General features: G+C 39.9%; 4 protein-coding genes across 4 annotated transcripts; 2 read left to right on the forward strand and 2 right to left on the reverse strand.

Moving 5' to 3' along the window:
• Window positions 1-210: 210 nt before the first annotated feature.
• Window positions 211-13,848, reverse strand: dbh (dopamine beta-hydroxylase (dopamine beta-monooxygenase)). Its single transcript, XM_052037207.1, has 12 exons — window positions 13,546-13,848; window positions 12,808-12,954; window positions 12,156-12,413; window positions 10,064-10,240; window positions 8,011-8,113; window positions 6,821-6,987; window positions 5,898-6,041; window positions 4,746-4,784; window positions 4,387-4,446; window positions 3,016-3,143; window positions 922-1,081; window positions 211-528 (listed from the first exon to the last, which is right to left on the reverse strand). Exons 1-12 carry the CDS (start codon window positions 13,846-13,848, stop codon window positions 391-393), a joined length of 1,824 nt encoding a protein of 607 aa, XP_051893167.1. The 3' UTR covers window positions 211-390.
• Window positions 13,849-14,636: 788 nt separating this feature from the next.
• fam163ba (family with sequence similarity 163 member B, genome duplicate a) lies at window positions 14,637-26,566 on the forward strand. Its single transcript, XM_052037254.1, has 3 exons — window positions 14,637-14,756; window positions 22,514-22,629; window positions 26,192-26,566. Exons 2-3 carry the CDS (start codon window positions 22,537-22,539, stop codon window positions 26,546-26,548), a joined length of 450 nt encoding a protein of 149 aa, XP_051893214.1. The 5' UTR covers window positions 14,637-14,756; window positions 22,514-22,536; the 3' UTR covers window positions 26,549-26,566.
• A 6,613-nt stretch (window positions 26,567-33,179) lies between these two features.
• LOC127582299 (ADAMTS-like protein 2) lies at window positions 33,180-90,516 on the reverse strand. Its single transcript, XM_052037477.1, has 19 exons — window positions 90,387-90,516; window positions 84,773-84,890; window positions 81,792-81,934; window positions 79,618-79,696; window positions 78,561-78,686; window positions 77,399-77,501; window positions 75,525-75,670; window positions 75,307-75,430; window positions 71,145-71,225; window positions 69,239-69,414; window positions 59,642-59,697; window positions 59,450-59,553; window positions 56,157-56,283; window positions 53,318-53,531; window positions 49,807-49,962; window positions 47,106-47,276; window positions 42,829-43,005; window positions 34,879-35,023; window positions 33,180-33,490 (listed from the first exon to the last, which is right to left on the reverse strand). The coding sequence occupies exons 2-19, from the start codon at window positions 84,887-84,889 to the stop codon at window positions 33,372-33,374; spliced, it is 2,364 nt and encodes a 787-aa protein (XP_051893437.1). The 5' UTR covers window position 84,890; window positions 90,387-90,516; the 3' UTR covers window positions 33,180-33,371.
• A 6,702-nt stretch (window positions 90,517-97,218) lies between these two features.
• On the forward strand, window positions 97,219-109,574 carry mymk (myomaker, myoblast fusion factor). The gene is made up of 5 exons (XM_052037478.1): window positions 97,219-97,353; window positions 97,655-97,769; window positions 100,077-100,225; window positions 102,524-102,640; window positions 109,431-109,574. Exons 1-5 carry the CDS (start codon window positions 97,219-97,221, stop codon window positions 109,572-109,574), a joined length of 660 nt encoding a protein of 219 aa, XP_051893438.1.
• Window positions 109,575-144,179: the final 34,605 nt, after the last annotated feature.

The raw sequence follows: 144,179 nt of genomic DNA on the forward strand, positions 1-144,179 counted from the left end.
GGATGCAGGGTGAAAACCTATGGGAAGGTGGGGATAGGGATGTTGGGGCTTAAGGGTGAGTGGGTATCCTGCAGAGATGTTTCTGTATGAACATTGAATAACTGTTGGATGTTGTTTCAGGGAGGATCTGAACCTTCATCACTCATAAAAACTCACAGATGCTGATTGAAAAGAGTTAGTAGTTTAATTGGAAGTGAATTATAATCTGATTCAATCAACAGGCAGCATACAGAGGCCACAGGACACTGTTACAAACAAGACCCTTGCAGGTGAGACTTTAGGAATTATCAGCTTTGTGTCACTGCCCCAGACACTCCCTTCACCAGTTTCTGCTTCCAATCAATCTGGTGACATCACGGCTAATGCGAGGAACCAATAAACGGCCGAGCCTCACTGTCCTGGTTCTCTGGCAGAGAAATCGACCACTGTGGGTTCTCCGGGCTCCAAGTGGCTCATTCTCCAACAGCGATCTGGCGTTTCTGGCAGCACCCTGGTCACTTGTGGGAGAGGTTGTTTGTCCCAGTCACCCTGAGGTTAGAAAATGTCTCAGTGAAGAAGTTCCACTCAAAACGTCCCCAACCCCGACGCACTGGCTCACCTCCCTGTTACACACTATCCTGAATTGTAATTATAATCACTGCTCCATAGTCTGTGGTTGAAACTATCCAGCTGCACTGTGGAAGTAACATTGCCAGAAAGACTGCTGTGATTCAGGTTGGTGACTCACCTCTACTTTCTCAAATACTGGCACCAACAGGCAACTATGACATTGTCAGTAAAGTACATAAGTGAATACAAGTACTTTAAATGTCCATATGGCTTAACAGTACCTAGGGATCATAGCCCAACACTGTTACTGGAAGCATAGTCCTGCAGAGTGCACTCCTTCATCTGATTAGAACACATGGTCTCTCTACTCACCGGGAAACGCACAGCAGAAGACTTGTTGCAATGCACTGAGATGGGAGCAGAATCATACACAGCCCGCAGTACTTGGCGACTGAAAGGGCTCCAGGTCACAGCGTTGAACTGCTGTGTTACAGACACTTGGGGGCAGGTACAGATCCCATCATCTTCCATCCTTTAATGATGGCAAACAGATAAAAGGTCTGTTACTGGTCATTTCTACATCAGAGAACTTTGAACCCTTTCCTGACACCAGAACTGCTAGGAGTGTACAGGAGTTGGCTTCACCTACAGGAACTTGTGGATGGGACAAGTTATGAGAGAAGCTGGAAGTTGGAGTGAAGCGAGTAGCGGGGAATCAATGGTCGGACCACACCAGAGCCACCCTGCCACAGTCTCCAAGAAGGGAGAGTCTGATCAACATCCAGCTCCTCCAACAACATTCAACGCCATCATTGAAGCTCCCATCATCAATGCTGGAGGTCACTTCTGACTAGAAGCCAATCAGAACCAGCCACATAAATACTGTGCCTACAAGAGCAGGGCAATCTGTGGTGATTGTTTTACTTCCTAAATCTGCAGGTGTCCGTGCCTGGACAATCAGTGCCAGAATCCCCTTCCTTAACTCCAGAGACATACAGCACAGAAATAGGCCCTTTGGCCCACCTTGTTTATGCTGACCATGGAGTACCGGTGTACAGTAATCCCATTCACATCGCCTTCTATACCTTGGTGATACAAGTGCTTGTTCACATGCTTTCAACCACCCTTTGGGTGAAAAATTCTTCCTTAGATTTCTTCTGAAATCTTTCTCTTCACCTATGCCCTCACAGACACCGCTGCCATGGGGTAAAATTTCTTACTACCTGCCCTATCTATGCCCCCATAATTTTGTATAACTCTATCAGGTTGCCCCTCAACCTCTTCTGCTCCATGGAGTACAAACCCAGCCAATCCAGTCTCTCCTTATAACTGAAATGTTTCAATCCAGGCAACATCTGCTGAATCTCCACTGCACCCTCTCCAGAGCAATCACTCCCTTCCCAGAGTGTTGTGTCCAGAATTGTACACAATATTCCAACTATGGCCTACCCTGACCCCACTGTTATTGGCAGAATCTCAGATGTCGATGAGGAGGTGTACAGGAGTGAGACAGATCAGCTGGTTGAGTGGTGCTGCAACAACAACCTCGCAATCAACGTCAGCAAGACCTAGGAACTGATTGTGGACTTCAGGAAGGGGAAGTCAGGAGAACACACACCAGTCTTCATCGAGTGGTCAGCGTTGGAAAGGGTGACCAGCTTCAAGTTCCTGGCTGTCAACATCCCGGAGGATCTATCCTGGGCCCAACACATTGATGCAGTCACAAAGAAGGCACGCCAGCGGCTCTACTCCATTAGGAGTTTGAGGAGATTTGGTATGTCACCAAAGACTCTTACAAATTTCTATAGATGTACAGTGGAGAGCATTCTGGCTGGTTGCATCACTGCCTGGTACAGAGGCGCCAATACACAGGATCGAAAGCGGCTGCAGAGGGTTGAGCTTGCTCCATCATGGGCTCCCACCGTCGAGGACATCTTCAAGAGGCAGTGCCTCAAGGTGGCGGCATCCATCACTAAGGACCCTCACCATTCAAGACGTGTCCTCTTCTCGTTACTACCACCAGGGAAGAGGTACAGGAGCCTGAAGACCCACACTTAATCAAGAAACTGCTTCTTCCCCTCCGCCATCAGATTTCTGAATGGTCCATGAACCCATGAACATCACCTCATTATTCCTTTTTTCGCGCTATTTATTTATTTTGTAATTTATAATAATTTTGTCTTTGCACTGTACTGCTGCTGCAAAACAACTAATTTCACATCATATAAGACAGTGATAATAAACCAGATTCTGATGCTGACCTGTTTTATAAAGTTGTACCAACTTTTCTACCTCTTTCTCATCCAACAAAGTACTTCAAACCTAGCTTCCTGATCAAGTATAGGTTACCTCTTGTAGTATTTCCTTCTTGGCTTGGTGTCACTTTTGGTCTGGTTCTGATCCTGGACAAAGTGCTGTGATGATTTCCTTAAATAAACGTTCTGTGTAAATGTGGATTGTCGTTACCTGTTGATGAAGGTGAAATACTTCTGCAGGTAGCTGAGATCCACAACACTCTTGCACAACTCCAGCTGTGTCTGAGGGTAATAGTGCACGTAGTTCACACACATTTCTTCATTGATTCCGAATCCTCCCTGTACACACAGAATCTGATAATGATTACAGTGTTCCCCTGGAGAGCTTCAGACTTTCAATCCACCACACTGCCAATTTTCCACTCACTCTCAGACCTCTTTACCTACTTCCCCTTTAACAAGATCCAGCATGCTGCCCTGTTGCCCTTCTTGTACACAGACCTGACAAGATTGGGATCATGCTGCAGGCAGACTTCCCATCACACACAATTTCTGGATCAAGGTTCACTGAAAAGTGAGGGATATTCTACCCAAGAGATCTCTTCCCTGACCTCACTCCCCAGAGCAACCGAGAAGACTGGCAGGTCGAGAGGCAGAGACCATTCTCCTTGTCCATAACTCGGTCCCTGTTTTGGAAGGGTGGGGTGGGTTGTCATTGTCCTTGGGTTTACACTTGTCCAGAAACACATAATATTGACCTCTTGGCTTATAGAAAATCCTTTGACAAATGGGAAATTGGTGCCTAGTTGGGACACACAATGAAGAATAGTTGCTAGCTCGGATGCAGTGATATAGACAGAGGCAATTAATAGGGGCTGTTATTGCCCAAAGGAATCTTATTTGGGGTGTGGGGAGGTGGTTGCCGGCAACATGGAACAAATAGATGGAAATTGGGACAGGCTAGAAGGTGGGATTGATCTGTGCCAGATATTTATTTACAGACAGGCAGGAGCGAGGAAGGGGAATGGAGAATGGAATTAACGTTAAAGATCCACAGGACAGATGGAGGAAGTCTGACATCCAGGGCAGATCAGCAAAGGAACCTGGATCAGGATGTGACCAGGAAGTGATAATGATCTTATGCAAGTTACAAGTCCCAACCACTAAGTACAACTGTGGTTTCCAAAGTGATTTGCAACATGGGTTGGAGAACAGAGTGTTCTCAGTATTCGTACATCAGGTGACAGCCTGGCTTTTGTGGAAAGGGGCACAGAAGGAGGTTATTCAACCCTTGGTGCCCACATTGTTTCTTTGAAAGCATTTTCTTTTCTCCGCTCCTTACCCTGTTTCTCTTTATTTATCTTATCAATAGCCCTGATGTTTTGAACAATTCTATGGAATCCCTCCAACATTCCCTGCTGTAAGGAGAATATTCCTGGCTTCTCCAGTATCCCCATATAACTGCACTCCCTTGTTCTATTTAGTCATTTCTATACTTGTTTTGGCTGATATTAGAAGTGCTGAGAGCAAGGGGCAATTCAGTACGACCAACCATTTCATATTCTGGGACTCAAATACCTACCACAGTCACATGACTTCGGTCCTCAGTGTTGTATGTGCAGGAAGTTATCAGAACATCCCCCTGTTCAGAAAAATCACATGGATGAGCCCATCTTGCAAACAAATGACAAAGTCAAAATAATTCTTCAAAGCATTAGACTATTGTTTGTGAAAAGCACTAGGAACAGTCGGTGTTTGTATAAAGCACTATGTTGATGTGTAGGCCACATGTTTGGTGACTGTGGAATTCACTAAGCTGGTGTGTGCTGACGATCATGTGAAGCACTAGGTTAGTGAATGGATAAAGTAAGGATTAGGCTTGTTCTTTCGGAAAATGTTAGGCTGCTACGGTGTGATCCACATGCTCAATGGGATACTTACGGGTAGCACAGTGATCTCTTTCTGCAACATACGAATTTCCTATAAAGACCAAAAAAAAAATCTCAATTTGTTCTTTTCCATGAGAAACATCACATAAAAAAAATGACAAAAATGAATGTTAACAGAGGTGAGTATTTAAGAGTCACTCACTCTACATACCATTTGTCTTTATGATTCATGGTGCCTGTCAAAGTGTATCTGAGTTTATTTAATTGTTTCATTTATATTGCAGCTACGTGAAGTAATCTGAGCCTTTCTCTAGTTCCCCATGATGCGGACATGTTTAAACAAAGGCCATGACTGACTGGGATAACCTTTCGTAACATTTACCAGCTCCAGGACATATTCAGTATGGCCCTGCATAAGAGGTTATTGGCAAAAAGTAAAAGCACATAAAATTCGAGGTAACCATTGGACATGGGCTGGGAAGTAAAAGACAGAGATTTGGGATACGAGGAATATTCTTCTGTGGAAGGTGACAATTGGTACTTTTCGGGGATCTTTTCCTTATATCGATAAGAAATTGGTGGCTGTATATCCAACAATCAGATAGGAGGCACAGAAAACAGGGTATGTGGGAACAGTATGTTGCAGAAGAATAATAACAGGTTAACTGAGAGAAAAAATCTGAGACAAATTTAAGTTAAAGTGGGGAACCATGACATCGTCCACTTTGGACCTAAGAAGAATGGATCAGGACTAATGATTGGATATGACAGGGTGTTCTTAATGAAGAGTCTGAATTGGCTAAATGAGCTCATGGGAAGAATGGGAAAACCTGATTCATCTGGAGTGGGAGAGCAGAATAAGGGGATATCACAAATTTCAGAGGTAGAGGCAAGAGTGTTATCAGGAATCATTTCTTCATGCAAATGCTAGTGGATATCTGGAACTGCCTTTCGCAATGACTGATGAATGTTGGGTTAATAGAAGTTTTCAAGACTGAGGCTTATTTTTTGTTAGGTAAGGCAGTTAAAGATTATGGCACCAAGAAAGTAAATTAACTTGAGATCAGAAACAATTCAGTTAAAGGGTAGAATAGGTTCAATGGGATGAATGGCTTCTAACTGGTTTTGTATGCAGTAGGTAAACATACAAGGTGCTTGTGTGAGGTTATTTGTGAGTGGGTTCCGGCCCCACGATCAGCCATACCTGAAAGTGAGTGCTGTAATGTCCATCAGCATTCACAATGTCCATCTCAACCCCATCCTGGACAAGGACAGTTTTCACCTTTGTGCCAGCAAGGTGGGTGTGGAGTTGTGAGGCAAAGATCCGGATCCCAGACTGAGGCAGTGTCTACAATCAAAAAAGCATTGAAATCAGCACTAATTACTGATATATACATATATATAAACATCCTACCAATATTTGACTACAATACTACAGTACTTTACCAACCCCTGACACACCATGCAATAGCAATATCATACTGACCCTTGAGCTACAATAGGCTGATTTCATACTAACGTCAGAACTATAATAGAATGCCCTCTATTGCACAAGGTGGTGACATTGTACTGACTCCTGACCTACTCTTCAATAATGGACGCTGCTCTTTGAGAAAGCAAGAGGAGGACAGATACATCTTTGTTCCTACACTCTGCCCCAACACACCCCCAACCTAGTCCTCAATCTGCCTCTGTCCAAACTCACCCCAATCCTTTTATTAAGCCACTTACAGCATCATTCTCTCTTTTCCCATCTCTCATCAGACAGGAGATACAAAAGCCTGAAAGCACATACCACCAGGCTCAAGGACAGCTTCTATCCCACTGTTATAAGACTATTGAATGGTTCCCTAGTATGATAAGATACTTGACCTCACAATCTACCTCATTATGACCTTGCACCTTATTGTCTACCTGCACTGCACTTTCTCTGTAGCTGTGACACTTTACTCTGCATTCTGTATTGTTTTACCTTGTACTACCTCAATGCACTGTGTAATGAATTGATCTGTATGAACGGTATGCAAGACAAGTTTTTCACTGTACTTTGGTACAAGTGACAATAATAAACCAATTCCAATTCCTTGTTGCTGTTTGATTGGTTTGTTTTGCAATGAATTTGCTCACATGTTCAGTACACTTTGCCGTACAGTATCCACTGAGCACAAAGCTTGCTTCACCCGGTGGGATTGCCATAATGGGTGTGTACACCAGTCCCAGTTCCATGATTCCTGCGTTGAACTTCCTTAAGGTAGGTGTATAGAACAGACGAATCCCGGACTGATCCAACCGTCCTTCAGTTGGGAAAAGTTTGGGTTAACAACAGTATTACATATGCAAGATATTAATTACATCATTGTGCTGGATTAAACCAGACTACACTAGGTAACTTTGGGTTTAAACCATAATATCCAAGGTTACACTGCAGCTAAAACAAGGGTTATACTGGGACTAAAACAAGCTGCACAGGATTATACTGTTACATCTGACTGAACTGATTACACCTGTGCTAAACCAGGTTATATGGGAATAAACAACATTATACATGATTATAATTAGGCTTAGTTAGAGTCTATAGTGTTACATTATGGCTAACCAATGCCATAGAGGTTTATACTAGTGTTAAATCAGGTTGTTACACTGGGCTTTCATGGCCGTGCACATATATGTCCAAAATAGGCACAAACACTGGGTGACCTATAAAATCTTGCTGATATTCACAACCTCAGAGCATCCATGCTTGAGACTTTCCTCCCAACCCTGCGCTGTAACGGATCACCCCAATCAGGTTCTGTGCTCATAGTCTGACTCAAAGACCCCACTAACCCAACATTGCTGCCTGGCTAGGCCCCAACGTCTTACTTGCTGTCAGTCTTTATTTATCTGTGGTAGTGAGCTTAGTTAGTGAGTCTCTCCTTGTAAGTTCGCCCTGGCTGAACATAGACCATGAGGAGACCAGATCACACCAGGTACAATTCCAACCCGGTGAATCATTAGTTCACAATTATCTTTGTTAATATGGTGAAATCACTCAACTTTCAGCAGGTTCTTGAAATATCATGACTTGAAGATGACGTTAATCAGTTTATTTTAAATTCACTCTGCTGTATCCCAAAGGTACACATTCACAACTACACGCCGCACACACACATTTACACATACTCACAGGGACACATATGCATACTATGTGAACATTGGACACACACCACACACACAAACATACACTCATTTGCACACTCACACATCCGTAATAGCACCCACGCTCGGGTTCATTGGTGTGACTTGTGAGGTGGACAACAGTGTAATTTCAAACGCACCAGAGAGTTTCAGAGGATTATGATAATGCACTTCCAGTCTCAAATATTTTGAGGAATTTTCTCCACCAATGAGAAGTCCGACATCTTTTGGGTAATAAAATGCCTGCAATGACAGAGAGACTTGGATTTTATAGCTTGAAAGATCATCTCACTTCTAAAATTACAAAAAGAACCTGTAACACACAGCTAATGTACTGAGACCCTGGGCAACACCTCTCAACACTTAAAAGATTTCTTCAGAGGAGATTCAGAGAAGTAGAGGAGACAGAAACATTGCACACTCAGGGAATTCAGATGTACAAGATTCTAGGAGGTGGGTTCCTCTGGTGGTGTGGTTAAGACTAGGTGCCTAGTCTCAGAATAAGGGGTCATAAGGAAATGGAGCACGACGAGGCCAATCAGCCCTTTGGTCCTGCTCCACCATTTTCCCACCCTATCCCACATTTCTTGATTCCTCAATCACCAGAAACCTATCAGTCAAAGTTCAAATCCGCAGAAAACCATGGATGTATCCAAGGCTGCTACAGGTAGATTTTTGAACATTAAGATAATCAGAAGGTATGAGGATTGGGTGGATGAGACACAGTAAATCATAGTTACATTGAATGCTGGCTCATGATCAGGGGGCCATATCACCTACCCTTACTTCTATATTTCTTTTGATCTTATGTTGTCACAGTAGTGGAGATATAAATGATTTAAATCTGAGGGTACAGTAGACTCAAACACTCCTGGACAGGACATACAAACCTGGTGAGAACAGCTGATTCAAACATTCTGTGCAGCAGGTATGAGCAATAGGTACCAGTCAGGCCAATAGTGTGATCCCTCTGTGATTGAATTTAAACAGGTGTAAGCCTATTGTTGAGGATTTGCTTTCAAGGAAAATGGATAAAGAGTTGACTTCTTTGCAGCTGGAGTGAGCTCAGTGTTGGGTGCTAAAGCTTTAAGGGGCTCACACTCACCTCACACCCCTAGAGGACCTGGCAGCATCTCACGCTCCCTCTGCTTGAATTTTGGCGGCACTAATGATACGCCATGAATGGCAAGGTCTCAAGGATTATTGAGGAACAGAGGGACCTTGGAATGCAAGTCCAAAGATGCTTGAAGATGACAGCACAGGTAGATAATGTGGTTAAGAAGGCATTTGGGATACTGGCCTTTATTAATAGGGCTGGAAGCAAGAGCAGGGAGGTTATGTTTCAATTTTACAAAATGTTGGTCAGGCTTCAGCTGGAGAGCTGCATGCAATTTTGATTCCTACACTAAAGGAAAGATATGACAACACTACAGAGGGTGCAGAGGAGATTCATGGATATTGCCTGGGATGGAGTGTTTCAGTTTGGAGGAGCGACTGGAGAGGCTGGGTCAGTCATGGAGGAGGTTAAGGAGGGGATATGACTGAGGTGTATAAAATTATGAGGAGTGTGGATAGGGTAGACTGCAGCAAAATTTTCCCTTTACAAGGGGTGAATAAAACTAGATTTAGAGTAAGGGGGTAAGAAATTTAGAGGTGATCTCAGGGGGTCCTTTTTCACCCAGAGAGTGGCGAGTACCTGGAGCACACTGCCTGAGAGAGTGGTGGAAGCAGAGTCATTGACAGCATTTAGTGTCTGGACAAGCACTTGAATCGCCTAGGCAGAGAAGGCAATGGGCCAAGTACTGGAAGATGGGATTAATATGGATGGATTCCCACTGGTCAGCACGGACATGGTGGGCCAAATGGCCTGTTTCCGTGCTCTGTGATTCCATAGCACTATTTCCCACACTATGTGAGACCAACACTCCCTCCCCAATTTCCCTCCACAGCAGGTTACACCCTCTCTCACACCCTCATCACCTCACTGTGCAGGCTCTTTCACTCAGTACTCTAACCATCTGGATTCTAACTCAATTTACCACAACATGGGGCCTTCATTTCCCCCACTGCCCAGACTACAGCACCCTGACTCGCATGAACACCCTTTAACCACTTTGTCCAGGAGACTCACTCACCTCCCCTGTTCCCCCACACCTCCCCCATTCCCCAACACTACGCAGGATCTTCACTCACCTGAGCGCCCATCGCCCACGCTGCCAGCACGTGTCTGCAGTAATTCAGCGTTGCAGGTTTCATCTTAGAGTCGCAGGGCCCATTATACGCTGGGATCTGGTCAAACTGCGGTGCACATTGGAATACCTCCATGTGATGTACGATGGCTTCATTGCCTTTTGAAATCACTGGCTCGTACTCATCAGGAAAGAAGATAAAAAATTGGTGGTCAGATTGGAAGTGCTCCCAACATTATGGAAAACAACAGAGAGACATAAACAGCCCTGTGGAAGGGGTAGGAGCTGGGAGAAAGGATTCACAACTCTTATTGGGTGATGAGACCCTCATCGAGGTTCAAGCTCTCCTCATCAACCTGAAAATCTTGCTAAGTCAAAGTCAAGTTTATTGTCATATGCATAAGTACATGTATGCACAGGTGCAATGAAAAACTTACTTGCAGCAGCATCACAGGCACATAGCATCAGATAAGCAGCATTCACAAGAAAAACATAAATTAAAATAAATTATACATAATTTTTACAAAAAAAAAGCACAATTAGAACAAGAAAACAAAGTCCACTTTAGTACAAAGTGATCAGAGTGTTCATCGTATTGCTAAACCGTAGCGGTGATTAGGTTTTGCTAGTTGGTTCAAGAACCGAATGGTTGAAGAGAAGTAGCTGTTCTTGACCCTGGTGATGTGGGACTTCAGGCTTCTGTACCTCCTGCCTCAAGTGGGGCTTGATCTCAGATCACGCTGCAGGTCAATAAAACTTTGGTTAGGCCGCACTTGAAGTATTGCGTGCAGTTCTGTTCGCCCCATTCCAGGAAGGATGCGGAGGCTTTGGAGAGGGTTCAGGAGAGGTTTACCAGAATGCTGCCTGGATTAGAGAGTATTAGCAATAACGAGAGGTTGGACAATCTGTTTTCTCTGGAGTATTGAAGGCTGAGGGAAGACCCAAGGGAAATTTATAAAATTATGAGAGGCATAGATAGGGTAGACCGTCAGAGTCTTTTTCCCAGGGTAGAAATATCGAATACTAGAGGGCATAACTTTAAGGTAAGAGGGGGAAAGTTTAAAAGGGATGTGCGGGACAAGTTTTTTTTACTCAGAAAGAGGTAAATGCTTAGAACATGCTGCCAGGAGTGGTAGTGGAAGCAGATACGGTAGTGGTGTTTAACAGGCTTTTAGTTAGGCACATGAATATGCAGGGAATGGAGGGATATGGATCGTGTACAGGCAGAAGGGATTAGGTTAATTTGGCGTCATGCTTAGCACAGACATTATGGGCTGAAGGGCCTTTTCTTGTGCTGTACTGTTCTATGTTCTATGACCACATCACTGCTACATTTTGGAATGTAATAGAAGCTCAGCATATTCCTGGGGCCAAATAGAAAATGGTTTGAAAAGGATGCAAAGATACTTGAAAGGAAGGAGACAGAAAGCAGGAAATTTTTGGCCAGTTGGCCCAACATCTGTCCTTGGGAAGGTACTGGAATCCATTATTCAGGATATAATAGCAGGACATTTAGAGAATCATAAGACAATCAATGTGGCTTAATGAAAGGGAAATAGTATTTGTCAAATTTGCAACAGTCCTTTGAGGATGTCACAAACAGGTTGGATGAAGGGGAACAAGTAGATGTAATATATTTGGATTTCTGGAAGGAGATAAGTTTCCAAATAAAAGGTTACTACACAAAAATGCACAGGCATGGGGGAAATATATTGGCATGGACAGGAGAATGGCTAACTAGTAGAAAACAGAGTCAGGATAATTATTTTTGGATTAGCAATGAGTAATCTCAAGGATCATTGCTGGAGCCAGAATATAGTCTATATTAATGACTTGGATGAAGGGATTGAGTGTACCGATGATACAAAGTGAGTTAACAAGTTGTGAGGAGGACACAACCATCTTGTGGCTCCACTCACCAATGCATATTTCCATTCATCATCTTGCAGTTCCTCCATATTATTCACTAACCATTGAGTAAGTTTACCAACTCTCCACCACTAACCCTAACCATATTCACCAGCCAGCTGGCCATTAATCAACACATGCTCCATGTATCAACACTTGGGTCCATTTGTCATTCACACAATACCTACCATGACGATATGATGTGTGGGAAAGTTGCCAGGCAGATGGCTGATGTGGCACCAGTAGGTTGTTTCCTGGTCAGGAATTGTGACATTGGGGGCAAGGACTTCTAACACTTTAACATCTGAGGGCAGTGCAGGGGTGTGGATGTCGGGTTTCAGGAGCTGCACCCTCTGTATGCCCCTGGCCACTGACCTCAGGTCTATTGTTTCCACGGATGCCACTGGCCGCTCAAGGAATCCGTACAGCAGGTGGACTGTTCCTCCCTAGAAGGGAGAGGATAATCAGTTGGACACAGTTGCATACACACTGTTCTCAGCCAGATCAGGCGAACATCAGAATGAATGGGCCCACTCCCCAATCATTGTTCAAAGAGAAAAAAATATTTCTGTATGGATTTCTCCCCTGCCTGTTACAGGAACATGACCATAACACAGTACAATGTAAAACAGACAGGAAAGTGACCAGGCCACATTCGAGGTGCCTTTTGCTTCAAAGGAGATGTTGTACAATATGCTCCATCAAAACTCAGGTTTATCCCTAAACATTAAAGGGATCAACTTTTCCTCATATCTGGTCAAAACAAAAGTTATTTTACCATTCAAAACATCATCCAGTGTTTAGCAACTTGACTTCACAGAGATCAAAGACACCACTTACCTCAATGACATAGTCTCTTTTGTCACAGGTGTTGAAGAGTCTCTTGAAGGTGAGGTAAAATCCTTGGTTAGATTGGTGAGCATCAATCAACTGGTAATCCTGCTGTGTGTCCAAGTGAATCTGTGCCTCTTCATCAGTCCAGGCATCCTAATACAACAGGAAAGGAATTAAGATCAAATAAGGACACCGACACATTTCCCCACAGGGGGACCTTCTGCAGAGAGATACCTTACTTTAATTTCCATTTATTTTAATATAATCCAGTTGGTGATGAAGTGGGACTGATCTCTCCTCTCCCTCTCTGATATCGGACTGTGCTGATCCTGCACCTGCATCAAATGGCACATTTTAGAATTAAAATTAGAATTAATCCAAGCTGTTGTTCGCATGTGTCTGAGAGTGTGTGTAAATGTTTGTATAAACTGCTTGTTTCAGTGCTATGCGAGGACAGAGGTAGCATTTACATGGCACCTGTGCATGCAGTTCTTGGGTGTTCAGGATGTATGTGTATATTGCATATATGTGTGTGTGTATGCATAGTATGTGCCAAGTAGCACTATTTGTATATTGTGTGTACTTAGTGAGTATAAGCATCTGAAACCAGACGTTGTCTAACTATGCAATCACTGACCAGCTACAGTTGGAGTGAACATAGAAATCAGCAGCTCTCTTGAATTTGAGTGTGTTGCTTTAGAGTGCAGCAGCTGCTGGCTTTGAGTCAGTTTATCCCTGACTTACCCCGAAATAGGAGTTTTGGCCGTCACTCCACAGGATGGCCAGGTCTGCATTCCTAATGTCTCCTCGGTCTGACATCCCAAACAGCATCCCAAACTTCAGCTCCCTGATCAAGAGGCAAAAATACACGGCTTCCTGGGAATAGCTGATGTTCCAGGCCAGCTTTGCCAGTCCCTGAGGATCCAAGGGTACTTGGTAGGGGAAAGGACTCTGTCTGGGGGTAATGGGGTTGAACGACAACACCAGGATTACCACGATGATCAGCAGTGTGGTCATGTAGATGGAGAGAGTCTCCCGTAGCCTCATGCTCCGCCAGCACTGAGTATCCCTCATGGCTGGGAACCTCGACTGAAGCAGGAATCCGAACAGCAGCCTGCTTTAAGGAGAACGTTCAGAGTGGATCAGGGTTCTGATCAAATTATAGCTCAGCCTCTGGGCAAACACATTTCAGCCTCACGTAATCCCATTATACAAGCTCATCATCAGTAAAGTGAAGGAGACGAGCTGCCCTTTATTTATTTTAACTTTTAATTTATTGGGTTATGAAGAACAAATGTCCATTCAATGCCCTGCCTGTCATTTCCAGATTAATTTAAGTGAAATTAATCAATGATGTGATTCTTTTCTTCCTCTGCATTCTCCCCTACCCAACCTTCCTTGTTCTCTGCTTCCCTTCCACTCACTGTGTGATTATGTGACTCATTCCATTGGCAGATGTTGAGACTTGGCTCGTTGCTTGAGGGTGGGACTGTCCCATTGTCAAATGGTGTAACTTAACTCATTGGCAATGACACAGGTTCCATTGCAAGATAGGGGTCTGAGTTAATTGGCTGATGCTGAAACTGATCCCATTATTACTAGATAGGGAGATATTGCTAATTGACAGATATTGAGGCCAGTCCCATTGCCAGATGGTGAGCTTTGGCTCATAGTGAGACTGCTCCCATGCATGGATAGTGAGTTAGGTCCCACTGCCAAATAGTGAGAATAATTTCATTGCCAGATTATGAACTTTGACTCTTTGGCAGACATGAAGCCAGTTCCAATAAGAAGCCAGATTGAACAGAGAAAAGTCTGAGTCTCTGAGCCATCAGATTGAGGCTTCTTAGCACTTCACAAACACCCACCTTATTCTCATCACCTAGCAACAGAAGCCTGATCCTCAATCAAACTGAATTATAGACAATCAAAGACAGATCAAAACGGTTGCAGTGGTGAGTCTATCAATAAATTGGTCAAAACATTTTGTATGTGTCATCACATATGTTTAATATCTAATATATCTGTGTTCAAATTGTAATATAAATGAAATATATGCATAATCTGTAATGTTTATGTCATCTTGATGTGGAACCTATGTGTGTTTAATCTATATAGCATTCATTGGTTTAGTGTACAATATATGCTTAAATATGTATAATGTGTGCTTAGCATGTAATATTTGTGTATATTCAATGTGAAGTGTATACATGTTATCCATGTGATGGTTGTGAGTTGTAATGTGTAATGCTTGTGTATAGTGTATATGTGTTTTATCTACACTGTGTGTTCCTAACGTATAATGTGAGTGTGTGTGTGTGTGTATATATATATATATATATATATGTGTGTGTGTGTGTTTAATGTATATATACTGTATGTCCATTTTACTGTATCTAAGAGAGAGAACAATGATTTAGCTTGCTGTAAACCAGTTAGTCGAGCCTTATGTGCACAAACTTTTAGAATCCATCTTCTGACTTACATTAATTGAATCATTTAATCAAGGCTGAGAGCAAATTTATTAAAGGCAGGCTACACTTGACAAGTTTAATAGCGTTTATTGAAGATGTAATTTGTTGTCAATGAAAAGACTCAAGCTAGCGGATTTGGCTTTCCTGAGACTTACTGCAAGTCAGGGGCAGAGTGGCTGATCCATTCCAGACCTAGTAATGTCCGAAGGCGCCCCCAATCCAGGTGCACCCACTTCATCTCAGGTTCACTGGGGCTTTGAGGCCTCAGTTAAATACTGTCTGTATTTTATTAAGATACCTGCAGGACAAGTGATCAGTGTGTGAACTAATGAGATGGCAGCAAGAAATCTCATCACCTTTGTGAACATCCAAAACTAAATGGAAGGGAAAGCTCTCATTCTCTTCACGCACCCCTCCACCTCACCTCCCAACATCCATAAGTCATTTTGTCCCATCCCCAGCAGTCCATTAATTTCCTGGAAGAGGCAAAACCCTGTAAGGAGAAAAGACTTTGTAAACCTCATCTCTCCACCCCACTCCACATTCCCTTGGCTATGGAAACCAATTCACATTGTTATAAAGACTGAGTCTTGTCCAAGGCACACCTTCCATACGATGCAATCTCTGTCCCGGCAGCTCCCTCTTAAACTCAAAAATTCAGCACCTTTCGCTCACAACATTACACCAGTTAAGAATTTATCTCAGTTGCTTGCCACTCTTGGGAAAATAAGACCCAACCAATACCCATCAATTCCTACTCTGATGCAATTTCAGGTCCTTCCCAATCTGTTGAATTGAATGATCTCTCACTGAATATTGTCAGAACCCATCAGATAGAATGCATTATTTTAAATTTGTGGCTATATGACATTTACACATTGCCCCTGTTACTCCATTGACTTCAAACCCATCTCGCCAGGAGCCTCACTTGAGTTTGACTCCAATGTCTTCATCTGTCTTTAACTGGACTTGTGGAAATTGTCTAGTAACCAATTACTGGCTCCATGGAGGCCTCTTTGTACCCTGAAGATCCTGGGGCAAAGTACATTTGCCATATTGTTACGGGGGTGTAGTCACTTGGTAACAGTCCACTTCAACCCCGCTTCAACATTTTTGTTGGCAAAGGAATATTGCTTCCTCAGTGTAGAGGGGAAAGAATTTATTTGTGGACTCAGAGGTAAATGGCTTATTATATAACAAAACATTAGGAAGACAAAGCATCATGCTCAATTTATATTTTCACATAATAAACATAATTTGAATTTGACTATAAAATAATGATGTAAATTTAATGATGAAGCAAAGAAGGTTTGGCCTGTGATCAAACTGCCACTGTTACACTGACTAATTGATGTCACAGACATGACCTGCTTTGAACCTCTCTGTTCCACAGAACAGGATTCAAGATCACATTCAAACCAGCAGCTTTATCCTTCACAGCAGGATCTAATGCCACAGTTTCACTCAGCACTGTATCCAACAGCTCTCTCTCCGTGACTCCCTGGTTCACTCATCCATCCATCCCTGGCACTTTCCCCCGCAACTGTAGAAGGTGCAATGCCTGTCCCTACACCTCCTCCGTCACCACCCTCCAGGGCCCTAAACAGCCCTTCCAAGAGAGGCAGCCATTCACATGCTTCTCCTCCCATCCTGTTTATTGCACCTGGTGCTCTTGATGTGGCCTCCTCTACATCGGTGAGACCCGACGCAGACTGGGCAACCGCTTTGCCGAGCACCTGCCTTCCGTTCTCCGTGGCCTCCTGGTTGCCAGCCATTTTAATTCCCTCCCCCATTCCCACACTGACCTGTCTGTCCTCCACTGCCAGGATTGAGGCTAAACACAAACTAGAGGAACAGCACCTCATATTCCGCCTGGGTTATCTCCAACCTGTCAGCATGAACATTGAATTCTCCAATTTCAGGTAAACTGCTCCCCCCCGTCCCTTTTCTCTCTCCTCCTGATCTACTCAGTTACTTCTACACCCACCCCAGCCCCCATCACCCTGTTTCTTTCCCCTCCTCCACCCCACTCCACCTGCCCATCACCTACACACTCCTCCCACTATGTCCCATCCCCCACTGTTCTCATCTTCCTTCTCCACCTCCCTTATTTGATTCATCTGGAGCCCTGTTGCCTTCAAGCCTCTGTCGCCATCTCCACCCTTCCCTCCCCCACCTGACTCCATCTGCCAATCACCCCTCCTCACCTGAATCCACCTATCACCTGCCAGCTCTTGCCCCAACCCTCCCCCTCACCTCTTTATACTGGCTGTCCCCCCTCTGTCTTTCATTCCAGATGAAAGGTCTCGACCTGAGATGACACCTGTCCATTTCTCTCCTCAGATGCTGTCTGACCCATCGACTTCCTCCAGCATTTTGTTTGTTGATCCAACAGCTTGATAAAGACTCCCACTTTATTCAATGTTCTACAAATCCACCAGTAATTAGATTTCCTTGGCTATCTCACTTATTCATTTTGATAATTTCATCTAACCTCATATAGCTCAGAATCAGAGGAAACATTTCAAATGTGGCTCATAAGCTCAAGAATCAGGTAATGCCACACAGTTTTTATAAAAACAGCAAATAGAAATCAGTATTCAATAGAAGAAAGGTCCACTGAATGTTAACGAGAAGGATGGTACGATGGCACAGCAGTTAGTGCTGCTGCCTCACAGCTCCAAAGATCCAGGTTCAATCCTGACCTCGGGCACTGTCTGTATGGAGTTTGCACATTCTCCCTGTGACCGCATGGGTTTCTCCTGGATGCTCCAGTTTCCTCCCACATCACAAAAACTTGCTGGTTGGTAGGTTAATTGACGACCGTAAATTACTTCCAGTGTTTAGGTGAGTGTCAGGAAATTGAGAGGAACCGATAGGTATGTGGCAGAGAGTGGAAGTGATGAAAATGCTCTGAGAGCAGGCAAAGATTTGATGAGTCAAATCCTTTCCTTCAATGTTGAAGGAAAATATGAGAAATATTAAAATAATGAGTTTCTCCAATGATGGACATTGATTTACTATGTTCAAAATAAAATTTAAGTAGCATTTGTACAGAGTTGGATGCAATTTATTTAAGGAGCAAAGCAAATAGGATGTAGGAACAGGAGGAGCCCCTTGAACCGGTTGATCCCTTACACACTGATGACAGAAACGTCATGATCTTTGCTCTCAGTGATCCCAGAACTTTCACTCTTGGTGAGTTATCCATGCGATCTGGAACCCATTACTTCAGTTGTTCTTTTTAGTAATCACAGGTTCTGTTTAACCACTCAGAATTGGTTTGTTGAGAAACAGATTATAATGTGTGTTTAAGAAAGGTGGACGTGGGAAAGGAATTAAGATTAGAACACATTCTAAGTGTACAGGATCCAGTCCATATACAGGTAAAAACCTCTGTAAATCTTGTGGCATTTCACCAGTTTCAGACACTGACCTGAAAGTGACCTACTTATTCTTATTTACTGTTTCCCGTCCATTAACCAAAATGTTATCAAGTTAATATTATTCCCTTCAGTTACATGATCCCTAATCTAGTGAAGCAACTTTTTCTTTATGGTAGCTTTTCAAATACCTTCTGAGAATCCAGATATACAGCATCCAGTGGCTTGCCCTGATTTACCTGTTAGCTACACCCTCAAATATCTCTAAAGGAATTCTCAAAAGTAATTTCCCTTTCACAAAATGTGTTGAATCTGCCTAATTATGCTGTATTTTCCCATGCTCCGATACCATGTCTCTAATAATAAATTCTAGCTTTTTTCCATCAAATTCTGTCAGGCTAACTGGTTTATGGTTCCATTTGCTCTCTCCATTCTTCTTTAGGGCAGTAAGGCAAAAAATTTGCACTGTAACACTGAATGGGTGGATCATTGTGCTGGTGGACAGAAGTCTGCCGCTGTATAACACTTGGTACTATACAGTTGGGGCAAAGGTCTACTTCTGTAAAACAGCAGTAGATACAGTGCTGGTGTGTACGGTACTTTCACAGTACAACTGTGGTACAGTGCTGATGGGTATACAAGGCTGGTGTGCAGTGCTGATGAGGACATTTCTGGGGAGTATTGGATTTGGGCAATTTGGTGTTGGTAGATTACGGGTTAAAGAATGTTCTTGAGCAATATTGGTATGGTAAGGAAACAATTTTCCCACTAGTTCTTGTGCTAAAACAGTAAGCAACCTGTAACATGAACACTCCAGCTAAAAGTATATTTTCAAATTTTATGCTAATTGAGGATGAACTGCAACCCATTTTGGCATGGTTGCCATGGAAATTGTTGTCACGCACCCTCCTTTGTGCACTATGCGTCATTGGTGGAGGAAGTGTGAACGATTGTGTTAACATAGTCTGTTTGATACTCGTTCCTCACACGAGATCTGATGGGAAACAAAAAGTCTCATTTTCCGTACGTCTGTATAATGAGTTAGTAATGTCCATAAAGTGTCAGAATCTGTCTTTAAAAATCCATCAGACCCATATTGAGCAGAATATTAACATTGATTTTACACTTCCTGCAGCCACGTTTCATTGGGAATAGAAATGGTTGTGGAATGGGATTATACAGGATTGATCAGAGTCTCCACAGATCTGACTCTCTGTTGGATTCTATAGAAGTCCCACTTTTTCACTGTGGAATACTTTGACTCTGTGGGTGAACAATGGGAACTGGGGAATCAGAGGAAATGGGCTTAGCAGTTGTAAATAGGTCCCTTAGGGCTGGGGGAGTCCGAACTGAAGCAATTGTATTAAAGTTATAGTCTGGATGTAAATGGTCACGGTCTTTTTCCTAGGGTAGGGGAGTCGAAAACTAGAGGGCATGGGTTTAAGGTCAGAGAGCAAAGATTTAAAAGGGACCTGAGGGGCAACTTGTTCACACAGAGGGTGGTGGGTATATGGAACGAGCTGCCAGAGGAAGCTGTAGAGATGGGTACAATTACAATGTTTAAAAGACATCTAGACAGGTACATGGATAGGAAAGGTTTGGAGAAAAATGGGCCAAATGCAGGCAAATGGGACCAGTTCGGGTAGACAACTTGGTTGGCATGGACAAGTTGGGCTGAAAGGCCTGTTTCCATGCTGTATAGACTTAATGAAGCCACTGAGATTCATATTCATTCAAGGGTCTACTCCTTTCTGGAGGGCCTGCATCCCAGCTGGTCATAAGAGCAGGTTAAGTCAGTTAATAAGACAGCAGTATCAATGGCCTGAACTATCTGTCAGACCCCTGGATTATGCAAGACAGCGTTAAATTTGAGCCTGCATTCTAAATTTGGCTCTTCAACTGTGGGTGGCATCCCAATTGCACTGAGTCATGTTGTTCAGGAACAAATGTGTTTGGAGTTTTTGCCTGTGAGAAGATTGTTGCATCACTGTTACCATAGTAACTGGATGCAGCGCAGCCTTCCATAACCACGGAAAACAGTGGAGAATGGTGATTGGATGAAATTGGCATGACAGCATGATGTAATGTGTTGGTACCACCAGCAGGTGGTGATAGCCTCTGAGGTTCCAGATGTGCTGTTTATATTTTCCAGACTGTTGTTGAGACAGGAATATTTGTGATTTGTGAGCATTTTGTGATGTGACGGGTATTTCTGGAGCCAGTGTGGGAAAACTGGCCCGAATCTTACCCTGAAAGTGGCAGGTAATTTGCTGTGTTGCTGTTTGTGGTCTGGGCTCATAATGTTTCTGGTGTTTATCGTCTGAGTAAGTCTTTTACTCGTCATCTAATCATGGACTATGTGTTTATGTTGAGGAAGCTGATGATCCAAGCTCACTGTCATTCCTCCATGATGTCAGATAGCTTCTAATCGATCATTACACAAACAAAACCCATGCAGGAACTGTGAGCAACACACAAACTTAAAAGACGCAGAAAGCTCAAGCGGAGGGAAGGTGAAAGGGATTCCACATAGATATGTAATGCTTCATGAAGGCAGCTGATATTAAAGATGATAATACATTAAAAAGGAATTGGATTGTTACTCAGAAAAGAAGTATATGAAAAGAAATGTTTAATGATAGGGAAATGAGGCTAAAGTGGAGATCTAAAGATCCACAGAACAGCTTATCCTTGTCCTGCTCAATGGGCCAGGTGCCTTCCTTTGCGCAGTAAGATTGTTTGAAAGTAAACGAGTGTGATGCCCATCACACAGACTGAGCTCTAGTCAGTAAATTTCCCTTTACTGCTGCCTGCTTGGATTATAGCTGGTTTCTAAAACTTGTCCGTTTTATTGTCTAATCACCAGCTGGCATGGAAGATCCCACCAGTGAGACCACGGTGATCGGTGCAGGGCACAACCCATTGAACTCCCACCTCCTCACCCCAACATCTCCCTCCCCCACCATCATAATGAACAACCTGAACACCATGAGAGCTGCAGCAAAATCCAAATATTTTTCTCTCAATGCATTGACTATGACTGGGAATTAAACTGTTTGATTGACTGTGGCTGAGAAGCACATCAGCTGGGAGCGGGAGTGGGACTGATTGACATGGCAGGAAATGGGATTGATCACGAATGGGAACGTGATTAATCAAGGCTGGGAATGGGTTAACTATGGCTGTTATGGTGTATGCTTGCAGTTGGAGGTGGGATTAATTAAACACAGCTGGGAATGTGATTGATTGTGGGTGGGAATGGAATTAACCAAGACTGTGTTTGGAATTGACTGGCTGGCAATGAGTTTGATCATGGCTGGGAATGGGATGGGCTATGACTGGGATTAGGAATGGCCATGCCAGGGATTGAGATGAACTATGGCTGGGAATGGGACTGACCATGTCTGGGAAAGGGATGATTGATTATGGCTACAAATAGGATTTGCCATGGCTGAGAATCAGGTCAATGATGGCTACGAATAAAACTGACTGCCTTTGGGGGGGTTTGGGATTGGGATTGACTGAAAATCGAATGATTGACCATGGTGTTGAATAGGATTGACCATGGTTGGGAATATGACATTTGACCTAAATGAGAATGGGATATTTTGGTCATGCATGGCAATGATTGACCGAGACAGGGATGAGTTGACCAGGCTTTGGAAGGGGTTGTGTGATATGGGTGGGTGTCAGTTAAATGACTGCTGGCTCCTGTCTTGTAGTCAAAAATTGTTCACACTTAACTTTAAACTGAAGAACAGATGATTATTAATTTAATATTCTCTGATGTGTCTTATATCTAAAGGTCTCCCAATCTCACTTTGCTCCTTGAACTTCCTACTCTTTCCATTTCAGATTGTTAATGGAGAGCTGGTCGAATGACAGCCGGGACTGTAGTCATCACTGGAGGAATATTGGCTACGATTATCCTTCTTTGTATAATAATCGTGTTGTGTTATTGCCGCCTGCAGGTCAGTGTCAGTGTAACCTGCTAGGCCAAGGTACAGCCATCTTAAAGTGTTTTTGATTCGGGATAGATGTCAGTTAAGGTTAACCCTCTGCAAAGTGCAGTGTTTGTGGGAATGAGAATCTGAAACTGTATTTAAAAATATGGTAATGGTGACTTCCAAAGACCTGCAGTGTTTCAGATACCACTTGTGATCAACAACAAAAACAACACCTTGCACTCACATTACACCTTTAATATGGTAAAACAACTCACGGTATTTCAGAGGAGTGTTTAAAAAAAGTAAAATTGGATACCAATTTACAAAGGTATTAGCAGGATAGATGACCAAAAGTTTGGTTGAAGAGATAAGTTCTAAAGACTGTCTTAAAAGAGGAAGGAAAGAAAGGAAAATTGAAAGATGAAGGAAAAGGAATTCTAGATCTTGGGAACTGAAGTCATTGAGCATCAAGGGTGTAAAAATTAATTCAAAGAATACACAACAACCTTCCAGAGGAAGGTAAGGCCAGTGCCATGAATGGATTTGCCAAATGAGTCATTGCCAGTATGGGACTTAAAGTGGGTCAATGAGAATAGTAATGGCGGGTAACCAGGACATTAGATTGGGAGCAAGGCTTTGGATGAGCTCAAAGTTGGAGGTTGTCAAGAACAATCGAACAGTCAGAAAGGCGGAGATGAGGCTTTCAGCAATGATGGAAATGAGACAATGTATAGAGGTGGAAGTGGACATTTCTGGTTACGAAGTAAATATGGATTCAGAAGCTCATGGTGGAGTCAAAAACAAATGTAAGACTGAATAGTTTGGTTCAAAATTAGGCTGTTGCCATGGAACTGCTGGGGAACAGAGTTTCAATATTAAACTATAGGCAGCAGATTTTTGAATGAATTCAATGTTACAAAGAGTGGAAAATGGAAGACTGTCCAGGAGAGCCTTTGGAACAAAAGCATGGATGGAGGTTTTATCTGAAGGACTGAGGCAGGGTTGAGACTAACAAAGTTCCATAGGTGGATATGGGCAAGCTTTACGAAGGGATGATATGGGGTTGTAAGCTGGGCTGCTGAAGAGAAGTGTGACAAATCAGAGGGAGCAGAAGGGTCAAGAGTGGCAGTAGTGAGGTAGAGCTGTGACTACTTTTTCTTTGGATAATTCTGCTGATGTTATATGTGAATGTTATATCCCAAGTGCACCGTATAATGTTTGCCTCTGATCTTTCCTCCACCCTTGACCTTGTGGGGAAGTGCAAAATGTTGGGCAGACATACTCAGCAGGTGCCAACTCTTTGAGGGTTATGATGCTTAGTGGTGATGTGATTAATGAGAAGAGGCTAAATGGACTGGCTGGTCTTTTCCTGTCTGTTTGCTTAATGTCTGTAACAGGGTACGAGAATTATAAAGCACTGCCCAACATTTGGAGGGACATTCTTGCAGGCCTGAGTGTAGTGTATCCACTGGCTTCATGTTAAAAGCTGAGGCATTTTTTTTCATGTGCAACTTACGTACAAGTTGGGTTTCCTACAGCAAAACAATGACTGTACTCCAGGGAAATTCCATTGGCCGAGAAAGGTCCTGAGACTTATGAAATTGATGCAGGTTGTAGATCATAGAATGTGGAACAGTACAGCGCAGGAACAGGTTCTTTGGCCCACCGTGCCTCTGCCGACCATGTGCCAATCTAACATCCCATCTGCCTGCACGTGGTCTGTGTCCCTCTATTCCCTGCTGGTTCATGCGTCTGTCTAAATGTCTCTAAAACATTGCTATTGTATCTGCTTCTACCACCTCCCCTGGCAGCATGTTCCAGGCACCTACCACTCTGTGTAATTTAAAATAAAAAGCAAATCTCATTTAAAATTTCCCTCTCTCACCTTAAAACCATGCCCTTTAGTATTTGACATTTCCTCTCTGGGAAAAGGGCTCTGACTATCTGCACCTTCTTTACCACCCTATCTGCCTTTGTTGCCACTTTCAAGGAGCTATGGATGTGCACTCCAAAATTGCTCTGTACATCAATGCTCCTGCCATTTGCTGTATACTTTCCTCTTGCATTTGACCTCCCAAATTGCAACATCTTACACTTGTCTGGATTAAACTGCATCTACCATTTCTCCTGATGCAGGGTTTCGACCTGAAATGTCGACAATTCCTTTCCTCCCATAAATCCTACTCGACCCGCTGAGTTCCTCCAGCAGGTTGTTTGTTGCTCTATCATTTCTGCATCCAAGTTTCTAACCGATATAACCTGTTATATCCTTTGACAACCTTCACTATCCACAGTTCCACCAATTTTTGTGTCCTCTGCAAACTTACTAATCAGACCACCTACACTTTCATCCTGACCACTATATGTATCACAAGTCACCACTGAACGCCACAGCCATGAAAGCTCACCAGTGCCTTTACTTCCTCAGGAGGCTAAAGAAATTTGGCAAGTCCTTGATGATGCTCATCGATTTTTTTTTAATTATTATTGATGCACCATAGAAAGCATCCTATCTGGATGCATCACGGCTTGGTATGGCAACTGCTCTGCCCAGGACCACAAGAAACTGCAGTGAGTTGTAGTCACAGTTCAGCACATCACAGAAACCAGCCTCCCCTCCATGGATTCTGTCTATACTTCATCCTGCCTCGGTAAAGCAGCCAGCATAATCAAAGACCCCACCCGCCCTGGATATTCTCTCTTCTCCCTGTCCCATCGGCAGAAGATACAAAAGCCTGAAAGCACGTACCATCAGGCTCAAGGGCAGCTTCTATCCCGCTGCTATAAGACTATTGAACAGTTCCCTAGTACAATAAGATGGAATCTTGACCTCACAATTTACCTCGTTATGACATTGCAGCTTATTGTCTGCCTACACTGCACTTTCTCTGTAGCTGTGACACTTTATTCTGCATTCTGTTATTGTTTTACCATGTACTACCTCAATGCACTGTGCAATGAATTGATCTGTACGAACGGTATGCAAGGCAAGTTTTTCACTCTACCTCGGTACATGTGACAATAATAAACCAATTCCAATTCCAAATGCCACCACCAGTCACAGACATCTAGTCAGAGAAGCACCCTTCCACCAGTATCCTCTATCTTCTATAACCAAGCCAATTTTGTATCTAATTTAAAAACTCACTGTGGAGTCCATGTGACTTAATCTTCTGGACCAGCCTACCATGAGAGTCCTTGTCAAATGCTTTACGAAAGCCCATGTAGATAACATGTACTGCCTTACCTTCATCAATCATCTTTGTCACTTCCTCAAAAAACTTAGTCAAGTTTGTGAGGCAAGACCTTCCCTGCATAAAGCTGTGCCACCTATCCCTAATAAGTCCATGCTTTTCCAAATCTGAGTAAATCCTGTCCCTGAGAATCTTCTCCAATAATTTCCTACCACTTATCTAAGGCTCACTGGTCTATAATTTCCTTGTCCCCATTGGTGCTCCAACCAATCCATGCTGTCTGAGAGGAGCTGCAACTGTCAGTAGGGAAAGGAAATACTTGATCTCTTCCCTGAATCCCACTTTCTTAAGCTGTCACTGCTCTGTAAGTTTTACTTTTTGTTTTTTTTTAGTATTATTGCTGTAAGCGAGAGGAATGGGATGGAGATGAGGAGGAGCCTGATTTTGCAGTGCACTCGCGTCTGCCGGCTGCTTACTACAATCACAGTGCTGGAAATGGACTTCACTTTAGTTCTGTAGCCTACTCCCAGGATCACTTCCAGTCCAGAGCTCTTTGTTCCAACTGCAAGCCACTCTTCTATGTCCATCAGATTGAAGAGATTCGGAATGGGGGTGAGAACATGAGCTACAACTCTGTCAGTGAGGAGGATTTAGAAATGCTTACAAACCCCCAGGAACTGCCCTTGGGCAGGGCTAAGTTGGCCAGAGACACTTTTAGCAGAAGTCGAAGTATCAGCACTGATGTGTGAAGAGGTTTGTTACTTTGGTTTTCTACCACAGCTGCTTTATATAATAAAATTAGACCATTGGTTTGCACATTTCATGGGAAAATGGATGGAATCATTGAATGCAATTCCAAAAGCATCAGTAAAATTCTTTCAATCCCAAACAAAAAAACACAATTACTCACACTATAAAAAGAGGGCCTGGATATAAAAAAATGTAATTTAGACAAAAACTTATTGATGTATTTATATATTTATTTATCTTCTAATGAATGAGATGCGTTTGATTAAGTGGAAGTTTTAAAACTCCTGGTTTAAATGGACCAGATAAATTGTAGTGATTTTTCTTATTATGTTTGATGGCTGCTAATGTTGTTATGTTATTGAGTATGTCTGATCTAATTATGTGACAGGAGTTAGTACATGGCTGATGATGTATTCTGTGGTACTGATTAACTCTACATTGTTCAGGAACATTATTGTTTAAGTCACATGAATAAACCAGAGAACTTTGTAAATCAAAAGTAAATTACCGTTCAGCACTTCATCAACTTCATCAGTGATAGATTCACAAAAACATACTTGTTCTTTTAGTTGGCAGTCTCTGGGCAGGAACTTATAAGAAACTCCATGGGGGAATCTGGAAAAGGGGCAGTAATAGCAAGAAGGAATTGTGCAAAATAATAAAAATCATTTATGGACTAGTTGAAATTTAAACTTATTTTTACTTGTTTACCTGTACATCTGAAACTATTTGCCCACTCAGAGTCCCTCTGCACCCTTGCAAGGAGTTTATGGACATTCAGCTGCCTCTGCCAATCTAAGCTTCAATGCCAGAAGGGGGCACTTCCATTGGTGTTGAGCAGTTTCTGCTTGTGCTGTAATAGAAGTGGAAATATTGCAACATGATGTCTATATGTGTTAAAAAGAAATTTTCCACCAATTCTACACTGCTCCGAGCAATGTGCAATAAGGTAGGAACTGCATTCCATGATATTTTATGCAGGATTTTAGATGGACCTGCCAATGCTCAGGCATCTTGTGTGTGCATGCAATCCCTTGTAAACAATCCCATTCAAGTCCTCCTCTTAGTTCTCAAGCAGAAATCCTGAGTGACTCTGGAACTGGTACCGGGGTTGTAAGGTGTGGATGTGAGGCATGGTAATGGTTTGAACATAGAATGGTACAGCACAGGAAGTGGTTCTTTGGCCCAAGATGTCTGTGCCGACCATGTTGCCTTTTTAAACCAACCTCATCTGCCTTCACATGATCTATATCCCTTCATTCCCTGCCTGTTCAAGTGCCTGTCCAGATGCCTCTTAGATGTCACTATTGTATCTGCTTCCACCATTTCACCTGGCAGCACGTTCCAGGCACTTACCACTCCGTGTGGAAAAAAAAATTGCCTCGCAAATCTCCTTTAAATTTTCCCCCTCTCACCTTAAAGCTATGCCCTCTAGTATTCGATATTTCCATCCTGTGGAAAAAGGCTTTGACTAAGTAGCCTATCTCCACTTCTCATCATTTTATATAATTCCATCAAGTCTCCCCTCAGCCTCTGACACTCCAGAGAAAACAATCCAAGTTTGTCCAACCTTTCCTTATATCTAATGCTCTCTAATCCAGGCAACGTCCCAGCGAATCTCTTCTCCACCCTCTCCAAAGCCTCCACATCCTTCCTGAAAGGTGGCAAACAGAACTGCACACAATACTCCACATGTAGCCTAATCAAAGTTTTAGTTGTAACATGACTTCCCGACTTCTATACTCAATGCCCTGACCGATGAAGGCAAACAGGCCATGTGCCTTCTTTACCACCCTATTTGTGTTGCCACTTTCAGAGAACAATGGACTTGCACTCCAAGATCCCTCTGTACATCAGTGCTCCTAAGGGCTTTGCCATTTACTGTATACTTTCCCCTTACTTTCCACCTGCTAAAGTGCAATACCTCGCACTTGTCTGGATTAAACTCCATTTGCCATTTCTCTACCCGTATCTCCAACTGGTCTATATCCTACAGTATCCTTTGACAACCTTCTTCACTATCCCAGGAGACCCAATAGTTTCTTCTTCTTGATATCGACATGCTCTAGAATATTGGCATACTCCACACTGATCTCACTATCCTCCATGTCCTTCTCCTTGATGAATACTGATGCAAAGTACTCATTTAGTACGTTGCCCACTTCCTCTGGCTCCAGGCATAAATTCCCTCCATTGTCCTTGAGTGGTCTACCCACCCTCTTGTTTTTATGTATGTGCCCAAGGAAATGGAGTGCATTTGTTAGGAAAAGCCCTAACCCTCAAGCGATTGATATGGGCGTATAGCATGTGAGGCTTGAGAGACAGCTGTCAGGAACGGAATCTAAAGCTTTCAAAGATCCTGACCGTGTACTGAGGTCATTACACTTCTTATGGGATTGTATCCATATCCTAGCATTAACCTCCATTACAACCTCCTCTATTAACTAACCTGGATCTAGAGAACCTGATTATGATTGGAGGAGCTCTCTCCACCTTATCTACCAGAGTCTAGATGTGTTGGAAAAGCAGGGTGCCCACCCTTCTGACTTGTTCCAAGCTTCATAATTATGTGAAATGAGCATTTCCCTTTAAGAGGTGCAGGTATAACTTTGATCGTCATCAGCTGGTTTGAACTGCTGCTAGCCACTTACAAGATTGCTAAGCACTGTTTGTACTGGCTGGAAGCTGAAATCAGGATAATGAGGTGAGAAGACAAATCTTATATGCTTCCTGCACTGAGTTAAACAGATTTGGGTAAATGCATTGTAATTCCTGCAAACATTTTCCTGTCTTCAGTGTGATCAAGTTGAAACAATGCAATATCCATGTTGCGATGAATACCAGGCAATCAATGATCGAAAAAAGGCAGGAGTGATGGTTCTATTTCTGATCTTTTGTAGTGTATTAGTTCAAAGTATTTATTCTTAAGTGATGATGACTGCAAAGTGCCTAAAATATAGCAAAGATTTTAGAGCCCTAATGAAGGAGTCTTTTTTGGCCATAGGATACATATGTTTATGCTCAAACTATTTTTGGTAGACAGAAAGTTGTTGATTACCAACAACAATTATTAAGAGCATTGTAATCTGCCATCTACAAACATAAATTCCAATTAGCCAGGGTGTGAAGGTCAGAATGTCCTGTGCAGCAGTTAGCGTAACGCTATTACAGCACCAGTGACCTGGCTTCAATTCCGGCTGCTGTCTGTAAGGAGTTTGTACATTCTCCCTGTGTCTGCCTGGGTTTTCTCCCACATTCCAAAGACGTACGGGTTAGGAAGTTGTGGGCATGCTATGTTGGCGCCAAAAGCATGGCGACAGTTGCGGGCTGCCCCCAAAACACTACGCAAAAGATGCATTTCACTATGTGTTTCGATGTACATGTGACTAATAAAGATATCTTACAATGTTGCATCTAGGTACATGCAACTCGTAATCATTAGAATATCATAATTGCATCAGAAAAAACCTCATTGTTGGCATTTTCTGAGCTTAATGAATTGATCCATTACAACAGTGAGGATTTGTATATTGTTCCTCTACAAATTAAAAAAATAGTAATTTATAATATATAGGGGAGAGGGGAAGAAGAGATAGTGGAATTGCCAAGCGTTAACAGGTATTGTAAGTGTTTTTGTTTAAGAAGGGAATTCTAGTGGGTTCAGGTGTGGGGGCTGAAAGATTATCCCTGTATATGGCAGAGAAATAAACTAATGAGAGTAGAGTTGGGTGTTGTCAATGTTCATATAAAAATTGCCCTCATGTCAAAAAGGAAAAAAAAGAACAACTTGCATTTGGTGCGATCTCAGGGACTTCCCAAAGTGCTTGAAAGATAATGAAATTACTTTAGAAACTTGGTTCAAGTTAACCAAGTCTTCCCATTAAATTATAATGGTTTTGTGCTTTGTACAGACTGCCTCAGAATTTCTAGTACTGTAGATTTGTGTCACTTTAGTAATAAGTTCTGTTGTTAAGAAACAAAGACTGCTGGATATGACCGAAGAACATTTTTTAGCTGGGATAATGGAGGATTGCTGAAATACTTGAAAATAAAGAGTTCTGTCAGCTGAACAACCTTGGTCTCTACCCTATCAAAGATTTGTTCTCTTCACCCCCCTTTGTACTTAAAAACATGTGTTTTCTCACTTTTCCAGGTTTGATGGAGGATCATAGACTTGAAATGTTAATTCTGTCTGCTTGCACAGGCAGTGCCTGATTTGCTGAGTATTTCCAGCATCTGCAATTTTTTAAAAAATACTTTTCAATTAAACTTGCAGTCATCTGGTTTGAGATTCAGAGAATTCTGCACCAATAAAGTTTGTAACGGACAGAAATGAGGGATAAGGGATAAATGGATAAAGTTTCATTAAGAGAGAAACTGAAGGAGGGGTGGGGTGGTCAGTCATTAAAGGCATAGAAGATTATGATCCTGATAATTGTCTGGTAAAGGGATGGAAATTTTATCCCAGTCTGCACCCTGAAACAAGTTGTGCAAACAGCATGGGAAGTTGATTGAATGGGATGGAGGGGGGTGGGGGCAGGGGCAGGCAGTAACTGTCATGCAAGCTGAATGGATGGCTTTAACTTTTGATGATGGGTGAAGCAAGGCTTACTGATAAGATCAATCTGGAGCTAAGGGTAGTGAAGAAGCAGAGGTTGGAGTTGTCAACACGTTTGTTTGGATTTGAACTTGTCTTCCATCCAAAATGCGTACAGACCAAAAGGCTCATTTCAATTTAATTGGATCCATTTAACAATTCCTGGTCCAATTTTCAGATTTCCAGGGAGCTTTATAAATTCATTAGATTGCAAATCCATCTCAGGGTCACAAGAAGAATAGATGACTTTTAGTGGATATTATATTTCTGGATACCATTAATCAGTTAAAAACTGATATCCATAACTCCCATCTCTGAAATATGACAAATATTGTATGAAATAAACTACAAAACTCTAATAGACAAACAAGTTTATTACTTTTCATAATGTACTAATTTTAAAATATATACACACTGTACATACAATATCCCAATTTTCTTTTTTCCAGTTTTCCTAACTCCAAGTGGCCAGGATAAATACTTTGCACTGGGTTAAAACTTAAGACTTTAACAGTATCTGATTCATAAAATGCATCTGGAAAAAAGGAAATCACTTTGTCATTAATAATAATAGAATTATAAAATTACAGATTACAAAAGTTATTAAATATTATAACAAGCACGTTTGCAACAGTCAGCCTGGGTTTTCTGGCACAGGTATACATGATTTATAACAGTAAAAGAACATTATTTTCTTGATAAAAACATGTCTGCATATTATCATTAATCAGAGAAACTGAAACAACTGGGATTACCTGTAACAACTAGGCACTATCAGATGATAAATCAGGATCTTTAAGATATTTTGTTACCCATAATCACAAGGAGGAAGGGGAATCATGAAATGTTTATTTTCACATGCACTTTGCCAGCAAAATTGATTGGCTGGTTGGTTCCTTGAATGCTCCTGGGTCTGATGTTATATCAAATTTAACATAAATATTGGCAGGTACAGTATAACTGAATTAGTGGGAGGACCAGAAGTTACTTTTAGGTCGAGGTGGTTGTTTCAATTTCAATTCTTAAGCATGATACATGTTAAAAACTAAAATGGGTAAAGTCATTACCAAAGAAAAGTCAAAGAACTTTTGATTTTTATGGTAAAAGTTGAATTTTATTAATTTTTACTAGATGATCTTTACTGTCACAATCTCTGATTGTTATACTATAGCTCATAACAGACTGCCACTGGCTATTATACTGGGTTCTTTATATAGAGAAGTTTGTATGTTTTAGAACACTTCATCTGTGGAAAGCACGAGGAACTAAATATTATTACTAATAATCATAAAATAGGGGTGACTGCTGGATAACCTAATTTATTATCCATGCTATTTTTGATTAAAAGTTAAAGATATCAGAGCTGAGAATACCCTGAACAGCATTAGCAATTTCACCAGTTGAAGTGTTAAAATGCTTCCACAACATGGGTATTTATGGTGCTGTCTTGAAACTGAAATTCATTGACAAGTGGATCTAACAAGGATTCCAGAAAGCAACAGAAGCCTAAACACTGAACTAACAGTAATCCCAAAGACTGAGTGGGACTTGAGGCTTAATGTGACAAGTGGCATAGGGACAGACTGACTAAAGCCGAAGGACTGGACTGACTGAGGCAAAGGCAACGCATTGAGGGTAGGAGTACTTCAGTGATCGGCACCTCTGAAACTGGATGCCTTGTCCATCCTTTTGGGAGCCATGCTCCATTACTATGTGAAAAATATTTGTAATCAGTGTATTAAAGGCAAATACTGTATAAAAATACCAAGGTTAAAACATTACCTAATCTATCATTTAGCATGTAGTAGAGAATCACATTAAATTAATAGGGAATTATCATTGTGGTAGCTCTTTTTGCATGATAGCTTACAGAGCTGATAACCATAGTTCCAAAACCATGTCTTGGTGTTCAGTAGCACTAGTTGGAATGGCCTTGTACTAAAATAATTTATAAGATACTGTGAATAGAGTATGCTAGCTTTACCATATTACTGATAGGTAGATATATATGATGGCATGGACTGTGGGGACTATCTGCTTTGTGCATCCAGGGAACCTGACAGTTTCACAGAGTAGGATGTTTTTGGTGCAGCTTGATGGCATTGCAATAATCAAGTAAGGGCTCCTGATAGAAGAAACCACTAAATCCTTGCATATAACTAATTCCACCAGACATCATTCTTTTATTCACATGTTGAGAGATACAATTATTCTGCCAGTCTCTACTAAGAATTAGCAGTTCTACAAGACCTGCAGCATGCCTTACTGTAATACCAGTGAGAGCACAGATTGACTTTTATTGCCAGCACACAGTTAGTCCCAAGTTGATCTTGACAACTGTCATCTGTGGAACAATAATTGTGATAGTCAGTATCTTAAGGAACTGTCAACTTGTTTTATGTGAAATAAAAAAAAAACAGTTTTAATCCTTGTGGTGTTGTGTTGCGATCCGATCTTTTGGTCATCAACCTGAAGGGTCAAATAAAAGCCCTGTTCTGAGACTAAGATTGCACAAACTGGCAGTCAAGATACTGATGGATTCACAATACTGAACAGAAATAAAACATGAACAGAGGTAACAGTAAGATCACTAAAGATGCTCTGTCCCATACTTTTTGGTGGCATGCAACAATGTAACAAGATTATTTTGATGACTTAACCCTCTCCCAAACCTTAAACATTAAGCAGTACAAGAGGACCATTACCTTCAACTTCCCCTCCAAGAAACATAGCACTGTGACTAAGACATGGTTCACTAACTCGATCTACCAGGTTAATCCCAAACAGTCTACATAACACCACCTTAGAACCATTTTTAAACTCAAGAACTATAGGCGTAATCTGCCATCAGCTTCTCGGAAACTAAGGATACACAGTTCAAGTGGCTTGCTGGTATTGCCTACAACTTGAGAATAAATTAAGCATTTTGCATCATTGCACAATAAAAGTCTGTAGATAATGAAAATTACTGTTATGAAGCCACCTTGCGAATAAGAGAATATGTAGGCAAGGAAATTAACAGACTGTCACATCAATGTACATTTCCAAATCCAGATAGTGTGTGAGTAGGAGTCTATTTTGAGCTGGTACTCAAGTGATTATTATTAATGTTCTTCTGGGTGTAAGAGATCAAGGTGAGGTTTCCCTGTAGTGCTGGGAGACCTGGACAAGTCACTGATGTCCATTCTGTAGAAGTACTAGTGGGCATGTGGATGAGTGCACGGCAGTAGTGTGGCTAGGAGCACTGCAGTGTGCTTGCTGACCTGATACCATTGCCATCAGCTGCCCACATTTTGGCCTGGTACTGAGGGAATGCAGCATAACACTGGCACATGTGGGGGCATGACAAACTTAATTAACAGGTACCCAGCAGTCACCACCATGATGCAGAATGGTGACGTGTTTGGAATATCACCTCACTTTTCACAATCTTTTAGTGCAATGCTGCATCTCACCTCCAACAGGCTTCCCACTGGAATGGTGCTAATCTACATGACAAATAAGGAACTGTTCAACCTACATTACCTCCTCTTCAGAATCAGAGTCATTTCAACTTCAGTCATTGAGCTACAGTATGTAGACAATGCTCATGTATGCACATGTTCAAAGGCTGACTTTGAAGTCAAGGTTCAAATTTAAATGTAGACATACAATACAAATTAATTTTTAAATCTAACACCTAGTAAAGTGTCAGAAGCACAACACAATAGAATTTACTGTACGCACTATTACCTGGGGGCTGGGTAGGACAGGCCTGAAGATCACAGCTTTGTTTTGCAACTGGTTTCAAGAGAGGATCACATCCTCGGACAATTTCTTTTCCCTGATAACATTTCACATCTCGCATTCTTATTCCAACACCACAGGTTTTAGTGCACTGTATAAAATGACAAAAGAAAATGTTATATAAATAAGTGCAACAACAAAAAATCCAAAAGGCAAGATTTATGACATATTTAGGATACCTATATACACTTAATTAGCAAGTAATTAAGAACAGGGAGATTAGGAAAAGAAGTGCATGAACAATGTTGACTAAAGGCTCAAATACAGCAATGGAAAATAAAGGATTCAAGATCCTGGTAGGAATTGTCTACAGAAGTCCTGAAAGTAGTGGTAGAACACAAGAAAATAGAGGGAGTAGGCCACTTGGCTCCTCAAGCCTGCCTCAGCATTCAATATGATCATGGCTGATCTGCCCCATGCCTCATCTCCTCTTCTGTGCCAGTCCCTCAGAGCCCTCAATTCCTTGATCTTTCAAATATTTGTCTACTTCCTCTTTAAATACCCTCAATTATCTTGCCACAACCCTCTAGGATACAGAATTCCAGGAATTAACCATCTTCTGTAAGTTCCTATGTACCTCAGTTTTAAATAATCACCCTAATCCTCTATGTCTACTAGTGGAAACATAGAACATAGATATCTCAATATCTACCTTGTCATGCCACATCAGAATGTTAGATGTTTCAATAAAATCAGTTCTTTTTCTTCAAAACACCAAAACATATAGATCTAGCTTTTTGTTTTAACCACTCATGATAGGAATTGAGCAGGAATTTACAAATTTGAAGATCAGGGAAGCATGGAGCAGAAACAGGTAGAAGAGGTTGAAATACCAGTCAGTCAATCAGGGAAAGTGTTAGTATAATATAACTAAAATTATAAAAACAGGACTTAAAATAGTTTAGATTTTCAGGACCAGATAACTTCCATTCTAAAAAGGTATTAAACGAGACAGGTGGGGAAATGTGCTGGTCATAGTTTTGAAAGCTCTCCAGGTTGGATAATTGTGCCTTCAGATTGGAAAATTTCAAATGCCAACTCCCTTACCTTAAAGAAAGAGGAAAAATGGTAATTTCTATCAGTTTACTATTGGTGAACAGAGAAATTGCTGTAACTTAACATTAGAGATAATGTTACTGAGTTGCCAAACAAGTATGAATCGATCAATGAGTCACCATGGATTTAGTTATGTCTGATTAAATCTAGCTGAATTTTTTGAAACACGGTCATATTGATTTCCAGCAGCATTTGATAAAGAGATTATTACCAAAATGTCAAAAAATGCAATGAATTAGAAGTAATCTTCAGATGTGTTGGTAATTTGTTAATAGAAGGAAAACAAATGTAGAAATTAATTGCATCATGTGCCTTTTCAAGTAATAATTATGCAAAATTCAATTGATCCTAGAATGTACTAGTGAACATTTCTGGGCAAAATCACCATTATGAAATTAGACCATCACTTGTGTGTACAATCCAAGTTAGCACACCTGACCTTTTACTGTATCAGGTCTGTGTGTAATGTGATTATTCATATAATGCCCACGCTAACATAAACTAGATCTTAAAAGTTCCTTACCACATCCACTGTGGAATAACCCCAGTAGAATTAGAAGTAGTTTATTGTTGCTTTCCTTGTTTTCTTCATAGATGTTCAGCAGTCATCTAGAGACCTGGCTAAGCAACATCAGAACTCACTGCAGGCTGCTCAGATGTCTGCAGAGTGTTTAACAGAGTGTTTTCACTATCAATTAGCTGCTGAGATACTCATTTCATGGTTGCCTCAGTAGTGACACTACTGGCAGATTTCCATTACTGGAGATGTCATTACTGCCATGACTGGTTTCTCAATACAAAGACAAGCTCATTAGTGAAGAGTTCTACTTCCAGAAAGTCTTCATTGACACATCTTACCTAGACCCCTCTGATAAAAATGCATTTCTGAGCTCGGGTTTTCTAAGCCTGTCATCACTGAGGTAGGTAAATTCTGCAGGAAGACCCTTGATCATACTGCTATGTCTATGGAGCTCAAGGTCACATTAACAACTTTTTTGTAGGATATTTCCAAATGGCAGACTTCTGGCATTGTTCACAACTTATTGTTCACTGCTACACCAGACAGCTCACCCAGCCACTGTTATCCATGAAGAAATGATTTCATCTACTTAAGCATCAGTGAGGAACAGGTGGCACATCAGGTCCTGGTATTTGCCACAATTGTTGACATCCCACAAATGCAGGCAGCCACCGAAGGCATTCAGAGTCATACAGCACAGATACAGGCCCTTCAGCCCAATGAGTCCATACCAAACACATTGTCCTCCTAGTTAGTCCCAATTTCCTGCGTTCGGCCCATACCCCTCCAGAACCCTCCCCTCCATGTACCTATCTAAGTGTTTCTTAAATGAAACTATTGTACCTGCCTCAACCACTTCCTCTGGCAGCTCATTCCATATACTCACCACTCTCTGCATGAAAAAGTTGCCCTTAAGGTCCCTTTTAAATCTTTCTCCACTCACCTGAAATCTATACCCCCTAGTTTTGGACTACCCTACCTTGGGGATAAGACTTATCGTCCACCTTATTTATACGTCTCATAATTTTAAACACTTCTATAAGGTCACCCCTCAGTCTCCTACATTCCAAGGAATAAAGACCTAGCCATGTCTTTCCTATAATAGGGTGACTAAAACTGTACGCAGTACTCCAAGTGTGGCCTCACCAATGACTTAAACAACTGTATCATAATGTCCCAACTCCTATACTCAGTGCCCTGACTGAAGGCCAGCATGCTAAACACCTTTTTCACCACTGTTTACCCGTGATATTACTTTCAACGAACTATGCACTTGTACTCCTAGATCCCTGTTCCATTACACTCCCTAGTGCCCTAGCATTCATAGTACGTCCTGCTCTGGTTTGACTTTCCAAGATGCATCACCTCACACTAATCTGTATTGAACTCCACTTGCCACTCCTCAGTCCACTTCCTTAACTGATCAAGATCCCCCTGTAATTTACAGTAACCTTCTTTCAACAACACCCCCTAATTTCATGTCATCTGTATACATGCTGATCAAGCCTTATGCATTCATATCCAAATCATTTGTATAAATAATAAGGGTCCCAACACTAACCCCTGCATCACACCACTAGTCACCAGTCTCCATTCTGAAAAACAACCTTCAACCACCACCCTCTGCTTCTTACCTCTGAAGGAATCTTGAATCCACCTAACCAGCTCTCCTTGGATTCCCTGGGACCTAACCTTCCAGACCAGCCTGCCGTGTGGGACCTTGTCGAAGGCCTTGCTAAAGTCCAAACGGACAACATCCACTGCCCTACCCTCATCTACCCTTTTTGTTACCTATCCAAAGAACTCTAAAAGATTCATCAAACACGACTTCCCATGCATAAAGCCATGCTGACTCCTCCTAAACAGACTGTCTATCCAAATGCTGGCAGATTCTGTCCCTCAGAATTCCCTCCAGTAACTTCCCCACCACTGATGTCAGGCTGACAAGCCTGTACTTCCCTGGCTTTTCCTTGCTACCCTTCTTAAACAACAGAACAATGTTAGCCACCTTCCAGTCTTTGGGAACTTCACCAGTGGCTAATGATGAAGTATCTCCACAAGGGCCTCTGCAATTTCTTCTCTAGTCTCCTACAGGGTCTGAGGATGTACTCAGTTGGGCCCTGGGGATTTATCCACCTTAATGCACTGCAAGGCTGCAAACAACTCCTCCCTGGTAATATGAATGTTCTCCAAAACATCTCCACTTATTTCCCTCATCTCTCGAGGGATCATAATTTCCTCCTTAGCAAATGAGAAGAAATATTTTTTAAAAATTCCACTCATTTCCCTTGGCTAGAGACATAGGTGGCCCTACTGATCTTTAAGGGGGCCTACTCTCTCCCTAGCCACTCTTTTATTCTTAATATATCTATAGAGCCTCTTGGGATTTTCCTTAACCGTACCTGCCAGATTCATCTCATCCCCTCTTTGCCCTCCTGATTTCCCTTTTAAGCGTATTCTTAATTTTTTTTTATAGTGATTAAGGGATTCACTTGTCCTTGACCTCCTAAACCACTGCGGGCTGTCGCCCAAATCACTATGCAAAAGATGTATTTCACTGTGTGTTTCGATGTACATGTGACTAATAAAAGATTTTATCTTATGAGTGTATACTTCCTACTTTTTCTTGACAAGAGCCTCAATATCTCTCATTAGTCAGGGTTCCCCAAACTTGCCAGGTTTACTCTTCAACCTAACAGGAACATGCTGCCCCTGGACTCTTGATATCTCACTCTTAAAAACCTCCCACTTGCCATTCATTCCTTTCCCTTCAAACAGGCTTTTTGACCTCTGCTGGATCCTGCCTACTTCCCTCAAAATTAGCCCTGCTCCAGTTTAGGACCCTAACCTGTGGAGCTGTCCTATCCTTTTCTATTAAAACTAATAGAACTATGGTCACTAGAGCCAAAGTGCTCACTGACTGCCACCTCAGTTACTTGCCCTGCCTTGTTTCCTGTCATGTCTCCCTAAAAGTTCCCACGAAGAACCTAGATTTCTTCAACAGGAAAGGCTTCCACTCCCTCAATATGCAGCTGGCTGTGGATCATGAGAAGAACTTCCTCATGGTAAATGCCATGTTTCTGCGAAGCACACATAGCATCTTCATTGAGGAATTTCAAACTGCTGGATATTTTAAGTGGCCAGCAATGCCCAGAAGGACAGATCGGGGAGGAAAAGGACTACCCTTTATCTCCCTGACTCTTTGCATCAATGTGCTTTGCAACCATAGCAGCTGAACACAGAAACCATGAGCATCATATAAAATATCAGGATATAGTGAAAAAGCAGTTGGTACTGTTAAGGTGTTGTTTCATTGCCCGCATCAACCTGAAGGCATTCTGTAGTATATTTCAAGCAGATGTGGAATCTTCAATGTTATGTGCTGTAACTGCACAACCTTGCATCTCAAACACAATAGCTGATGCCAAGGAATGATTAGCAAAGAGACCTGGAGCCTGAAGGCCACAAAGCAGAGCCTGAAGAGCAACAGAAGCAGGAGAATGAAGGTGGCTACCAGGAGGATGTCCCTGCTTAATACCTACAGCCTCATCTCCCAACGGAACATAGGAGGGAAGTATTTCAGCACAAGCTAAAAGTAAACATAAAACCAACACTAGTATAGAGATCTGCTAAGGAGGCACTGAAAATTGTGGTCCCCATTGCAAGCCAAGTCTTCACAGTCTTTATCTAAATATTACCACAACATAATACACCAAGAATCCAGCAGGATGTCCAGATGGTGCATCAAAAATCTAACATCCTACCTTGCAGGTCCATCTGCACCGATTACAGCACATGAATGAACAAATTTCTACTCCAATGGATTAATGACTTTCCATAGCATCTCTGTATTTTCTAATGAATAACATCATGTTCAAAGATTTCAGGCCTCAACATGACATACTTTTTTTAAAATGAGGATTTACACCTTGTAGGTATAAACAATAGTGCATAGAAAAGTTGAATTTATTTTATGAGGACAATAAATATCCTCTGTCACTCTTGGAGGAAACCAGTGTAGCCTCTTCCTGCCAGGTTCTTCTGGTGGGCTGCATGGGTCTCCTGTTGTTTGTGGTGCACATGATGCATCATGATGGGGCACAAGAAGTCCGTAAGTGAATGTGAAGCTGCTGTCTTCTCTCCTTCAGCCTCTGTCTCCTCCATGGTATTGAAGCTGCCATCTGGTTGCCATGTGGAGTGAGCCTTTAAGGACTAAATGCCTTTTTTTTCTTGCTGTTCAGTGAAATGGCAGGAGGTGTGTAAACGGAATGAGGTTTTCCAAGGAATCGTGTAGATCCTGTGTTTTTTATTGGTTCCAGATGTAAACCAGTCGAAAGCCATTTTGTGCATTTATGTTTTTTTTTAAAATAGAAGACTAATTTGTTGTTAGGACTCAGTGAAACCAGGTTTTGCACATCAAAAATAGGCATGAGGAAAGATAATCAGATGTACTCAGAGGGGGAAGGTGACTAGGAGCATTCCCCTGGTATCTGTAATTGGCCTTGGCTATTGACCTCATGTTGATAAAATGAATGAAGATATTACTAACTTTTAGGTTTGGTAAGTTATATAAATGGGAGCAAGTAACTGAAGGCGATAGAATAAATGAGGGGGGTAATACACTGGTCAATGGAGTTCAATGTGGGAAATTTGAGATCATCAACCTAGAGTTTAAGAGTGACAATGAGTTTTTTTAAAAAATGGTGTGCAACTAGGAACTACATGGAAGCAAAGAGGGTCCTGGTACAGAAATCACTAAAAGCTAGAAAATAGGAATAGAATAGCTGAAGGTATGTTGAAGGAAAGCTAAGCTTTAACTTTACTGAGTTCTGGCTAGACCCTTACCAACATTCAATTTTGGATACTGCATGTCAGGAGGGATATACTAACATGGGATGAGGGTACGGTGTAGATTCAACAGAATTATTCTAGGAGTTAGATAAACTGAAGAACCTGACTTTTATTCCCTTGGAGTTTAGAGATTTTCCCTTGAGTTTAAATAGTTTATAGGTAATCCAACTGATGTTTTAAAATTATAAAAGGTCATTTGCTATAAAGAGAGAAGTCCAGAACAAAGGCTACAATCATATGATTAGGGCTAGGCTATATACAAAGAGAATCAGGAAGCACTTCCTCACATAAATATGCATGGAATTATCTTCATTCAGAGGTTGAGGTTTGAGACAGCTTTCAGATTTTGTTAAATCAGAGTATCAAAGAAGATCAAAGGTGAAAGAGTTGAAATATCAGTCACCTGTGAGCTATTTGAATGGTGCAAAAAAATGTGGAAATGGCCTCTTCTTGTTCTTTGAAAAATGAATATATCCTCACTTTCAGGGGCCTGGGTCCCAGCATGTTCTTGGGTGCTGTCTGTGACATCTGCACATTCTCCCCATGTAAGTGTTGGTTTCCTGCCATGTGCTCCAGTTTCCTCTCACATTCTAAAGATATGCCGGTGGGTTAATTGGCTAGTAAAGGAGCCAAAGAGATGTTGATGGGCATGTGAGAAAGACAGGGAATTGAAAGGGGACTGAAGGGATTACTTTGCTGGGACCCAGCATGGACATACAGTAATGGACTGACTGGCTTTCTCTGCATTGTTATACTGTAGGTAAATAAGTAACATTTAATGTGAATGATAATTTAAAAGGGGTACTTTCTCTTCAAGATTCTCTTGTTTCATAGAAAATATATTATTTTTCGAATTTCTGAAAAAGAACACGAACAATTCTTTTTTGAACATGAACATCTTTAAATCCAGCTTTTCTGTTTGCTTAGCTACTTCAATTAATTAACCAATAGCAACCACTTCAGTACAATACCAAAAAAAATATCAAAAGTTCAGCAAGATTCCCAACCTACAACATAACTTCCTGGGGTCAGTCTGCTCCAGTGGCTGTCCAAAGCTGCACTGATCATGGTGTACAGCATTCTGCCTCTGATGTCTGTGCTGTTTAGTTGACCCCAGACTGAGTGACGGAAAAAGCATTCAAATTATAGCCTGAGAGGGAAAGTCCATAAACATCCAGACTCTGATCACTATCCAACCTTAATTAAGAGAGATCAGACTCATCTGTGAAGTCCTAATGGTTGAATATTACTTGGACAAAACATCAGACAGCAGTAGCCATGGGGCAAGAGAACAAAATTATCATGAAGACAACAATATTTTAACTTGGTAATGCACCATTGAAGCAATTGAAAAATTGCTCTAAATGCTTTACTAAAATATTGTCTTTGGTCTGATTACAGCTGCTACCTGTTAAAATGTTGCTGAAATGCTTTGATCGGTATCAGGTTACAAGGTTTATACTGATTACCTCAGACCATGAAGTTGTAAACCATTTGAAACATGGCCGCTCGAAGCATGTTGTTTCTTCAACTAACTTCTGAGCTGGATCACATTCCTCAGGATTGAAAGTTTTAACTTTTCCATTCACAATTCCCACACACAAAACAACTCTCCTTTTTGTCCCTCGGCCACACGTTGTATTACACTGTTGGAAGAAGATCAGATCGAAATCTTCAAGTTAATGCTATTATTAGAACCTTGAATTTAATGCACCTGGCATTTCATCAGTATTTGTAGTGAATACAGGGAGTTACTTCAACAATTTTCCAGACCCCTGCTCAGAAAATCTCCAACAAACACCATAAAAAGAGCTGTCAATTTATTAATTTGATTGTAATTCCTTGCACAGTTCAAGTGAGCTGAAGAATCAGAGGTATACAGCACAGAAATGGGCCCTATGGTCTACCTTGTCCATGCTGACCTTCTTGCCCATTACACTAAACACACTTGCCAGAATTAGGTCTGTACCCTTCTATGCCTTGCTAATTTAAGTACCTATCAAAATGTCTCTTAAACAGTGATTGTATCTGGCTGCACCACCTCATCCGGCAGTACCACCTCCTCTGGCAGTGAGTTCCAGATATCAACCTTTCACTGTGTAAAAAACATTCTCCTCAAAATCCCCTTTAAAACTCCTTCCTCTCACATAAACCTACACCCTCTTGTTTTTGATACTTCTACCATGGGAAAAAGATTCTGAATATCTACCGTATCTACACCTCTTATAATCTTATATACTTCTATCAGGACCCCCTCAGCCTCCTTCACTCCAGGAAAAAAAGAGCCAATCCAATCTCTCCCCAGACTAAAGTCCTCCAATCCAAGCAACATCCTGGTGAATCTTATCACCAGTGAAATCACATCCTTCCTATTGTGTGCGACCTTCTACACCAGCCTACTATTGCAGGATCTTACCTTACTAAGTGTGGTCTAACCTGTGTTTTAAAGTTGCAACATAATGTCCAAACTCTTATTTTTTTATGCCATAACTTACAAAGGCAAGCATGCCATATGCCTTCTTCACCATCCTACATACCCATGTTGCTAATTTTAGGGAATTATGGACTTGAATCCAAGGTTCCTCTGTTCATCCCTTAGCACCCTACCACATTTACTGTATATGTCCTAGCCCTATATGACTTCACAAAATGCATCACTTCACACTTGTTGGGATTAAATTCAATTTGCCAATTCTCCACCCAACTTTCTATATGTTCTTTATTCTGCTGTTGCCTTAAACAACCTTCTTTGCCATCCACAGCACCACCAACTTTCATCTCATACACAAACTTACTAATCATACCTCCTACGTTCACATCCAAATCGTTAATATATATCCCAAGCAACAAGGGTTTCAGCATCAATCCCTGTGGTACACCACTGATCATAATCAGAAAAGCATACTTCCATTACTATCCTCTGCCTTCTATCACCAAGCCAATTTTGGATCCAATTAGCCAACTTGCTTTGGATCCCATGTGCCTTAGCTTTCTGCACCATCCTACCATGCAGGATCTTGCCTTACTAAAGTCCAAGTAAACAATGTCTCCCACCCTGCCTTCAACAATCTTCTTAGGTCCCTCCTCAAAAAAACTGAATCAAATTTGTGAGGCTGGATTTCCCCTTGACTATCCCTGATCAGCTCTTGCCTTTCCAAATGTACATAAACCTAACCTCTTAGGATTTTCTCCAATAATTTCCCTATTGCTAACATAAGGCTCACTGCCCTGCAGTTGCCAGGCTTATCCCTGCTGCCCTTCTTAAATAAAGGAACAGCATTAGCTAATCTCTAGTCTTTTGGTCACTCACCTATAGTGAATGAAGATACAAAGGTTTATGTCAGGGCTGCAGCCATCTCTTCTTATGCTTCCCATAGCAACCTGGGATAGGTCTCATCCAGCTCTGGGGATTTATTGACCTTTATACATTCCATGACATCTAACACCTCCTTAGTAACACATGGATAATCTGGAGCATGTCATTACTATCTTCCACTTCCTTCTCCTTGATAAGAAGTATTCATTTAGAACCTGGCCCACATCACCTAGCTCCACAGGGCCCTGGGGAGTGTTGTAGAACAGAGGGAGCTTGGAGCTCAAGTATTTGGTTCCCTGAAAGTGGAGTCACAGGTAGACAGGGTGATGAAGAAGGCTTTTGGCACGCTGGCTTTCATTAGTTAGGGCACTGAGTATGAAAGTTGGGAGGTCATGGTGCAGTTGTACAGGATGCTGGGGAGGCCACAATGGGAGTATTGTGTTCAGCTTTGGTCGCCTTGCTAGAGGAAGGATGTAATTAAACAGAAAAGAGCGCAGGAAAGATTTACAAGGATGTTACCAGGGCTCGAGGGACTGAGTTAGAAGGAGAGGTTGGACAGGCTAGGACTTTATTCCTTGGAATGTAGGAGACTGTAAAATGATCTTGTAGAAGTGTATAAAATCATGAGGGGCATAGATAGAGTGAATGCACTCAGTCTTTTTCCCCAGGGTTGGGGAATCAAGAACTTGAGGGCATAGGTTTAAGGGGAGTGTGGAAAGATTTAACAGGAACTTGAGGGGCAACTTTTTTTTAAAACACAAAGGGTGGTATGAATGTGGAATGAGATGCCAGAGGAAGTTGTTCAGGCAGGTACAATAACAACTTTTAAAAGACAGTTGGACAGGTATATGGATAGGAAAGGTTATGGGCCAAATGCTGGCAAATGGGAGCAGCTTGGATCGGCATCTTGGTTGGCATGGACCATTTCAGCTGAAGGCCCCATTCCGTGCTGTATGATTCTATGACATTGATTACTCCTTTGATCCTCAAGGGGACTCACTCTTTCCCTGGTTACCCTCCTGTTTCTGATATATTTATAGATCATATCTGCTTACATTATGCAATAAAACTAGCCTCACATTGTGCAAAGAAATAGTCTGTGCCTTAAATGCAGATTACCTCTACCAGCTTTAGAACTGTAGAGTACTTCAATGACCCTACTGGTTTTAGAGAATTCACAAACAGCCAGCTGTATAAAGTTATAAGTATCTGAGTGTACAGAGCTCAAATGTGAATGTCATACTTCTTGGGATCATGTAAATATCGAGGTAGGAATCTCTAAATATGGAAACAAATATTGTTATCTCTGTTATATTACTTCCATGCTACCCTGAAATTATACAATGGGGCATTAGCATGCAAATGTTCTATGAAATTCCTCTGTTATTGTTGAGGGACTACCCTTTCTAAATTAATTTACACCCTTTGATCCCCACTACTGCATTGTCAGTCACAATCTCCAGATGTACTGTCTGTTCCAATAATCACCCCCAACCCCTCTCCCCACTAATGTGCTACTGGACCCAATCTCCCCCTTGATGTATTGTCAGTTCAGAGACTACACACCTGTGCTTTCCACCACTGGGATGTACTGCTAGTCTGATTTCCCCCTCTACTTACTGCCATCTTAAACCCTCTTCTACTTCCAATTCTCCCTCCTTCAGCAACACCAATTGCCAGTCTCCTACTCTTGCTCCCTCCACCTCCAAGTGCCAGTCTCCTGCATCTGAACACCTGCTTTACTCCCACCAACAACATTAAGACTGACTCTCCCATTCCCAGTTCCCCTCAACTCCCTCACACCAAATGTTGGTCTCCTGTTCCTGATCCCACCTCTCCAACCAAACAATGGGTTTCAGTGCCACAGCACAGCCTTGATTGGGTCTGAGGTTCCTGGCATGACCTCAAAAGGGAGTACTGGTACTGTCCCAAATTGTGCAACACTTTGCCTCAGCCTCAAGTTTACAGTGGAATGCCACCAAAACAGTCATTGGGATCCTGTTGCTGTGCCTTTCTGGTAGACCCATTAGTTTGGACTAGAGTTTCTAGGTACATAGTTGTAGCATTGATAAGAAATGGTTTAAACTCATACTAATGCTGCATTTAATGTAATGTATCTTAAGTCTGGAATTAGAACCCAGCAGCTAAGGGGAATGAGTCTCCAGCGTGAAGAGGGCTAACTCTACTTCAGGATCAGTTTTAACTTGAGTCACTCAATTTATATTCCACAAGTTCAACAATAGTACACAACCAAACCCTCTAATAACAATACCAACATATAATTCTACTGACCTGGTATCATGAGAATACACTGTAGAATGAAGTGAAAATCATATAATTTTAAATAGGACACTTGTTTGCACATTTAAAACACAATGACAGCTTGCACATAAAAATAAAAAAGGCAAAGAAAACTATTTCTTAACTCACCCGTTCCCAATCCTGGGCCAGCCAATGGGGAGAGCAATCTTTGGCTCCACAGGGATGTATTGCATGGGGTTTTAACTGAGGGCTGCACTGAGATTCAGGCATGACCCTGCCCTCTGAGTTTCTGCAGTAGACATGTCTTATCATTCTTCCCTGCCCACAAGGACCAGAACACTGAATGCATAGGAAAGAAATGATCAAAGCAACATCAATATACAGACTCCAAAAGCTATGCATGCTTCAGAATTTCCACAAAGATTACCTGAATGCCATGCTGCACTGATTATTGCACAGGGAAGACCATGAATAGGTAATGAATCATATAACCCATTTATATACTACTGTTAATATTAAAGTATCCCAAGACTTTTCATAATATTAAATTGGCAAACACTCAAAAGCATGGTGGGAGAGATACTGAAGCCATGATGTAAAGTTTCATTAAAATGGCTGTCCAAGAAATTTGGATGCGTTTACTTTAGAGCTGTGTCTGAAAGTAGTCTTTTTCCAGAGTGGAACACAATTGTGACCACTTCCACATTGAAGTGGACCATCCCAGAAATTTGATTAACACCTTCATGCATCTGATGCAGTTTTCATGTCAAATTATTTCATCTCCCATGCAAGTACTGTTTTGGACAGTTACCAACAGAACTAGTCTACTTTGTCCCAGGAGTGTTTGTTGCTGATTCTCCAGGAAAAAACATGTCTTCATAGTTTTAGACTGGGATCCCACCCAGTTAATTCCCATTACTTACTTTTTCTCTTTAAGAATCTATTGACACATGATTAACACCCGTCACACCTGCTAATCTCTGCCTCATCCTTCCACCATCTAGGTCATCATCCCTAACCCCAAACCTGGGTCAGTACAGGTTCTGGTAGAAGAAAATCAAACAGAAGCAGGAATAAGTTATTTGGCCCCATGTGCCTGCTCCACCATTCAATAAGAACAGAGCTAATCTTTTACTTCAGTGCCATTTTCCTGCATTAACCCAATATCACTTGTTACCATTAATATCTAAAGACTTAACTACTGGCTTTCTCTTTGCCCTGACCTTGGAAGTAGTACGTGCAATTAGTGGAACACAAAAGAAAGCTTGTAACAGCAGTTGTATTTGAGGGCTTGGGGTGGCACAATGGTACAGTTGGTAGAGCTGCTGCCTCACAGCTCCAGTGACCTGGGTTCAATCCTGACCTCTGGTCCTGCCTGTTTGCAAGTTCTCCCCAAGACTGTGTGGGTTTCCACCAGGTGCTTGGTTTTTCTCCCACATCCCAAAGACATGCAGTTGGCAGGTTAAATGGCCATGGTAAATCGCTTCAATCTGTAGGTGGGTGGTAGAATTTTGGGGGAGTTGATGTGGGAAGAATAACAGGATTAGTACTGGACTAATATAACAGTGTTTGAATGCAGATTCAATGAGCTGAAGGGCCTGTTACTGCATAGTATCACCTGATGACCCAAGTTCAGAGCAAATGCCCCACAACCAAATAATTATTGGGGAAGTGTGTAACACCCTAACATGCGCCTTTTAGGATGCATAATTTGTAGATCTGAAGACCAGAGAGTTTGAACCTGTCACATTCAGAAGTAGATGGTTGAGTGGAATTAACTGAATCAAAAAAAAAATTGACAAAACAAGGTATATACAAATCTTTGTTCCCTCATAATCTCTAATGCTTCCCCATAACTAATTTTCTAAATATTTCAGATAAGCTAAACCATGGCACCTTTCTGCCTCAAAAAGTGCAGATGAAAGAACCCATGGTACTATTTTGAAGAACAGAGAATTCTCCCCATCATCCTTCTTAGTATTTACCATTCAAAGTCAGAAGCTCAGGCTCTGTTCATTATCACATTGCTGTTTGTGGGAGCTTGCAATGTGCAAATCAGTTTCTTACTTTATGAATAGTCACTACATCCCAAAAGTACTTCAAAGGCTGTAAAGCACTATGGCATTCCCTGAGGTTGTGAAAGACCCTTTACTAAGGCAATCTTTATTTCATTTGGATATGTATTACAAGTCTTCACAACAGATGTAGATGGCAATTTAATGGTTCAGGAAGAAATTACTATTGCACTACAATTCTCTCTTTATAAGAGCAAAAAAGATCACTAGAAGTAAAAACCTATTGTGAACTTGTTTAAGAATTAAAATGGATTGTTTTAATATACACATGACATGTTACAATGTTTTATTAAAATAATTTATTCAATAATTCAACATTTTACTTCCAACACAAATTAACAAAACTTTTAGCTCTCAATACTACCCAGAGAAATGGATCATGGATTGCATTGTATGTAAATGTCCTTACAGATGATAGCTGCCAACATGAACTTGATTATTACCCTTGTCATCACTGGGATGGAATGACGAGCATCCTGGCAGGTACAATGAATGGACTGTTTTTTGTTGGCGATAGAATAGCAGATGAGCAAATTTTCTGGAACTCCAATGAGCTAGAGTTCCAGAAAAATTGAATTTATTTGTATTTGCTGCTTAAACTTATCAGTACTTCTGATTAAGTTGTCAGACTAGCTATTTCTTCTCCTTTTACAGTCTGAACTATTCATTTCTCCAGTTGAAAACATCATTTATCTATCAAGGTGAAATAAAGGAAGCCAAAGGTGAAAGAAAATTCAAATCTGCTGGATAGAAAGTATAATCTATAGTTCAAACTGTTATACAATTGGACTCACTGGGCCCCAATCTGAAACAGTCCACTGTCGATCACAAGGGGGTCCAACACATTCTTTCTGAGATGGTGGCTTTGTTTTCTCATCACACAACCATTCTTCATTTGAACATCTCACTTCCCTGGTCACAGCAATCCGTTCTGCACACTTTGCTGTACACTGAGAAAGAAAATGCATTAGTTGTTTAAACTGCACTTTAGATCTTTAATTGCAATTATTTTTCTATCTTGTGAGTTATAATATCAAAAAGTAAAGGACTGAATTGAAGCACCCAACCATTTTGTTTTTGTCAGAAAAAGGGAGGTTTTTTTGCCATAGGAATGGGGAAATCTTCCCTCTGCATTTGCCAGAGCCTAGGACGTGAAATGGCTTTGGCTAAGGGGACGTTTCCCAGCTGGTAAATTTTGAATGAAATGAGAGACTTGAATAGGAATACAAGAAGAATATTTTAAATTCTTTTGTTCTTTCAACTTAAATATGTACAATATGCTGTCAGGAGAAATACGCAGACATCTTTCACTCTTTCCATGACAGCACGTTAGCAAAAATCATGGCTGCTGAAAATGTCTCCACAACTTTTGGTGTAAATAATGGAATCAAGCAAGGATGTATATGCTGGTACCATTACTGTTCAGTAACAGTCTCATTGATGCTGTCTTCCAAAATTGCAACCTTGATATTCTAGTTCCAATATGTATGTTTCTGATCTTCAACACTGAAGGTCAAGTGAAAATTGCAGACCCTAGTTATCCAAGGCTTGCTTTCCCAGACAGATTAACATAACAAAAACTAAACTTTTTTGCTGGAGCTGTACGATGGAGGCACGTCAACCACCAGTCTGAAGGAAACTGAATGTTTCGATTAGATTAACTGTCAAGACTGATTGCCATGATCAGTAAGCAGTAGACAAGTTTGCATTCAAGGAAGTACTCATTATCACATTGTTAATTTTGCTCTTTTAATGTTTGCCTTTCCAATGCCAATGATGTTTTGGGGCATTTGACCACATATCTGTGAGATGAGCACAGTGTACTTCTGAAGACTAAATTAGATTTCCATAGCAATGTCAAGTTGCCCACACTGCTGTATGGCTGTGTGACTTCTACTATCCAGAAGGCCGCATTTCAAAATTTCACTCTTATTTGTGCTGTCTTTGAAATCTGATACCATGGTAGGACAAGATTCCATATGCTGCTGTCCTTCAGATGAGTAGCATGGCAGACATCAGAGTGATATATTTTTTCGGCATATTTACATGGGCTGGCCACAATGAACTTATGCAGCCACAAAGTTATATTGTGCGCAACATAAGCAACTGCAGTTTATGATTTTGATTGATACAGAGTGGCAGTCAAGAAAAGCTTATTCAGCTAAGCTTGTACTGACGACATAGAACCAAGCCACAAATGGAATAAGTGTAGTCACACTTGCAGATCATGAATTGATCTCACACCACAGAATACAGATGAAATCTGTTTTGACAATGGTTTAGTCTAATCAGTCACAGTGAGAACAATGTCAACTCTATCACTTCTCATTCTTCTAACTCCAATGAGCTTTGGTCCAACCTGTTCAGCCTCTTCATATGCCAACCCTTCATCCCAGGAATTGACCTTGTGAACCTTCTCTGGACAAGATCCAATACAAGTATGTCCTTTCGTAAACAAGAAGATTAAAACTGTATGCAGTACTCTAGCTGCAATGTCACCAGAACCCTGTAAACTTGCATCAAAGCTTTCCTAATTTTACATTCCATACCCCTTGCAACAAGGGCTAACATTCCATTGGCCTTCCTATTTACTTGCTGTACCTGCATGCCAGCTCTTTATGTTGCATGCACTTGGACCCCCACAGCCCTTTGAGCTGTAAAATTTTGTAGTCTCACTCTATTTAAATAATCATTTGCTTTCTCTTTGTTCCTTCCAAAGTGAATAATTGCAGATGTGCCGATTTTACCCAGCATTTCAGGACCCTCATATGGTCCCCGTTAATATGGAGTGCATTTGTTTATATAAAGTCCTGAACATTACTTGCTTCTATGTGTCAACATCCTTACTAGATATTTGACCTTTGTTCTAATAAAGAGACAAACACTTTTCTGATTTTACTCTGTTCAAGATTTTCACCTGGGAAATAAAATCTCCCTTGAGGTTGTTAATAACGCTTTCTATTTCAGTACCAAGTATACCACACCTTGCGATGGGATATAGTGTTATCATGACGAGAAATGTACTCAAAATTAAATGAAAGACCATACGTGTTAACAAGTTCAATATCTGCAGGAAATTCTCACTGTAAATCAAGTACAAAGATAGTATCTGCGTTGGTTGCCTCTATTCATATAGGTGGTGAATGGTGGCCGAGTTTTTCAAATGTAGCTTTCTTGAGATGAAGCTTCAGATCAGTATATGATAAATTTAAAAAAGATTACTTTGTCTAGCTACATTTGTAAAATTATTCTGTTGTCCAGTAGGAAAAGTTAATACACAAATGTAGCATTATAATTTTTTTTCTACATAACTACTGGGGTAAATAACTAGTCTTTTTCTACACTGGCACCTGTAAAGTAAAATTCATTACATTAACTATTTAATTAATATCATGTATTTAAATATGACTGCAACTTTATCACTTTACATAATTGAAATGCTTGTTTGCAATATTTGTAGCTCCTAATAACTGCAGCTCCAACAATCATGATCATGAACAGCAAAGGTTACAATGGGATCTTGATTAAATGGGCCAGTGGGCTGAGGAATGACAGATGGAGTTTAATTCAGATAAATGCAGGTTTTTGCATTTTTTTTAATGACATTTAAAAAGACATTTGGACAGGTACATGGATAGGAAAGGTTGCGAGGGATATGGGCCAAATGGGACCAGCTCAGTTAGACAACTTGGTCAGCATGGAGGCCTGTTTCTGTGCTGTACAGCTCTATGACACTGTTAGACGTTTAGAAAGAGCTGGCCTGACTCAATTCAACCTGACATCAAAAACAATTTATTCCAAACCCAGCTCTATCTGAACTTGACATGTATTCAGATCCCATTCAGGTTGGCTCCAATACCCAGGCTCTATTTCTAAATCCCTTCCCTCTCCCATGCAGCTACTCTTCTGTGGTACTCAGCTTGCGTCCTTCCTTAATTGCTGCACAGCAAGTTGCCAGCTGCATTCAATTGAGCTGGGTCCCATTGATAACTGTAAAGGTCCCATTTCAGAGCTTCTTTCTGGGTATAAACTAACTGAATGTTGCATCAATTGTATGTTTGAGGGACCTGATTTGACACCAGCCATAATGTTTCCATCCACCAAAAATAGATGAAATCAAAATTCTAGGCATTGAATTCTGAGGGGAAAAAAAAATCACAAGAAACCCAGCATGATATTCTCTCAGGAATTCGTTGTAATCACCCTAATGGATTGTTTGATGTACATATGGTAAGTGGAATTCATCTAAACGATAAATTTAGAAGGCTGAATCAGTTCTATATAAAAACCTGAAGGAATTCCTACCTCTGACCATTCTGACATCTCCCACTGTGGGCCACAAGCTGGATTTTTGCAGGTTTTACGTTCTGATGGCCTGAAGAGATCAGCAGATTCACACATTTCATTGTACACTGAGCTGTCAAATCCTGCAGAAATAATCTTCCAGCAACGGACTATTCGAAATTGGTATCCTTCTCCACAGGTTCGTGAACATTCACTCCAACTACTTGTCTCCCATCTGTAACAAGTTATTTACAAAAGGACAAACCATCATAAATAAACATTCACAGCCATTTACTCCATCTTAAAAAGGGCAAAATATTGTAGCATTGAAGAATTTAAAAGCTTAGCCATGAAAAACTCTGCATGACATCACAATCTTACAAGCAGGGAACACAGTACGAGGATAAAAAGATGGAATGTACATGAACAAGTCATATCATTTATGGAATACACATAGATAATTACTCAGGAAGACAACCAAGGCCAATAATCAGTAATTCTAAGAGTGCTGGATAGGCATTTAGATAAGTTTATTGAACATTAACTTTTTTAAAAACTTCAAGGACTGATCAGTCTATTCAAAATGTTCCTAAACTTGGACCTCCTGCTCTTACCACCCACTTAAAAAGTCAATAAACTGAATGTGGCTTTTCATTGATTATTATTCCTTCTGAAATCAAAAGATTCTCCTTCTGCATTCACTAGACTGGCATGCCTAAATAGGATATTTTTGTCCAGCAAATTGCTGGAGACCTAAGCATCATTCTTATTGTTTCTTGGACTCTTAGTTCTGGTGTGGCTTCTCACTTAGCAGTAGGTCCAGACATGCAAGTAGATCCAGACACATTTCTACTCCTTGCTTCCTGTTTTTGAAATGTAATTGTTGAAACTACAGCTTTGTACATGCTGAATTCAGAGTTCTTCAACTGAAGCTAAAGGCCGAGAAATTTTAAGCTTTCTAAGTTTTCACACATTTTGTGCATTAAAGACCTTGATCACAGTACCTAATGCAATGGTAGCAGACTTCCAACATTTTGTTCTGGGTCCTCCATCCATATTGATGCACACATGCATGGAGAGCCCTGGGCATGCTCAATTATATTAAAATGTTGAGAAATACTCCTTTTGATGTGCAGCCCAAAACTGTTTGTACTTATAAGGCCTACAGATGGCACAGGCCTTGCACACCGAAGCATGTTTTAACTGAAGAGTTAAAGCTGAATTCAGTGCTGTTTAAAAGGGGTGGGATGGAAGTGGGTTCAACTTTACTTGGGCTGCCAAGACAAATTGGAGGCATCAATCTTATTCCATATCAGTTCTTACTTTAGTGTTCTTTCATAGTGATAATTCCCACCACCCCAGTCCCCTCATTGTAGAAGTCCTTGAGAAACTCCTTCCCATATCACCAACCAACCATTGCAAGATCTCTTCTGACCCTCCACATCTCTCACTCCTGTAATTGTTAATCCCATGATCCTCTTTTATCCCAGATCTTCCTCCCCTTGTGACTCTCTTCTCTACCCTTGTAATCAACTTTCTCCCGCTTCCACGAGCTTCACTTCAGAATGGTAGAAGCTAGTGGACAATAGATCTTTGCGTGATTTGTGTCATGAACACCATTGACGCATTGTGCAGAGTAAACTATTGCTGCCAGAGTACCTAATAATGAAATTTTGTGGCTCCAAGGCCCTCACACGACACTGCTTTAATCAGGTCAAAGTGCATTATAATTTCTAACCCAGCTACCTTTAATTTTTAAGCTTTTCTCCACTATTCTAATATAACCTTCCTTTTCAAATCATTGGCATGGTTTTCCTATGTGGGACTCTCTGCCTAATTTCCCCCAAACTTATCTTTTCCAACTTCAGAAGGCTGATCTTGTTGGTTCTAGAGACAAGTAGCAATAGGTATCAAATGACATAACCAGGGATTGTGGGCAGGCCAAAACAGTCCAACCCATGAATCTCCTCTGGAAAACTTGGACAGCAAAACCATGCTCTCAGTTTGAATATCTGTCAAAGTTGTCAATGATTTTTCAGTACTTCTGGATGTTAAGGGTACTCAAAAAATCATTAAAAGTATTCTAATTCTATTTAATAAAAATAAAATCAAACATAAAAAGTTTGAATAATTAAAAATATTAAACCAAACACCAGTAATTAAACAAAATATAACCTAGCTTATTCTTCACAGCCACAAGACCATCATTCAAATAAATGTGCTTGATGATCCTGTGCCAGGTCTAACTGGCGCAGGATCTGAGAGCAGATTCTCTAGGGTAAGTGCTGGAGAATCTCAGCAAGCTCCTGCCACTGGACTGTGTGAAGTTTAGCAGCTGAGCACAGCTGGGAAATTGCCAATAGAGCTTGGCCCATTAAGTTTGGGACTTCTGCATTTGCTCAGGATTTCCGAAACTTGCCAGCACTTACTCTGAGAAGTGCCATAGAAAACTGCCAGCAAAAAGCAGGGAATAATTGAATCTCTACATTATTTGCTAAAGCATTCCATGGCCTATCTTTGAGACAACACTTCTTCTAATTTTCCTTCAAGATTCAGTGCTATTCTCTATGTCCAAATCAGTTATAAAAGCATCTGGAAAACTAAAACCATTCTATCAAAGAGCCCTAAAATTGAGCAAATGTCCAACTCTTATCCATCTAAAAACCATTTAGTCTTCTTTACTATTCTCCAGCTAGCTGTCTACAAGTTTACTGTATTTTCTTTAATTATATATGCTGTTAATTTTTCTAATGGGGCAATATTTGATGCCCTTCAACTCGAGCCATATCTTGAGAAATGATTCCTTCAATAAATACTAGGTATGTGGAAGAATAATATAAAAAGAGAACAGATTTTTTACCTTGGTTGACATTCTCTTCCTACACAAAACTCATGAATTGGCTCTGGTCGAGTTGCAGAATCACAATACGAATCTTCAACTTCAACACCATCATAACGAATGCACACAGCAAATGAAGTGGCAACTCCTGCACACAATAGACAGTGTTTAAAAAGGAGCACAATATATTTTCTTTCTGTTCCATACACAAGGGTGGCAAATACAGTAATTTGGCAGGAGATGATCACAATATTAGCTCCAGTCATTTGATTGTGACCCAATATCAGTACATTACAGTCTGATTGCAAGCTAGTTGTAATTCATTATTGCTATGTTTTTGCTGCCTCTCAGTGAAGAATTAAATTAAACTAACATTACAAAATTATCCAAAAATGGAATCTAACAAATACTGACATGACTGGCTTCTTCATGTAGTTTCTGTCTGGGGATCCTGAATGAGGTCACACTAGTAAGTTTGCTTTCCCAACCCTGCCCTCACATTCTGAAATAATTAGCTACCAAGAGCCTAAATCTCAGCGGCCTTGTGGGAAGAAAAATAGAGACGACAATGGCCATAAATCTTAGTCTCCAACAAAAATCTGTTCAATTCCGAAAACTTCTCTCTACCTTGGTGGTGGGTCGTCATCATTTGGTGATCCTTGGTACATCTAAACAGCTTACATAAAAAATGGAAAATGGTGGATAATCTGAAATGTGAATGCTGTGTAAGAAATTTTGACAATCCACCACATTGTGCACAATTGTTCTTTCTATTAGTATACATTAAATACAACAAGAATCCATGAAGCAGTACCAGAAGCAATGAAATAGCTCTTATTGCACAGAATAAAAGTAGATTATGCTTAATATTAGGAATGCAAGGAGAGAGCAAAATTACTATTAAAACCAGTTGAGTGTAGATCTGGAGTGATAGATACTTCAGTGCAACACAGAGGTTAATCTCAAAAAGAATCTGGGGGAGATTATTCTCCATTTTGCAATTAGCCCAATTATTCCAACTAACCAACCAGCATACAAACACAAGTGCCGGCATTGTTCTTCAAGTCGAAGTTGGGGGTCACTTCAGTCTCAGAAACCTTGCCTCAGTATTCATGCAGAGTATCTCTGTTGACAAGTGCCAAATATAATGCTTTGCTACTCAATGCTGCACTACAGAAAATCTCTATTGGCAAACTTCTAGCATTTACATGTGGAGTGGACATTTGACTGCATTACAAGGCTCCTCCTAAAAGTGTAGATGTTCATAGAAGGCATTCACACCCTCAGACACTTCTCTGGCAACTTTCTGCTGTGAGTGCTTTCCCTCTTGTTAGATGATTCTCCTTTTTAAAAAAGATTTCTGATCTTATAAACATAACTTCTGTTCTGATCAACATATAAACACTTCTCTTATTGTAGGATTTCTTCTGGCACTTAATTATGAAGGGGAGTTTGCTGAAACCATCTGGGGTTGTGCTACAAAGGATCCCAGTCTGAATCAGTCTACTTGAGATTTGTAGCGGAGGGTTGTGCAATATGCTGCCTTTGACTTCAGGAATTAACGGCACCAGCCATGGTTCACACTGATGCTGTTGAACATCTCACCACAAATGAATTACGGGCATTGATCAAGTGTTGAAGCTGGACGTCAGGTAAACACCACTAGGATACATGGAATTATCACCCATGGTGCATACTTTAATAATGATTGATGATCTCACTCAGAAATATGATTTTTATACTTTCAATGGCAGTTTTTTGTGTGTCGTGCAGACAAATACGTCTTTTAATTGAGGATGAAACATGAAAGGTAATCATAAAATCATAAATTTTGCAGTAATTTTACTGAGCAGAAATTAGTAAATGACTAAAAGCAGCACATGTGAAAATACAAAATAATTTGGATAATCACAATGTGAAAATATATTTTGCTTTTTGTGTATATGTATATGAATTATGGAGAAGAAACAAACAAAGTGGAATGGTTAACTGCATTGAACAATAAACGTATGTCACTACAACAATGACCTGAGTTCATTGATAAAAAAGATGGTATGTGCATTTACTTGGTGTTTTATCACATCCCTAAGGGTGTCCCAAAGGCATTACTGTTAAAAGTGCCATCATTGCTATGTAGTGAAACACAACTAATTTGTATCCAGCAAGATTCCAAAAGCAGCAACTTGTATATAATTTTAAGCAGTCAGTGGTGCTTCTTCCTTTAGTTCAATGTTCTAAGCTGCTACAAGTACATTAATGAAAATTTATATTGCATATTAAACACTGAAGTGATAAATGTTATGATCTAAAAACATACCAGAATGAGATTAGCTACAATGGATGCCTAACAGTCCATGAGATATTTGATTAATTTTCATATATTCCGTATATATATGCAAATTATTCAGAAATAACAGAATTCCTCATTACAATTATGTTGGTGTTTCAGAACATCCAATATCACAATGACCATGAATGCAAATAGGCCAGACTGATCTTATTATGAATGCATTTTCAGAGTAAAATTATTCAAAGATTTGTCTTGACTTAACTGAAAATTCCTTTCAGAATACAACTAACTGTGGAAATGTTCCTTCTGTTCTGAAATGGACAGAAAGCAAACAGACTGATCCAGCTCGTTGGGTGGTATATAAAGCTGGTGTGATAGAGATGGGCTGCAATTTCTTTCCTTGGGAGTTTCAATGGTTAGATTTCAGTGTTTCACCTCAATATCCAAAAACTGTCAAACATTGGTCCATGCAAAGAAAATGAATAAAGACTTCCATTTATATGGTGCCTTTTATGACCTCAGAATACTCCACGCAACTCATAGCTGCAAATTCCCTTTTGGCTTCCTTGAATGGCCACCACTATTTTGGCTGAACTACCACTTATAAATCAAGTTTCCTCTGTCCCATTGGGAAAACTTGTTGATTCCCAATTACTAATTATGTACTTGAGTCTCTGGAATGAGGATGGAACCACAACCGTCTGACTAGAGAATTTCCCATGCCAAGTCTGACACCAAGTGGTGAAATGCTGAGACTCAATGGGGTTTGTCAACAATAGTCAACTACAGTGCTTGAATTTTTTGGATGAGGTTTCAGAGGCTATGTGTATTACAGTTGGTTGCTCATAATAGCATGTAAATGATTATACTTCAGACCCTCTCCTTTTGGCAGCAGGAACTTCTTTAAACCAGTGTTTGAAGCTGCTAGGCCTATTCTCTTTCACCAGATATATCACCCCATGGTATTCTTTAATCACACTGCAAGTTGTAGTTCTAGGGCATGAATAAGGAGCATACAGGGTACCTGTTGTACAAGTAGAACTGCAAGGTTCATGAGATGACAATTTCCATCGGTACATGTCTGCAGGGCTCACTCCCAGACCCTTTCTTAGTAGCTTGAGTCTGTTTCTGAAAGAAAGCAATGGAGAAAGAAATTAGACCTGAAGCAAAATAAACTGAAGGAAGCACTGCACAAACACGTAAGTTACAAACCTACCTGTCCTGCTGTTCAAGAAGAATTCCAAGACTCGTTACAAGCAGAGCTTCAGCTGGCTAGAAACAGAGAGAATGTAATAAAAATACCCAGCTTTAAAGAAACAAAGACCATTTAAATATCAGACAGAGTCACTATTTTTATATCATGTGTTATGACTGATATTCCAATATCAATATACCGGCCCAACAGATGACTGATTTAACTGGGATACTTTGACTGTTGAAATAGTTTCTGACTGTGATGCTGAAACTTTCAGATTACAATATTTTGGTTAAATATTTTGCACCTATTAATAAACATGCCTTTACAGATTTCTGCTTCAAACAATTTGATATAGCTGTAAGTGATTTAACTATGTGCATAATATTAAAGCAAATTTTTTTACTGCACATATCTCCATATACAATCTCTAGACAGCAGAAGCTCTGACATGAACGACAAACAAGGTAAAGCACTGATTCCAGGAACATCATCACTGATGCATTGCAGCATGAAACTCACATGTCCTCAGGAATGGCTCACTATCTATGCACAGAGCTTCTTGTACAAATTTCTAAAGGCATTACTGTTACTCAGATTTTTAGAAAACTGTAATGTGGAGTTTGGTGCAACAACAAGTGTTCCTGGCTCCTTTACTTGGGCATGACTGCCATGCTATCAGCATAACTCTGCTGGTAGGTCCAGGTACAGATCTGACAAGACTTCCAGCAGCATGCACAAACCTGACTTTCCTAACCAAACAGGGCTATATAAAATAGCAATTCACATCCAATTTACATGGATTCCTTTGCAGAGTTCAATCAGCTTCACAACTATTTAAACAATGGAAAATTAGTAGTAGAGCAAGAAAGATAGTTATTTTGAAATCAGCAATCTCCAAGTTTATTTTGCTGAATGTACTGGAAATGTTGAATAATGCAGTGCTAATCTGATGATTTACAATTTTTTTTACATTGGCATTCAATGTGCTTGCAATAAGTATCAACATTAGCTTTTGTTAAGATTGCATAATTATGGCAATGAAAATCTCCATTTTCCCCGGAAGATTTGGATACCAAGTGGAGAGGTGCAGATTTTGTGATGGCTCTTTATTATATTGTATCTTTGAGGTCACACTGGTAGCATCCAGGTTTCCTTTGCTGTGGGGTGGACCCCTGAGGCATGCAATATTTGGCAATGACCTCAGACAACATAGTACTTTCCAGGCAAATATCTTTGCATACACAAGTCTACAAAAGGTTGGTTCCTTAGGAAATCTTATCAAGAGACTAATCAGTCACTCAAAATACATGGTGCTCTTTACAATAGTCGAGTCTTTTTCAAAAAATATATTCCTGCCAACAGTGCTTCCTAGGGAGAGACAGCAGGAAAATGCTGCTGAATTCTTGCCACCCCATCTAATGCTGCTACTGGTGAGGACACACACACAATAAGGAAATATGATTTTTCAGGGCCAATGTATCGCATAGGCTTGTGGTTCCCTGTGTGTGTCTTGTTTTACTGGATTTCACTAATCTATTTATGTAGTCATTATCAATGTCCTCCACATCTTATTACTTGCTTCAATAAAAGACTGGATCTCTCAATATTTCAAAAGCAGGGCTGTTATACAATTTATCAAGTAAATCTTTCTTTTAAGTTTTTTTTGATATTGATGAATAATACCTAACAGTGTGACTACAAGCCCAAGAGCCCAGCATTGTAAGGAATTATACAGTTATAGGTCAGACACAATTTAGAGCTGACAGCTTTTCACACTACCCTTCTTGGCAAGAGCAGTAATGAAAGGGCAGGTTTCTATTTGATTACATGAAGGTCACTGAACAATAGCAGCCAAAGGATATATGTGGCCTTTAACAGGAAATAATCCATCTAATATTTGGCAAGAAAATGTGCAATTTTTTAAAATAGATTTGTTTGATAACAATGATAAACAAAATTTCAGAGCTGCAATAGATTAAGCAGTGCTAAAACAGAACTCTGCCCAATTATTTTAACTTACCGTAATTTCTGTGTTCGGTTTGCTTGTTGAATAATGTGCATAAGTGTTTCATTGGAGAAGGGAATCTCTGCAGACAGGTTAAAAGCTTTACCAAAAGTCAGTTCCAAAAATGTATCATTAATTCTGTGGCTCCCCAACTTTTCATTTTCTTCATAATACATCAGGAAACTGGCTGCAGTAGACTCTGCATTATAAAATGGGATTCCTTCTGCGCTTTCAGTCACATTGGCACCAAATTCAGTTTGCCCCTTTGTATCAGAAGAATGTCCATTAGCAAGTCTATCTGTCAACTGATTCTCTGACATAAATATATACTCTTGTGGGGTCAACTTTGAGACTAGATCCATTGCTGTATAATCATTGTCTTCAACACTGTTAACTTGAGTGCTATTTTTAATACCTGCAAAATAGGAAAACAAATTAGGTCAACTAAATATTATGCACAAAAACTAAAAGCAATTAAGCTATATTAAACAACAATTTGCATGTAGAAAATTTTCCAAGGTGTTGGGGTTACCAAAATCTTGATCACAGAATTAGGTTTAGGCTGGTTGTTGGAAGAGGGGGAAAAAGGTGATGTTAAGAGAAAGAATTGCAGAATATGACACCTAAAGGCTGAAGGATCAAACACCACAGATGGACTGAAGGGAATATGCAAAAATATTCAGATGTGGACTGGAGGAGATTGCAAAAAGGGAGACATCATTTAAGTATGAACACAAGAAGAACTTTAACTGATTTTTAGACATGTAGATTGAAAAGGACAGGGTTGATGGCTGAACAGGGGTGGTTGTAGGATACAACATGGGAAGATTTCTGGGTGATCATAATTTTAAGAAGGGCAAAGGACTGAAGTACAAAAATCAGGAGAGAAGTAATTAATCAAGTCAGAATGTGACAAAGGTTAGATAAGGATTTCAGCATCAAGTGGCCCTGTGTTGCTATTGAGACAGGTAGTAAAAAATATTATGGGAAAGAAAAAAGTTTGCCCAAGTTAAATAATGAAATGAGCATTTTATTAAAAGAGAAATAATTGTGGCCACAAGAGGTTTCTCGAGCTAAAAGCAAACTGCTGAAGGAACTCAACAGGCCAGGCAACAGAGATGGAGGTTGTGACCCTCATACAGAAATCTGAGATGTCGACCATCCCTCTGCCGCCTGACCCTGGAGTTTCTTCAGCAGTGTTTTTTTGCTCAAGATTAGTGTCTGCAGTCTCCTGTGTCCAAGAGATTTCTTGCAATTGATTAGCTAAATCTGTGTTAAACATTCAAATGTAATGATATACAACTAGAAAAGCAGCAAGAATAGGTCTTTGTCTATATTCAACCACAATGTAAACTTGATCAAGGGTGAGTAATCAAATAGATAGGTATTAGCACCACATTATAATTCAATAATAATAAAAATGGAAGAAATAAATTATATTACTCTACTGGGTTTTATAATTAAAGGTACAAACATATTATAATCCAATACAGTTTGCAAATAATGGGAGAATTACTGATGCAAACCAACTGATTCTTTCAAAGCATGAAGAATGAATCTCAAACTATGGAAAAGCTGCTTATCTTGTGCCACAGGAGAGAAGATATGACTGAAATGAATTATTACAGGACAAACAATGAGACTGTACCCATGTAACTGGATGCAGCTTGAATTTAGGATGCATGTCTGCTATGAATAATGTCTTGATTAAGGCAAGACAGGTTAGATCTTGGATTCTCATTCTTTTTATTATTATTTGGCACTGTGGTTGATATTAATGTATGGCAGAGGTTTGAGCTCCTGTCTGTAGTTAAAGACTAATCCCAGAGCATAAATAATATAAATGTGAGGCATTCTTCCAGATGTTAGCTAATGAATTATGCATTTTACTAACTTTCTTACAAGCTAAATCTGATAACCAAAAGAGTTTACCATATTGATTTTTCAATCCAGATGCCACTGCTGGTCATAGAGTAATCAGAAAAATTTACAGCACAAAAGAATGCCATTTGGCCCATCATCTCCATCCCAGCACAAATGGTTTATAGGTTAATCTCATTTCCCAGCTCTTGGTTCAGACCTGTTATGGCTCCTCAAGTACTATTCCAGGTACTTTAAAAACATGCTTATAGTTTTATCTGTACCATCCTTTTAGTGCTGAGTTACAGACCTCCACCATTTCACAAGTGAAATAATTCTTTTCTCAACCCCCTTCTAATCCTTCCACCAATTAACTTAAATTCACTTTTCCTGAAACAAGTTTTTTTTGCACTGCTGAGCCATTTCATAATTTTGTACATCTCAATTAAATCTCTTCTCAGCATCCTTTGTTCTCTAGGAAAAAAATCCTGATCTGGCAAGGTTCTCCTCATAACATAGTTCTCCAGCCCTGGTGACATCTTAAATCTTCTCTCACCCTCTCTAGTGTTATCACAGCCATTCTGAAGTGTGTGATTGTGAACCTTGATTGAAAAGCTAAGTGCATGTAATTATTTTTTAAAAAACAATGTTTTAAAGTATTTTTTAGCATTTGAAAGGTGTTTAATATTTTTCACTAGTATGTTCTAGCCTCAGGGTCACAAAAAGTATGTGCAGCTGCATGAACAGCATGGGCAGCAGGTGGATTAAGCACAATCTGATTCAATGTTTTGTATAGTTCTAGCATGACCTTCTTGCTTTATTATTTCAAGGCTTGACCAATAAAGGCAATTATCCCATGTGCCTTTAAATACCTTCACTGTCTTGCTACCATCAGGGATTGCTGGACACGTACTCCACAATTCCTCTGATTCTCTGTATATCAGAACACCCTACCATGTATCATGCATTTCCTTGCCTTGTTTGTCTGCATGATTTCGCACATCTCCAGACTGAATTCCATTTACCACTTGTGTCCACCTGACCAGTTGTCTCATACTTTCCTGAAGGCTAATACTTTCTTCCTATTGACTATTGCAAATTTCATTGTTCATTCTTCATGCGAGTCAAACCATTTATACATTATCAATAAAAGGCCTATGTTCAAACCCTTGTGTATCCTCATTACATAATGCTCGCTGCTTACAAATTCCCATGGAACATCACCTTTTGCTTTCTTTCACTGAAAGAATTTTTGATTGAACATTGCACTTTCCCTTGGGACCCATGTGATACATCTTTTCTTGATCAATCTGCAATGTGAAATTTTGCAAAACACCTTGCAGAGATGAATGCATATTACATCAAAGAACCCAGCCTCAACACTCCCTGTTATCCAATCGAAAAAATTCAGTTAATTAGAAGAAATTATCTTACTTTTGACTAATCCTTGCTGACCATCCTTAATTAACTTCTAGTTCTCTAAAGGGTACAAATTCATCCACAGGTGTATTAGCAATGAATCAGGGATAAATAAATCCATGGGTTATTGCAACAATTTTTTTGTCAGCAGTATTTCACACATTGATAGATCCAGGTTTGCCTCCTCAATCCAATATATTTATAGTCTAAAAGCTCCTCACCTAGAAATGAGGTACAATGTGGAAGAAGATACTCAGACATAAAGGGAAAAGAAAGAAAAAGAGTGGAAGAATTAAAATATTTTTCATTTCACGCTTATAAACTGTTCCCTCAAAGTTTCAGTAATCTATTCTTTAGTTTTGATGCAAATTCTCACCTTCTGATTCAGGGTCCAGACCTTCCCCATTAAAGATTGTGTTGATCACATCATAGTCAGGCAGATTTTGTCCTGTTCTTAACATCCGGTTTTCCTTTCTTGGAATTCCTTTCGATAGTTCCTCACTGTAACTTGCATTGGTATAAAAAATATCCACACTCTCATCTCTGTCAGAGTCAGTCTGTTCATCATCATTTTCTCTGACTTGAGAATCTGATCCATAATATGAATCAAAGGAAGGTCGAAGACGTTTGAAGTGTAGAATCCGTGGCATTGTGTACTCATAGGTAATGTAAGGGTTTTTGCCACTTTGAATTAACAACTGTGAATGCAATAAAATCCATTATAATGTGGAGAGCACAGAGGCAGCAGCAACCTTTGCAGTATGTTTCACAATAATGGCAAATATGGCACTTGAACAATGAGAATACCTTATTTACTGGTGAATATACCTTTAAAATTACCCAGTCACTGTAATGTAGTAATGAGACCAATTGCAACTTTTAGCATGGACAACCTGTCCCCAAGAAGGAGAAGGTTTGTTGCAACCCTATGACATCATTTTCTATCAATTTAAATATCACCTATTCCAGGTCATAGAATGAAAATAATCTAATCTTTAGAGAAAGGAGAATGGACTTGGAGAAGATAAACTGGAAGAAAATTGTACACAAGGAATAGTACAGTCAATAGAAGAAAACAATCAGGATAGGGATAGGACCACAAATAGTTTATAAGGCATGACATTAATCGAAAATAAATGGAGATACTTAATATAAAGAGGGGAGATAATTGTTAAATTGATCAAAGTTGAAGAGGGTAAAACATTGCACTGGATGGATTGTATCAGGGGAAATTAAAAGCAGCGAGAGAAGAGACAGCAGAGCGCTATTACACATATAACATTAATATACTGAACAATGGAAAGGGCTGGAAGACAGCTCATGTTGTCCCTATAGCAAGACTGTACAAGTCCAAAGAGCTTTAAATAGGTTAGACTAACATCTACAGGAAAGGTAATAGAATTTTCAAAGTTGTAATAGAAAACCATCTTTAAACTTGAAATATAATAAAGAACAAATCAAAGATTTCAAAAAGGAAGAATATACTTGACCAGTCTTCCTCAGTTGTTTGAAGAACTAACAAAGACTAGGCAAAGATAATACTACATGTAATATATATGGATTTTCAAAGTGACTGAAATGGCAATAGGGAACTACAAAGAAGACTTAAGAATAAGGGCAGAACCTGTCGACCAGGCAAAAAAAAAGTGGAATGGATAGCAAACTGACCACAGAGAATAAAAATGGGTTAATACACAACATCAGATTGTAAGTGTAGTTTGAGGGTGGCTCAGTGGCACAACAAGTTGAGCTGCCACCTCAGAGCTCCAGCAACCTGGGTTAAACACAGGCCTCCAGCGCTGTGTGTGGAATATGCATTTTTTTTCTGTGAATCTGGATTTCATCTGCATACTCCAATTTCTTCCCACATCCAAGATGTGAGGTTAATTGGCTATTGTAAATTGCCCCCAGTATGCAGGTGAGTGGTAGAATCTGGGGGGAGTTGAAAAGAATCAAGGGGAGTATAAAAATTGGGATGAGCATAGGATTAGTGTAAATGAATACTTGATGGTCAGTGCATTCTCAGTGAGCTGAAGGGCCTGTTTCTGTGCTGTATGACTTTATGCCTCCAGCTAATACAGTCGATCAACAAAAACAATATAATTACAAAGTTATATGATGGCAAATTAACTTCAGTACTTCAGATGGAGCACTTTAGTAGGATGAATAAAGGGGTCATTTACTAATTGGATAATAGGTCCAAACTGGACAGAAGAGTGAAGGATTGTAGGGGTACAGATAGAAAAACTGCTAGAATTGGGTTGCAGGTTAATAAGGCCATAAAAAAAGCAAATTAAACAAAGGGGTTTATTTCCAGAGGAATAGGATTGAAAAGCAACTTAAATAGAACACCAATTTGACCATTCTTGAGAGCACAATGCACTGTTCTGGTATCCATATTCAATATCCATATCCAGATTCAAAACCAATTTACAAACTTAAAATTTACAACCATCAGGAAGGAATGAACAGCCTGGGATAAGGCTGAAGCATAATCTTTTAAGCCAATTAAACGAATTGATGGGATAGATCTGGAAAAGATGTTTCCACTTGTGGAGGAGATCAAAAGGAGAGACTATAAATACAAGACAGTCACAAATACATACAGTAAGGAATTCAGGATTAAGTTCTTTAGCCAAAAAGTGAACTATGGAAGATGACCTTGGCTAATAGACAAGGGAAATAACAAGACAAGAAGTACTGATAATGTTAGATGAAGAGAAGTGGGTGCAGGTTTGAGAGGAATACAAATGCCGGCATAGAACAATTAAGCTAAAGGACTTAATTCTATGCTGTAGATAGAACTCAGTACAAGTTCACATAAGAAACAAAGTCCACTTTGAGAGACTTTAAATAGGCACATGGATGACAGAAAAATGGAGGGGTATGTGGGAGCAAATGGTTAGATTGATCTTAGAGTAGGTTAAAAGGTTGGCACAACATGGTGGGCTGAAGGGCCTGTACTGTGCTATAATATTCTATGTTCACTTCTGATATTATGGAGTATAGCACACTGAAATCTCCACAGATGTCTCAGGAAATACTATCAGAGTGAGGATGTGGCCTACTGGGTCTTCACCCATTTTCCTCTGTTGCACACTAATTTAAGCTAATTTTTTATATATATGTATATAAATAAACACACTGGGACAGGGCCACTGGGCCTGAAATCTTAGGAGCCACTGGTCTCAGTCATGCAGCTGGACACAGTCGTAAAAGATAGTTTTAAAGAAACTGCAATACCATTTTAGTAAGGCTAGCTTCCACTAAACATGAAATTAATCTAAAACTGTACCCCTTTATTCTTCCAGCCCAACTGGCTATCAAAATGGCAAAGTCGGAGGTGCCACAGACATTTGACACCAGCCTTGTGTATAATGGAGCACATTAAGGGTCTGATGATCATGACTAGTGAAAAATTGCAACACTTAAAATAGCTGGGTCAGAATCAGACCAAGTGAGTGGGAGCATGCAATGTAGTCCAAAGACATTGCAATGCAGGGTTGGGATTGAAGAACCAAGAATCATGGAGACTGATTGGGTTGGGTGGGGGGGGGGGGGGGGGGGGGGAAGGTGGTGCGGTGGTGGTGAGGGAAGTTTGGAAGATCCTGCAAACAAGACAAGGACCAGGTATTAAGAAGACCTGAAGAGCTTATTTACAGGTAACTTACTTATCTTCTTTGTTGTGGGCGATCCCTACGGTTGACTTTCCCAGGTGTTGCCTATGAGGTTACTAGCTGTTGCAGGGTAATCCACCACTGGAAAGTATCTGATGCACTTCAGATGCAGCAGGAGTAAGGTCAAGTGAGGATGTAGATGCCAATTCTAGCAGAAATCTCATCCCTTGATTGTCCATAAATTAGGCGCTCCTGATTTGAGCAAAATAGTAATTTTGTAGGACATACAGATCCTGGCCAGTGAAAATTAGTTATGCAGTTATTCTGGGTAACCACTTGAATGTAGCATCAATCTCATGCTCTTTAAGTGGCAACAGGGGATGGTGGGGGGTGGTGGTGGCTAAATGCATTTTCATATTTTATGCTCTTTCTAAATGATTAATTAGCTTGCTGTAAGGGAGGGGATCACCAGTATTAGGAGTATGTTTTGATAGTGTTTGTGCATACAAAACAGGCAATAAAAACTGAGCATCTGCCATTTTAATTGATGCCATTCAGTATAACCAAAAACTGCACTTCAGCTATTTCACAAGAGAAAGAACTTAACATTCTTCAAATCACAGCACTATTATTATTATTACTACTATACATGCTCACTAAATCATTTGTCACTTAAAAGATGTGAATTTTTATTTGAAATGATTGAAGTTATACCAGAATATTAACTCCCAGATCTGTTGGTCCTTGAGCCACAATATATTCAAGTCCAGTTTCATACACATCCATTGGCCTCCTATATTTAAAAATTGTGCCTGCAAGTTGGATGTTTCTTGGACCTTCTACTTTTAGACCACCATTCACAAAGAAGTTTCCAAACTCATCAGCAACAGCTGCAACATAAATAAAAGCACAAGTAAAACTCATTCTTTCTACAGCATGTCACTACCACTATTTTGGATTTCACCGTAAAAGAGAAAAAACTAAAATGTGGTAATAGCACTGGAGTGCTTGCCATTCCATGCGGATGAATTAGGCTAGGCTTCAGAAGGTTCTGATGAATGGTCAGTGACCTTAAACATCATTTCTGTTTCACCCTATGGATGCTGTCTGACCTGTTGAGTACTTCTGGTATTTTATATGTTTTTTTCCCCCCCATACATTAAGAGTGGCAGTTAACTGTGCAAGCTTGTAAACAAAACCAATACTGGTGTTGATGTAAGAAACTGCTTCATCTGTTAATCAGTTTCCTGTATTCTACTCTGAGGGAAGGAAAGAAGCAATAATGATTAAGCAAAAAAAAAGTTCCTTCAGAGGTTTCTCTCATATGGGAGAAAATGAAATAAATCACTGGTTCCAATACTGTCTGAATAATGAGCTAAGTCACACTATTCTGAAAATTTGACTGGTCACTTCAGGCCGCAATTCATCCTTGCTCACGTGATGTCATTTCTGCATCAGTTGCACCCAGCATGATATCATGTCCCATGCAAAGCTCTTTTTAAAGCTTGATCATTACCCACCCCACCACTCCTGGATCCAATTTTGCTTGCCAACATCCTTATCTTCCTGGCCCTGGTCTTGTGTGATGATACCCACCTATTTACTTTTAGGTCACCAACTGGATTCCAGCTCCTGATTGACCTTATGGCAACTGACCCTTCTCTCCCTTGAACTCCCACATGCAGCCTCAATCTTTGTAGACACACTATCAGCTACGAGCTAATGACGCCCTTTCACTGCAAGTCTGCAGTGGTGGGTCCATGACTGAAATGGTCATTGAAATGCCACCATTATAACCAGCTAGCACACCCATCAGGATGTACCAGAGCTTTCAGGTTAATAACTTGAAAGGTTTGATATTGCAGCAGACTTTCCACTGATAATCTTCTGCTCTTAGGTCAGCAAAATCCTGAGGGGAAAAAAAACATGAAAAAAGGCTGACCAGAGATTCTGTTACGATTATGGCTAGGCAATGTCCATGGGAAACTTTACCAGAGCATCTTCAAATGCAGAGTCATCATGGCAGAGATCAAGGAAAACTGGATAAATCTTTAAAGTGAAGTACTGGGACAACACATCAAAAGACATAGTTAAACTGTCCTCTTTTGTTTAGGAAAATTCCATGGTTCAATGATTCCCATTAAGTTTGAAAGATAGTCAACCTGTGACAACGTCTCAATCTTTCCATATAATTAACAGTAGTCTCTACATTATAGCACCTTTACTGCAAATGTCTGTGAAAACCATAACATGGAACAAAGAATGCTTCATAAGGGATCAATTAAGTTAAATACTTACCTTTCATTAGCCATTCTTGATTGTGAACATATAAATATGTCATCATTCCCTATAATAACTCCATTCTTTACAAATACATATTGTATTACCAAGCTAGAATTATAATGCTGCATAAAAACATGTATTTAATAAAGAATGCATTAGGATTATTGACATCAGACTGGTTGACCCAGGCAATGATGAATAACACAAGTTAATGTTAAAACATGTTTACTATTCAATGTTTACTAATAAGCAAGCTAATATGAGCCAGTGATAGCAAACAACTCAAGCATACAATAAAGAGAAAGAATACAAAAAGCTCAGCTGTTTTTATACATACCCAGAACATCATCTGATTTCTTTCTTTCAATTATCTGTATATCTGTTGCACCAACTGGGATGTGTGTTATGAGGGAATAACCTAGGAAATATGACAAACTTTAGGAAAACATCAACATATTAATACTGAGGGAAGAAGTTAATATAATACAAAGAGAATACAACAATAGATATCAGATTACCTTCTCCAGATCAAAAGAAATGGGTGCATCTCGTGTAGAATCTATGCACATGGTCAATTAATGCCCACAAAATTATCTCCTAGTAAGTTATTAACCATCCCCCCCCAACCTCAAAGTAACTGAATGGGTATTAATGAGAAGGCTTTATAGAAAAAATAGTTTTCTCCATTTGGTGGTTTTGAATTCTTTTTACCCCATCTTTCCTTACTTCCACTTCACTCTTCATTCCTCTTGACATTTAATCTTTTTCTTTCCCACTCAACTTTTCATAGATTGCTACAGCAGAACTTGTAACTGTAAACCTTGCGCATTATCACCGGGAACATCAAGAACTACGTAGATCAGTACCTGTACTATCAGACAAAATTGTGTACACTTGCAAACAACATTCATGAGGCAGACTGCCATAGAAACAGACAGCACAGAAAACAAGGTGCTGGAACCAAAGGTGATCAGGAAAGTTCCACAAATTTGCAATCAAGGTTAAAAGAACAAATTTACTTGAAATATACAGTATTAATTTTGTAGTATGTACATGTAACTAACTTGCAACTTCTTAAATTTCAAGTATTTTGCTGGATGGTTTATTAAACAAAGATATGTATACAATTGCATTTAAAAAACCCATTGGTTAACAGCAAACAGAGCAAGCCATTTGATCAGCTACGATATGGCAATTCACTGCCTCAGTATCATCCTTTGGCCTGTATTTTTCTCAGCTTCAAACATTATTAAAATCTCGTTCATCTCTACCTCAATTACATTTTCTGGCAAAGCAATCTGTGTTCAATCTTTAAAATATTTCTCCCAAACCACAATTTACCATCATGAGACATCAGAAATTGTTACAAAATGTAAAGCAAGGGATGGAGGCAGCAGTGAAGAAGAGCCAAAAGCTGCGTCAGAGGCTTCCAGACAGAAGGCACATATACAGGAAGGGCACCCACCATTATCATTTTTAAAGTGTGCTCCACTCTGACTCTCATGTACCATTGCTACATGATGGAACCCCAATGAATTGACATGCTTCAGGCAGCCTGTCACATGTCCTTAACTATTTCAGTCCCTTCTGCATGCAGATCACAATAAACACTAATTTCACCACCACCCAATTATCATCATCACTCATTATCCATACTAAGAGTAAAAATAGAAAACATCACACAATCTACAGCATATGAATATTAATCACTTGATGCTTATCCTTAGTGACTGGTTGCAAGTACTTGTGCATAATCTAGTAGTTCCACATAGAACAATGCTGCTGCAGTAACATGCAAGGTGGATGACTGCTGAATGTCTGAAGATGACAGTTCTCTTGCCCTCATGAGCATTCTTGAGAGGCTGTGAGCCATGATAGCCCTGTTTCAGATTGTGCCACATAATCATGGGTTTTAGCAATCTGGACTACCTTATGGCAAAGATGGTGCAGTGGGAGGGCTGGTGGGGAACACAAAAGTTGGTTTTTGGAAAGATGCAATGCTTTCTTCATAGTGCCCTACCTTAGAAGACTGGGTAGGCTGAACTATGGTTCTGAGAGATGGACCCATGAGTGTCAAGACACTTAGCAAACTATTTTCAGTTGAGGAGCTAAAAACCAGCTGGATGACTGCCTGTGCTTCTGATGCAGCAGTATCCCATTTCATGGGAGCTGCAGTAACTTCAGTGCAAACTGTAGTTTTAGTTATTAGACATCACATAGGAGTCCTTGTGTTGCTGGCTATAACTGATAGCCTTCACATTTGAAAAGATTGGGTTCTAGTTGGAAAGTGGACTCGTACCTCTCCCTATACATTGCTTATAATTTTTCTCAGGCTCTCCATTGCACCAAATATTTGGTTTGTGCACCCAATTGTCTTTTTCCTCCCTTGTGTGATTCTAATGAGCAAAACCAGTATGTGACTTTGTAATACCTGCTGTGACCTTCTGCTATGTGTGGCTGCTGCCCCCTTGTGTCCCTTTGTGAGGTCCTTTCATCTAACAGTTTAGCTTACACTGGAATCTCATCTCTAGGCTGATTACTGAAGTGGTAACCATCTTTCATTTTTTTCCCTCCTGTGAGGTGGGGGTGAGGTGCCTGTCATCCATCTTGAACCTGAACTTGCTATGGGTTGTGGGACGGTGTGAAGGACGAGAGCGAGGCATATCTTGCTCCTGAGAGCTTGTAATGATAAATTTGAAAAGGTTAGGGGCAGGACGTGTGCAAACTCAAGAGGCTGTGTGTGATGAAGCCACTAGAAGCTTAGGAATCACGATAGGTTTGAATGATTTGGGAATCAAGAACAGTTAACTATCTGTGAGGAAACTGCAGACACCATCTAGCTTACATGTTCTTAGCTCTGCCTCTGACCATAGAGTCTTCCCTTCCTTTCTCAGTCAAGAATTCAAGGCGAGTGATTTCATGCAAATATGGTTAATCGCCCCTACCCAGATTCTACTCCCACCTGTTACATGCTATTTCTTCCTGAAAGAGAAGCTGGAACTGCAAGTGACTGTGTTGATATTTGTGGGATGCTTCAAATATGTGAAGAGCTATAACCTTTGTTCATGTTATGCATATCATTTGTGAAGGATGCAGAAGTTTAAGATGCATGTTTGTCAGTGTCCAGTAAACTCCAATAATCCATGATATGACTATTCCAAAATTATGTTGGTTCTGCATCTGGCTCATTGGATGCTGATTTCTGGGCTCCTTTTAACATAATGGGGTGGCAGTTCCTGTACTCATTTTACATACACCTGGGCCTTGGTTCCAGTGCTCCCTTCAGACTCACCTGGTTGCTTCCAACACTCCCTTGAAACTAGAAACACATCCAGTTCTGTTTGCCATGCTGTCTTAAAAGTTGGAGCATTCTTTCCCTACACTCACTTTAATCTTACCAGATCCACTAAAAATTATTTTACTCTGCAACACCTAAAGAAAAATGAATTAAAAGCATGTTGGAGTATTAATGGCAATAGCATCCAACAGTCTAGAAAAAAAAAATCAGTAAATCCTGCATCACCCACATCCTGATAGTGCTGGATTAACAGAGTTTTACTATATACTTAGACAATTAACTAAGCTTGTTGAAGTTGTAATGCTGTTGTTCATGGTGCAGTTGTCGGGAATCTTTGAATTAGGATCTTATGATTACTTAAGCCACCACTACATGTAATTGCTTCAGAAACCTGGGCTTGCAGCAGTTACTTCCTGGATGATTTCCCACTGACACAATATTAGCTACCTTTGTTGTCTCCCACTGAGTTAGGGGACATTCTTTTGACCAACTTCCCCCCTCCTACACCAGACCCCCAGTGTCACAGCATTTTCCACTGTGTTCATATCCTTGAGAACTGACTTTCTTATCAACCAACTTCCTATCAATCTTCAATTTCCTAATGCACCACACACTTGAATTCTTTTTAAACTATAAGCTTAAATTGAGCACTTTCCAGCTTCATAGCACACAACTAATATTTAAGCTGGGCTGAAAAGTTATCAAATGAATCCTTAGCTATCTCACTTTTGTTCCCCAACATCAAAGGATGTAGCTTTCAGTCATCACTTAGCCTCAGTGTCTGGGCTACAGAGAAGGAAATTAGTTATATCCCATTTCTGATCAGTATTCAGTGATGTCTTCTGAAAATTGCACAGGTGAGAACATGATCAAAGGTTCATCATGATGTTATGCCTTTTGTGGTAGTTGTTGTTGTAAAAGTACATTGTTTAGGTCCGTACATGAAGAACAGACACAAGTACACAGCACTATACTCATGAAGAAATTAAAATGGAGGAAAAGTAATTTAATTTTTTATCACCTTCACTGGACAGCGTGGAGTCTCCATCCTCTGCACAGCATTAAGTTCAGAGCCGTACAAACTCTCTCATGTGGCTAAAAGGCACATTTGCTATGGGTTGCTTCCATAATATGAAAAACATCAATAAATTAATTAACTCTGTTCAAGAATTAAATAGCTCATTTATAGTTGTGCTCTTACCCATGTGAGATGCTCCTTTCCTATAGTTGCCAGTAACTCGTATGCAGCTGCTTCCATTGCCCTGGCAAATACCACATTTGTCTAGGGTCAGGGTGGAAAAAAGTACTCCATCACATCCGATGGGCTGTAGAATACAAAGTGGGTTTGAAAAAGGAGTCAAAAAGGTTGTTATAACTTTCAGAATTCTAACATTTATCTCTTCATGTTACGTTAACAACCTCACACCCTCCAGCTATACAGACTCCTCTGTATTCCCCGTATTTACAAGATGTTCCATCCCGTGCTGGGACCATCAGTTGTCTCTGTCCATCTGCTGTAGTACACTGAAGATCACAAGGCTTGCTTGAAATATGCACATAATCATCTACAAGAAATGAACAAGAACAACTTATTACATGTCTCATATTACATGAAGCCCTTAACAAAAATAAATCAATTGGAAATGCAGTCACAATTTTGCACACAAGTGATGGCTAAGAAATTTATTAAAGACACCTGCAGAATCCACTGCTGATCCTTCAACAGAGCCATGGGATGTTGAACACCATGTGAAATACTGCAGACAGCATCTTAGTTAAACATCTCATCAATGCAGAAATCCTGAATAAAGCCAAGAATATGTTATCTTAACACTATACAGATATTAACTTACTCTGTACGATGTGGGCACAGGAGAGACTCCAAGCCAAATTTATTACAAAATTCTCAATTAATCTAACTCTTTGAAAGTGAAACTTGGATCTTCATAAACAGAAAATAACAATGCAAGCTGTGTTGAAGGCAGACCTCCTGTATGAAATTCTTGAGGACAAATATATAAAGCTCCAGCTATTCACCTGTTCTGTCCTGTTGCCAACCATCACAGGTTGAAAAACAGCAGCACCCTTTCTCTACACATCATTTTCATCTACTATTTTCATACTTTCTGTAGAAATATATTAATCAGCACTCTGCCTCACGTTGTTGGCCCATGGAAACTAGATTATTACATAAAAATAATTTGCAAATTATAATAAAACATCTGAATTTTCCAGGAATTTCTCAGCAATAAATACTTAGAGGTTATGAAAAGAAAGATGGATAACAAAGACACTTCCTTCAGTAAAAAGCATCAATAGACAAACAACGCTAACTTTTTTTTTACTGCAATTGTATCTGAAAATCAGGTGGTATGGTGGCCAACATTACTAACTGTCTCTTTGACTCACTTGCATTTACCAAATGCAAGTGCTGGCAATGAAGGTGCTCAGCTTTCTGGATCACTTCCCTCCTGGCTGGCTCCCTCATTACAAATCCTTGGAACCACCTGGTGAGAGATGATGGCAGATTTAGGACAATGAGGGCAAGGCCCAAGAAGGTCCCCTTCTTGCAACAAATGAAATAGGCCCTATATACTTACTTTAGTTGGCCTCAGTTTGTATTAATATTTTTAATGATGTCAAAGTGTATTTCTCGGAATCTAAATTCAAAACTGTCATTCCAAAGTGCTGACAAACTGTGCTCTGGAGTTGAAGAGCACAAGTTGGATTTAAGTCCAACTGGCCTATCACATTTCAGCAATTTTGTTGTGGCGAGTTGTTAAGTGTAGACATGACGATATTCCAAATATGAAGCAGGAAAATTTGGATGAACATTCAACAGACTAATGCAAGAACAGCCCAAACATAAATTGTAGAGCAAGCCATGGAAAAGATGCAATATTTACCAATGTGTTTGAATTGATTTCCAGTATTAAGGATCTTTTTAAAATTGTCACATTCTCAGCAGACAAAAAAAACTGCATTCAGACTACGTGCTGCATTGTTATAATTATTAGAATATGAGTGAGCAAAACAGATTTTTTAATTGTTTCTCCATATGCATACTGAGGATTGTTCACTGACCACAAGATGCAGAGAGAAAACTGATTTTGCACTGATACATTTTTAATCTTTACAGTTTCAAAACATTTTAATTATGTTATCATAAATGATACAGGAATGAATTCACAATTTTCACTCCAGTTACTATGCTTCAACCAGATCACAAGCACACTACTGTTTATTATTGCAATGGCAAGGATCAAACAAGAAAGTGCATCAATTTTCCTCACCTGGATACAATGGCTTCCACTTGTAAGTCCTTCCATTATAAATACGAGAGTTAAAAGATGAACACTGCTCATCTCGGAAGCTCCTCCCATTAGCTGGGCATTCCTGCAACAGTTAAAGATATCCTTGTTTAAGATACACACCTGAATAGTCATGTTAAATATGCTTTATGTTGTTAAACCACACCAAGTCATGCTGGTGTGGTTCAGACGCAGCATCTGTTTGGGATTGGTGTGAAAATGTCAAAATTAATTTTAAGTGCTACCTTTAAACTCTAAGTGCACAGAACTCAATCACTAGTTCCTCAATACTTGAATACTCCCAGGTGAACTGACTTTAGTGCACCGATCTTTAAAAGAGCAATCTCCGTTAAGCTACAGCACTATTGGAAGCAAATTCATAAGGGCTAATATAGCTGCAGTGGAGGCTCTGCATGAAAGGGAATGTGCCCCTACTTTACAAATTCTGACCTCAACATCTTGAGGAGGTAATGCTCGAGAGATATGTTGTCCATGCTAAGGTTTCCAGCCTGATACCATGAGCTGAGGTGAAATGGGAGGTGGCCAGAGAAATCACGTCCAGAGTGTTCTCACTGGACATTCATGAGATTCTATACATGTCAGGTTTGGTGTTCCAACACTTCAACTATATTTCACCTTGGCTGTTTTCCCCATCACAACCAGCTCACTACTCAATCCTAGGGGCTCAATTCGAACACAAGACAGCTATCCCAGTAAATGAAAGTCAAAAAATAAACCTGCGGATGCAGGAAATCTGAACTATAAAAAGAGAAAATGCTAGAAACACCCAGCAGGTCAGGTAACATCTGTGAAAAGTGGAACAGTTAATGTTTCAGGTCTGTGACATTTTGTCACAATGAGGAAAGAGGAAAAAAAACTAGTTTTCAGTAGCAGAGAAAGTGGGGGAGAGATGGGTAGAACAAAGGGAATATTTCTGTTTGGGCAAGATCAAATGGATAGAAGGGGATAGTTACACTGGCAGTTACAAGCACATTCTACTCCTTTGTCTGTGTAATGTGGCATCTCCTGTATTGCATGGGAAAGTGGCATGAGATGGGGAGAGGTAGGTGGGGATGGAGGGCTAACTAGGGAGTCACAAGGGAGTGATCTCATATAAATGCTAAATCTGCATTCAACATATCACCTTTCGCAATTTCCACCAGCTCCAATAACATTCCAGCACCAGACACGTATTCCCCTTCCCTCCTTTTCCAGCATTTTGAATGGAGAAAACAGTAAATGTTTGATGAAGTGGGAGAGACCAGAGAAGCTGAAAAAGTTTGGAAACATTTTGAAGGATTACATACAATTCTAAATTGGTTTCTTGAGTATAATGTTATCATGGTCAAAAACAAAAGAGATAAACTTCCAGTATTTCAAGTGTACAAGGATATACCCATCAGGAAAGGATGAATGGGCAAGTCCCTTTCCTCCAAAAGGAAAAAACCCAAGTGTGTAAAATTCTGAAAGCTTTCGATAGACTAGGCACAGAAATTGTGTTTCCACTTATTGGTAAGAACAAAGCTAGTGGTCATAAATGTAAGATAGTCATCAAGAAATCAAATAAGGAAATCAAAAAAGAATATTTAATCAAACTGTTGATTGCTTTCTACTGTACACAATTCCTTTGTCCCTACTGGTGCAATTCTAGCCATTTTCTGTTACTCTGCAACTTCAGACATTGCACACTCCTATTTCTCATTCTTTATTTTCCACATAGCACACTATAAACAATCATCAGTTCTTGTGTGGCATGTTCCCAAACATTGTTGTACTGTGCCAACTACATTCCCCATCTTACACCTTTGAGTCATTGTTCTTTATGTAATTTGAGGATCAATAATAATGGGAAGTGCACTACCAGACACTGGGGACAAAATTCCTGAGCAGCAGTGCTAAACAGGTGGGATCATCAGCCACCTCTCATTCACCCTATTTGATATTCCATTCTGTTGAATGCAAAGAGAATGCACATTGGCAAGAGAATAATGGACAATGTATTTAATACTGCCAAAATAAATTTCTACTCCTTTCCGTCTGCTGCTCTGTGCTACATTCTCAAAAATAGTCAGAACCTTGTGCAGGATACTCCCAACCCTCAGCTGTTTTCCATGTACTGCACTTCTGTCCCGGAAGTGTCTTCATGTACTTTAACCTTACTCCAGTTACCAATTTTTATTACAAGTGATGGTTCTACTGACCTGTAGGTTGCACAGCTGATATCTTTTAGAAGTGCCTGTACATGTTTGGTTTTCAGTTGTCATCACTGCTATCCTTCTGCTAAATAAACCATGTAGAAATATTTATTGTACATTTTGTAATCAAGTTGTAATTGCACTTTTGCTGTAATTGTACCACATCTCTCCAAACAAACTGATTAGAATTTTCATTAAATTTACAGAATGAAAATATAAATACTTTTAATTTACATTTATTACAAAATAATTTTCATAGAAGTTACCACATTACATGGAATGTACTGTAAGGAACAAGGCCAATCAGCCCATCAACATTTAAGCTTCATTGGAGTCTATGACCCTTTTATCCTTATCCAGCTTGTCCTTAAATGTATTTATACTAGTCACCTTATTAATTTGAACTGCACAATGTCACCACTCTGGCTAATGAACTTTATTTTGAATTCCCCATTTGATTTTTTGATAACTACATATTTTAAATTCAGAGCCTCTAGCTTTCCTCCTTTTCACAAGATATTGCTAGGACTAGCAATGAGGTGAGATTGGATAAACCAGGGTAATTTTATTTGGATAGAGGAAGATGAGGGAAATCTTAACTGGATGTATAAAATTGTGAGGAGCCTCGATAAAGTAAACAGGAAGGACTTATTTCCCTTAGCTGATGCTCAAAAAAAAAGCATAGATGTAAAGTAAGTGGTAGAAGAACTAAAGGCAATTTTTTTCCCACCCAATTGTGAACTAGAATTCACTAAATGAAATGTTGGTAGAAGCATTTAGGAAGTGCTTAAATTGATGCCTGGAGTTGTGACCTGTGGGGCTACAGATCGAGTGATGGAAAGTGGGATTAGGTTGGTAGCTCTGACTGTTATGGAAACAATGGCCTCCTTTGTCGTAAATTTTCTATGATTTTAAGTGGAGACACTGGGACAGGACCTACACTATCAATGTTTTCATTGTTTTAAAGATTCTAATTCGCTCGACTAGAAAACATTTAGACATTTTCTCTTTGTAGGAAAGGGAACCAGCTTATTCATGCACTTTCTTGCACCATATTCATACTGTGAACTGGATGAATTTTATGACACTCTTCTGGTTCTTTGTAGTCATCATTGCCAAAACTAGTTTTATTAAATTCCAGATTATTAATGAAATTTGAATTCCACAGCTGCCATAGTGGGATTTCAAATTGCATTCCTAGACCATAAGGCCTTTGGGTTATTAATCCCATGATCCCTGGTTCCAGACTCCTCACCCAGGGGAGACATCCTCCTCCATCTGCCCAGGAAGAATTTTGCAATGAGATCACCTTTCATTGCTTGAAACTCCAGGGAACGTAGGACCAGTCTACCCAATCGCCCCTCATGTGAAAATCCTGCCATCCCTGGAACCAGTCTACAGCAAGAGGGAAGTGACAGCAGGATGTAAAGGCAAAAGCTGTATTTAATTAGGTGGAAAAAGAGAGCAGAATGAATTTTAAGATACTACAGGACTATGGCGAAGGAGGAGGAGAATGGAATGAGTTATGTAGGTCTTTCAAAGGCACAAGGAACTAGAAAGCATCTATGTGACCTGTATCAATGATACTAAGATACTAATTTGAGGGAGGGAAAAGCAATGGGAGAAGAGATAGGTTAGAAGAAAAGCAACAACAACAACATTAAATATTCAGATGTACACTTGTGAAAGTAATAATTTGCATGGAATCAGAAAAGATTATCTTGGGCAGGGCAGGGGAATCATTTGCGTAAACAATTTTTGCAGAAGTACGGACTGAAAATGACTTTGTTAGATCCTAAAATTGATCAAGATAGAGCATTCTGGAAATCCAAAGTGGTGTATTATATTACTATGGATGTGTTTAATATTACAATGTTACTCAAAATGTTCTTGTGAAATGGTTAAACTTTCAGGATGACACATAAAGCAAAGCAAATAACCAATGATTAAGCTACTCTAGGCTACCAATTACCAATGACAGAAGATATACTATGGGAGAACTAGCATCAAGTCTTTGAAATACAGACAAAAAAACTAAATAAGATTATTTATGGGAATTGGTTATAATAACATTGTTTTTTTAAGATACTTATTTCCATTGTTTTATAATAAAAAAATAGAGCAGATATGCCTTTTTGCCAAGTCTGAAGGAAAAGCATTCTGTACATATGTTTTTTCACCTTTGCTTCAAACAGTGTCTTTCTTGTGTCTTGATCCCTCCTCCACAGGTCCGGGTGCATCCTGTCCATTTGGCCCATTCACCCCACCAGTAGGCAGTATTATCTAGTCCTTCTTCTAAACTATAGTATGTTTGAGCTACTTGCTAGAAGAAAGAAGAGAAATTACATTTGTTTTGAAATAGTTTTCTTTACTAGAGTTTGTCTTGAATGCTACATCAAAAGGCATTTGAAGATTCATATTACTAGCTGAATGTTGATAATTTCCTCACAGGCAGCACTGTGCCACACACAGATAATGAAGATTATGTTTTCCATATCAGATAGGATCTTATTCACCTTTCCATAGGGAGGAAGAAAAACCTCGTGTCAGTTTATATAATTAAAAATGCTGAACAAAAGTTCTTCCATAATTGCTTCACCTTCTAACTTTACCATGCCCTATCTCACAGCTAGCCTATCTCCCTTTCCCCAGTTTGAAAACCCAGGGACTATGGAAAGACAGAAGAACAAACAATATTGAAGCATATCTCACAAAGCACTCAAACATACCTATTAACAAAGTATGGTTCTTCTTCAGTAGGAGTGTTTTATGCTATGGCTTAATAAATACAACTAATCAAAATGACATTATTGTTATTCCAATATAAACAGTCTCAAGAAGATTTTTTATTTAACTGGCTGGTTGGTGTGCAATGACTATGTGCTGAGTTCTTTTCCATTCAATGAAATTTGTTATTACAAACTGAGAAAAGAGCTAGCTTTTTATCTAGTCAAAAAACCTTGTTATTTGTTTGCTCCATTCTCAGGATCACTTGGCCAAAATGTTCTTCATTAGGAACAATATATTTTACATCAAAGCCCTTTTTCTGATTTTAGTTATAGAAGAATGCACTAAACTATGCATCCAACTTCCTCACTTTCGGACAGAAATCATTCACCTCTTCCTTCTCCTCAAAACTCAGCTCCAAAACCTACCCCCTCTGCATCTCTCTTCAGGTAACCCTTTTCATTAAGATTGTGAATACATTATTATTACCCAGTTCTATATTCACTTCTCACATGATTCCTTTTGTTTTAGCTTTTGTCTACTCCAGGTACTGAGACTGCAGTAGTCAAAGTCATTGATGACTGCATCTTTTCTGTTCTTGCCTTTAATTACCTCTCCTCAGTATATTAAACAATTGGCCAATACATTTTCACCTCCAGTCTTCCATGGTCCTTTGCAAGGCTAGCCACATTTTTATTTATTTGTAAGCTTCAGAGACAACAAATATGGGGGAGAAAGACTGGAGTGTTTGGCTAATTTTGTTTGGAGGGACCTATTGAAAAACCAACATGATCTGAAGGGTGAATGGGTTCATTCTATGCTGAAACAATGGCTTCTGCTTCCTCTTTTGCAGAGTCATCTCTAAAATTCCATCCCAAGATCCTGAACATCTCAAGTGCGGCAAGTTCTATATTCACTGGTAAACTATTTCTGCAAATGACTTGGTGTTTACCTGGTTTACAAACTGCTAGTACACTCAGCGTGTTTGGAGTCAGGTTCTACTTCTTCATCATTACCCTTGATCCAAACATAGCCATGTTGTCATATTGTCTTTTTCTTTTAGTACTTCATGTAACTTTTTTTGGATTAAAATTCTTGGCAGACCTGACATTACAACTTTTACCAGAGCGAGAACAGTTACTACAAGTGTTCTTCTGATAAATGTTGTTACCAGCATACCTGTTTGCACATTGTTTATCAGCCAAACGTGCAGATCTGTTTTTGTTTCTGATTTCCAGCATGGGCAGTCTTTTTTTGCTTTTCAGGAAATATCAAATTAACCCCTTTCCATCATTAAGGGAGCAGGCAGATGCACACATCCACAAGTCCATTTGCCTTATTTCATAATTATAAGATAAGTAGCATTTTTGGTATAGTTTTTTTCCCCCAAGCTGATTAGATGAGTATTCTGAAAAGAAAACACTTCTTCTATCCTTTCCTTCCCCTTCAATATTCACCTATGAATGGCATTACTGTGTTATGCAAAAATATAATAAATTAATTCAAAGGTCAGTAAGATTACTCGTCTAGACGACTGTGTCTGAATTGCATTAAATTAACTAGTAAAAATTGTTTAAACATTAGTTTGCACAGATCAACAGAAACATCAGTATGCCCTGCCCTGCAGGGCACAGCAGGGTTTAGGCAATTTGCCCAGGGTGGATGCAAAATTGTTTTAATTCCTGCAGACATGTAAATAATTCTCTCTTTATAACTGTAGACAAACCCTAAACAAATGTTTGGTTTCAAAAAAACATTCAGACTCATAGTTAAATGCTACTTTTGCCAGAATTTGCAGAAAGCCTAAAATAGTAACCTGCTGTGACCCGCATAGGCAGAAAGTTAGAGTATCTTGGCAGGTAAGATGTAATATTCTGTCTCTGGGGGATGTGTTCTGGCACTAACAGTGCACCACTCACAGCTTCAAAACTAGTACGAGGGCAACAGAACAATGCTGGACAACAAAAGCATCTTCCTCTGAAAATATATACTTTTCAATTCCTATATTATTTATACTGCAAAATACATAGATAGTTTCCTACTCCCCATGAAACCTCATATGCCCCAGATCCTAAATCCAAACAATACTGTTGAAGAAGGGGTTTCTCACACAAAATGCAACACCAGACAGGAAAAAACTGGTATCCAGTTTTAAGGGGAGTAAAACAACTACATTTTGTTTCAAAGAAAAATAATCAGCATGTTACAATTATAACAGATCACATTTGTACAATCTGCTAAGCATTGTAGCAAACAGAAATGCTGGCAACAGCACTGATCAGTAAACAGCTGTACTAACTATTTTTACATGGATAACAGCTGTGGTGTTAGTCATGTTAAGCAATTTTGCCCAAATCAGTAATTAAAATTAAAAGGAATGATTTAAACAATAGCAGTACATAGTACAGAGGACTGAAGAAAGACTGATACTCACGTGTAGTCCTAGAGCAGCAACGTTTTCAATAAATAATGCAGCACTGATCAGACAGTGCACAGAGAATGCTGCATTCCAACCAGAAGTACATTTGGAATTACATTTTATGAACTTCATACTGCAAGAAAATGGACATACAGAAATTTTAATGGATTTGCTAAGAAGGTGAAGGGAAATAACAGATATTAAACAAGAAACAAATAAAAACTGCAAATTTTAGAAGTCTGATATAAAACAGAATAGAAACTGCTGAAAATAATCAGCAGCCAGCTGGCATGTGAGGACAGAGACAAAGTTAGCATTTCAGGTTAATAACCTGATGAAAGATCATTGAGCTGAAACATGCAGTCTGTTGCTTTCTTCCCACATGCTGCCTGGCCTGCTAAGTATTTCCAGTAGTTTCTTTTTTTATAGCAGGTATACAATGAAACATAAATATTGTATAATTATCGATGACTATTAGGTTTGAAATGTACAGATCAAAGGTTGGACAATAAATGGCATAATTTCACTCATTCTGCAAGAAAAAAAGATACTGAGTACCGACCACGCATCTGACCCTTCACTGCTATAAACAGAAACTTGTTGTGGGGAATACTCATGATTAACGTGTGAGTCCATGTCATTATTGGATCTATAAAAAGGGAGACAGGCACACTCCTGGCTTTGATCATGGTCATCAATTAGCTCAGGTGGACCTGGTTGATAAGATTGTTTAATATGACAGTCTGCCTCTGCTTTGCTGCTCCCCGGACGGGAAGCATCTGACATCCATCAGCAATCTTGATGCCTTTTGTGACTATGATGTTATATAAATCAGAAATAATAGCATTATCTAATTTGATATTTCCTTTATATTTAATTGTAATTTAGATTTTATTGCCTATGCCCCTTTCATAAATGCTTATGCCACATTTTAAAAAATTTGACTTTGATTGATCAAGTTGAATGAGGATTGATTAATAATCAGAATAGTACGAAGGTAGTTCCATTCCCTCAGCCCAAACTTGTTCCTACCCAATTTTAAATGTCGAAAAAAAATACCCTCTGGCTAGAATGATCCAAGTGGTCAAGCAGCATGGTGAATATCAGTGTTTTACCAGCCAGGAAAAGTGCATGGTTTTATCTGCTTCAACTTCAGTTTCACATTGGTACTTCCTGACAGTGTCCCTAAACCTTGGGTCATTAGTTTATTTGGATGTTATTAATTGGAGTTTGTATTACCCAGTTATGTTATATATTTTATGGAAATACAAAATCCAATAGAAAAGCACTTTCCAGTGAAACAGCAATTAATGTGTCTTTCATTCAATTTAATATACCGACTTCAGTAAGGTCAGGGGGCATACGTGCAACGAGAAACAGTTAATGTTTCAGGTCTGAGACCCTCATCAGAACTGAAACAAGGTAGTTTGCAGTGGCAGAGAAGGTGGGTGGGATGGGGAGAACTGTTAGGAAGCAGCAGCTATAATCAAGGGTTATTGTATAGCAGACATTAATAACAACAAGAACCTGCCTCCATACTGTTTTCAAATGTAATCTATAAACAGTAATCAATTTTGAAATTACAAGAAAAGCTGCATGAATAGACATCACTCTGTCAAGGGAGTTGGCTACCAGCTCACATTGGGAGGCCACTTAAGAGATATTTAAGAAACTAACATGACTATGAGACATTGCTGCATGCAATGACCAAATGTACAGACAAAAGGGCTATGTTAATTGGAGTTCAGTAGCAATTAAGATTGATTAAGCTTCTTTGCTTGTGTAATATGTTGCAAGGCTATATGCGAGGCTGTGGGACATGCCCAGCTGGCCAGACTGTATATACAAACGGAGCCAAAGTAGAGAAAGGCAGAGGATAAACACTACGATGATGGGGGAACTCAGCAGGCCAGGCAGCATCCATGGAGAAAAGCAAGCAGTCAACATTTCGGGTCAGGACCCTTCTTCAGGACTGAAGATAGGAAAAGGGGAAGCCCAATATATAGGAGGGAAAAGCAGAGCAGTGATAGGCGTTCAAAAGAAGGGAGGCAGGGTAGGCACAAGGTGGTGATAGGTAGATGCAGGTAAGAGATAGTGATAGACAGGTGTGGGGGAGGAGGGGAGAACAGATCCACCAGGGGATGGGTCAAAGGTAAGGAGAGAAACAAAAAAGAAAGTGGGGTAGGAAAAAAGAGATAGGCTAGGAAAGGGAAGCAAAGAAGAAGCATGGTCGGGGGTGGGTGGGGAAGGGGTATGGGGATTACTTAAAGTGGGAGAATTCAATGTTCATGCCATTACGCTGCAAGGTTCCAAGACAGAAGGTGAGGTGCTGTTCCTCCAGTTTGCACTTCAAGTTCTCCTGGCAGTGGAGGAGGCTGAGGATTGATATTTATGCTAGTGTGGGAGGGGGAGTTGAAGTGACTGGCAACGGACAGAGCACAGATGTTCTGTGAGATGGTCACCTCATCTGCATTTGGTCTTAATGTAGAATTCACTTATCAGTGTTGTCCACCTATCACTGCTCTGCTTTTCCCTCCTATATAGTGGGCTTCCCCTCTTCCTATCTTCAGTCCTGAAGAAGGGTCTTGACCCGAAACATTAACCGCCTGCTTTTCTCCACGGATGCCACCTGGCCTGCTGAGTTCCTCCAGCATCACCACCGGGCTCAAGGGCAGCTTCTATCCCACTGTGATAAGACTTTTAAATGGTTCCCTTATACAATGAGATGGACTCTTGACCTCACAATCTCTCTTGATATGACCTCGCACCTTATTGTCTACATGCAATGCACTTCCTCTGTAGCTGTGACACTATATTCTGTTATTGTTTTTACCCTGTACTGCCTCGATACAGTGTGTAATGAATTGATCTGTACAAATGGTATGCAAGACAAGTTTTTCCACTGTACCTCAGTACAAGTGACAATAATAAACCAATACCAATAGTGTTTTTCATCTAGATTCCAGCATATGCAGTCCTTTGTTTCTCTAGTGAAAAGGCAGAAATGGCCAGTTCTGGTATAGACAGATAGTTAACTTGATTATATTTCCTTCACTCTGCCTCCTGTGAGGACCCTGTTCCATTCTCCCAGATCTTCCGTCTCCGCTGCATTTGCTCCAGTGACAAGACATTCTGGACAGGTGCTTCTGAATTGTATTCTTTTTTTCCCCCTCAGCTGTGGCTTGCCCTTGACATGTCTCAACTATTTCCAACACATCTGCTCTCTCTCCTGGAGAAAGCAAAGACAGTTCTCTTGGTCTCTACCTTCCACCCTACTAGCCCCCAAATTCAGCAGATCACCTTTGCAATTTTCTCCAGCTCCAATGAGATTCCATCATCAGAAGGATATCAGATACCTTTCAGCATTTCAAAGGATTCACTCCCTTTATGAACCCCTGGTCTGCCCTTCTATTCCTACCTACCACTGCACACGTTATGGCACTTTCCCATGCAACACCTGTCCTTTACATTTCTTTCAATCTAGTGTATTGCATTTAGTGTTCACAATGTGGTCTTCTCTGCATTGGTGAAAACAAACACAGATTGGATGATGCTTTGCAGAACATTAGGCAACACACTTTTCTTTCTGTTCATATCAGAACTGGCCATTTCTGCTTGCCATTATTTTGGCCTATTTCTTTTATATATAGTCTGGATTGCTGGACATATACCATAACCTTACTGTTACGTTATAGAGCTAAAAAGAAGTTTAATCTGATCTTCAATGCCACATTTGGTCTCACCCTATCAGAGGTATTTCCTTTTCTTCCCTCCCTTTTCCACCTATTTTGCTACTGAAAACTTGTTTTCTCTTTCCCAGTTCTAATGCAGGGTCCCAGATCTAGAACATTAACTGTTTCTCTTTCCACAGAAGTTGTCTGACTTGCTGAGTGTTTCTACATTTTTTGTAGGTTTTACAGAATCTACATTTTGTTTTATCTTTATCTAATATACTGCTTCTTCTGTTCATGAAGTAATCTCCTCTTACACTGGGGAGAGCAAACACAGGAGAGCTGACTGCTTTGCAGACCACATCCATTTAGTCCACACACCTATCCCAAGCTTCTGCTCTCCTGAAACTTTAATTCTACATTTCACTCCCATAATGACCTTTCTGCCCTTGGCCTCACACACTATTCCAATGAACCTCAGTTAAGCTCAAGAGACAGCACTTAGGTTTTTCCAGCCAAACAGCTTTTCCAACTTAACATTCAGTTCAGATTTCAGATTGATGCATATCAGCATTTTTTGTTTTTATTTCCGATTTCAAACATCCACAGTATTTTCTTTCCAGAAGTACAGATGATTCTGTCTTATTTACAACTTGGCCAGACTTTTGTTTCATTTCCATTCTCTTTTGCTTTCTGTCATTTAATCTTTTCTGCCTTTTATAGATCTTCCCTTTTATTAACCCCTGCCTTTAACTGCATTTTAAAACTTCTATCACTTGCCAAGTTCTGACGAAAGTCATCTACCTTGGATGTAACCTTTTTCTCTCCCTAGTTCTGCCTGACCTAGTGTTTCCAGCATTTTCTGTTTCCATTCATGCAGAATCTCTACCTACCTGATTTTCCTTGCGTTTGTTATGGTGGACATAAGTGGGAGGAATCCACGCGCATCAGAAACAAATAACGGATTATTATGGTTCTAATCTGGTTTATTTTACTGCAACACCCCTGTGCTAATGTATCAATGCAAAAGAGTAACTTGTTTGCTCCACACTAATAAATATTCTGGTTGATTTTATGACAGTGTCCTTCTGTACAAATGGATTAAATTTAATACATTTTACTATACTATTCCATACTGATGTATCATAATCAGTAGATTTTATTACATCTCAATACTAGATTTATTACATTAATACATTAATGATTTATTAAATATATTAAACAGTTGTGACTTATTGGCACTCAATAGCAGGTGGTTAAACATTACAGGATCACCTGGCATTTATTAAATTCAGACATTCTCAGAACAAAATAAATCATAAAAATAGTCCATAAACTAAATGAAAGACTACAGTCCAAAATAACTTTTCAATAAGATTATTTCCAGAGGTGTCAAGTCCTGCGATTGATGGAGAAATGACCACTGTATAAATACATTAACACTTGGAGGTGTCCAGAACACTTAAAAATCACAATGAATCTCTGTATGTTTTCACTGCTTCCTAAAGGTGTAATATGTTTTCTTTTACACGTTTGAGAACAAATATAAAGACATTTGTGCCTTTCTTTCAACATGTTTAAATACACCCCAAAATCAACGTGCTGCAGACTCAGGAATTCAAAGTAAAACAGAAAATGCTGCTAACTCTCATCAGGTAAGGCATCTGTGGAGAGAGAAAAAGAGTTAACATTACAGGTCAATGATCCTTCATCAGTGCAGAAAGGAGAGTGGGTGTTTCAGGTCCACGAAAGGCCATTGATCTGAAATGTTAACTGTTTCTCTCTCTACAAATTCTGTGTAGCCTGCGAAGTATTTCCTGCACTTTGTGTTTTACATAAACTTACACAGATGCTGAAACACTTGTGAAAATTAGGAAAGAGAATCATTCGAAAGATGAAATGTTTCAGCAGATCACTGACAGGTCACATACATAGCAGTCAATCAATGTAACACTTACCTTTATTCGGGCTTCTGTCGGAATCAACGATGGCAACGCAAGTGTGAAATGACAATGTGAACCCAACGCAGCCAAAGCACAATCCCTAATGACGAGGCCTGACCCCAGCTCCCAGTGCCCTATCTTTGTGTGGTGCTGGTGCCCTGTACCCAATCCCCGCCCGGTGCCAGAGCTCTCTCCCCGCTGTCGGTGCCCCCCCCCCCCCGATCACTGCGCGCTGCCACTGCTCTACCCCCCCGATGCCAGTGCGGGAACCACGCACGCTGCCCGCGCCCGATCCCCTGCGCTGCCAGGGACGCGCTTGGCTTCGGCTAGCCGCGTCGACCTCGCTGCCAGAAGCACCCGTCCCCTTCACCATTCAGCAGCACTGTCCGACGGGACCCCGCGCCAAACGTCCCGAGCCTCTCCCACTCCTTGCTCTTTGAATAGATCTCGCCGTTCATTTGACAAGCTTTTTATACCTGACACTCGCCTACCACCTCCCCCCCCCCTCGCCGCTCCCACGCAATCCCCCGGCCCCGCCTCCGGCCGCGGTGCGCTTGCGCCAACTTCAGCCTCGCCCGCTCTGCGATTGCGCCGCTGGAGGGAGGGCCGGCGCGCGTGCGTGGCTCCTGCCGCGAGTCGCGCCTCGCGCGCCTCCCGGGCCACGTGACAGCCTCGCGCCTCCGCTCGGACACCGACCGTTAACGGCCGCCCGGCGGCGGGGGCCCGCCCGGGGTCCGGGCGCAGGCGTTGGCGGAGCCCCCGCCCCGTCACGCTCGATGTATGCTTTTTCTTAAAATGTATGTTCACAATGTAGCTGAGGCTGGTGAGACAATGGTGGCGAGCTACCCTCGTGAACCGTCGCAGTTCAGATACAGCCCGGAAACGCGGCGTTCAGCCCATCGAGTCGGCACTCACCCATTGACCACCATCTCATGCAACAAAAGGTCGAGCCCTCAATCACCTCTGCACCCTGTCTTACCACTCCTCCTCGCTTTATACTGGCTGCTTCAGTCCTGATTCAGGGTCTCGACCTGAGACGATGACAGTTCCTTTTCCTCCCACAGATGCTGCTCGATCCTCAGTTTCCCCAGGACTCTTCAAGACACCAATCTCATTCACCTCATGTCTAACTCCCCCCAGATTCTAACACCCACCTACACAGTATGGGCAATTTAGTGGCCAATTAACCTACTTCTAACAATACTCGTCCTTGTGATGTGGAACAGCCGGGGAAACCCATGCGGTCACAGAGAGAACGTGCAAACTCCACACAGACAGTGCCCGAGGTCAGGGTTGAATCCAGGTTACTAGAGCTGGGAGGCAGTGGCTTCTCTAGCTGTGCTGTCCTTGGCATGAAGTAGACTGTCCAGGGGTTGAATGACCTGACTTATGGAAATCTGACTTTATTGCAAATTCTCCCATATATTTTAGAAACATGTTTCAAGCATTCATTAATGACTGATACAGTATATATTCCATAGGTTTATTTATGGGTACTGCTAGGTTGATTATTCAATGAAATAAAAAAATTATAACAAGTGTACATAGAGCAATATGATGTTGGATACTGTAGAAAGCGAACAGTTCTGACTTACGGAGAAATTGTCTTACAGACACTTCTCAAGAACAGAACCCTTACGTAACCCTGGGACTGCCTGTACCTGGATTATGAGCTAATAAAGGTGTTTCAATTTATACACAAGTCAGGATGACGTGAAATACAGTATTATTTTTGGTGTAACTCTGGAATCACCAAGTCAAGGGTCAGTTTGAGACATCTCTTCCCCTCTGTCTCTGACAACGTATTCCTAATCTTCTGTCACATGCCCACTGTTTTCAGCCGTCCTCTGCCCCTATTCATTTGGTCTTCTGTTGCTGGCCATTGTATCTGGTCCTCTGTCATATTTCTTTCTCTGGTACCATGTCTTTGACATTCTCTGTATCTCTGACTCTGTTCCTCATCCCCCTGTCCCTGACTCATTGCCTCTGATTTTTATATGTCTCTCACATACTGCATCCTTTATTTCTGTCCCCATCTCCGTCTCTCACCACTACCTCATCTTTTGTTTCTGCCCGTCTCTGGTTGGCTGTTTCTGCTTATTTGTCTTTGGTCTCCATCTCCCAGTCTTTGCCTCTGCTCTTCTGTTCTGGCTCACTTGCTCTTTCTCTGGCTTCTGCTTATGGCTCTCTGCCTCATCCCTTCTAACTTAGAGCCCACATACTTCTGCACTTCAGGTGGCTCTGTGAAAACTCAATGGGAAAAGTGCTATGAGTCCTCAAGATACTGAACTTAACCTGCTGCCTTTGATAAGAGGTGGTTGAAGGAGCTGAGTTGATTGTTGCCAGAATGGTTGAATGACCTTAAAAAACCCTTGGGGATCCTTACCCTGGAACAAAAAACAGCTCTACAATGAAGACACCAGGAAGAGAGTAAATGCTCTAGTTGTATTTGGTTTTGAAGTGGATGATATTTGGGCAAAAAATGGGTAGTACTGAAACTTGAGCTCTACTATCTGCATGGCTGTCTCTGTTGGGAATCATAAAGTGGCAACTTTGACAAGTATCTCTCTACGAAGTGTGGACTTCCTTCATTTGCCATCATAAGACATCTGTGAAAAGCTGGTTATTTCCTAATGGGCCTTTGAGAGCTCAGCAATTGCCCGAACAGGTGGGTAATAACAGGCACATCATAGGACCATTGAACAGTGGTAAACTGATCCATTTTCCTTGATGAACTACTGAGGCACTGTGTTCTGAAAGGATGACATTACTACAAATACTGCCTATTTGGTTTTTTTACCTCAGTTTTCTTGGAAGGATATCACTTGACAAATGCATATCTCGTCCCTTGTAACACCATCTGTAGGCTTTTTTTTTATTCTTGCTCCACCCAGGATTAAGTAGATCCTTAGTTTAGTTCCTGAAAATTTGAAGCAATAGCAGATCAATGCAAGGTTTTCTCCCTGAACAAAAAGTGCAAGTATAATTCTAAGATGTGTATTTGTATTGGTACACTTTACAGATTTTGCTCTGAAATATGAACATGAAGCAATTTGAGTGGGCTTCTCAGCTGCCATATGCTAATTCAGAGAACTCAAAAACAAAAGCTAAGGCAGATCCTTATACTGGAACAAAAAATACCTCTGCACTGAGGACACAGGGAAGAGAGTGAATGCTCTTGGAGTATTTGGTTCTGAAGTGAATGATATATGACTAGTTAATATTGGAATGGATCATATTGGAGTAGTTAGTACTCAAGTGCTTACTGTGGCACTAGATGTTCCTGAAGTAGCTATAATTGGGAATGGTTACCAATGAAGTGGTTAGTATTGAACTGGATGTATTTAGATAAGGATTTTTATTGGACTACCTGGCATTATATGTAATAAAGCAATTGTTATTGAGAAGCTGGCAGTTAAGCAGTTGTTACTGGAGTAGCTAATACAAACAAAAGCAAAAATTACAGATCTGGAGATATAAAATAAAATGCTCAGGATAGTCAGCAGACCAGGCAACATCTGTGGAGAGAGAAAGAGTTAACATTTTAGGTAAATGAGCTTTCATCAGAGCTAAGAAAGCTATAAAGCAAACAATGCAAGTTGGGAGGAAGGAGGATGGAGGGAACAGAGGGTGGAGGCAAGAAGAAACTGAATGATACAGATGTTGTTGGTGCCAATGTGAAAGGGTGGTGAAGAGTTGTTAATTGGAGCTGATCTTTTGGTAGAGAATGTATTTGAATGAGATGAATGAGAACAAGGACAAGAGAAGAAAAATGCTGGAATTAGAAATCTGAAATAAAAGAGAATGCTGAAAATACTCAGCAGGTTTGGCAGCATCCAAGGTGAGAAGAACACTATTAATGTTCGAGGTTGGTGATGTTTCATCCGAACTGATACAAGTAGTAATTGTAGGTTATTTGAAATTATTGAATTCATTGTTGAGTCCTGAGAGTTGTAACGTATCGAGTCAAAAGATAAGATGCTGTTCCTGAAGCTTGTTTTGGGTTTTGTTGGAACAGTGTAAGAGGAAAAATCAAACAGATCAGTGTGTAGAATTAAAGTGGCAGGCAATTGAAAGTTCAGGGTCAAACTTGCAGACCGAATGGAGGTGTTCTGCAAAGTTGTAACTCAATCAGTGATGTTTTCTTCAATGTGGAAGAGACCACATTGTGAGCATCAAATGCAGTCCACAGCTTTGTCTGGGTATCTCTAGGTGTTGGGGAACAATTTAAAGAGCATTGCATTTCCTATGGTTGCATGATAACGTGCTGTGTGTAGGGAAATGGGTGTTGGTGGAAATGGAAGTGTGAATCACAGAGTCAGAGAATGCTAATGGGAGTGGAGAGTTGTATTTGGTGGTGGAATCACGTTGAAGGTTACAGAAATTACAGAAGATGGTCCATTAAATATAAAGGGGCGAGTGTTGAGGACAATGGGAACCCTATCCTTCCTCTGGGTGGTAAGAGAGGGGGATAGGAGTAGAAGTACTTTTTGTGAACAGAACCCTCTGAGATAACTTTCATTTATCTACTTTGTAGCTATACAGGAACTGCTGGTTCTGGAGTGCAAGTGTACATCACCAAAGCCATGTTGTTGGATCTCATAACATTTGCTAAATCCAACAGCTTTTTGATATCATGTGGACTGAACTGAATTGGTTGAATGACAGTGCTTCTGAATTTCCTGTTACTGTTTCAGGTAACTAGCATCTGCAATTTTTTGCTTCAGTGACTGCTTCAGTGTTGTCTTTGGACTGGTGTCTTCATTTCTGCCATCGTTGATGATGAAATGTTCACAGACCCTCCTGCCTTTTTTTGTTTTGGTGTCCACCATCATTCATAACGGTGTAGCTGGTCTGTAGAGTTATTTGATCAGATTCATTGCGAGATTGCCTGTCAATATCAATTGCTGCCTCGGCACTTTATCAAGTATGTAGTCCTGTGTTCTCGCTTCTCTTGGCAGGTATTATGGTTGATAATATTATTTAGTACTTGAGTAGATAGCTATAGATCAGCCGGACTGGAATACATAGCAGTATAACAATTAGTAGAGGAATAGTTAGTGTTGCAGTGTTTGCAGTGGTTTGTATTGGAATGTCAGGCAATGGAATGGTTGATATTTGAAGGGTTAGTATGGAATAGTGGTACTAAAGTTGTTAGCGTTTTAGTTGTTAGTATTGGATTCTGGCCCACATCCTTGAACCATGGCTCAGGCCACACAACTTGTCCACATTCCCAAGCCCTCAGAAGCCTCAGCCCAGGCTGCATTCCTAGCTTATGTTCCAGACCCATGGCTCGGTTCAAACCTGGCTCCTGGGAACATCTGGCCCATGACCGCTCAAAGTGGAGAAGGAGCATTCAGGATGGTATTGAGAACTATGAGGCCATATTGAGAACCAGAAGTCCTGTGTAAGTGGCAGAAGGAGCACACTCTCCGAAACTAACCCCCTGTTTGTCCTGCTACCCATTGGCTCCTCCATCTGTGGAAGACTGCAGTTCCTACTTTGGCCTCATTAGCAATCTCAGAAGCCACAAAACTAAACAAATGGCAAGTCATCCTCGATCCCCAGGGACTGTCTACAAAGTGTATTGGAGTAATTAATGTTGGAGCGGGTTGGTATTCTGCTGGGTGGCATTGGAAAAGCTGTTATATGAGTGTTTGGGGTTATATTTTTTTATTTCAGTGATTAATATTGGAGAAAGATAAGGAAAAGAAACTGAAAAATGAAGGAAAATTGAAATAAAAACAGAAAATATTGGAAATACTCAGCAGGACAGATGATATTTGTGGAGGGAGGAACAGTTAATGTTTCAGTTGGATGACCTTTTGTCCAAAGTACTGGAGTGGTTTGTGTTGGAGTAGGAGTAGTTGGTATTGAGAGTTTAGGTGATTAGTAACAATGATTGGTATTAGGGAAGATGATATTGGAGTGGTTAGCAATGGAATTGGTGGCATTTGACTAGTTGGCATTGTTGTGAATGGTATTGGAGAGGTTAATACTTAAGTGATTAGTAACAGTGGTTGGTACTTAAGTATAGGAGTTGTTGATTTTTGAGAAATATGCACTGTAATGCTTCGTGTAAAAGCAGTTGGTGTGATGAAAGCTTGGAATTGAATTTGCTGGTGTGAGAGTCACTCTGTGTCTTATTCTTGTGAACTACTGCTGGATTTGAGTACCAAACAACTGCAACCAGCTGCTGTTCCAGACAGGTGCTATTCTAAAATGCATTGTGTGATCATATCTCACACGAGGTCTTTTTAGTGTGTTGCATTATTGCTGGTTCATCTTTACACAGATAATCACATCCATGTTAACCTTTAGTGCTGACTTATTTCAAATAACTTTCTAGGCCAGTTGGAAATCTTAAATAAATTTAAGGAAGAATTTATGATGTCAAAAACTACTTCCAGTAAACAATCCTGTTTGGAAAGTAGATCTGATTTAATTCTACATTTTCACATAAAATGTTGTTCTTTTTATTGTTGCCAAGACGTATTATGCTTTAGAAACCACGTTACCATGGGGTGCTGTGTTAGCACCATGTTAGGGACTGGAACTTAATGTAGCAGATGCTCCAGTGGGATTAGAAACAATGACAAATGTTCTGATATTCCCAATAAATGAGCCATTGGTTCTCTGTTCCATTTATGAGGGGCTTGGTGAGCCACAGCTGTTAGGTTTCAATGACGTGTTGGACTTTTAAATTTTAAAGGCCTCTCAGCAGCTGTTTTATAACATTCAGCAATCAACAGGATAGGGTATGTTTCAACTTATTTGTGCTCAAGCGACTGCAACCTTTTAATGATGCATACTTGATTTTAATTCTTGCTCCTCTCTGGATGTTTAGATGGGAGCTGCGATTGCCAAACTTCTCCTTCCAACTATCAGCAGTCTGGTCTTCCTCCCCATCATCACAATTGCAGCAAAGCGGAGATTCCATATGGAGGCAATGGTTTACTTCTTCACAATGTTTTTCATTGCGGTGAGAAGAGATTTTTATCATTTTCAGTATTTACCCTTCAGGCCATTCTATAACAAAGTGCTGAGGTCCTGTTGCCACCATAAGATGCATGCCACAAGTGGACTTTTCTCTGTTTTCTTGACTCTGAGCTGTGAAGGTGTGACCAAACTGGCATTCAAGGTTATTTGAAGTCTGGATTGTGCCTCCTGAGTGTCACTTGTGTAATTTTTATCTATTCTAATCATGGAATAAATTTAGCTCCCTCACCCCTTTTTATTTAATGCTTATTATATATTAAATCTGTATTTCTTTCATCATATAGTTTTTCCATGCTTGTGAAGGTCCCGGCCTGACAATTCTGTGTATCATGCGGCACGACATTCTGCAGTATTTCAGCATTTATGGCACTGCCCTATCCATGTGGGTCACTTTATTAGGTAAGCATTCATCCGATTTGCAGACTCCACCTATAAGAGAACAAACAAAGTAAATGGTTCTCTCATCTTAGCAGGAGTACCCCAGCACACACTATGGCATTGGATAGCAAATACAAAGACAGAATTGACTTCACTTTTCCATAAATCTCAATACTGAACAGACCCTGAAGCAAGAACATCTTAGCTATGCATATTCATAAATCTTTATATAAAATTGCTGAACTGTTTAAGGATTTCAGTATATTGATATCTGTCTATAGCTGTTGTGAATGTCCCTGAAGGCAGTTTGTATGTACATGTGGTGAATATTTCCGAAGTGAGTACATGTACAGATGTCCTATATGTTCCTGAGGTGAGTCTGTAGATATGGTGAAAGCAATTTAAGGACAGATAGACATAATAAATGTGTTTTCGAGGGACTCTGTGTGTAGATATGGAAGTCACTCTTGAGTCTTGAGTATATATTGTGAATTTGTTTCTGAAGGGAGTTGGTGTCTCAACATGATTGTGTTTCTGAAGGGAGTGTGTGAATAGAAATATTGAAGAGAGTTTGTGAGGAAGTCTACACATATGAACAATGTTCGAAGGGAGTCCTTGAGTAGAAATGGTTAAGGAGCTTCTGAAGGGAGACTATAAGTATGCTAGACATGTTTCTTCATGGAGTGTGTGCAGGTATGATAAATGTGCTTTTGAAGAGTCTTTGTGTGTAGATATGGTGAATGTATTTTTGAAGGAAGTTTGTGTGTAGATTTGATAGTTTCTGGAGGGAATCTGTGCATAGATGTTGGCTAAAGTTCATGATTTTTTTTAGTGAACGAACAATCAAATAATTACATTGTCACTTATATAATCCCAAGAACTGAACTAGGTTTGAAAATGAATTTACTTTTTCTCCCAATGACTAGATTTACTCATACTTGCAGTCAAGGGAGTCTACACATACTGATGCCGTTGTGCATTCTTATTAAAATTGATTAGCAATATTTAGCTGCTTAAATGTCAAAGATGTCACCAATTGGATGAGCTAGAACTGCAATTTTCATGTTGCTTGTGACATTTAATGTTATCATGTATTGATAAATGCCTATGAGGGAAATTTTGTACTGATTGCCCAGTATTTTCTAGCATGTTTATATTGCAATCTTACATCTATATGGAAAATAGGTCATTCAAAAGTAATTGTTTGAGTTTCAAATTCATATTAATCACAACACACACCCCTTTTTAGATTATAATACAAGCAAAGACTATATTAAAAGAAATCCAAGTTCAGTCTCCATTCAGTGGTGGACTATCTATCACAGCACTTTTGGTGCTGGCGTGTCTCTTACCAATTGACCCAAAAATTCTCAGCATGGAAAGCAAACACATTGATTAGTTCTAATAATGCTTTCTGACTCCCTAGCTGGAAAGTGTGTTTAATTATTTAAATATTTTTGAATTCCAAATCAATTAGCATGTGGTACTCACTATTTTACATTAGGTCACAATACAGCACAGAAGAGGACCATTCAACTTGCAGAGACTGCGTCAGGAATAATCTCACATGAAGGAAGACTACCTAAAGCATGAGACAATGCATTAGACAATGAATAGGCCCATCAAGTTATAGATCAGGACCAATCAATGTGTTTCAGAATGGAGTTATAAAGTTAAAAATTGGAGTGAAAAGCCGCATTTTTTGTGTTTGAATATCTCAGTGGCATAACCAGAAAAACACCAAGCAGTTGAGGAATTTAAATATGAAAAATACAGTGATCTGTGGCAATTTCATACTTAGGCATTTGGACAGGTACTTGAATAGGAAAGGATATGGGCCTAATCCAGGCAAATGGGATTAGCGTGGATAGGAATCACAGTCAGCAGGAACAAGTTGGGCCAAAGGGCCCATTTCTGTGTTTTGCACAGCTCTAAGACTCTACGAATTGTGAAACTTAATTCCTTGAAAAGGTATTTATTGAGACAAGGGCCCTACCCAAACAGAAGTGATGAGTTTACTGAGGGGGTGGTATATGTGTACTTATGTCAGTATTCAGTTCCAGATATGGATTCTTCATGGCTAGACAGGGCATATATAGGGATTAACATTTCTAAGGCACACAGGATAGTTATCACAGAATAGAAAATCTACCAGTGAGTTACCAAGAAGTATGCAGCAGATTATCTAAAATGTTAATTTATTATCTGATTGCAGTTTTTATGATCTTGTGGTGCATAATTACCATTGCTTCTTTCTACTTAACTGTAATGTGTTTGAACCATTAAGTATTTATAAAAATGCAAATATTTTCTTTCTTTGCTATTTAGCGTTAGCTGAATTTGAGGAACCAAAAAGGTCTACTTTGGTTATATTTGGCGTGCTGACAATGACTGTGCGCATCTATCAAGATCGATGGGGCTATGGAGTTTACTCTGGACCAATTGGAACAGCTGTCTTCATAATAACTATCAAATTTGTATGTAGAGTCACTATTTCTATTTATTTTGTACAAGTCTCTGTGGCTGTTTCTTTGTTCTGATCTTTCTCCTGGATTATACTTCACTAGTTTCATAGATAGCTTAGAAGCAAGATAATAAAGCAATTACTTATCTGGCTTTTGGATCATAGGCTAGATCTCTTTACTCTTGGAAAATAAATTTTGAGGAAGACCTATACTAGATCTTTAAAACTCTGTAGGATTGGAAAAGAGTTATGCCTAGTGACTCCACTAATGCTGAAGAGCAAAAGGAAAGGCTATCAAATTGAAATAATCATCAAAAAAATAAAATGAGGAACAAGAATAGAAATTGCTGGAAACACTTAACCCAGGTAGCACCTGCTGAAAGAAAAACAGAGTGAACAGTTCTGTGGAAGACACTTTATCAGAACTGAGAAAGGGAGAAAATGTTAGTTTTAAATTGCAGAGAAGATGGGGGGGGGAGGCATGTATTAGATAAAAGGAATATCTGTGATAGGTTGGGCCAAGGTTCCTGTGGGGATGGGTTGATGATGGGGCAGTCAGGGTGACAAAGAAGTGTGATGTGTTGTAAATAGCACATCAGGGCGTGCTAATGGAGAGTGAAGAAGAAGAAAACAAGCCAATATCACAGATGATTTACAGCAAAAGTAGCCATTTGTGATATAGACAGAGAAAGTAAGTTATTGGAAGTGCAGAATTCAGCAATGTCTGGAAGTCTGCAATGTGCCCAGGTGGCAGATGATCTGCTGTTCCACATGCTTGTTATAACAGTGAAAGAGGCCACAGACAGAATGGAAATGGAGAATTAAAGTGGCAGGCACAGGAAGCTCAGGGTTCCTGTTGTCTGTCAGTTTTGATTTTCAGATAAAATGAGGAATTTGCCAGAAATTCTTCTAACTTTTACTACTTATGTAAAAATTGCTACTGTTAAGTATTACTTTCTCCATGCCCCATTACTGCAGGAGATTGCAGCTCCCTTACAATTATTAGGTAATTAATTAATTAGGTTACCTGAGTTTTTGCTTATGCTGCTCAGTAACTTCATGGTAGAAAGTAAGTGAGATTGCATTCAATTGTGCTCTGACCCTCCCTATCTTGGTTAAAGTGCTTAGGAGACCCCTTAGGAAGCTCAGTACTAATCATAAATTCACTTTATAGAGAAATATGCAGAGAATTACATCCACTTGGTGGCGTGTTAACATTTCTAGTGCTTAGAGTCAGTAGCTTCTTATGAAACGGAGTGAAAGAAAATCTTAACTGCATGGACTTTATAATGCTGCGAACTTTACCTTTTATTGAGTAATCTCTGTCACATTGCTAACAATCACAAATGATTATGTGCAAATTTAATCAGGTCTGGCAATTTGGTTACAATTTGATAAGAAAGATGAAATTGCACATTACTTGGAAAATGTGATTCAAAATGTGTAGAGGTATAAATACACAAGTCATTTTACACAAGTAAAATTAGCCATGCATAAAAAGAAAGCAAAACGTGTTAAAAGGGAGAACTGAAATGTAGACAGTTGTGTTAAACTTGTATCATCATATTACACCATATTACACCATATTTGAAGCAACCACTACAGGTCAGATTGGCCAAATAATAAAATGGATATAGAGACGCAGATTTATGATACCAGAACTGCTAGGTTATAGCTATCAGTAATGAATAGGCTGAATCTCTTTTCCACTTTGGATGAAAAAACTAAGGGCAATCTAATCAAGATTCTTAGAGCTACACAGGAATTGGATAGAATAGACATAGTAATTCTACTTGTGCTGAAGAGCAAAAGGAAAGGCCATCCAATTGAGAAAGTTACCAAGAAATAAAATGAGGAACTCAGCAGATTTTTGTTTAACCAGAAAAATGTGGATGTCACTACTACAGGATGTTCTTGATGCAAATAGTAAAGATGTATTTAAAGGGAACCTAGATGTACCTATAAAGGAAAAAAATTGAAAATATGCAATATAAAGTTATGAAAAATGAATTTATCTCTAGTGAAGCATAAATGTCAGAAAACTGGCTCAAATGGCATGTTTCTACACTGCATAGTCTATGTAATTCTATTTAATTTTTGCAGATATTCCCTGACCACTTAGAAAGTGAGCCAGAATGTGCTGTAATCACTGTTCCAAAAGTAGGGATAGTAGCTGTGAAATGATTTTGCTAAGCTCAAAGGGTTTGGTGAAAGGATGACATATTTTAATTATTTTACGAAAAGTGCTTGGTTTAAAGGACTTACTTAAATGTGAATTAGATTGCTGAATGACTGCTGCTTTTACTTTCAGTTGAAAAAGATGAAAGACAAAAAAGGCCTTTACCCAGATAAGAGCATCTACACACAACAAATTGGCCCTGGCTTCTGCTTTGGAGCACTTGCTTTGATGCTTCGATTCTTCTTTGAGGTATAATGGACCTATTTTCATTTTCAGCGGAAATAATTTATATAGGAAAACCTCTGTAATCAGGCACATGCTGGTTTTGACATGCTGTTTAGTCAAATATGTTGGTTAATCTTGAGTTATATTATCCAAAAATGTATTGAATTAAAAATTACATAATAAGAACTGTAGAGTATATGAAAACTAGGAGTACTGGTGCTATGAGCATCTACTAAGAGGATCCAAAACTATATGTTGTAAATGGGGAGCTACATTATCTGTCAAAAACTCTAGTTCTCCTTACTGGATAATGATGAGATTTCTGGAATACCAGTTACTGGAGCTTGATGAATTGTAAAATGCTTTATATTAAGCTTTTACAGTAATTGGGAGAAAGCCTTTTAACTTTCTGCTGATTGATTTCAAATTTATCTTTTGTTCATTTACTGACAGCTTCCTAATGAATCAATGTGATAAACTCTCATATAGATAGCTTTCTATTAATCAAATAATTGCAAAAATATTTAGTTGTTTTTGAATATGCCTTCCCTTTACTATCCAACATTCCACATCTGAAAGGGCAACTGAGTTGATGCTATATTTGAAACACTTAATAAAGCTGCACAATGTTTAAGAGTGAATTCTGAAATGGACAAAAGGGAGTTGAGTTATTTTTAAAAGTATTTTATTAAATAGGCTAAAGAAAGATAAAGTTCCAGAGTTGAAGGGATTTGTGCGAGAATCCAGCACCCATTACTCGATGAACAAATATTTCCTGCAACTGAATAGCATCAAGTTTGAAGTTATCATCCTTGGTTTCTGCCACAAACCATGCTCCCAAGCCAACCCTGTTTCTCTCCCTGGTAATGGTCTGAAGCTGAATCAGAGCTTTTGCATCTTGGTATTATTTTTGACCTTAAAATGAGCTTTGAACAACTTGTGTGCATCATCATTAAGATTGACATTTCTTAACATTGGAATGTCATCCAACTCCATCTGCCTCATCCCCTGCTTTTGCATTAACTCTCAATGTGTTGATACTATGAGACATCTGACTGGCTTCCAAGTTTCCACTCTCCATAGATGGAGTCACCCAAAATTGTATTGCAAGTGTCCAAATTTGCATCATCCATCTTTACCTACATTGGTTAACAATTAAACATTTGTTTGATTTAAATATTTTCATCCTTACTTTCAATTTCTTCCATAGCCTCACCCTTCTTGATCTTCATATCCTCCTTTGGTCCACAGTGCTCCGAGAAATCTGAGCTCCTTCGATTCTAACCTCTTGTGCATTCCTGATTTTAATCATTTCACCTTTGGTGGTCATGCTAAACTGGAATTCTCTCCCTAAAATCTTTATATCTTGATATATGCCTTTCTTCCTTTAACTTTATTCTTTAAAATCACCCCCTTTGATGAGGCTAAAGTAAAAAGAGAAAATGCTGGCAACATTAAGCAGGTCAGGCAGGATCTGTGGAGACTTAGAAGCTGAATTAACGTTTCAGATGATGACCTTTCATTGACTTGCAAGGCTAACCCTCCATAGCTGAGTATTTCCAGCATTTTCTGTTTTATTTCTGATTTCTATCATCTGCAAATTTTTTTGCCTTTCTGTGACTAACCTCTGCTTATTTGCACAATATCTCCTTCTGTTGCTTAGTATCAATTTTGTTTGCTTTTCCTTTTGTGATCTGTCTTGGTTTGTAAACAGTCATGAAATTTTCTAATGTGTTAAAAGCATTATATTAAATGTTGTAACTCAGAAGCTCCTCATTCTGGAGTTCTCGTATGCATCTAATGATTGATGGATTTAGAAAGAATTGAGGGAGAAAGGAATAGAAGAGTGGGAGGAGACTTGTGTCGAGCATAAACCAGCACAGACCAGTTGGGCTGATCTGCCTAATTTTACAATGTACATACTAGGTAATTCTATGCAAGTTGAACTGTGCCACACCTATTTTATAGGCTATGTTGTCCAATTTGACAGGTGATGTTTGTGAGCTCATTCCATGCCATGGATGTGGTCTCTGCCTTATCCATCATGACATGTTAGGAAGGTTGATGAAGTTTGTTGCTTATGATTTAACATTTTTAGTCACCTGTGCTCTGTCCACAATGGCCATCTTGAGCTGTCCATCTGCCCTTCACCCCTCCCTTATCTGGTTCCACTTATCACCTTCCTTACTTATCAGATTCTAGCATCTGCACTCTCTTGTGTCACCACTGTTGCTTTATCACCTTCCAGCCTCTTTTGCTACCTCCTCTCTCCCCTGCCCCACCTGGCTCCATCTGCCCATCATTACCCTTCCACCTGGTTTCACCTATCGCCTACCATCCCCTGCCTTGTGCCTCTCTCTCACCTCTTTATACTGGCTGTCTCCCCTCTACACCCTCAGTCCTGATGTAGGGTCTCAACCCGAAACATCGACCATCCTTGTGCCTCCACTGATGCTACCTGACTTGCTGAGTTTCTCCAGCATTTTGATTTTACACCAGATTACAGCATCTGCTATCTCTTGTGTGTCAATCTTTAAACTGTACCATAATTTTAGAAATTTCTCCCTGATTTATTTGGTTAAATACTTTTCAACAACTACAATTATAGTTAAGCAATTATTCCACTTTAAAACTCCATTTCTTCAGTGTTACTGTTGAGCACCCTTACTCTTCTTTACATTTTGTTTATTCTTTATGTGCTTGAATAATGCTTTATTGTCTAACATTTTCAGCTATGATTTCCTCATGATCCATCTGCAACTCTTAACAATTATTAGCATTGCTGAGCTTTATCTTTGTATATCTCCCAATCTGATCCGCTCTGCAGCATTAGAAAAAATGTATTTTTTCTGTGTTTTGCTGCAAAGCCAAACTGGCTGTCTTTGATTTCTCTTCTATGATGATGTACTCCAGAGATGAATTCTCTTTGCATCATTATAACTATCATTTTAAAATTGCTAAAACATGAAACAAATGTGAGAATACTATTTTTCTTCAGAATTCATTGGAACTAAATTAAAGGCAACATGTGAATGGAACACCTCCACCTGTAGGTTCCCCTCCAAGACACACACCATCATGATTTAGAAATATATTGCCAGTTATTCATTGTTGTTAGGTCTAAATCCTGGAACTCCCTACCCAACAGCCCTATGCGAATCCTTCAATAGAAGGAATGCAGATGTTAAAAAGATGGACATCAGGAACAGAAGGGCACTCAGTGACCACTGAATGGAATAGGCCTTGTCAGCTGTGACTCTGCCCTTGATATGAATGTCTTTGAACCCATCTCACAGCAACCTATTTGATCCAACCTTGCCACCACTTCTGGTCAACAAGAAGCTGAAAAGACCATATGCCAACTGAAAAACAATAAGGCTTGAGGAACATGTTGTATCCTTGCTAAAGTTCAGAAGCTCACTAATAAGGATTTTCTGTCACAAATCCATAACCTTATTGTCTGCATCTAGGAAGAAGGGACCTCAGAGCTGCAGTAATCCTAAATATCTTCAGGAAAAAGAGACAAATCCAATTGCAGTGACTACAGGGGGGTCTCCCTACTGTCTGCCACAGGGAAAGTCATTAGCAGGGTCTTCCTCAACTGTTTCCACCAATGGCCAAGAAGCTACTCCTCTGATAGTGTGTATTCCATCCATCTAAAGGCACTGTGCACATGATCTTCACCATGTAACTACTTTAAGACAAATGCAGAGAACAGCACCATGATCTTTGACTCTTGAAGGGACTGTGCTGCACCTTACTCATCCCTTTGGTGCTTGCAGATATTTATCTCACTCTTATGTTTGCTTCTTCATGGCATGGAAGCCCTGATCCTAACCAATGGTTCCACACAGAGCCAAACTTGATGAAGACCAGTGTTAAGCAAGGTTATGCCAACACTTTTTTCAATCTTTCTTGCTTCCTGCTGAAGTGTAGCTAATCTACAGGACTGATGGGAAACTCCTCAATCTCTGTTGCCTATACTCCAGAAACAAGATCATCCCCAAACTCAGTAGTTGAGCTGCAGTACACAGATAATACTCGAGTTTGTGTATGTGGGGACTGAGCTTCAAGTCATTTTTGGCTTGTTCAACCAAGCACATGAGAGGATGGGCCTTACATTGAGCACTTGCAAGAGAAAGGTTCTCCATCAACTAGACCTCTTCACATTGACACTAAGGAAAACATGGACCACTGTCTATATCTCAGGAATCACCTCCTTGTGAAGGCAGACCACAGTGATGAAATTCAGCATCATCTTCAGTGCGCTAGCATGGCAGTGGGCCAACTGAGGAAATGTGTCTTTGAGGTCAAGACCTCAAATGTGGCTCAAAGCTCATGATTTGCTGGGCAGCAGTGATCGCTGTCTGACAGACCCAAAGGATGAGCAGATTAGGTTAGTGGAGTGTGTGTCTCACATTAAGAACTAGCAGGCTGCTGTCTGGCACCAGACATAGGGAACCTGGTGCAGGGGCTATTCATAGGGCTGGGGCAAGCACATCTGCACTGCCCCAAGGACTCAGATAAAGATCACGATTGTGACAATGTTCATATGTTTAAATGATGACATGGTTAATGCTGTCAGGCCAGCTTCACTGAATACAGGGGATGATATGGAGAGTGGAGCAGTTCAGCTCCAAGTCCTGCTGAAGGTTTGTGCAGAGCCAGAAGACCATGATTTTCACTCTGATCATTATACATATCTTTACTGGGGGATTGGCTTCAATCTCATCATGCAAAGAACACTGGTTCAGGTGATGGCTCCTGTAGAGACACAGACAAAGTTCACATCAAGTCTTTCTGCTTCTATACAGTCTCACATTGATCTCTGCCAGTGAGCAAAGGGACTCAAATGGAAACACAGCAGCTTTCCAGCAGCCAAACTGCAGACATGGAGGGACACAGAGATGCAGTGCTGGAATATTAAAATTCCTGTATGAGGATTGAAATGGAAAAAAAAATTGGGGTTCAGACACAAATGTTATGATTTTGTATTATTCAACAATTTTGTAATTAGAAATGATTAGGAACACACAGGCACTGTTCAATGATTCCATATTTGAGGGAATCAAGTTCCTCATCGTGCAGAGATAAATGACACATTGCTGCAGGTCCTGCGTTGTTTCACCTAGAAAAGTTGTTAATAGAATGTTGCTAGGCAGTTGTTGAGTAAGTGTTTCAGCATCTAAATGCTGGAGAAAATACACCCTGTTAGTTTCATCACATTCTGGAAGATGTCTGAGCAACCTGCAGTGAGTGTAAAGTTGCCCACTCAGGTATCTGGATATTAGCAGAATATCCTTTTAAATAACAATAAAAGCAACAAAGTGGAACAATGTTTTCCTGATCCATGACAAACATAGAATACACCTTTAAGCTCCAGTTTACGGTGGCAAGTGAGGAAATGGGTGTGAAATGAATAGTCATATCATTAGGTGAGTGCCTGGTGCCAGAAAAGCGTCAAATGTGCTAACATGAAGAGTATGGGAATTGTCCTGTTTTATGAAGGATGTTATTTCACTAGGAAATGATCGCTAAATCAGTTTTTGTGCGGGTTAGATCACAGCCGAAGACATGGAGCTCAACCATTTATTTGCCTCCCACAAAGCAGCTTCAACCTCTTTGATAATTCAGTTACATATTACAGGTGTGTTTGTGCTGTGGACACTACTTAAAGCACCCAAAAAGTCAAAGTCAAAGTCGAGTTTATTGTCACATGCACAAGTACCTGTGTGCACAGGTGCAATGAAAAACTTGCTTGCAGCAGCATCACAGGCACATAGCATCATATAAGCCGCATTCACAAGAAAAGCATAAATTATGCACAATTTTACAAGAAAAAATGAAAAAGAGAAAGAAAAATTGGACATAATGGAGAGTAATTTCTCACTTATAATTTATAGTGGTCATACTCTGTAAATTGTGCACTTCAGCATACAGTGTTTCACTTTAAAAATGGTGAAACACAGAAGTGTGGTAAACAAAAGGATGATTTACAATGTGGTCAATTGACCAGACACAAGGCATAAAAACTAACACAGTGAAATAGTGTGTTTTGGTAAGAAGAATGAGCAATGGAATAGAAAATAAATGGTACAAAATTAAAGGTGTTTCAAAGCAGGGAAGTCATGCTAAGCCTTCATAATGTTGTACAGGAGCTCAACTGGAGCATTCTATTTAATTCTGCATACCAGCCTTTAGAAAAGATACCAAGGCCTTGGAGCGGGCACAGAGGAGATCAATGAGAATGGAACCAAGGATGAGTAACTTCATTTATATGGAGAGAATGGAAAAGCTAGGGTTTTTCTCCCTGGAGCAGAAGCTAAGATTTTTGATACAAATCTTCAAGATTTTGACAGAGTAAATTTGGAGAAATTGCCGACTGGTAGAAGCATCGGTAATGTGAGAACATAGGTTTGTGGTGATTGGCAAGGGAACCAAAGGCAACATGAGGAAATGTTTTGTATATAGCAAGTTACTATGCTTTGAAATGCATTCTCTGAAAGGGCAATAGAAATAGTTTCAATGGTAATTTTGAAAAGAGAATTGGATAAATACTTAAACAGATATTTTGCAGGGCTACAGTGGAAGGTCAGAAGGGCGGAACTAATTGGAATGCTCCATCAAAGAGCCAGATCAAGTACAATGGGCCAAATGTCAACTTTATGTATTGAATAATTCAAACGCAGATACTAAAAGCAATTGCAACTTATGATACATAGATCTAAATTAATTATTGTTTGTTGATTTTGTATAACATTAGGAATCAGTTTCCCGGGGTAATTGATACAGACTTGTTCTCTTCTCTTCATAGGAATGGGATTATAGTTATGTACACAGCTTCTACCATTGCAGCCTCGCTGCTTCCTTTATTTTACTTCTTCCGAAGATGAACTCACAAGCAGGAAATGCAGGAAATCCGGTAAAATTGAGTTGCTGCACACTCTGCTGCGTTTGAAAGTGGTAAAAATCCTGTGTCCCATCATAGCATTCTATTTCTATGCTGTGTTCCTTTTTTTTCAAATGACACTGTAAATGCAGTAAATGATATGAAATATGAATTCTGTATCATAGCTGCAAACACATTTGAAATGTTCCAAATATATCTTATGAAATCATATGTTATTTGACAATATCAATTATGAACGTTATTTGTGAATGATTATAAAAATGTGGAGACATAAACTGTAGTGAGGTTTAAGAATGGTAACATGATCAATCATGGGAAAGGGAATACAGAAGGAAAGCAATAGGTACATGAAAGGGTGAGTCTTCTGTTCAATACTATTATGTTATTATGAGCATATCCCAAGTCTTCCTTAAGAAGCTCTCCACAGGTCCAGTAGGTAATTGTACCATTTGATTTGATGTAAAGGTTCAATCTCTGTTCTCTGCCAGGTAGAAAAAAGAGTTAAGGAAGGAGATGCTGAACTGGTTTCATGCTCAAATTATCTATCCATTGATGCACTGCTGAAAGGGTATTGTATATGTGGATGTTAATATTAATACAATTGGCTCAAAACTGTTGGGTTAGGGAGGGGAACATCGGTTAGAGTTCATAATCACCATGTAGTAATCTGTGGGTGGGTGAATTCAGGATTGGGATTGACTTTCATGGTTCCCATCTCTTGAAATAAAGTAGTCTGCCTCTACATATTGATGGCCTTTTGGAAAATAAACACTTGGGTAAGCAATGATATTATATAGGATTTACAATGCAGAAACAGGCCATTCACTCAAGCGGTCGATGCAGGATTTATGCTCCAAATGAGCATCCTTCCATAAACTACATCTTATCCTATCAGCATTTTCTTTTCTTTTTCCCTCATATACTTTCTCTTAGTCTGTGTATCCATTAGGAAGAAAGAAATAATAAATGGAGTAAAAATTAAGTTCCAACAGATAGCATAAATCCTTGCTTGGTTTGGAACAGAGTTGCAGCTATACATATCAAGATAGAATAAAGTCAAAACTAAAACCAGCTGGTAAATAAACCTTGCCTCACATTTGAAGGTTTTTGTTTTTTTAATGTTGTGATATGTGTGAAGATCTCTGTATTATATGCACTTAATTGAAAATGTGTTAAATTAATACCTTTGCAGGTTTCTCCTGATTTCTTGTGACTTTTAGATTTGATCCTCAAATCATGTATTTACTTGTACACATGAGTATAAGTAAGGATGTTTTCTGTCTATGCTTTACTGAAAAGTTAGTTCCCTAACTCAGGAGATCAAAGATTTAAGGGCAATTAAGAGAACCATTTTCGCTCATTGAGCACATCTTTTGGGCAATCACATTGCTCATCCTTTGATGGAATCAAATTAGTTGGGAACCCACTCTGGGCTCTTTCTTTGATGGCAATCTTGTTAATCATCTTTTGGGCACTCACATTGGGTGGGCACATACATTGAGCTTGTCCTTAATTCAGTACCTGCTTCAGGTGGGCACCCACATTAAACTTGACCCTTGATGGGCATCCACATCATTACTTTTGGAACAGGTTCATTCAATCATCTGCCATAAATTTGGCAGATTAGCAAGGTACAGAGTAAAGGGTGGAACATTTCTTGAAGTTACGACAGTATCAGGAGAATGCCACAAGGGCTCTCTATGTTTTTTTTCAGCACAGGATCTAATCCTTTTGGATCCATTTGTAGTATTCTATGACTTTATAGTTCAGAATTCTCCTGATTTTGTAACAGGACAAGATTATAGTTGCGTTTTACATTATTCCAGATCTCCTTTAACCCCTGTTGTAGCTCTGCTCTTTATTAAGTCTTCCTTTTTTGTCAATACATAACAGTTTGTACTTAATGGGGCTTGAATTTCATTTGCCAAATTTCCAGCCATTTATAATAATCTATCATCACTGACATAATGGAACAAATTAGATGAAAAAATCAAGCTTATTCTGAAGAGCCACTTTCTGTCTGTATAGTGCTATTGTACATCAGTATCCAATTTGCTGTACTGAGGTGCAGCTGCAGTAGCTCTTGTACTGTTGGCATAAACATGCAGTCAGTCATAATCTGGAGAGATTGTACAGCCAGAACCCTGTATTGCTGGAGAGGGAGAACTCTGGCATTGAACATCTCATTCTCACCTAGTCCTGGTCTGCAATACTTGAGTCCAGGAACAGAAGATGAGCTGTTTCTGTTGCCTGTCAAACTTCACCACCAAGAGATAATTCTGAGCAACAACAAAAAATCCTGACAATAGGGCTAAGTTCTGAGGATTTGTACGTTCACTTGTGTGTCCAGCATGAATCAGATATAATTATTAAACTACTCAGTTGAATATTTTTCTGGTTGAAGATAAACTGTGTAATCATGGAAATGTGAGCTCTAAACGATCCATCAGTATAGACATGTAAATCACAATCAGTACAAGAATTATTGTGCAAAGAAATGGTGTTGAAGACATTAACTTCAATAGTCTGAAAGTATAACCACTTCATCCACGTAATATTTTAAATAGTTGTCCTAAGAGCACACATGTATTTAGAATCTATTTATAAGACTGTGTTTTAGCACAGATATTAATTTGGCTTGATTTAGCTGCAAGCTTTTGCAAAAATACTGCAAAATATAAGCAGCATATTGTTAAATAGATTTTTGTCAGTACCAAAAATTGAAAGGAAGTGCACTTAGACTTTAGTTACTGAGTGACTCAAGAAATGAGGATGAGGAAAATACCTTTCAAATGCGTTTAATTTCCTTGTATATTATATGACCACGTGTACCTAATTATGTCTGTGAATGCTGCCTGATCAAATATCCCATATCTTATTCCAATTTCTAAATTTCATAAAAGTAAATCTTTAAGCCTGCGACTGTATTTTTCACGTTACTGCAGCCAGAGATTCTTTACCATTTTTAGTGAGTTTGTACATAATGGTGTTGAGGAACTTTTGACATTCATCAGATATTCAGTTGAGGACTGTTCTTGCCAGGTTTCTGGCCTGATTGGACCTGATGAATTTCCCAGATGGAAGTGGAGATCAGAAGGGAGAAAAAAAGAGAAGAGGAGAAAAAGGAGGGGAGGTGGAGGAAAGGAGAGAAATAAAATATGGAGGTCATAAGGAGTGAAAATAGGAGAATCCAAGGGGTAGAGCAGAAGAGAATGGAGGGAATGGGAGAGAGGAGGAGGGAGGGGCACACTTTAAGTAAGACTGAAGAAAGGAGGATGGTATGGTTAGAGGAGATTGGGAAGCAGCCTGAGGAGAAGGAGGGGAGGATGCAGAAAAGGGCATTTTTCCACCCACCTCAACCTTGGGGTAAACAAGTTAATTTTTGAGATGCATGGTCAAATCTGTTGCTGGGCAGTAGACAAGGCCATCAACTCCTATGAAATGCTAAGAGAAAGGGTCTTACTTGGTACTTGTGGAAACTTTTTCCAGAGGTCAAGTTGTACCAGTTTCTGTCAGCAGACATTGAGGTCATTGCTGTAATTATCTGAAAAAATGGTAACAGACGCATGAAAAGATGACACAATTTAAAATTACCTAAAGATGGTCCAAGTTTGCAAACCACTCTATTGCCTAACAACCACTGTGGAGCTCTTTATACACACCATTCCAATTCATTCCTCATCAGTGTATTTTGTTGGCAATGCACTGAAGAGTGGGTGGTATGGAAGTGCATTAGTATCAGTAGCAGATTGGGAGATCTCTAATTCCTACCAAAGTGACATGATGTCAGGTGATAGGAGCTGGATAAGAGAGAGAATTAAATGAAGCACGGGGTAATGCAGGAGAATAGCCTGATACAACGGAATGAACAGTAATTCAGTGAAAAATGTTGGATCAAGGAGGTTAGGGTAAGAGAACATGTTGCTCCTTCTAAAGAAAAACACTGGACATATTTGTTCTTTAATGATGCCACAAGGATATGCATTTTTAGGAGAATGACACAAAGGTCTGAATTGTAGAAATTATGGAATGCTTAGGAGTAAACATTTAGGCAAATGATTTCCTGTTACTGGTTATGCCTGTGGTTTTTTTAATGTGATATCTCTGCAAGAACTATCACTTGGTGATTGTGCTACCAATAAACTCACCAATGTTTTGTATGTCTCTGATTGTAGCACTGGCAGTAATATCTTCCCCTCCTCATGTATCATTATGCCCTTGTTTTGTGTCCTCCCCTGGACTTCAACAATGTTGTTCACTTTCTAGAGAAACTGCATTAGGTGCACACACAGGGCAAGTACCTTTGTCTGCTCATATTTCTTGAGCTTCCTGCCATCCTCACCACATGTGCTCCTTCTCAGACAACTTGTTTCCCTAGATACACCAAGCTGGATCTTTGTCTTCTATTACTCTCACAACTAGCAATATCTCATCCTTATTGCCTCTGTGATGTCTTTGGGTTTCTTTGGCATTGCTGTAAGTAGTACCATTCAGATCAGGCACAGCTAGCGGAATATCCTTTATTGTTGGCAACCATTCTTAAATTGAATGGCAATGCCTTGTATAACAGTGTATCAATGTCATACTGCTTGGTACTCACACACATATGACCAATCTTCGAACAGCACAGTATAGAATCAGGCCTTTTGGCAAACCAGTGCTGACTGTCGAGTACCTATCTTTACTCATCCTATTTACCAGCCCTTGGTCTGTAGCCTGCTATGCCTTGGTGATTCTTAAATGTTGTGAGAATAGCTACCTTCATCACTTGCTCAGATAATGTTTACATCTTTTGATGAAAAATTCTTTCTCAGATCCCCTCTAAACCTACTCCTCACTTTAAACCTATGACTTCTAGTCTTAGATACCCCAGCCATGGGGAAATGTTTCTTACTATCTACCTTACCTATGCCTTTCATAATTTTGCATAACTATCAAATCCCCCCCTCAGCCTCCTCTGCTCCAAGGAAAACAAACCCGGCCAATCCAGTTTCTCCTCATAACTGAAATGTTCCATCTCAGGCAACATCCTGGTGAATCTACTTTGTACCCTCTCCAGTGCACTCATGTCTTTCCTATCATGTGGTGACCAGAACTGCAAACAATATTCCAGCTGTGGCTTTATAAAGCTTTATAAAATTGTACCAAAACCTCCCTGTTCCTACATTCTGTGCCTTGGCTATTGAAGGCAAGTATCCTGAGTGTCTTCTTCACCTATCTGTCTGTGCTGCCACCTTCAGGGATCTTTGAACGTGTACACTGAGGTTTCATTGTACCTCAATACTCCCTAGGAACCTACTGTTCATTGTGTTATTAGAATCCCAAAATGCTGCACCTCACACATTAGCATTAAATTCCATCTGCCACTGCTCTGCCCAATTTACTAACTAATCAATATCATTCTGTAGCTTAAGACTACCATCTCTTCACTATCAGCAGCACCAACAATGTACATGTCATCTGCAAGCTCACCAATCATACCTTTTGCATTACATTCCACATCTACTGTAAGTCGTTAATGCATATAACAAAGAGGAAGGATCTCAGCACTGGTCCCTGTGGTACACAGATGATCACAGGTTTCCAATCACAAAAGTAATTCTCCACCACTACCCTTTCTCTCCTGTACCAAGTCACTTTTGCATCTAGTTTGCTCAACTTGTCTTGGATTCAATGGGCTCTAACCTTTTGGACCAGCCTTCCACATGGGACCACGCCAAGGGCCTTACTGAAGTCAGCAATATATAAAGCAGTAATAGCAAGTACCTTGAAATTATGTGTTGTGTGGGTGATGAAGTGAGCTTCAGTCCAATCAAAAACCGCAATCATTTGCTATGTGTGTGTAGCTTATTGTAAACCCAGCTGGGTAATCTATTTCAGTTAATACTTGGATCTCTCAGCTTCTAAAGTTTCTTAGCTTCTGATTTTTCCCCTAGTGAAACCACAAGCTTGGCGAGAGCATTAACATGTTTAATATTGAACTCAATTTTTTTTAAACATCTGACTGAAATATCAATGGAATGCTTTATCATTAAATAGAGATGCCAACACAGACGGAAATATGATGAATAGAATGTTCTTTATTTAATATTCTTCATAAAATAACTGGAGCAACACACCACAAGCACAATAAATAGATTTGTAAATAATGCAAAACTGTTGAATGGAAGACTCTGTAGTGGAGCAGTATAAGCTACAGGATCTGAGTTTATTTGGAAATTGGGCAGATAGTTGGCAGATGAACTTATAAAATTAAAAATACAGGAATGCAAAGTAACGTAGGGACAGAAAAAAAGCACAGAAGAGTATTACTCAAATGAAAATGAAATAATCTGCACAGAAAATTAAGGAAATGTTGAAGTTTTGATTAACAATCAATGGGAAGTATTACAACATTACCCAATTACAGTGAATAAGCAAAACAGGGCCTAGGAAGAATTAGAAGATTGATTGAAAATAGTAATGGGGAAAGTAATGAGGCTGAAAGTGCAAAAGTCCCAAAGACATGATGCATTCCATCCCAGATATTAAACGGGCAAGAAAACTATTGATTTTTTTAACTCTCAATTCGTGAAATGTCCTTTGGATTGTAAAAGTGAAACTTTCACTTTGTAGTTTAAAAAAAGGTGACCTCAGACCATCCCAAAGTGCATTGCAGCCAATGAAGTACTTTTAAGGTGTAGTTATTGCTGTATTGCTCAATGGAGTTTAAAAAAGATTGGAAAAATAAACCAGGAAATTTTTGATCCTTTCATCTAAAATACATTGAACAGGATGTTAGTGATGGAATGACTGAAGACTATGAAATGATCAGAAAGGTCAAACAGTGATTTGTAATGGATAAGTCAAAATCACAGAATACAGAAGGAGGTCATTTTTCCCTGTTGTCTTTGTCTCTTTGAATAATTCAGCAAAGATAACCAGTGATTTATAATGATTTGACACAGTTTCCTTGCTTTTGAACTCTATGCCTGTTTATAAAGCTAAAGATACCATTTTACTCCTTTTCAAGTTAGCTTGCCACATTCAAAGATGTGCATGCATACAAGCCAAGTCGCTATTCCTGCACACCTTTAAAATTATAGTGTTTAATTCATTTTCGACTGAATTGTGTTGGCTGTAACATTCAAACAATCAAAATTGAAGTCATAGAGTCATACTATGCGAAAATAAGCTCTTTAGCCCACCATGCTGATCATCAAGTAACAATCTATACTAATCCCATTCACCAACACTTAACCCATTACCTTCTACACCTTGGCAACTCAAGGGCTCATGTGGATACATCTTAATGTTGTGAGAGTCTTCGCCTCCACCACCCACCCAGGCAGTGTGCTCCAGATTCCAACTGGGTGAAAATGTTCTTCCTTACAATCTTCCTAACCTCTTGTGCCTTGCTCTAAACCTGTGCCCTACAGTTTTAGATTCCTCTGCTATAAGTTGCTTACTGTCTATCTTATCTGTGCCCTTTATAATTTTGTATACCCCTTATCAAGAACCCCTTCAATCTCCTCCACTGCAGGTAAAACAAACCCAACCTACTCAATCACTCCTCATACCTAAAATACTCCATCCCAGGCAACATTCTGGTGATTCTCCTCTCCACCCTCTCCAGTGCAATCATATCCTTCCCAGAACTATACACAGCTGTGGTCTAACCAATGTTTTATGCAGTTGTATCATAACCTCCCTTCTCTTATCTTTTGTGCCCTGGCTAATGAAGGCATGTTTTTCATATGCTTTCTTCGCCACCATATCTATCGTGCTGCCACCTTCAGGGATCCCTGGACTTGTACACCAAGGTTATTCTGTTCCTCAATGCACCTTAGGGCCTTATGATTCATTGTATATATCCTACCCTTATTAGTCCTCCCAAAGTGCATCACCTCGCACTCTTCAGGATTGAAGTCTATCTGCCATTACTCTGTCCATTTTACCAAATGATCAATATAATTCTGTAGCCTGTATCTATTCTCCTCTCTACCAACGAGTCATCTGCAAACATACTAATCATACCACCAAAATTCATCTTCAGATCATTAATATATATAACAAATGGTCGGGTCCTAGGACTGATCCCTGTAGTACACCACTGGTTACAGGCTTCCATTCACTAAGAACAACTCTTCAGCTTCACCCTCTGCCTTCTATTACCAAGCCAATTTTGGATCCAATTTGCCAATTGTCTGGATCTCATGGACTCCGTCTATCAGACCATTCTCTCACGTGGGACCTTGTACAGACCTTGCTTTACTGAAGTCCATGTAGATTACATCAAGCCATTGTTTTTATCAATACATTTTGTTACCTCTTCAAAACATTTCATCAAATAATCAGACAGGATCTCCTCCTTACAGAAACATGCTATCTTTGATTAATAGCTGCCTTTCCAAGTGCAGATTTATCCTATCCCTCAGAGATTTTTCCAAATACCTCCTCATCACTGACCGAATATCCTGGATTTACCCGCAGACTCCGAGTCCAAGTACTTCTAACAGATTTAAGGGTCTGAAGCTGAAAGCTCACACCTCGCCATTGGAATCCATGGGGAGTTCAATGGGTAGGCCCAGACTTGCTGAGATTATCCAGCACTGGGGAATTGCCAGTTTGATTCTGTGCCATTCTGATTTCAATGGGGATTCCGCATCCGCAGTTCAGAAGGCAAAGGTGGTTAACATTTGTAAATTATTTTAACTGCCAGACATATAAAAACTGTTAAAATCAGTTACGGCTTTGACAAATGGCAAAATTCTGTACCCAGCTTTTATTTTAATTCAAGACTTTCAAAGCTATTTCACGGGCAGGGCCTCGGTAGTACAGTGTGAACAGTTCCTTAACAAAATGGACAAAATAGTCCCCAGAATGGAAAATGTTGCCATCATGTTGCTTTCATATCAAAGGGTGAGAAAACCACTTGAGGCTTCAAGACAGTCAAAAATCACCTCAAAGGCAATGCCAAATATCTGTAGACTTAAGTATGTCTTAGTCTACCACTCACACATTCAAAAGCCAATCTTACAGTAGTGTGGTCCTGCTCTTCTGAGATGATATCACATCACTTTTCTCCACCTTCATTAATTAAATTGGAAACTAATAATCTAAACAACAGAGCTTACTCAACATTGACAATGACCTTGGATGTCTGATTAATATTGATGATGTGACCATCTGGTAGCAATTTTGCTCCTTAACTCCATTTCATTGTTGCAGCCCATGGACCAGGGTGTAATTACTATGTTCAAGACTTAATAACTGCTGCACATAATAAAGCATGTCATTTAAGAGTCAAACTGCAATGAGAAATTCACCACTCAGGAACTTTGAAAGAAGTTCACTATCAGGATAGCTATCTCTTGGGATGATATAATCCATACTATAGTGAATGGTTTATGGAGGAAATTATGGCCAGAATGCATGCACAACTCTCCTGGGTTTACGAATCCGAAAAATCTCCTAAAAGGCATTGTTATGTTAGCAAATGAGGTTGGGTTTGATGAAGTAGAACAGAATAATGTGGAAGGATTACTGGAATTTCATCTTGAAGAGCTTCTAAATGAAGAGCTATTATCATTTGAGCAACAGAGGTCACAAAAGGAAAAAGAAGCCTCTGACATAGCACCACAACCTCAAAACAGCTTGCTATGAAAAGGCTTTTGGAGGTGTGAGAAAGCCATAGCCATCATCAATTCCAATATGAAGTGTTGTATTAAATGTGGCTGCTTGACAGAATATGCTGTGCTTTGTTATAAGAAACATTATCAGGTAAAAATGAAGAGAGTGGTCCAGATTTTCATTGCCACCTTCTTTCAACTTTGTTCATCAGTCACCCAGGAACAGTCACAGTAGGGATCCTCGCTGTTGAAGTCACAAACTCCATTAAGCTCAGATTCATCAGTACCACCATAATCCAAGCACTAGCGATGACTCTACCTCTCATTTCGTTTACTGTTCGTTAACATGTATAGCTACACATGTGGATATGATTTAGTCCTCTTGGCTCCGAGAGCCTGCTCTGCCATTCAATAAGATTGTGGCTGATCTGTTCAGAACCTCAGCTCAGCATTCCTGCTTGGCAACTTTTCACCCCTTGCTTATCAAGACTCTACCTCAAAAGATATTCTGCTTTTGCTATCCCTCGAGGAAGAGAGTTCTGAAGACTCACAAACCTCTGAGAGAAAAAATGCTTTTGTTCTTTCTTCTGCCTTAAATGGGCAAACCCTTATTTTGAGACAGTGACCTTTCTTCCACAAGAGAATGTTAAGACCCTCTCACAATCACTTGATACGTTTCCTGTAAAGATACTTTATGTTTTTATTATCTTAGTTTAGATTTAATTGTTGATAAAATTATATTTTATTATTTCAGATACTTGTGTTGATGTATTTTTAAGTTTTTATGTTGTTTTGACTGAGGTTCTTGAGCTCTGGAATGCAACCGGAAATTTGCATCAAAAGTAATGGAAAATACCTTTTCAGTTATGAATTTTTGCCTAACAAAATACTTGCTGGAACACAACCCTTTAGTAAAATTACCTGTACTGAAATATTCATAATGCATTTTGCCTAATCTTTTTGATTTATGAAGTTTCACTTAAAACATTTATCAGGAATGCATCCCTTCCATAAATCAAAGAATTATTGTATAGATCAGTTGCACTACCCCCATCAAAATTCTCTGCTACTTTCTTAATTCTAGAATCTTCCCCGAACAGATGTTTAGACAAATGGGTTTTAAATTTCCTAATTTCTCACTCTCCCTTTGTTAACCAGTGGAGTCGCCTTCTTAATTTTCTAGTTGTAAAGGGTAATTCCTGGATCAATAGAGTTTTGGAGGATTATGACTAATGCAAATGTGATTTTTTTCAGCCACTTGCCTTAAAACTCTGAAGTATTGTTAGTCTTTAGTGTCACTACTTTTCCTAATATTGTTTTCAAGCTTACTTCAACTTCTGCGGATTTTTAATTTTTGTTTGGTAAAAGTGTTTGGGGACAAATCCTATTCCCATCTGAGGTCAGGTGGTTGTCTCAAGCAGATGCCTGCTCCACTGTTGCTGAAAACTTGATATATGTAGTTGGCATGACCCCAGTTTATGAATTGTGATGGCAGGCCCTAGAATCTTGATTCTATATTTCTCTATCATTCAACTGTTTGACAGATTTCAGTCCTCATATGCAACACACCATTGCTGATTTTTCAACAATATTTAGTTCTGTTTACATATGTCATCACAAATAATTCCTTCAAATGCTTTTGAAGCAATTTGATTGAGATATCCAGGGCAAATTGTTCTAGAAAATACAACTCACAGGAAGCAAATTATATGGATGTGATCTCTAGGAGCTAGCTTAAATATTGTCTTAATTAAATGAAGACAAATTGCTAGCTATGTAAACAAAACTTAATTTCATGATTTAATGACAGTTTTACCCAGACTATGACAGATTCTAATGCACAGGCGGAACAGCACAAGACATTCCTCAGACAGGAGGCTGCCCAGGTTATTGTTGAAGTATCACGTAGCACCTAAACATCTGGAAGAAATTTGAAGTTCAGCTTCTTCCAATGTGTTGTAGACATTCTAACTGTGGAATTTGCTAAATAATAAACCTTTAAACAAACTGGTAGCAGTGGCCAAGTGCTCCTTTAGTGAACTGTGAGCAATATAATCTTTCTACCAATGGCCAAAGACAGGATTTGGTATATGTGTAGCCAGCTCAAGTTCACTCTGCAAACTGCATAATATTCCCCAGTAATGAATTGCAACCGATCTTGCTGAGGACCATTACAGGCCTTGCCATCAAACTACACAACCTGTATCAACAATCCTAGATTGCTGAGGAATTCAGACCATTTCTGGGGAAAGTGGTACTTCTGCAAGCCAGATGGGTTGCACCTTAACAGGTATGGGAAGGTGGGTGTTGCTATAGTTGTTAGGGAAGTATGAACTGGCTTGGTGGGAGGGTTGGAACCCAAAGGTAGAATCAGAAGGGAGAAAAGCCAAAGTGGAAATGGAAGATAGTGGTTCAGCTTCAGGGGAACTTAGGAAGGCAAAGAGAAAACAAATGACTATAAAGCAAGGCAATGATTAGGGTACAATAACCAGAGTGTATCAAGAAGGGGCAGAGTGTAAAAACATAAGAGTGCACCAGCAAACTGAGTTATGGTAAGGAAAAGTGATCAGACTAAGTTGAAGGCTCTTTCTCTGAATGCATTTGTAATTTGTGCTCGGCTTTGGAGCACCTAGACAACAGCAAAAGATATGTCAGGCTGCTGTTTATCAATTATAGCTCGGCGTTCAACACCATCATCCCCACAGTGCTAATCAACAAGCTTCAAAACCTGGTCCTCTGTACCTCCCTCTGCAACTAGATCCTCAACTTCCTTATTGGGAGACCACAGTGCGGATTGGTAGTGACATCTCCTCCTCGCTGACAATCAACACAGGCGCACCTGAAGGATGTGTGCTTTGCCCACTGCTCTACTGTCTCTACACTCATGACTGTGTGGCTAGGCACAGCTCAAATGCCATCTATAAATTCGCTGATGATACAACTGTTGTTGGTAGAATCTCAGATGGCGATGAAGAGGCATACAGGAGTGAGATAGATCGGCTGGTTGAGTGGCGTCATAAAAACAACCTTGCACTTAACATCAGCAAGACCAAGGAATTGATTGTGGACTTGAGGAAGGGGAAGTCGGGAGAACACACACCAGTCTTCATTGATAGGTCAGCGGTGGAAAGGGTGAGCAGTTTCAAGTTCCTGGGCATTAACATCTCAGAAGATCTATCCTGGGCCCAACACATGGATGCACTCACAAAGGAGGCACACCAGTGGCTCTACTTCATTAGAAGTTTGAGGAGATTTGGCATGTCACCAAAGACTCTTGCAAATTTCTACAGATATACGGTGGAGAGCATTCTGACTGGTTGCATCACTGCCTGGTATGGAGGCTCCAATGCACAGGATCAAAAGAGGTTGCAGAGGGTTGTAGACTCAGCCAGCTCCATCACAGGCACAACCCTCCCCACCGTCGACAACATCTTCAAGAAGCGGCGCCTCAAGAAGGCGGCATCCATCATTCAGAACCCTCACCATCCGGGACATCCTCTCTTCATGTTACTACCATCAGGGAGTAGGTACAGGAGCCTGAAGACCCACATTCAACATCTCAGGAACAGCTTCTTCCCCTCTGCAATTAGATTTCTGAAAAGTCCATGAACCCATGAACACTGCCTTGTTATTTCTCTTTTGCACTATTTATTTATTTTTGTGACATAGTAATTCTTGTGTCTTTATGTCTTGCACTGTACTGTTGCCGCAAAACAACAAATTTCACGACATTTGTCAGTGATGATAAACCTGATTCTGATTCTGATAAGGCAGATGAGTTGATGGCATACCAGATAAGTGATGGCAGTATTGCTGCTGCCTCTCAGCTCCAGTAACCCAGATTTGATCTGGTACAAATATTCTTTTGTACCACAATAATTTGTATCTCACTCCATTTAATTAATAATTTACTCTATCATTCTTCCCTACAAAGTGCTCAACCTCAGGTTTTCCCACAACATTCTCCATCTGTTAGATTTCTGCCCGTTCACTTTATCTATCTTTGCATGCTCTTTGTGACTTCCTCAGAACTTGCAAACCCATCTACCTTTGTATCATCAGGAAACTTGGCTACAATACACTCCACCACTTCATTCAAGTCATTAATTATAAATAGTTGAGGCCCAAGCACTAATTCATATGGCACCCCACTGGTTGCTGATTGACAATCTGATAATCACCCATTTCTCCAGACTCTCTTTTCCATCTCCCTCTTTTCTCCCTGATTTGTTATTCTAGGATCTCTCTAGGATCCTGGAAATTTTGGCCACCATTTCCTTTAAGAGTCCGGTTTGCAGGCCATTATGTCCAGGGGACTTGTTGACCTTCAGCCCTATTTTGCCTGATGTTTCCAGTAAAAGAGTTTTCTTTTTCCTTCTCATTGTATTATGGGCATGTTTGTTGTTTCTTCAGCAATGAAGACCAATCCAAAATAATTATTTAGAATATCTGCCATTTCTCTACTTTCTAATAATTAATTCTCTGGTCTTACCTTCTATGTTCACTTTAGCTGTTTTCTTCCTTTTTACATACCCGCAGAAGCTCTTATTGTTTTTATATTAATTGCTCATTCCTCTTGAATTATTTTAGTCATCCTTGATGGTTTCTAAAAGTTCCCCAATCCTTTGTCCCACTACTAATTTTTGCAACATTGTATGTTTTTTCTTTAAATTTGATACCATCCTTAATAGAATCATAGAATCATAGAAAAATACAGCACAGAAACAGGCCCTTTTAATCCACCTTGTCCATGTTGACTGTGATGCCTATCTACGCTAATCCCATTTACCTGCATTAGGCCCATATAAGAGAAGATATCTTTATTAGTCACATGTACATCGAAACACACAGTGAAATGCATCTTTTGCGTAGAGTGTTCTGGGGGCAGCCCGCAAGTGTCGCCATGCTTCCGGCGCCAACCACCCCTTCTACATCTATCCAAGTACCTATCTAAACTCCTATTAAACTCAGTTAGCCATGGATGGTGCATCCTTCTCAAAGGACCTTTCTATCTCCCTGAGATTTATCAAATACCTCCTTAAATGTCTGCCACTGCTGATATATCATTTTAATCTATTTTCCCAATCCACTTTTGCCATCTCTTTCCTCGTACCATTGTAATTGTCTTTTTACATGTTTGAGACACTCATTTCAGACACAAGTTTCTCACTATGAAACTGATGTTGAAATTCTATCTTGCTATGACCACAAAGGAGAGATGGTGTACAAAACCACTCAAATAAATACTTTTAAATGTAAATAAGGCAAAGAAAATTTAAATGTGCATAATTAAAGGAAATATCTAGCTCATTGGATAGTATTTGTAAATAAAATTAATGCTTCAGGTTATTAACCTTTCTCCAAATTTGAGGCGAATTTAAATGCCAATAAATACAGGGAAAGTTGAAATGGTGGAAAGTACAAAAGGAAGGTCTGTGTTATGATGGAAGGTAGAAGAAAAAACTGTAAGTGAATTTGGGGTGATGTTGCAAGACCAAAGGTAATCGTAATGGATGAAGTTAAGAAACAGAAGATGGGATTAGAGGAAGTGTAAATGGAAACAGCTATAGCATTTCTAACACTGTTGTCCAAAAAAATGAAGTTATGGCTATGACCTGAAACTGATGAACTCATTGATTAATTCAAAAAGGTATGTGTGCTTAGTTTGAAATGAGGTACTATTCCTCACGTTACTATTGAGTTTCATTGTGGGAGGCCAAGCACAGAGTGGTCAGACTGGGAGTGGGGCAGAGTATTAGCATGAATGGTGGTCAGAAGCTGAGGGTTACATTTGTGGGTTGAAGAAAAGTAATCTGCAAAGAGATGACTCAATTTGCATATCATCTTCCACATGTAAAGGATCCCTCGTCATGAACAGAGAATTCAGTGTACTTTATGGAAAGAAATGCAAGTACACCCAGAAAAGGTATGAAGACAAAAGAAACTGCAGATGCTGGAATTTGGAACAAAAAACAAGAATGCTGGAAGAACTCAGCGGGTCGAGCGGCATCTGTGGAGGAAAAAGGTATAGGCTGATGTTTTGGATTGAGACCCTGAATAAGTCCTGATGCAGGGTCTTGACGCGAAACATCAACTTACACCTTTTGCCCCCACAGATGCTGCTCGATCCGCTGAGTTCTTCCAGCATTCTATTTTTGTTCACCCAGAAAAGGTGTTGGAAGTCCTGGGTGGCTGAAAGAGAAAAGGTAAAAGGGCAGAGGAGGTGGTAGAAGCAGACATGAAAGCAACATTTAAGAGGCAATTAGACAGACAAATGAACAGACGAGGAGTAGACGGATATGCATCACGTGCAGGCAGATGGGATTAGTTTAGATTGGCATCATGATCAGCACAGACGTGGTTGGCTGAGAGCCTGTTCCTGCATTGTTCGGTTCTATGTTCTTTGTTCCGTTGATCACATTCATCAAACTGTGCAGTTCCTCCCCCCCACATGGTTTCTACTTTGCCATCATCAACAAACAATGCCTGCCTGAGACTGAACACCAAATCCTCCTCCTGAACAGTTCTCTAAGTTCCACTCTTACATAGACAGTCACAGTTACCTCATATATTTCTAGTCAAAGACAAAGCTGGATGAGGCTTGAAGCACTGTACTCACCAGCTCCTTATTCAGATGGAACATCTCAGCTTCTGCAATTTGGAATTCTTGCTTCCACTTCCTCTAAACATCTCACTCTAAACTACTGGAAAAGGAATCCGGATGGAGATGGGTAGGACAGGACAACGTCAGTCAGAGGCGATCAGTACAGTTCAGTGTTTATCAGCTGTCACCTATACCGCTCTGCATTAAAATACAATAATTGCAACTGATCTAGTCCAATTCATTCTGCATACTCCAAAGTATGGAACAATAATTAAATTAGTCATAACTTTATGTCTAATCTGAAAGTACCTCAAATGTGTTCATTACATTTGTGAAATAAAACAAACTTTTTAAAGGCTTATGGATATTACTTTTTTGTTCGAAGATCATATCTTTTTATGAAACACTGTTATTGTTTGAAGAGCAAAGATTGAGATTCAAATGACTTATTGTCTTGACATTTCTTCATGTAAGGGTTCTGAAGTACGTGAAGGTGCAGAAAATATTCCAAACACTTAGTGCATTCCACATTAGATAAAAAGTCAAATCCAAGGACTGAGTGCAGGTCTGTGAACAAAAGTGCCATTTGAATGCTCCATTTGGCCGCATTATCAATTCATAATATTTCCCATTGATATCCATGACACTTGGGTTAAGTGAGGGCTTAAATTATAAACACTTAAAGCATATGCTATGAATGTGAAAGGCACATTAGTTTGTTTAGGCATTGTGTCAACATCTCCCATCTTAAAATCACTACATAAAAATTCCTTTTAAAACCTTTGACTGATATATCCTAAGGTTTTCTCAAGATCATTAAGTGAGTGTAAAGAAGCAAAGGTATGAAGAGAATAAAATTGAAAAGTTACCCAGTTTCATCATCAGAAGTGACAAGCCAAGGTCTGTGGAAGTAATATGACCTGGCATGAGAATTTTCAGGGGTCCGTATTATATTTATGATGCTTGGTCATACAACTGGATGGACTTGAATCCAATACTTCTCTTCCTTCAAATGGTTATTTAAAAATAAAAATGTGTCAATTCACACATAGTGAGTTTCAGCTATGGTTACATACTTGATTACTTAGGATCTGTGGTAGGTTTGATGGCAACCATTATAAAAAGCAAAACATGCATGTAATGGTCACTGTTGGGATCAGGATCAGGAACATCTTCCAAAGTAAGCATGAGCAGCACTTTGAATAAACAGTGTAGCATTTATTGGAGATTAGTCTCAAAAAAGATATAAGGGCCTTCAGTTGTGAAATATCAGGGTTATTTGTCCCTATACACTATCCGCCTTTTTGCATTAATTTATTGCCTTAAGATGGATTTATCTTCTACTTTTGTGCAAGGAAATATCAAGTGTTCAAAATAAATTATTGTCATAGTTAAATAAGAGAAACAGCTGTCAGGGTGGGTTTTTGCCGACTCAGAAATGCTTGGCTAAGTGTAAGGGTTCTGTATTTTGGCTGAAAATGGCTACTATAACCTGTATCTGGGGATGTAACTGAAACTGACAATAAAGCAAAACATCAGAGGGAATGTGCTCCAGGTTATAGCTGGCATGTCTGTGTTTATGTCTGCGCACTGAATTCCTCAAAAAATGAATGTATGAGAAACACTGGGATTGTTTTAATCTTTGGAACCATGATGTGAGACCCAGCCTGACACATTTGCTCACTTTTCTAGAATTCCATCCCTTTTGATAGTTTGTTAAAACAGTTTTCCAGTAAAGTCACTGAGTCTTGCTAAGCATATTGGATTATGAAGCAAAAGCAAAAAAAAACAATTGACTGGTACATTTTGAAAATTTTTTAATGTTATCCAATTGAAAATATTTCCTATGAATCAGCGATGACATTGACTTGACTCCATTCTGTACAGATGCGCACTGAATTTCTTCAACAAGGACTAAGTGCTGGTTGATTGAACAGTTACTGAGTTACAGGCTGATACTGTAAATTTTCATATTTCTTATTTCCTTATCAGATAGAAGGAGGTCTATGCTAGCTCACAAAGCCATCCCATCCCCCCATTAATTTTCATTGTAAATTATTCATCCCACATCCCCATGAATTCTACTACCCACCTACATGAGGGTCAATAAATTTTCCAACCTGCATGCCATTGAGGTGTAGGAGGAAACCAGAGTACCTAGAAGAAACCCACGCAGTAACAGGAAGAACATGCAAGTCCACAGAGATAGCGCCAGAGGTAAGGATCAAAGCCAGGTCACAGAAGATGCGCCACACTACTACCCCATCTGACATTAAGACCATGTTGAAGATTCAAATCCCAATCAAAAGCTGCAAATGACTTCCATTGGGTGCTCAAATTGTTCGCCATAAATACAGAGTTAAAGTAGAAATGTTCAAAGCACTTACTGTGAATGTGAAAGGTATATTAATACCTGTTGATATCATGTCTGTATCTTTCATCTTCCTCCAAGTCACTGCTTTGCACAAACAAGAGTTCTTCCAAAAATCTGTTTTGTCTTTTGCTAACTGGAGAACAACCCTTTGGATTATAGAAAATTGGATTTTCTCTTTCTAGGAAACTTGCCTTTAGCTTGTGTGAACTGACTATGTTCAAATAAAATATATGATATTGTGGAACCCTTAAGATTGTAAGCACATGAACAATGAAGGATTTTGCAGTACAACTTGATGATTGTTCATAGCTCCAAGGTGGAGAGAATTTTGCTGCCAGTACTATTCTCTGCTTACTGTACAGGCACCACTAGTCCTGTAACATTAGCAGGGTTGAAGTGACAGGCTTAAAGCTCCATTAGGGAGAGGAAAGTGAATCCAATGTTACAAATTTAAGACCTCCACAAATATCCTCTTATATTCAGCAATATCAATCTCTTCTGTAACAGTGAGAATAAATAAAATAAGATTTTAGTAGGCAGTTGAGAAAGCTACAAAGCACTGTGGCTGTACTTTATTATAGCAGGTCAGACATATGGACTGAGTGACCTGGAAGAAATTGCAAGGATTGATGAATTGCACACCATTCATGTCACAGAGACCCAGTGGAATCATTCCAATCAGTGGGACGCAGTCTGAAAGAATGTAAATTGTGTAGCAGAGATTGCACCAGGAGAAAAGGGCTGCATACTAGTATATTGGCACAAGGGAGAGAAGTTATAAAAAGGAAAGGTCAGAATTAACCCCTTGTGATAGGAGATCCTGATAGGGTTGGGGATGTACGTGGGGAATAAATGAAAAATTGTGAAACAGGACCCCAAGTTTTCTCTACAAACACATTTGATGCTGGTGGGTTGCATGGCTTATGAATGTACAAATATGGAGAAGCAGTGCAGACCATTAACATTATTAAATTTAGCTTTCATGGGATATTGGGACACTAATCTAAATTCACCGGTTCCTGTTTCCCACTGAAAGGAAATTAGGAGCTGCTGGCTTCACATAGTGGATGTTCTTTCCAGCATTCCTTGTGAGCCAGAAGGAACCTGGCCCCCCTTTCTACCACTATCATTCCCCTACTACCCCATGGTGTCTAGCATCACCACCAGTGGAGAACATCCCCGAGGCTCACTGACTCATTGCAGCTTCCAGTGGCAAGTTTGTACAGCTATTAAAGTGAGCAACACCTCTGTGTCCCAGGATTTACTTGATTTCCCTGCACCCCTGGTCCCCATGTAGATATCAGGACAAATGACCTTTTAAGGATTGGAGGTTACTAAAACCAATATAAAATTGCCAACTTTATATGATATATTCAAATAGATTGGTTAATGGACAGAAAGGAGAGAGCAGGAATAAAAACATATTCTGTTTGATAGACTGTTAATAATGAGATACAGTGTTTGAGACATTGACGAGGAGATGCCAAGAGGCTGTTTCCTCCAGCTGGAGGGTCAAGGACTGCAGGGCATGGTCTCAGGTTTAGCATCTATCACATTTTCACTGAACACCCAGATCCCGAAATTGGAGTGAAAAAGGTCTCCTCATCCCCACTCTATAGATCTGTCACCAGAGATTTTGAATCAATGACCTCTGGTTATTGCAAGAGGAAATAGTTTTTCTCCGTCAACGCCATCAAAATTTATTATGTTGCAAAATATTTATTAAGTCACCTCATCAGTTTCCATTGCATGATCTTCCTTCCAACATTCCTTAAGTAAAAACCCTCATTGCTGGTACCTTGGAAAATCTTTTCTATATCCTTCCTAAGGTCCCTGGCACTCCTGAAGTGTGGTGTCCAATAGCTCCAGCTGAAGTTTAGCAATTGATTTTTAAAATACAAGCATAACTTCCCTGCTGTTATATTCTGTAGTTGTATCTATAAATCCAAGTAACCTTTGAGCTTTCTTAACCAACATCAGCCTTGTCACATTTAAGAATGTGTGTGTGTACAACCCAAAGGTTTTCTGTTTTACATTCTGTTCTTCTGATTTTCTATACCCTTCAAAACTCCACCTGCCATGATCCTGCTCTTTCACTATAGTGTCGATGAAATCCTGAAGTCTACATTGATCCTTCATTTGGGATATTCCAACAATGTTTTAATACGCTAAAAATGTCTACATTGAGACAAATTAGTGAGGTGATACTGCCTCTTGAAAATAATTTGTTTTACTTTATCAAACTTATGCTGTAACTGACCTGTGATTGTTTGGTGGAACAGTGTACATTGAGCTTGAATATGCATCTAATGCCTGGCTAAACATAGAGGGAATTCTGTCTAACCCATCCTGCTTTGCCCCATGGAGTGTTTAATAGGACAGTACAGAGGGAGTGTACTCTGAATCTAATTCATGTTGTGCCTATCCATGACTGCCTTCTGGAAGAGTGTGGGTGGAGCATTATAAATATCTAATCTATGCTGGCATTTGGTAGGACAGTGTGTAGGGGCCTTAGTTCTGATCTGCCTTTGTCTGTCCTTTTAGTGGAATGGTGCAGAGGAAGCTTTACTCTGCAGCTAACCTGTGTATTACCTGCCCTGGGAGAATTTGATTTGTGAAATGCAATGATTTAGATGTTTGATGAGGAAGTGAAAAAGTGTTCCATTGTCAGAAGATATTAAGCATGGTAGATAGTTCATTTAAATCTATCTCCATGACTATGGATACTGTTTCTGCCAACAAGACCACACTGTTTTCTTTGGAACATTCTAACTTTTGTTATTGACATTATTACAAAAACACCAGTGAGTTCTAGAAACCTGACAATAGGACAGTCTGTCACTCTGCACTGTAACCAATAATTTGTGCCAGTGATCAAATACCTTATTTTTCATGCAAGTTCCCTAAAATATTTTGACAGTTTTTAATAACCAATAAATTGCTATTGGATGAACATTGACTAGATTTATTTGTAACATCTGATCCTGAATGTTTATTGGAACAAGATTTATCATTGAGACACTCTTTAACTTCTAACTTATTCTTCACCAACTTCTATATGGTTTTGTTCAGTATTTTTGTCTACTTACATTCACTTTTAAAATATATGGCATCTTGAGTAATAACAATTAGTTATATTGCATCAACTAAATAGATCAAATTGTGGGTTACTGCTGGGGAAGCCCCTCAGTTCACTGTTAGTGCTTCAGGGAGTCTATTCGGTTTGCTATTCATTAGTGCTGGGGAGTCCATCACCTTGCTGCCTGTTAATGCTAGGGATTACATTTAACTTGCTTCCCACTGATATGGGAGCCCAAAACTAATTTGTCAAGAGGATGGTCACAAGAGTCAAGTATTAAAGGGTAGTAAAAGTGTATAGACAGGAGAGGCAAATGGCACTAGAATAAAGGAATAGGGGGGATGCAGTGGGCAAATGCAAGTTTGATGAGCTATGTCCACAAGGCTCCATATGAGATTAAAATCTAGTGGTAATAAGAGAGATGAAGGGGGCGAAGTGGAATTTAACATTCTTGGCTTCAAAGGATTCTGGAATGTTGGGAAGGGAAAAAAGCAGAGACAGCAATACTGATTGAATAAACTATTATAAAAGTGAAGAGGATTATTGTAGTCATGTTCCCAAAGATAGTTTATTTGGTTCATATTAAGGATCATTACAATAATACACTAAATGTATACAGTACCTGCTAAACAATGGGAAAGAGAAAGATGCACGAACTACAATTGAGTGGTAACAGGACACTTCCAATTATCATAATATAGATTGAGGTAATCATTCTACAGAGGGCAAAAAGATTCCCGAAATGTGCAGAACTACCTTGATATGTTTCCAACCAGAAAGGAAATAAGCAATGCCAGATCCAGCACTGGTGAATGATGAGGGTGAGTGGGGAAAATGATCATAATATCAAAAGGCAAAAAAAATCCTGCAAATGCTGGAAACCCAAAACTGAACAGAAAATGCAAGAAATACTCAGGAAGTCAGGGAGCACATTTTGGGTTGATGATTTTTTTCATTTGCAGAGAAGAGGCAGTTGTGGAGAGAACAAAATAATGTTTTTGATAGATTAGAGACCAAGAGAAACTGAGTAACATATATGGTGTTAGTGTTGACAGAGAGAGGGCAGTGCAGTCTTGTTACCCAATGCTGTTACTGGAAACTTAGCAGGTCAGTCAACATCTGTGTACAAAGAAAAAAGTTAATATAGCTGGTTGATGACCTTTCATCAGAACTGGCTGGGCTGGTTGTCTGGCATTGTTGAATTCATTGTGGGGTCCGAAGAGTTGTAACATGCCAAGACAGCAGATGAAAAGCTTATGTTGGGCATTGTTGGAACAATGGAAGAGGCCAAAGAGAGAGAGGTTAGTGGGATGGAGAATTAAAGTGACAGGTAACTTGAAGCTCAAAGTTACCCTTGAAAATAGAAGGGAGGTGTTCTGCAGAGTATTCACCCAATCTATGTATGGTTTTTCAGCAGTGAAGACCATATTATTAGCACTGAATGTAGTAAACTAAATTGGAAGAATTACAAATAAATTTAAAAATTAGAACAATTACAGAAATATTATACATTCAAGAGTGAAGGTATATTGAGTTGAAACAAGTTCTGGATAAGGTGGGCTGGAGTCAAAATATTGTTAGGCTGCCTTGGGAAGCATGCAAAGAAATGATGGTGTGAATATAAGGTAGACAGGATAACTAAAGATAAAGGGTAAAATGAGTTGTAGTGAAGGGGCTCATAATTATTGTGAGGTTCATAACAAGAGATAAGATTGGTAACAAGAACCAAGATGAAAGTGGAAAGTACAGATGAGATCTAAAAGAAGTTGACGCAGGGGGGTGGGGCGTGGGGAGGGGTGGCAAGGAGAGAGTAAAGAGAAAAGATTTATTATTAAATGAAAAGGGAACTCCAACCTCTTTAACAAACCTAAGCAGTGAAAGGATAGTCAAAGAAAAAGTGAGACTGACAACGGAAAATTATATATATGAGATTTTCTTGAGCAGGCAGAGCATCCTGAAGTACTAAATGTGTCGTTTGCATCTGCTTACACTAGAGAATAGAATGCTGGCAACATGACAACATGAGGAGGCAGCAGTGAAATTGGAGAATGTAATAACACAGGTAGTATTTAAAAGACTGGCAATCTTCAAAGTAAAAAATGTCACCTCATCCGGATAGGATGCATCCTAGTTTACTCTGGGAAATTGTGGAGGATCTGGAACAATCGTCCCATCTTCCTTGAATGTGGGAAAGTGCCAAGGTACTGGGGGGATTGCAAATTATCCTTTTGTTTTAACATAAAAGAAGATAAAACAAAATCTTCGCAACCATAAGCCATTCAGCCTAAACTTTAGCTAGACAATAATCTGGGACAAAATTAATTAACATTTTCAAAAATTAATGGGCTAATACATGAAAACCAATGCAGATATATCGAAGCCAAATAACAGTTAGCTAACTTGACTGATTTGTTAATGAATTATCAGAGGGGATGATGAAGATAGGATGATATACAATAAAAGCAGAAGAAAGTAACTCTTCTTGGCAGAGTTGAAACCCCTTAGATTAAAGTGGGTTTGGCAGTCCGAATATAAATTGGCTATGAGACAGAAGGAGACAGTGGATCTGACAGGCTTTTTCAAATAGATAGGAAGATACAGAGCTATTTTTCTCACCATTATACAAATAAAATGTGATTTTGCCATGAATGACGCATGAACAACTATTTCAGGGATTGGTTTTGTGTCACTTGGACAATTCATTCCAGTTCCGGATGATCCTTGGGACCGTTACTTGACTTCCATGTTAAGGATCCACAGAGTGACTTCATTCACTGTGCAACACTGCTTTTGGAAAATTGCAGGGGAACTTGGATCATCTTTGGGTGCCCATCATTGAACATTCCTGGGGCAATATTGTCATACTCCAGTGCCATTGGAGAACTAATAAGTTATTTACCTACTTCCTTAGGTGCCCACCCCATTCCTGGCAGTGCACTGATCCCCTATCATCCTGATCTTCAACCTGCCTGCAACTCCCAGATCCTGTAGTTCCCAAGCAGGATACTTCTCTTTCTTCTGATCCGCAACAGGAATCCCAGTTCCTTCTTCCCCTATTGATCCCCAACTGGAGTGCCCTCCTTGATCTTCCAAGAAGAAGCCTTCCCAAAATGCCCCTCTCCCAACCCCTCCAACATCCCTTCTCCCTGCTTCTATACTCTGAGCTTAGCCTGGGAGAAGGAGAATAGGTAGCACATTTTTCCCAATCAAATTGTGCGGTGCTTAATCACTTGAGATTCCATTGCAACTGAATTTAGATATAGTGTGCTAACAACTAAAACAATTGCTGTACCATTGCATCCATGCCATTCTGGCACACCCTCTAGGGTGCACTAAATTTTCGAGGCATTCATCTTTTTTTGTTTTGACTACAGTTAAATAGATCTCCATAGAGGTGCAGCCCACATTGCCTTACTGAACTGGTACACAGCTCCTGTCTATGGTATTACCACTGGCACCAACCACACATCTCTGGCTCACAATCCTTGGGCAAGAGCAGGGTCTGTGACCACCCAGAAAACATGAAGCCAGTGGAATTTCAGCAGCAGTTGAATTTATGAAGGAATCCACCTACTATTTGAACAATATACTGTATGTGTGGAAGTACACGTGTTATGCTTGTGCATATCTATACATGTGTGTGAGTGCGCGCGTATGTGTATGCATCTATATCAATCTGTGTATGCATCTATATCAATTAGTGTGTGTGTGTGTGCGTGTGTGTGTGTGTGCGCGCGCGTGTGCGTGCATGTATGTACCAATGTGCGTGAGTGTCCATTTTTAGTGTGTATTGCAGCCAAATTGCTTCCACAAACTTTGAATTGCTTTGAATGTCTACTCAGTTATTCCTTATTTTTTTCTTTAAACATAATTTTTTCCAAAGAATGACAGAGGATCTCTCACAGAAATTTCGAACATACTCCATATTACATCTGTTTTGAGAAATGTTTTTAAAAAGAATTAATTCAAAAGAATGACATTTTCCATTGGCAATACTATACACTTCTTTGAAGAAAGTTGAATGAATTTGACAAGAGTGCAGTGCTCTGATGGACACCAGCTCTTCTGAGAAATGCACACCACAGGTGCATAAAGCTGTCCTCAGCAGCTGTGCTGAATGTTTTATTGCTCTCTGATAACTGATAGCTCTGATGGGACATTCTGAATACACATTTATCACAACAATCATGGAAGCATGGTTGATATTGATGTAATAGTGAAAGAAATTGCATGCAATCCAAGACTAGCTTACACATACTGCTGTCTGGTACTGGACAGCTCACGTCTCAACATTAATTCCTGTTTATAAACTGTAAAATGGAACAAAAAGGAGGATTAAGTCTCTGCAAAAGCAATTCATGCAATGTTAATTCATTCTTCTGAAAGGAACAAAATGGATGAGTTGAAATGAGGGCAATGTGAAGCTTACCACCAGTCCACACAAGTCAGTTTCATGTGCGCTCTTTTCTGAAAAAGTCTTGCCTTTGTGAGTGGTATCAGAAGTTTGGATGTATGTGAAATTCCAATTATTAATGTAAATGGTCAGGAGGTTTTAAAAGCATCATCTCTCCACATTCTGAATGTGCGCTCTTTCTGTGCTGGAACGATGAATGAGAAAAGGAGCTCTTTAGTAGGAAATGCTTTTCTTGGGATTACCCGTGTTAACAAAACTTCCTCCTTGAAATTACATTCTTTTATAGAGAGAATTGTCTGGGGTTTGTAAAGTGCCCCTCTCCTTGCACCATCTCGTCTTGGACGTCTTTTTGGCCATCCCTTCATTGTCAGAATTCTGAAATGTCCTCTCTCATAATGTGGGACCACCTTAACCATGTGAACTGCCCTCATGCAAGAAGGCAGCTCATTACCACCTACTTAAGGATAACTGGGGCTGGACAATGGTGACCAATGGGCTGAATTGGCTCTTCACATGGCTACTTTCTTGTGGATAAGTTAGTTCATGTCTAACTATGAATATATGCAGCAAGTGTATAGGTTTGTTGTTGTATATATCAAAGATGTTTATTGGCACAATATTTCTGTACAGTACAGTTTTACTCACAATGCAAGGGCTTCCATGAAGAAATTATATTGTGGTGAATTGGTCCCATTGTCACAGGGAAAGAAAAGGGGGAAGAGAAATTGAGTCAGATGAAAAAATAAAGGGGAATGTTGAGGGTTGCCAGCCCTCAAAGTTGAAAAGGAACTCAGTTTGTAAAGGATACAAGTTTAATTGTTGAAGGATGTAAAGGTGGAAATTGCAAAGCTCCATCCACAATCTTCCAGTCCTGCTTGAATGTGGAGATAGCGTCAGAGGGCTGGAAGATTGTAAATGTTACACCACTGATCAACAAAGAGAGTGGGATAAGCCCAGTAAATCCATTTTAGGCAGTGGAGAAAACTTTAGAGACAGCAGTCTGGGGCAAAATTAGTTCCACTTGGAAGAACACACACAAACGTGCGCGCGCGCACACACACACACACACACACACACACACACACACACACACACACACACACACACACACACAGTCTCTCTCTTTCTCTCTCTCTCTCTCATTTGTCCAAACCATATTTACTCCATTATCTACAACAACCTCACTCAGTTCCTGTAGCTAGTCAGTGCAGAATTAAAGGCTGACAGAAGCTGGGATGAGTACTTCTTGCCCACCCTCAGATTGTTGCCTGACATACAGTTCCTTGACTGAATAAAACAACTTTTCTCCTTCCCAAAAGAAGATTGATGTTACTAATGCAACATTTTTGCAGACATCGAAACAAATTCCACCTTTAGAATCTTCTCAGTGTCACACATAGGCTCTGAACAGAGGCAGTTAACCACAGACCCAGCCCCACAGCATTGGAGAATGCTTCACACATCAGCTGCTTGCAGGCTGCTACAATCTAAAAACTTTTGCTTGGGGTGAGGAAATGTTCTTGAGCAACAGCTGCCATTACTTTGGGACGTTGTCATTGCCCTCTAAATGCACACTGCATTTCGTGTCCCTTTCAGCTGCACTTGAAGACAAATGGGTAAAGCTGGAAGGTCAAACGAAACCATTAAGGACTTCACCACAGCAACAGAGATAATTTTTAACAACCTCCTTTGAAAGTTAGTTCCATATATGATCATTGACTTCAACATGCATTATTATTTGCTGTTTCGTTGAGAATTGACAGTGCAGTGCAGTGGCTCAGGATGCTGGTTGAAGGGTACTATGTGTGTGAGAAGGAACTGGAATAATATCAAGATAGATATTGTGCACAGTGTAGGGTGTTGGGGCTGGATTACTAAATTACAGTGTAAACCAGTTGGATAAACATCAGTGGAGACATAATCAGTAAGATAAGATGCTGGGCAAAGGGTGAGTGACAGTGAAAAGAACTGGATTAACATCAGTAAAGACACAACTAGTGATACAGGGTGCTGGGGTAGTTACTGAGTAACAATGTGAGGGAGCGGGATTAACATCAGTAGTATTACGAAGTGCTGGGGGTAAAACCAACGAGTGATTTTGTAAAAGAGCTGGATAATTGGCAGAGATACAATCAACGGCACTAGGTGATGGGAGGAGAAATCAGCAATTATCAGTGTGAAAGCTGGATTAACGTCAGTGACACGGGGTGCTGGGGGAAAGGTTGCTGTGTCAGTGTGAGAGAGTTGGACTATCAGTAGAGGTATACACAGTGAATGCTGGTGGTGGAGTTACTGAGTGACAATGTGAGGAACCTGTATTAACCTCAGAAGATAAACAGGGATAGCTGTTGGGCACAGTTGTCAATTCTGCTTCATTTTGCACCCAAAATTATGCCCTTTCTGTAAAGTGACAATTCCCTATGTTTCTACTCAAATACATTTGCTCATCTCCGTGTACAAAATCTGCCATTTAGCTCAAGTCCTTGGACTCTTTAAACCACCACTGTGCCAAATGGCTTGCAGGAGCTGAGGGGAGATGTCCAGGTGACCCTGTTGGAGAGCTACTGAATGGCAGTAAATGCATCTTATCAGCTCCCCTAAAAATTGTATCGATATTTAATATTTAAAACAATTAAATTGTAGCAGTAGTGGTAGAAAGTGTTATATTAGTGCTTGTGGAAGAAATAAGAAAAAATTGACAGATGAAAATTTAGGCAAAAGATGAACAAAGTGATTTAAGATTAAAAAATCCTTTCACATTGTTTCCAGCAATATCAATCTGTTTAGAAATTACGATTTCTACAAAGGTTAACTAGTTTCTGACGTCTTTAAAAAAATATCCTTAATATTGTTAACTTGCACCTATTTCTCCAGCATTCATCTAGAAGAAACAAGAAACGCATAAAATGTCAGGATGTTCAAAATACAATCACTGCTAATGCTATGTGGTCTATTAAATAGGGAGTAATAGTCAAATCTAACATTGACGTAGATTCAAATATAATCTCAAAGATCTGCATAAGTCTGTAAAGTTTAATCTCTCAACCAGCTTGGTGTTTCTGAATTGATTGTGCACTACTTGGCTGGGGAAAGGATTGGATATAATCCAACAGGTTTTGTGGTAAACTTGGTGGAATTTTTTGTCAAACTATCTTCATAATACAATAAATGAAAGTATGCAGCAACATCAACAGCAAAATTACACAAAAAAGAAATTAAACTCACTTAATGTGTGTTTGTGTATCACAGACAAGGGAGAAATGAAAGTTAAATATCTGCTCGCCTCTTGGCTGTTCCAAGCACACTCCAAGCTGCTTCAGGCTGACAGGCAGTAACAGGCGTCTGGCACGGAACATGTGCCGAGGTCCACAGACAGTCAGTCAGACCAAAACAAAAGGGGGTTTGTAATTACCATTCCTGCTAAATTACTCCAGAGAGCTGAAGCTGTCTGGAAGCTGGATTGCACAAACTGTTCTTAATGCAGTCTAGCCGCAGACACCCTCTCATCCAGTGCAGTGCAAACATTCTTCATGTCACAGGCAATGCTTAGTCCTCAGCTGCTAACATTTATTGGACCTGATTACTGAACTGTAAGTTTGCATTGTTACTCTATACCCCCGCTCCATACACTATCTCCATAATGTGTGGTCAACCTTCCATTAGAAGCAGGAATTCGGTGTTTATATTTGGAATTGTGTCTACATTGTTACTGTGCCTACTTGTCAGCAAGGATGTAAAAGTCTGTTTTTGATTAAGTCAAGCAGACTGTTAGTAACTGAACCATTAAAGTGTCGAGACAGGTATTCAGATCCTATTTTTAAAAATCAGATAGAAACAGTTCTGTGCAGACACATCATAATCAAACTTCCGACAGATATTATAGGACCAACGTGAAAACATCATATAGCAGAATGTTCATGGCATTGACCCTGCTCCATTCCTGCTTAATGAGACACTAATGAGACAAAGCAAGGCTTTCTCTGGAATAATTCTAAACCTCATCAGGTATGTTAAAAATGACAAAGTCTTTTGGATTGCTGTACTGTGGTGTAAAGAGAAATCACAGGAAATCTTATTTCTGAGGCACTGGGGACCACGGACTTCAATTACCTGAGGTCCTAAATGATTAATATCAGTTGGTGTATCTTACCAGAATTTTGATATAATAATACAATACACTGACGGAATTATACAAAAGACAACATATTATGATGTATGCTAAATAATCTCCTCTGTGTCCTTGGACAAGGATGGGGAAAATCAGCCAAGAATCCTGCTCTTGATCACAAGCCAGTGACCCCTGCTGGTAAATGTGTGTGGGTGGGTGTCAGGTACTTGTGACCCACAGTCAGATATCCTGCTGACATACACTGTCTAAATTCATACAATAAAGATCAGTTTGAACAAGCAATTGGAGCGTGCCCAACAAACTTCAGCACTTTCAGAGAAGGGCTGCAAACTGATGTGAAAATAAAAAATAAAGTGATTTTAAAGACAAAAGAACATTAAAATCATTCTAATGTTTGGGGTGATGGGAGGACTAAGATGGCTAGAATTTGCTTATTGTCAACTTTCTTCTAGACTGCTACATGGTGAATGGTCACCTGAAATATATGGAGAGATTTAGTGGTTTGACTGCAGTAACAGCTGGGTCACAATTCCTCAGCACTGGCTAAATTCATGGTAACCTCTTCCAAATATTTGTCTGGAGTTTTCGTGCTGGAAACTGATGTATTGAGAGCACCCAGGGTCAAGGTCAAGAGTCAAAGATCGGAATGCTCCAGAGACGGACGTCAGCAGCTATTAGGTAATCGCTCAAAATGTCACTATTCAAAAAAAAAGTTGGATGCAACAATCCTTTTGAATGTTTGGAGGCCACTGTGAGGTCATGAGCACAGAGAGTCTCTTGTGAGGCAGAAATAGACAGATATGGCTTCCCCTGTGATGCCTATTCCAAACAATACTAACACATTTACCTCAGTGTTTAGTATGGAAGAAGATTTCCCCAAAACAATGGTAAATAAATCTGAGACAAAAAGGAATAAAGATACAGATAGGAAGTGATGAGGAGGAACTTATAAAGTTGACAGTACTTAAAGTGGATGGGTTATCCATTCAGCTTGGATACTGTTAAGTTGCTGGGCAAAAGAAGGGTAGAAATAGTAGAGGTGCTCCCTATGTTCTTTCAATTCTCCTGCATAGAGGTTGCTCCGCAGAACACAAGGACTGTAACTGTTACATCTGTGTTCAAAAATGGGGTGAGGTATAAGTCAGGTGGTCAATTAGTTTAATGACCAAGTTTATGAACCTTATAGACACAATGATCCAGGAGAAAATTAACAGCCACTTGTAAATGCATGGGTTGATGAAAGGGAGTGAGTACTGATTTGTTAATGACATCTGTTGTCGGTCTTTTTGGTGGAGGCCAGATTAAGTGGTTTGCTCTGGGATGGAATCAAGGGCTTTTAGATCAATGAGAGAGCTACATTTGAGGAGTCCTTCGAGGTGTTCCTTCAGCAGGTGCTGCCTATCTTTCTATCCTTGATAGCTCTCTTCCATTCTTGCTTCTCAGCGGCGTGGGCTCTTAGTTGTTTGAGGCTTAGGTTGTCTTGACAGTGCTGATGTATGTCGTGGTTACCAGTAAGTTGCTAGCTCTCCTGCAGTCTTTCCACCTACCATCTGTTCTTTAGGACACAGGACTTTTGTTGGGCCATTGTCTTCAGAAACCTGTTTCTTTTCTTTTGAGCTATGGTGGAGTTTCCAGTCCAGGAATTTGCTGATAGTTATCTCCTGGATCTCCTCATCGTTCTCATCAAATTACCTTTGGTAACTTCTGGCAGAAATGGAAAGAGTCTCTTCATAGGTTTTAAACTGTGGTTGCCTTCAGGACAATCTAGATGCTGTGGACACTCTGTGACTTCTGCTGGTTCGTGGTCATCAGGTTTGCCTGTAAGCTGGGATCCAAGATAAACTTTCTTCACAGGGTTCTTGAGACATTTAACATTGATTTTCTTTTTGCCACAGTATTTTTGTTCCTTCCTTTGTTTTAGGTTGATGGAGATAACAGAGAGAATAGGATAGTCGGTCCAACAGTCATCAATAGTTCTCACGGTGTGGTTAATATGGACATCCTTGCCAACTCTCACTCACATGATGGTGTAATCTTACAGGTGCCAGTGCCTGGATCAGAGATGTTGCCTTGGCGTCTTGTTGTTGCTAATGATAAGCCCTTGTTCCAAGCAATTGGCAGGAGGCCGGGTGTCATATATCATTGAGAAATGACAAGACCTTGGGAGTAGATATTATTGCAGAACTTGGCAGAGAGGAACTTCAGGCACAAATTTACAGCTCCACCTCCCACACCTTGGAAGAAAGATGTACCAGGCAACCTAGAGACATCATAATCATGATCATCTTCAAGAAAGGAGGCAAATCCAATGACAGTAACTACAGAGGAGGAATCTTGCTGTCTGCCACAGGGCAACTCATTGCAAGAGTCCTCCTCAACTGCTTTTTCCCACTGGCTGAAAAGTTGCTCTCTGAATCAAAGTGTGGATTCCACATGACTTCCAAGAAAATTCCAGGGAGCAGTATCAACCACTGTACATGGCTGTTGTAAAAGCCACTAACTCTGTAAATGGGGAGGGCCTGTGGAGCATCCTTCTTAAATGTGGATACCCTCAGAAAAGTATCTCCATTTAGATCTGCTACATGATGACATCCCTAATGAAGGATGCGAGTTAGAATCTGTGGGAGTTGATGGGAATGTGGGGAGAATAAAAGCAGGAATTAGTGTAGGCTTAGTGTAATGGGTGCTTGATAGTCATCATGGACTCAATGGGCTAAAGGGCCTGTTCCCATGATGTGTGCCTCTGTGCCTCCAAGAAATGAGATTCCAGATGTCATAACATTTTCTGCACTGGGGAGTTTGTTTGCCGATAATTTTCTTCTGAGCTGAGCTTTTAACTATTGTGCAAATGCAGAAATGTTGCACCATTCCATGTGGGATGGGGAGGCAAATAGCAAGATGCAGTTCTGGTGTTGCTTATGATGAGTGGGTCATCATGAAGAGCAACTCTTGCTTTGCTGCATTCAACTGCATTCCTGCTACTTACCTACAGTGGCTGTGGCACTTGCACTTAAAAACTGTGGCTTCACTGTTATTTCAACAGAAAATTCAAGCCCCAAATCATTTGAATCCTGAAAATAGAAGAAAAATCTCACCCAAATATTGTGGTATTTTCATTACTACCTCCTCAATAGTTTGGTAGCATTCAGTGTTGAATAAGGAATGTTATGTTATGAACTTCTAGAGTGAATTATGACTGACCCAAACCCAACTGTTACTGTCTGGTTCACATCTGGATCATCATCCAATCAGCCCATTTCCTTTACTGCAGTTTATCAGGCTTTCTGTTTTATTCTAACCAGTGTTCATTGGACAGCCAAGCTTTAGTTTTAAGGTATATGAAATGTTCATAACTTTTAATGGTGCATTCTTCCCAAAATACCCAAAGTTTTATTATTCATTATGGAGTTGTCCTAAATTAGATCTTAAATCCTCCATTGAAAGCTGGCTTTGTTTCCATCCTTCAATCCAGTTCCTTCTCGGTTAATTCTCAAACTGTGCCTTAGCTGTTGTGAAGCTTAATGCTGGGTGTCTTCCAGGATGTCTAGTATTGCTAGATTTTGCACCACTATCTCCAGCCCTAACCAGCCTCCTGGGATAATAGCTGTCTCTCTCAGTCTTCACCACTATAAATTTTTCCATACTATAGTTACATAACAGCATCAGGTGCAAAACTTAGAGCTTGTCCAGCTTGTCTGTCCTGAAACTTTCATCTCTCGATTTATTGACTGCTACAAAGCATTCTTCCACCATCCTCAGCTTTTTATTCTCATTTTAAGGTTTAGCAGTTGGAATGGTGTTCGCTGTGAAAACACTGACTTGACTGAGAGGCAAAAGACAGATGCTTGTCTGGACATCAGCAATTCCCCACTGTTAGGCCTCTGCCTGGACATTAGCAAATCTCCAACGTCAATGTCCAGACAGCACATAAGAAACTTCTGAACTGAGGACACCTGCTTGGATATTAGCAACTCCCCAATGTAGGCGTTTGACTGGACATTAGCAGCTCCCCATGGAAAGACAGTTTTCTGGACATTAGCAAACCTTAATGACAGATACCAGCCTGGACATTAGCAACTCCGCACTTATACTTTCCTGACTGAACATTAGAAATTCCACACTGAGGGACACCAGTCTGGACATTAGCAACTCTCCAATGAAATACACCATTCTGGACATCAGCAACTCCCCACAGACAGCTGCCTAGACATTGGCAACTCCCCCGAGTAGTTGCCTAACTCAGTATCCCCACTGACCATCCCTTTGTATACAGTAAAAGCCCTGTAGCACAGCCAGATTATGTCCTTTCTACTGCCCAATACAAAAGCTGCATATTTATATCAGTGTTTTATTTAATCCCTGCGATATGTTCTTTGCACAATTGTCATTCAAATGCAGACTAGTTAGTCTTTTGGTAGTTTAGCCCTGCTGCTGCTTCTGGT

The sequence above is a fragment of the Pristis pectinata genome, chromosome 23, assembly GCF_009764475.1.
Source record: "Pristis pectinata isolate sPriPec2 chromosome 23, sPriPec2.1.pri, whole genome shotgun sequence".
Lineage (NCBI taxonomy): Eukaryota > Metazoa > Chordata > Chondrichthyes > Rhinopristiformes > Pristidae > Pristis > Pristis pectinata.

What these genes read in the sequence shown, in the direction of transcription:
- dbh (XM_052037207.1), bottom strand. Translation starts at nt 13,848, where the DNA reads ATGAGGCTACGGGAGACTCTCTCCATCTACATGACCACACTGCTGATC. An exon ending in CGGCAAAGTGTACTGAACAT is followed by an intron (nt 6,042 to 6,820) that starts GTGAGCAAATTC and finishes TTTTGATTGTAG; the next exon opens with ACACTGCCTCAGTCTGGGAT. An exon ending in AAGAGATCACTGTGCTACCC is followed by an intron (nt 4,447 to 4,745) that starts GTAAGTATCCCA and finishes TTTTCTGAACAG; the next exon opens with GGGGATGTTCTGATAACTTC.
- fam163ba (XM_052037254.1), top strand. Translation starts at nt 22,537, where the DNA reads ATGACAGCCGGGACTGTAGTCATCACTGGAGGAATATTGGCTACGATT. An exon ending in TGTGTTATTGCCGCCTGCAG is followed by an intron (nt 22,630 to 26,191) that starts GTCAGTGTCAGT and finishes GTTTTTTTTTAG; the next exon opens with TATTATTGCTGTAAGCGAGA.
- LOC127582299 (XM_052037477.1), bottom strand. Translation starts at nt 84,889, where the DNA reads ATGAAGTTCATAAAATGTAATTCCAAATGTACTTCTGGTTGGAATGCA. An exon ending in AGACACTGTTTGAAGCAAAG is followed by an intron (nt 79,697 to 81,791) that starts GTGAAAAAACAT and finishes TGGTTTATTTAG; the next exon opens with CAGAAGGATAGCAGTGATGA. An exon ending in CTGTTTCAGATTGGGGCCCA is followed by an intron (nt 47,277 to 49,806) that starts GTGAGTCCAATT and finishes CTATGCATTCAG; the next exon opens with TGTTCTGGTCCTTGTGGGCA.
- mymk (XM_052037478.1), top strand. Translation starts at nt 97,219, where the DNA reads ATGGGAGCTGCGATTGCCAAACTTCTCCTTCCAACTATCAGCAGTCTG. An exon ending in CATGTGGGTCACTTTATTAG is followed by an intron (nt 97,770 to 100,076) that starts GTAAGCATTCAT and finishes TTTGCTATTTAG; the next exon opens with CGTTAGCTGAATTTGAGGAA. An exon ending in TGCTTCGATTCTTCTTTGAG is followed by an intron (nt 102,641 to 109,430) that starts GTATAATGGACC and finishes TTCTCTTCATAG; the next exon opens with GAATGGGATTATAGTTATGT.